This window comes from Saccopteryx leptura, chromosome 2, assembly GCF_036850995.1.
Source record: "Saccopteryx leptura isolate mSacLep1 chromosome 2, mSacLep1_pri_phased_curated, whole genome shotgun sequence".
Lineage (NCBI taxonomy): Eukaryota > Metazoa > Chordata > Mammalia > Chiroptera > Emballonuridae > Saccopteryx > Saccopteryx leptura.
In genome coordinates, this window is record NC_089504.1 from 239540922 (window position 1) to 239683845 (window position 142924).

Genomic DNA, 142924 nt, shown 5'->3' on the forward strand with positions numbered 1-142924 from the left:
TTTCATTACAGGTTCTTAATTCTACCCCCAATCTAAGTTTTTATTACCCTTAAGTACATGTGAGGCCCAGACCAGAAATGATTCATTTTATAAACATGAACTTGAGGCTGTGACTTTATTTGGAAACTCACTTCATCTCTCTGAGCCTTCGCTTCCTCATCTGTGAAATGTGGATAAGAATAGTACCTCCTGCAGAGGTTTACTCAAAGAATGGAAGAAGACATTCCATGGGGAGTAAATCTAGCAAGAGCAGATAGTATCTACTGTGAGGGAGCTTTCTCAGAATCTCACAGGAAGTCCGCCATCTGCTGGGAAAGCCAGTGTGCAAGTAGTTACTATGTCTGTACTGGTTAAGTAAGAACAAGTCCTCTTGGCACTGGCCAGTGGCGGTGAGGTTACTGGTTGGATCCCCAGTCGCCAACTCCATCCTGAGGGTGCCAACTTGGCCCTGAGGTCGCCAGATTGAGCCCCAGTTAGGGCACATGTGAGAAGCAATCAATGGGTGCACAACTATGTGGAACAATGAGTTGATGCTTCTCTCTCTCTCTCTCTCTCTCTCTCTCTCTTTCTGTTTCTCTTTCTCTCCCCTGCCTCTCACTAAAAAATCAATAGGCAGCAGAGAAGAATAAGTGTTTGTGGACAGGAAATGCAAAAACCCTGGAGTTGAATTAATTTTAATACACTTGTCTTTGAGAAATGGGATGGGACTTTTGCAGGGGTGGGAGAAAGAACTGAGGCTCAGAGGCTGGGACCTGAAGAAGTCGGGGAGTCCTGGCTATGCTCCCAAAGGAGTTTCATTGAAATCTTCATTGAAAAAGGAAAAATAATGGGATCGAATACTACTTGACGAAAGTCTAGCCAGATGCCTGGCATACAGAAAGCCCAAACTGTAGAGAGGCAGCCTTCGGTAAAATACCCCCCTGCTTACAACAGAGCAGCTGAGGAAGAAAGGATATTTTATTTCCAGAAGACATACGTGGCATGATGGGTAAGGAAACCAGGAAAGAGGTGGCCCAAGTCCTCTGGGTTACACAGAGGCTTCAATATTTATTGAATGTCCATGAGCTGATGAGTGGATAAACAGAAATGTGGTGTCTCTGTACAGTCGAATGTAATTTGGCCATAAAAAGGAGTAAGTTCTGATAGAAGCTACAACATGGGTGACCCTTGAAAACATTATGTTAAGTGAAAGCAGTCAGCCAGTCACAACATAGAGTGTTTGATTCCACTTATATAAAATATCCAGAATACGCAGATCCATGGGAAAGAAAGTAGATTTGTGGTTGCCAGGGGTAGGGGATGGGAGACTAGATAAAAAATAGATATGTTTCTCTTTTTTTTTTTTTGAGAGGATGACAAAAATTTAAATTGATTGTGGTGATGGTTGGATAACTCTGACTATACAGTACTAAAACCCACTGAATTGTATATGGTATGTGAAATATACCTCAATAAAGCTGTTGGGAAAAACTGCCGTTGAACTTCACATATCTGGATAGTCATAATAGACGGACCTCTGTCACTACATAAACTTTAAAAACACAAGTGTTAACAGCTGTGTAATATTCCCACAGGTGTGTATTAGGTAACCAGCAAAAACTCTAGCCTACAGAAGTTGGTGAGACCAGCTGTCCCTGGGAAGAGGACTGAGAGTTTGGGGAGAGGTGGGCAGAAGGCTTACTTTCAAGATAAAATTTCACTGTAAAATTGCTTGGACTCTTTTTGTTTGATTTACTTTTTTGTTAAATTTTTATCTATTGATTTTAGTGAGAGAGGAAGGGGGGGAGAAAGAGAGGGAGGGATATCGATCTGTTTCTGTATGTATTTTGACTGGGGATCAAACCGGCTACCTCTATGCTTCAGGACAATGCTCTAACCAACTGAGCTATCCGGCCAGCGCTGTTTGATATACTTTTTTAATTCATTAACAAAGTATCTCTGTTCTCTGTCCCTTATGTGTCATTTTCCCCCCCTCATTGTTTTCCTACTTTCTCATTTTCTTCTGCATTTAAAAAAATTTTAATTGTAGCCTGATTGGTGGTGGCGTAGTGGATAGAGCATCAATCTGGAACACTGAGGTCTCAGGTTCAAAACCTTGAGGTCACTGGTTTAAGTGCTGGCTCATCCGGCTTGAGAACAGGCTCGCTAGCTTGAGCGCGGGGTGGAACACCCCAGTCAAGGCACATATGAGAAGCAATCAATGAACAACTAAAGTGCCACAACTATGAGTTGGTGCTTCTCATCTCTCTCCCTTCCTGTCTGTCTGTCTGTCTCCCTCCCTCTCTTTTTCTCTCTTGCGTGTGTGATTAAAAAAAAAAATTAATTGTGGTAAAATACACATAAAAAAAGTTATCATCTTAATGAACCTTCTTAAGCATCCAGTGCAGTGGCATTAAGACCATTCTCGTGGTTGTGCAGCCATCACCACCATCCATCTCCAAAACACTTCTCATCTTGCAAAACTGAAACAACATACCCATTAAACAGCAACTCCCATTTCTTCCCCTCCACCCTCCCAGTCCCTGGCGACCACCCTTCTGCTCTCTGTCTTTAGGAATCTGATTGCACGAGGTACCTTGAAGACACACAGTGTTTGTCCTTTGGTGACTGGATCATTTCACTTAACATAATGCCTGCAAACTTCACTTGTACATATATATATATATATATATATATATATATATTTTACCATTAGTATTTTATTACTTTTCCAGTTAAAAAGACTATTTATCCAAAAAAAATCACAATATATACTTCTAATATAAAGTTAAGGAACAAAAGGAGGAATCCAAGCTTTGCATACAACTTTGAAAACATATCACACATCGGAACTCAGCAGAAAAAGTGACTGTGATTGTTTCTAGATAGGTTATGGTTACATTTTTATTTTCTGTTTTTCTTATTATTCTAGAATGAGCATGGTGTGTTTATAATCAGGAAAAAACAAATGGTATCTAAAAAAATAGGTAAGTTGCCTGACCTGTGGTGGCGCAGTGGATAAAGCGTCGACCTGGAAATGCTGAGGTCGCCGGTTCAAAACCCTGGGCTTGCCTGGTCAAGGCACATATGGGAGTTGATGCTTCCAGCTCCTCCCCCCTTCTCTCTCTCTGTCTCTCTCTCCTCTCTCTCCCTCTCTCTCTCCTCTCTCTCTCCCTCTCTCTCCCCTCTCTAAAAAAATGAATAAATAAATAAATAAAATTTTAAAAAATAGGTAAGTTACCTTCAGAAAAATGCTTTATCTGAGCTTTCTCAGGATACCCTGAGTTTACTAAATTCCTCTGTCCCCATAAAGCAAATACTCTTACTGTTATCAATTTGTGTATCCCAACTGGAGTTAGGAGAAGAACATTTATCTTGGCCAACAAATGCATTTAATAGGTGAGTGTGAGATCAAAGAACAAAAGAATGATAAAAGAGTGCTTTCCACCTGAGTTATCTGTTTGGCTCTCAGCAGGTCGTCTCCTGGGTGACCCTGTCAAAAGTTTCCCACTTTAGACATAGTATCTCACTGGGGAAAGTGGGGCTATTCTGGTGGTCCAGGCTGGGGAGAGCTGACTGTGCCTATAGTTCAGTAACCTCACGTGACAGCTTGAACTTGGCCATAGCAGAAGTATTTACACCACGGAAAACGGCGAGCGCTACAGATCACCCACGCCTACCCCAGCAGCCAGGGTCCGTGGTTGGCAGCACACCTCTGGGCTGCTTTCATCTGTTAGGGTGGGTGAGCCATCCTTCTCTCTTCCACCCTTGGCTGCCCATTTCTTAGGGAACTGGATAGTCATTTTCCTGATGCCTCTGCAAGTGGCATTTTGCCTTCTGGAGGTGGATCTGCCTTCCAAGTCCTGTGGTTCTTTGCCACTCAGAGACACCAAACTTCACCCTCCTGGGCCTGAGTCCAGAAAGGAGTTGAAAACAGTAGATATTTGATAACTGTCCATTTTCTAGCTCATCCTGTCAGCCCTTTCTTGGAACTTCACCTGATTTCAGGAGCTTTCTTGCCATAGCATCTGTACCCCAACTGTTTTCTTCTGGGCAGGAGGCACAGGGGAGGCGGGAGAAGGTGGTGCTTTGGGAGGTTTAGAGGGCTTTCTTCTCAGGGGATCAGCCAGGTCCTGTACCTGTTCCTTGAAGTGCCAGCCTGTGGGTCCCAGGCCCATCCAAGGGGGCACAGGTAGGATTTTGTCATTACTTCTTAGTACTTCTTGAAGTGAGGGGTCCAAAGCTGGACCTGAGAGGCTGGGCTGCTATCTCATGAGTGCCGGCTGGCAGCACTGTCTGAGCCCCTAGGAGAACATCCCTAGGAGAAGCAGGTCGTTGCTAAGAAACCATACAGCATTGCTTCTGGGGAGGGGCATACAAAAGGAGTAGTGGGCAGAAATAATAGGTGGCTTGAAGGCTTCAAAGACCCAGGATGCAGGAAGCGTACCGTGTGGAGTTAGGCAGGAGCTCCATTCTGTTCCTCCCTCCAAGACTGATCAAGACAGAACTGCCTCAGACCTGGGTTCAAATCCAAGATCTCCCATTTACTTGATATGCAGCTTGGCCTCTCTGAGCCAGCTGTAAATTGGGAATGGAAATGCCTACCCCTCAGGGTTGTCCTGAGGATTCAATGAACTAATTAATATATGAGAAGTACTTAGCTGAGAGTAAGTTTTTCAATTCATGGGAGGTAAAAACCAAACCAAACAAAAATAGCCATGTGTAGCTGACTGAGCAAAGAGGTGTTTGAGCCCTACGTTTTTGGACCTTTTTTTAAGTGAGAGGAGGGGAGATAGAAAGATTCCTGCATGCGCCCCAACTGGGATCCACCCAGCAGCCCTCGTCTGGGGCTGAAGCTCAACTCAACCAAGCTACTACCCCTAGTGCCTGTGGCCGACGCTTGGACTAACTGAGATATCCTCAGTGCCCAGGGCCGACTGATGCTCCAACCATGAGCCACTAGCTGCGAGAGAACAGAGAGACAAGGGGGAGAGAAATGCTCATTTTTCATGCGTGTCCTGACTGGGGATTGAACCCGGGATGTCCACATGCCAGGCTGATGCTCTATCCACTGAGCAAACCAACCAGGGCCAAAGCCCCATGTTATGCTTGTGCATCTCAAACGACAGACCCCCCAAAACGATACCTTAAAGACCTTTGCTGAGTCCCTTTGTACGTGTCAACTCACTTCCCCTTCACAACTACCCCAAGAGGTAAATATTACCTATTAGTGCAGATAATGAAACGGGCTTGAGAGGCCCTTACCTTGCCAGACCCCATGGTGAATCCCCAACTCACTGGTCATTGTTTCAGACAACAGAGCAGCTGAGGAAGAAAGGATATTTTATTTCCAGAAGACATACTGTCCAGAGTAGCTGGAAAGAAGACCAAGTGTTAAAACAGAGTGTTTGTTTCCTAACAGGGCGCTCCTATCCCGGGGTGGGGGGTGTTTCCCGGACCAGTTCTGTCCCAGACCAAGTAGTCTTGAGGCTTCCTTCAAGCCCTGGTCAGAGGATTGCCCATGCCTGCTGTTCTGGTGATACCCAAAGCATCTGGATCATGGCAGCCTTTGTATAAGTGACAAGATTGGAACTTTGTTTGGTAGGACTTGGAGTCAGACAGAAATGGGATCCAGCCCTGGCTTTACCACCAACTGACTTTGTGATCTGGAATATAGAACTGTATAGAAACCTTCTCTAGAACTGTAGGTTTCTCACTTACAAAATAAGATTGAATGAGTCCTTAAGTCCAAGGGTTGTAAGGAGGGCCCAATAAGATTAAGTTTCCTTTTTAGGTTTATTTTATTGATTTTAGAGAAGAAGAAGAGAGAGAAACAGGAACATCGTCTGTTCTTATATGTGTCCTGACCAGGATCGAACCAGCAACCTCTGCACTTTGGGACTGTGCCCTAACCAACTGAGCTATCCCACCAGGGCAAGAGTAAGTTTCTCAAATGGCTTTGGAAAAAGGCCACAGCCATGCAAACGTGAGTTGTTATCAGAATTGCACACGGTGAAGGAGGCTGATAGGTCTGGGGATAGAGAACTGGCCGTAGGAACCATGCTTCTGACTCAGCAAATGTATCAGCAGGGCCTGTTCTGTGTAGTTCCCCATGCAAGGCCCTACCAGAGTCACAGAAAATTCCAGACCCTCAGCTGACAACTTGCCACTTACTGATTTTACTTATACCTCGTTAACTCCAGCGCGGATGTGAAGTGTTTATCTGACAAGCCCAAGGAGCCCCAGTATCAAAACCAATGAACTTTCATTTGTTTATTTAACAAGTATATATCGGGTGATAACAAGGTGCCAGGCATTGGGAATACCAGATACCGGAAGAGGTCCATCTGAGATGGACTTGACTTTCCATCACAAGGTCAAAGATTAAAACCAAAACTAAAGGGGGAGAGGTAATAGGAGGAAAACTCTCAGGAGCTGCTGAAGAGTTAAAATCATTGAGCAAAAGAGAGAGAGAAAAAAAAAAGAACTGTGCAATTTCATGGCTCAGTTCATCAGGCGAAACACTTCTTTTTATTGGTTTCAAGAGGATTTCATCATGGAAGAAGTATTTCAGTAAGGGGCCTCTGAGCGACAGAAAGAATGCTTTTCTTGATAGTTTTTGTTTATTATCCCCCTACATTTCATAATGAGGTGATGGGGAAATGTTCGAAAATAGAAAAATTGAAGGAACACAAACACGCCATCACGCCATCTCCACCTCCTAGAGAATACAATTATCGTTTTATTGTATTAATTGCAAAAAAATATATATATATTTTTAAGAGTAAGTTTCTGGTAGGGCTGTTTCAAGTATCAGCTCTTCCTGAGGATATCACCCCCAGAAGGTCCCCAAAGACAGAAGGACGGGATGCGAGAGTGGTGGAGAAGAGAGGAATTTTAGCCCGGGAATGCAGTTTTCTGGGAAACAGACTGGACGGCGGGTGGAGGACCTAAAAAGGAAAAACAAACAAACAAAAAAGCTCCTGAGAACCAAGTTCCGCTGGCTCCTGGACTTCGCTCTGTCAGTGTGGTCTCGGCCAGTTAATAGGACAGGAGTCTCGTGGCTGTTTTGGCTGGGAGGTCTAAGGGATCATCTTTCTCCTGCTCTAGACTTGCCTTCGTTCTGCAAAGGGTAGAAAAAGGCAGCGATGGCGGCCCTAGCGCCCGCCCGCCCGGAGCACAGGAAAACAAATGGGAATCCCTAGAGCAGCTAAGCTGGGACGCCGCGGGGACCCTCAATTCTGCAGCTTGGCAGCCGGCCCCTCCTACTAGCGGCGCTCCTCAGGGTGCTGCAGCCGGAGCGCCCGCGAGGTCGGGGGTAGGGGTGTCGTCCTGCGGCAGCTGCAAAGCTCTGCCCGGCCCAGCTGTCCCCGCGACTCCGGGCTGCAGCCTGGGGCGGAGTGGGCTCGGGAGGGCCCAGCCTTTGCGCTCCTCCCCCGGCCGGGCCAGAGTCGGCTCGGCGAGCCCGGGCGCGCACCCTTTGCATAAAGCCCTCCTCCCCGGCCAAGGTAGAGGAAGTTAGGCTCCCGCCTGGATGGGAGGCGGGAGGGAGCCCCGCTCCTGTTGTTTTCCGCGAGCCGGAGTGGGTGGCGGGCACAAAGGGCGGGGTGCGCCCTCCCACCCCGGGCCAATCGCTCCAGAGAGAGAATCACACCGGGAGCCCGGCGCAGCTTTCAGCCCCGATATCGGACTCACCCCAAGCATCCTTCCAGGGGGCTGTGGACCTATTCTGTCGTTCTGAGGACCTGGGAGGAGCCCTTGGTACCCAAGTGGCCGGAGCCCTGGGGAGCGCACACCTAGCCCAGCCAGACCCTGCATTTCCTGAGGGGCCCCTGTCCGCAACTGGGGCGAGATGGCCGCGCGGGCTCCCGAGCCCCGTGTCCTCCTCTGCCTCGGGGCGCTGCTGGCCCGCTGGGTCGCCGCAGGTAAGGGTCGCGAGCTGGAGGGAAAAGTTGAGTTTTGCCAGGCGACAGTGGAGAGGAGGGAAAGCCAGGGACTGAATTCCCTCCTACTCCGCCGGATTTGGTTGTGGCTGCAGCCGTGAAGCCGCCCGGGGTGGGTCTTGAGTTTCCTGCTCGCCGATCGGCTCTCTTTGCAGGAAGGAATTTTCCCGGGCGCTCGATGGAGGGCAAGATATCTTCCTTCTCCTGGAGTAGGCAGCGGGCGAGGCTGCAAGGGCCTGCGGAGCGGTGATGGGAAAATTGGGGAAATCGAAGATGGGAATTTTGAAGCTCGGAAAAATTAAGAGGCACGTGTAAGGGGGAAAGTGTTGTTTTAAGCGTCAGATGTAAATTCACGTTCTGGTTTTACCTGCTAAGCAGGTGCTCAAAGTCCTGGCCTTATTTTCTCCTCTCCTCCTTCTCTCTGCCCAAGGTTGAACTTGACTTAACACCTGTAACCTGTGGATTTCCCTGCAAACAGACTTATGTGGACTAGTGTATTCAAAGCCATACAGTCTTCACTGAATTTTTTTGTTGTTATTTTGAAATAACTTCAGACTTCCAGAATCTTCCCTTACATGTGACATGACCTCTTACACTTGACACGATTGGCAAAGGTCTTAAATGCTTCATCTGTGCTCTGCCTTATAATAATAAAGAGCAGAGGGTTTCTTACAAAAAATATGCAGAATATAAAAAGATTGAAAAAAAAAACTTAATTCACCGGAGATGTCTTGGGGGGAGGGAAAGGAGAAGGCCCCAGGTGGCAATGTAGTTTGCCAGGATTCTTGTGGAGTGCTATTTTCTGTGTTGCCCCATTCAGCACACCCAGCTGATGGCTTGTAAATTCCTGCAGGAACTGCTTGCTCCCTGAGCTTCCTAGCAGCAAATGCCAAAAGTTCCTAACTGTAAGACTTGCTCAGGTTTTCATTTTATTTTGTTTTCAGCATTAAAAAAAAATAAATTTATTATTGATTTTAGAGAGGAAGGGGGACAGAGAGAGAGAGACGGGAACATGGTCTATTCCTGTAGGTCCCTGACCGGGGATCAAACCGGCAACCTCTATGCTTCGGAGCAGTGCTCTGACCAACCGAGCTATCTGGCCAGCGCTGAGCCATCATTTAAAAACAGTGCAATTTTCCATAATCTAAGTTTTTATCCAGAAAAAAAATATCTGAAGATCTGGCAGGAGAGGGCTCGCTTGCCCACCTGAAACTGAGCTGTGGTCACCTCTTTTATGTAGAGCATGTGACCCCAAATTTGTTACACCACTCCCGGTTGTTATACATAACCTGAGCCCTCTTTTGACTTAGTATTAGGCGGCGGAGAAGAGGATGGTTGGTCTCTGAAAGTTCCCTTCTCCCCTGCTATTTGGAGTGTTTACTGCACTGTGAACACCAAGGACCTGGGAACATCAGACCCTGGTTTGAGATCATTATACTGGAATGAACGGGCTTTCAGGTTGGCTGCGGCTCAGCTCACAGGAATGCCCCCTCCACTGCTGTGTCCAGTTATTTTGATGCCCGGGACAAATTCACCTTTGTGTACAGGGCTGATGGCTTCCCTAGCATGTTATATTTTTTGTTGTTTGTTTTGCAAATTGGGAGTTGTCTTTGGCGAAAAAAATCGTCTTTTTTCCTGTCACTTAACTTGAGACAATGTTCATGCTTCTGTTGTTGCCTCAGATTGTAAACTCCTGGTAGTTCTTGGAGGGAAGTTGCTAGGGAAAAAAAATGTTGGGATACAATTCCAAGTCTGGGCGTGATACTATGAGGGCAGCATTGGAAAATGATCATTTATATTGCTTTCTCCTTTTTTCCTTTGGGAGGCATCAGGGGACCCTCTAGACATCATGTGGATGACTTCTAGCAACACAAACTGTTGCTATGCGTATGGTCTCACCCTGTCTGGTTGAGAGACCAGAGTAAATCCCTGAGACTTAGAGTAGTGAAAACCTGAATAGCCATCTCAACTGTCCCAGTGACTACAGGGGACCTTAAGTAAATTATTTAAACTCTCTGAATCTCAGTTTTCTCAATATAAAATGAGGGGTTACAGGACAAGCAGGCAGGGAACTAATGGGCCCTCAGGGACTATCTTTCCTGTGTCTGTACACAGACATCCCTAATCGATGACTGTATTCCTCTGCACTGAGCCAGGACTAAATCCTGCCTCATCTAAAAGATCTCCAAGGCCAATTTTAGTTTCATTAGTTTAAAAGTGAGCGAAGCCAGGAGGAAGAGTGGAATGCCTTCAAGTGGTTTCTTCTGTGATTACATCATCTTATTCTTTGGAGGAGAAGACAATGTTAGCTCAAGTTCCGAGACTAAAGTTTCAACAGGGCTTTTTCAAGTGCCTTTATTCCTCTGCCAAGAAGCCAGGGAAGGGGCAGATCTTCAGGTCTCATGAACACACGTTGCATCTGTAGTTCTACAGCTCATTGTCTCTCCTCAGTGGGGACAGTCACTGAGAACTTGGGTTCCCAAGCTTAATTATTTAAAAATAATTCTTGCCTGCTTTTTGAAGTGATTGTTCAGAAACATTTCTTGCCATTTTGGAATCTCTAAATGACGTTTTTCTGCCTTCCAGCAAGTGGCTTAGATTTTTTTTTCCATCTTGTCCTGGCTTTAGGGCATGGTGTGGCCAAAATAGGGAGAAAATTGGAATGTCCTGCATGTCCAGGCTGGCTTCATATCTTTCAAATGGAGCCCCTTCTAACCAGACAAAAGGCCCAACACAGATAACTTACTCTGTTTTACAAATAGGAAGGATTCCCAGAGACAGGTGGCAGATTTTTTTTAAAAGTAAGATTTCTATTGAAATACCATAAAACTCACCCTTTTAAAGTGTATCATTTGTAGTTTTTAGTATACTCACAAGATCGTGCAACCATCAGCACAGATTAATTCCAGAACATTTTCATTACCCGCAAAAAGAAGCCCTATCCTCATTAGCAGTCACTCCCCATATGAGAAAAGCAACAGGCCCTGGCCGGTTGGCTCAGCGGTAGAGCGTCGGCCTGGCGTGTGGGGGACCTGGGTTCGATTCCTGGCCAGGGCACATAGGAGAAGCGCCAATTTGCTTCTCCACCCCCCCCTCCTTCCTCTCTGTCTCTCTCTTCCCCTCCCACAGCCAAGGCTCCATTGGAGCAAAGATGGCCCGGGTGCTGGGGATGGCTCCTTGGCCTCTGCCCCAGGCGCTAGAGTGGCTCTGGTCGCGGCAGAGCGACGCCCCGGAGGGGCAGAGCGTCGCCCCCTGGTGGGCAGAGCATCGCCCCTGGTGGGCGTGCCGGGTGGATCCCGGTCGGGCGCATGCGGGTTTCTCCCCGTTTCCAGCTTCAGAAAAAATACAAAAAAAAAAAAAAAAAGAAAAAGAAAAGAAAAGCAATCAGTGAACAACTAGGGAGCTGCAACAAAGAATTGATGCTTCTGATCTCTTTCCCTTCTGTCTGTCTGTCCCTGTCTGTCCCTCTGTCTGTCTCTCTCTGTCTCTGTCACAAAAAAAGAGAATATTTTCAAGATTCATCCATGTTGTAGCATGTACTTCATTCCTTTTTTGTGGCTAAATAATATTCCCATTGTATGGATATACACATATTCTTTATTCATTCATTTAGTTGATGAGCATTTGGGTTGTTTCTACCTTTTGGCTCTTCTGAATAATGCTGCTGTGAGCATGCATGTACAAGTTGTTGTGTAGACCTATGTTTTTCTATCTCTGGGGTATACACCTAGGAGTGGAATCCCTGAGTCATGCAGTAGTTTTAATCTTGTGAGAAAATGCCAGACTTTTCCAGAGTAGCTGCACTATTTAAAAACCCTACCAACACTGTATAAGAGTTCCAGTTTCTCCATATCTTTGCCAACACTTGTTATTATCTTTGGTTTTAGCCATTTTAGTGGCTATGATGTGATAGGTAATTTATTGTGGTTTTGTTTGTGACTCATGTCAAGGCCTCTCCAGTAGCCCCGACAGGACGAGGCTTTGTGTGTGATTGCATCCTAAAAACATACAACTGATTTATTTTGAAACTCGTAATGTAGAGGACTGTGTAAAAATGGAAATTGTTTGGAGATCAAGAAAAGTAGTAATAGCCTGACCTTCTCTTGTGCAGGACTGGAGGCTGTCGTCATTGGAGAAGTTCATGAGAACATTACTCTGCGCTGTGGCAACATCTCGGGAACAAGGGGCCTAGTGACCTGGTACCGGAGTGACTCGGAGCCTGTCTTCCTCCTGTCCTCCAATTCCAGCCTCCCACTAGCCAAGCCACGCTTCTCGCTGCTGAATGCCAGCTCCCTGCATATCCAGGCGCTGAACCTGCAGGATGAGGGGAACTACACCTGCTGGGAGATGCTGAACGAGACTCGGTGGTTCCAAGTGTGGCTGCAGGTGGCCAGTAAGTGCAGGGGGGCCCTGGGACTGGTTGGTGAGGTGCTCGGAGCGTTAGACAGGAGGAGCACTTTGGAGTCAATGACCTGGGTTTCATTCTGGGCTCTGCCACCTGCAGGCTGAGGGACTTCTCACACCTGTATTTCCTCATCTATAAAATGGGGATAAGAAGAATTCTTGCCTCATAGAATTGCTGTGATGAATAGATAGATACCAGTTGACCTATATAAAGTGCTATAAATATCTCCTGGTGTAATCATGAGCTGTTACTTTTAGCTTACTGTTAATATCATTTTGCTGTTGATATAATTTCATTATGCAACAAAGAGTATAACATAATCGACTCAGACTGCCTGACTTCCAATCCTAAGGCTGTCATTTAGTTCTGTATCATTTTGAGTAAGTAGCTTAATATCTCTGAGTTTCAGTTTTACTTATGTGTTAACTGGGGATAATGCATTGCCTACCTTACCAGGTATGTGCTCCTCTGTTATCGTGCTTAGTACATGGCTTGGCATGAACTGCTATTACTCCTGTGCTTTCCAGAAACAGACTAATGTCCACATACATGCACATATTTAGAGCATGTTGTCAGCAAACCCCAGCTTGTAGGCCATATCCAGTCTGCTGCTTACTTCGGTATGGCCTGCAAACTACCCATATTTTATTATTATTTTTAACATTTTTTTAAACTATTGGAAAAACCGAAAAGCAGAAGAATATTTGTGACACGTGAACATTCTGTGAAATTCACAATTCCATGTCCTTCAACGGGTTTTATTGGAATAGAGCCATACTTGGCCATTGACATAGTTTCTCTGATTGCCTTTGGTGCCATAACAGCAAAGCTGAGTGGCTGTGACACGGATCGTATGGCCTGCAAAGCCTAAACTATTTATTCTTCATCTCTTGACAGAAGAAGTTTGCTGGTCACGCATTTTAGAAGGACACCCACAGTCTATAGCCGGCTGTGTAGTTTAGTAGAAATACCCATGTGATCACTTTGCTGCTCCCTGGTTTCCTGTCTTTGTAAAATAAAGAACGTATTCAGTCCTTTGTTCAACATGTATTTATAGACAGCCCAATGCCAGGCACTGTTCTAGGCACTGGGCCACAGGACAGGCAAGGTCCCCATCTATGGAGCTTATGATCTCCCAGTAGGAGGCAGAGAGACACTAAGCCAACAAGTAAATGCATCGGGCAATTTCTGAGTGACAAGTGCTATGCAGAGAACTGAGATGGGGTGATGTGATTCTCTGAAGCACTTTAAAGTTGTGGAGGGGGTCAGAGAAGAGTTTTCTGGGAGAAATGACATTTAAGCGGAATGATAAGTAGGAGCCAGTCATACGAAGAGAAAAAAAAGAGTGCCATCCAGGCAGAAATTCACCCAGTGCAAGATGGGTTGGGCATGGTACATGCTCAGATGGGGAGAAGGCTGGTATGATAGGAACCCGGGGTGTGAGGGGCAGGGTGTGTGAGATGCGGGGTAGGAGGCAGGGTAGGACTGATGATATAGGTTGAATTATGTCCCTCCGCCAAGATATGTTGAAGTCCTAACCCCTGGTACCCGTGAATGTTACCTTATTTGGAAATAGGGTCTTAGCAGATGAAATCAAGTTAAGATCGGGTCATTAGGGTGGGTCCTAATTAAAGTTGACTAGCATCCTTATAAGAGGAAGACAGTGCGGCAAAGACAGAGACATAGGGAGCATGTCATGTAATGACAGAGGCAGAGATCGGGGGATGCAGCTTCCAGCAATGGAATGCCTTGGATTCATGGCCAATTCCAGAAGCTAGGGGAGAGGCAAGAAAGGATTCTCTTCGGAGGAGTACATCCCTCCTGACACCTTGATCTTAGACTTCTGGGTTCTAGAACTGTTAAAGAATCAACTGCTGTTGTTTTTAGCCAGCTAGTTGGTTGGACTTTGTAAGGAATTGGGATTCTATTCTGGGTGCAAGAGAGACTTCTGGAGTGTTAAGTAAGCAGGGGATGTAGTATCAGTTGGATTACATGTGGAGAAGGTAGGTGCGTGGTCTAGAGGAGGGCTGATAAAACCGAAACAAGGAAATCAAGTAGAGATACAAGATGTCGGTGGCCAAAAACTGAGTGGTAGCTGTGGCCTTGGTGAAAATGCACAGGCTCGGACAATACTTTTGTAGGTAGACAAGCAGGACTGGCTGGGGGATTGGAAATGGAGAATGAAGGAGAGAGAGATTTAGAGGATACATCTAGATTTTTGGATGGTCTCTAAGGTTTCCACCAACTACCGATAACTCTTAAGGCTTATGGAATTTGTGAGCTCAGTGCTTTTGTGTCTGGACATGCCATAGATGAATTGCTCAATGGCCAGGAATGAATGTGGGTATAATAAAAAAAATGTCACCACCTGACCAGGCGGTGGCTTAGTGGATAGAGAGTTGACCTGGGACGCTGATGACCTAGGTTCGAAATTCTGAGGTTGCCAGCTTGAGAGTGGGCTCATCTGGCTTGAGCGTGGGCTCACCAGCTTGAGCGTGGGGTTGCCGACTTGAGTGTGGGATCATAGACATGACCCGATGGTCACTGGCTTGAAGCCCAAGTTTGCTGGCTTGAGCCCAAGGTCACTGACTTGAGCAAGAGGTCAGTGGCTAGTCTGGAGACCCCCAGTCAGGGTACATATGAGAAAGCAATTAATGAACAACTACGAGTTGATACGCCTCATCTCTCTCTCCTCCTGTCTGTCTGTCTGTATCTCTGTCTCTGTCTCTCTCTCTCTCTTGCTAAAAATAAAATATCCATCTGTTTGGCTCCCATTGTGAGGCCATGGGCAAGTGCGGGCAAGCCTCCCTCACTCCAGCTGCCAAACAGTAATTAATAATTCCTTTATGTCAGTTTTGTCAATAAATATCTATCTTCTCTTTGACCACAGAGGAGTAAGGTGGCACTGCAACTTTTTGTTTTATTTTTAAATCATCACTGCCTGCAGTTCATGATGACTTTATCTGACACTGATTATATTAATCATTGGCTAAGTTTATTGGGGCATGGGTTAGTTTCATTACTGCCTGCTAGAGAGATTATTATGACAAAAGTGAACTTACATTAAAAAAAAAAACACCTTGGCCGGCTAACTCAGTGGTAGAGCACCAGCCCAGCATGTGGATGTCCTGGGTTCATTTCCCAGTCAGGGCACACAGGAGAAGCGGCCATCTGCTCTTCCTCCCTCCCCCTCTCTCATCCTCTCCCACAGCCATGGCTCAACTGGTTTGAGCTAGTTGGTTTCCCACGCTGAGTATGGCTTTGTGGCCTCTGCCTGAGGTGATAAAAAAATGGCTCAGGTCTGACCAGGCAGTGGCACAGTGGATTGAGCGTCAGACTGGGACACGGATGACCCAGGTTCGAGGCTCCAATGTCACCAGCTTGAGTGCAGGCTCATCTGTCTTGAGCAAGGCTCACCAGCTTGAGCCCAGGGTCGATGGCTTGAGCAGGGGTCACTCAGTCTGCTGTAGCCCCCAAGTCAAGGCACATATGAGAAAGCAATCAATGAATAACTAAGGTGCTGCAATGAAGAATTGATGCTTCTCATTTCTCTCCCTTCCTGTCTGTCTGTCCCTATTTGTCCCTCTCTCTGCCTCTGTCACAAAAAAAAAAAAAAAAAAAAAAAAAAGATGGCTCAGTTGCTGATCAACCGTCCCAGATGGGTAGAGCATAGCCCCCTAGTGGGCTTGCCGGGTGGATCCTGGTCGGGTGCATGTGGGAGTCTGTCTCTCTGCCTCCCAAGAAAAAGAAAAAAATCACTAAACTCAAATGGCGTTTTGTGCTCCCCGAATTACTGGGGTGTGATTTGTATTATGGAAACTTGTTCATTTGGAAAACATAAGGGGTCCTTGACTGGTGTCGGGCTTGTTTGGGAAAATAGGGTACAGACTGTCTGAGTCAGTTTGGGCTGCTATAACAAGAGTAGCATAGATTGGGGGAGTTAAACAACACACATTTATTTCCTAGTTCTGAAGGCTAGGAAGTCCAAGATCAAGGTGCCAACAGATCTGGTGTCTAGTGAGGGCCTGTTCTCCGGTTTGCATTGTATCTTCACATGGTAGAGCGCAGAGAGAGAGGAAGCAAGCTTGTGGGTCTTTTCTTATGAGGGCATTAATCCCATTCATGAGGGCTCTACACCTCCCAAAGGCCCTACCCCCAAAGATCACATTAGGGATTAAGTTCCAACATGTGAATTGGGGGAGGGGGGGACAGAGACATTCAGTCCATAGCACAGATATCCTCCGTTTCACATACACTCAAGCCCTCGGGAATGTCAGGTCCTATTCCCGTTCTAGGAGAACCCTGGCAAACATCAGGCCCCTTTGGGCATCAGGGAGCCCCTTCCTGCTTCTCAGACCATGGCTTAAAGGGAGGCCTTGGCATGCCCGACTGGAGCTTGGCCTTCAGACAGTTTGGGCATCTGGGTTAGGTTTGATCCAGCCCCTGTTTCTGGGAGGACAGTGGGGTTTATAAGTGCCTGAGAGCACGCACCCTGAGGTCCAGCTGCCTGGGCAAAGTTTCAGTCTAGGTCCTGCTGGCTGTTGTCTTTGTTACCTTTGGGGAAGTCACTTGAACTTTTCCAACCTTGATTTTATCATCTGTGAAATCAGGGGTAATGGTGGAACACAAGCCCAGATTCACTGCACGTATTCATGAGATAAACCCACACGGAACTAGACACGCAAGATGCATTTGGTCCATGTTACCTTGACCAACTGGTTAAGCCGGTGATGGGATTCCTGTGGGAAAAGTACATCTCAAGTTCCTAGCAATCATTTCACATCTGGGCCTTTTCAAACAGGACTTCTGTGGGTCAGGAACTCTGCATGCTCAGCTCTTGTTTGTCCTGTCTTCCCCCCCCACCCCCCACCCCCCGACATGGCTGATAACTCAGGTCTCTTAAGGAGAAAGATTTGGAAACATTCTTACATGACCTTGGAAGCTAGGGGAAAAGTTTTCGAGATGTGACAAGCTGTTATCTGGAAGTGATGTTGAATGTGCTAATGGGCAGAGGAGCTGCAGAAACACAGAGCCCGCTGTGTGAGGGCTGGTGGCTCCTCCGTCCTTCCTGACCGCTTGGATCTCTCCTGATGGATCAGTGGGCGCGTGGGGCCTCTGCCTTCTAGGACCCAGGTTTTCTACAGGCCTGGGGTGAGCCAACCAGCCTGGGCTGGGCACCACAATGCTACTGTGTCCTTCGTCTCAGGACAGAGAGACCGCACTAACGCTGGTTCATTTCATGGTGCCATTGAAAAGTCTTGCCATTAGGGTTGGGAACGCCTCTCCTGGGAGTACAGAGATCCTGCGGATCAGAGCCGTTCCCAGCTGCCACGCTGTTGTTGTTTACTTCGCTGCTATAGCCATCCTCTCCTGCCTCCAAATTGGGGTGGGTGTGAGGTCAGAGCAGCTGTGTGTTTACCTGCAGAGGCTGGAGGAATGGGGAAGGTGGCCCCGACCTTGACTGATTCCAGTAGACTCTGTGCTTCACTCGAGATATCATCTCTCAGGCCTTCGAGCGCTGCGCGATCTCGCTCGAGATTAGCCCGTGAAAGACCACAGACCCAGTGCACGGAGCCAGACTCTCGGTGTCTGTTTTTCTCAGGCCAAGCAAGGGCTGAGCGAGCATTGGACCCAGTTGGCAGGAGTCCAAATCCAAAAGCCCCTTTGGATTTCATTGGGGTTTGGAGGATAGGGATGCTTCTGTTTACCCAGGGATGTGGCTGCCACTCCAGACTTAACAGGGGACTGAGTCTCGGGAAAGTCCCGGGGTTCCCTGATGAACTGAGTCTGAGTTACACTTCATTCTCTGTTGCAGTGGTGACACTGTCCTTCATCACAATGAAAGGTCCTAGGGAAAAGGATAGTTGGACGCACTGAAGAAAGATTGTTGATCCCCTCTCAGAAGATGGATGGTCCTTGCCCACAGATGGACTAACTTGAGTCTTGCCAAGTTCATGAGAAGCAGAGATGGGTGCTTATAATAGGCCAACGACCTCTGGGTTCCCACTTCTTGTCCAGGATTTGCACTCACTAGGGAGATCGGGAGGCGATGGGGTTGTGGTATTTACATCTATGTTCAGTCTCTAAAAGTGATACCAAAACAGTCTCTGAATGTTTTCCCAAGGATCTTATCCTACTGTAGAACTATAAACACACCCACTGAATGGTGCAGATTACCCCGTATATTCTTAGGTCATTTTCAAATGAAAATGCTGGTAAGAAGAGTAATCTGAAGAGGACGTTTCCTATTGGTGAGGCACTCACAACACTGAGATGGGACTCTCTCTATTTATGGGTCCCTGAGGTATAAATGAACGCTTTGAGACCCTTGACTGGCCCACCTATAGTTGTAGGGGCAGGAAAGAAGTGAGTTCCTATGTCAAGAATGACAGCAGAGGCTGTGGTAGATTGTTCTAGAACAGGAATTCAGCTTTTTCTGTAGAACAGAAATCAGCTTTTTCTGTAGAAATATTTTAGACATTCTAGGCCAGTGAGTAAAATTGAGGATATTATATACGTTAAGTACTTATGTGAAAAGATGAAAACCAATTTCCACATCATATTTATTGACAAAGTTCAAAATATAATAATACAGTGTGTTCGTAAAGTCATGGTGCACTTTTGACTGGTCACAGGAAAGCAACAAAAGATGATAGAAATGTGAAATCTGCAACAAATAAAAGGAAAACCCTCCCAGTTTCTGTAGGATGATGTGGCAGCATGTGCGCATGCGCAGATGATGACGTAACACCATGTATACAGTGGAGCAGCCCACAGCCATGCCAGTCGGAATGTGGACGGTACAGAGGAAAGTTCAGTGTGTTCTGTGGCTCCCTAAATTTGAATCCATGACCAAAGTGCAACGTGAATATCGGCGCGTTTATAACAAAGCACCACCACATAGGAATAACATTACTCGGTGGGATAAGCAGTTGAAGGAAACTGGCAGTTTGGTGGAGAAACCCCATTCTGGTAGGCTATCAGTCAGTGACGAGTCTGTAGAGGCTATACGGGATAGCTACCTAAGGAGCCCTAAAAAATCTGTGCGTGAGCCCACATCGAACTGCACTGAATAGGTATGAAACTGGGAGAATTTTCCTTTTATTTGGTGCAGATTTCACATTTCTATCGTCTTTTGTTGCTTTCCTGTGACTGGTCAAAAGTGCACCATGACTTTACGGACACACTGTAGTTTAATACTTCTTTTTGGTAATACAGGCCAATGAGAAGAATGGAATTATTTTTTTGGGGGGAATAACATTTCACTTAATTGGGGTTCAGAGTTAGTGTTCTGTCTCATCAAATCAATTGTAGATGTTCATCTGTGAAAACCATTCTCAGCTTGTGGGCCATATGAATACAGAGAGTGGGCCACTGTCTGCAATGCTTATTTGTTTGTTTTTTTTTGGTTTGTTTGTTTGTTTAAGATTTTATTTATTGATTTTACAGAGAGAGGAGGTAGGGAGTGAGAATATCAACTCTTAGTTGCTTCACTTTAGTTGTTCATTGCTTGCTTGTTGTTTGTGCCTTGACCGGGCAATCCCAGGGTTTTGAACCGGCGACCTTAGCATTATAAATCGATGCTCTATCCACTGTACCCATCACAGGTCTGACTGCCAATGCTTGTTTTCAGATCAGTCTGCAAGTATACAACTGCTGACAATACCAGAAAATATTTGTAGACTATTGACCACATGTCAAACACCAGGCTAAGTGTTCTGCTTATATTATCTCATTGGATTCTTCAAAAACCCAGTGATAGACATTATCACTGTTCTTTTCACTTCATAAAAAGGGCAAGAAAGTGAGACTGAGAGCGATGGGCACTTGCCCGAGGTTGTCCGTTTGTAAGCCACGGTAGGATTTACACTCAGGTCTGTCTGAATTCAGAGGACAAGCTCGTAACCACTAGGCTGAGGCATCCATCCCACAAGGACTAAAAACAAGGACTCCCACAGAGTCAAGTACTGAAACTGCCAGTGACCACAGCCTTGAAAAGATGCTGAACCTTTGTACCCACTCTGTATTTTTACTTCTTGACTGTTTTTTATTTGTTTGTTTGTTTCCCCATTTGTCTGTCTGAATGATTGCTACCACTACCCCGCAAGCAAAAAGGGCTGGAAGTTTCTATTTAGGGATTTGGGGAGTGGAGAGAGGTGGGAGGGAAAGAAATGGATACTTCCTTCTTTGCAGTAAGTCCGAGGAGTGGAAGAACCCCAGGGAATCAAAAAGCTGGTGTCAGCTTTAATCAGGCAGAGCCACCTAAGGGGTTATAGATGAGCTATAACCTTTAGCCATGTAATTCAGGAGGGAGGCTCTTCGTGTCCTTTCATTTGATTTTTTGTTTTAATCCTTCTAATGGCTTCCTTCTCATCTATTCTCTGTATCTAACTGCACCTTTTTAAAATTTTAATTTAATTTAATTTTAATTTTTTTCCATTGATTTGAGAGAGAGAGAAATATGAACTCGTTTGTTCTTCCATTTAGTTGTTCTATTTAGTTGTGTACTCAATGTGTATTCATACTTTCATATGCGCCCCGACTGGGGATCGAAACCTGTCACCTCTGGTGCGCTCAGATGACACTGCATCCACTGAGCCACCTGGCCAGGGCCCACTTTTTTTTTTATTGCTTGATTTTTAGAGAGAGAGGAAGAGAGGAGACAGAGAGAGAGAAAGGGAAACTACAACCTGTTGTTCCATTTATTCATGCTGTCATTGATTGCTTCTTATATGTGCCCTGACTGGGAATCGAACCTGCAACTTCGTTTTGTTAGGATGATGCTTTAACCAACTGATCTACCCAACCAGGGCCCAATTCCATTTCCTGCTGAGAATTGTGCTGGTTAAAAATGCCTCCCCGCCAGTCTCTAGGGATCTACACCAGCGGTTCTCAACCTGTGGGTCGCGACCCCTGTGTTTTGGTCGTTCGACCCCCAGGTTGCGAACTGCTGATCTGCACTGTCCATGCCAGGCCACTGTAGCCCTCCGGACCACAATTTAGAAGACCCACCCAGCTGTCCAACTAACACACTTCATTGACTGGTCCAGGCTTGGCTACCGGTACTGCCAAGGCACCCTGTGCTTAATTGGGTGCCTGCCAAATGTGGGCACGCCCTCGGACCTGCTGGTCCACATACTTAACCAACTAGCCAGCCACAGTGAATGAGACAGTTGAGCACCTCCCAAACCACAGTATTATTTTTTCCCCAGACCTTCTGTGGGAGGTGACATGATTCTAACAGATCTCTGAAACTACTAGGAGCTAGTCCCAACTTGACGAGCATATTGTTAAGAATGTTGTCCTCAGAAACCACAATTTCTAGAATTATACAGTGGCTTCAGGCAGAAATGAAGTCAGATGCTGCACTTTGAGGGGCTCTGGAAAAACCTTTTCCTCCCCCTAGTAATTTTTTTCCACTGGCCTGTTTTTGCTCAAAATTCTACAGTCATAGGTTTAGTCCTCTGGCCAAGCATTACCCTTCCTGGATTCTTCTTCAGAGGAAGTGTCTGGGAGAGGTCACACACTATGTGACTAGCATAAATAGGTGTGAGATATATTCTTTTCATCGAAAGGGACATGGCATCTTAGGTGCACCGGGTATCAACAGTGGGAGGGTGTTCCTGGGGATAGGAAAGAAGTTCAGAGAGGTGAGGAAAATGAAGATAAGACCCAGTATTTATCAAGTTCTGTCAACAACCAGGCATTGTTCTCAGTGCTGTACTATCACTACCTCATTTACATCACCACAATCCCAAAGAGCGGGTTCTAGTGTCACCCATTTCACAGATGAGGGAAATGGGGGCTAAGAGAGGTTAGGTAACTTGCCCTTGTCTTTCAGTATGACATTTCTCTAGGAGCGCTCACAGGACTCAGCCTGTACTAGATTACAGCAAAACTACACAAAGCAACATTAGCAAATGGGAAAGGCCCATGCGTGAAGTCCAGGGAGAACCAGGAGCAGGCTCCTTGGAGTCCTTGCCCAGTGGAGTCACGTGGACATGCTACATTCATTTAGCAACAGGTCGTGGCACCATGTGTGAAGTGTTGTCTGACAGAAGTCACGGGAGACTCAGCACCCTGAGTTTTTATTGGGGGCTGATCACGTTGGCCTCCTCTACCTAGCACATCCCCAAATTCTAGACTCTCAGAAGAAAGCAGGTGTTCAGCATACACCACGCTGTCTGTACAAACAGTTTATGCATGGTGAGCCCTGCTCTTGTCAGTTCTGGGAATGGTGGGAACCCTCCTGAAATCCAAGTTCCCGGTCACCAGTGGAGGCCAGCCTTGCAAGCGGCCTTTGGATGGGGAGCAGACTCAGGCCTGCTCCGTTAACTCTTTCATGCGCAGATATCCTTTCCACTCGCCAGTCTTTTTTGAACAGGAGCAATTTTCATTCTTTTTTTCTTCTGTAAGGATTGATTCCACCAATAAATAAATCAGACACAGTTGCTCAGGATTAAATAAGAATGGGTCAGGGCAGTTAGCCTCGCATTTGTCATAAGCTAAGTATTTGATAGATAGTGTCATCCTTCTTGATCGTTTCTGAGACTGTTAAGGTGGAAAGGGGCTCAAATGAACTCTTAAGCCTTCCGCATGCGCTCTGTCATTCCCAGGCGGCCCCTATCAGGTCAGAGTCAACATCTCCAGCACAGGCGTGCTTCCCAATGGCACCCTCTATGCTGCCAAGGGCTCCCAGGTGGACTTCAACTGCAGCAGCAGCTCCAGGCCTCCGCCCGCGGTGGAGTGGTGGTTCCGGGCCCCAGATGCCAGGACCGAGCCCTTTGGGAACAACCTGACGGTCAGCTGCTTCACACTGCTCCTGATGTCGCAGAACCTCCAAGGGAACTACACCTGCGTGGCCATGAACGGGCTCAGCGGGAGACTTCGAAAGGTGACCACCGAGCTCCTGGTCTACTGTGCGTAAGAAGCACTCCCCTCCCCCACTTGCTCACCTTGACCTTTGGTGAACTACGTGTTTGTGCCTCTTTCTTTTGTCTACAAAGGCTTGCCTGCTGCATGGGTCCTAACATGCTTCTGCTGCTCCCTCAACACTCACGTACACACCCAGGGCTGCCTGTCAGAGAGCGAGTCGCCTCTTCTAGACGGCCGCTGCTAAGGAAGGTACAGGAGAGTCCCTGTGAGCCACAGAGGGAAATTAATGCCTAGCTTAATGCTTCCTTTTTTTTTTTTTAATTGAGGTGAAAGTACCTAACATAACAGTAACCATTATAACATGTATAACCGGCAGTTAGTACATTGACAGTGTTGTCCAACCATCACCTCTGTGTGGTTCACCCCAGATGGAAATCCCGTACCCCAGCCCCTCCCCACCCCTCCAAACCCCGTTAATCTGTGTTCTGTTTCTGTGCATTTCTATGCATTTGCCCGTGCTGGACATCACATATAAAAGGAATCACACCACATGGGCCCTGTTGCTGTGACCAGCGTCTGTTTACAAGCTTCCCCCATGTGGCATGGGCCAGGACTTCATTCCTGTTTCTGGCTGCATGATGCTCCATTGTGTGGATGGACCGCAGTTGGTGGATTCATTCATCTGTCCTCATGCATTCTCTTTGGGAACCCTGGGCCCTCGAGCACTGTTAGGAGCCTTTATTTTGGGGGTGAAGAAGCAACCAGCAGATACACCTATTTACAGATTTCTTGGGCAAAAACAACTGCAGAGATGCAGAAGGAACCCCTCCTCCATGTTGATGAAAGGGAGCATCAGAACAAGCTAGAGGGCGGGATAATTAGTCATTCATGAATGACACATTAGTCATTCATGCGTTATTCAGAGCCTTTATCTCTGTGTTTTCTCCACCGTAAATGGCATTTATTGTATATAAAGTCACACACGCTTGTTGTGAGAAACACCCATGAGTATAAAGAGGAAAATAGTCACTTGTACTCTCACTATCGCGTGGGTATATTTCCAATTAATTTTTCGTGTAGACACCACATACCTGCCCATTCATATAAAATTCAAATTTATTTCTGTGATATATTTTATATAATACACACACATAATATAATGTGTATATATAGTAAATTTTACATATATAGTTATTAACACATAGATTACATTGGATTTATAGGTTTGTAACTTGTTAAATTTTTGTGTTTTTAGTAATACATGCACACAGGAAAAAGGAAGTGTGTGTTGGGAATGAGAGTGAATAAGTCTCACCTGTAACTCCCTTTAGAGACCAAAACTGTCCAGTAGAACTTTCTGTGATGATGGAAATCAGGGGTAGTCAACCTTTTTATACCTACCGCCCACTTTTGTATCTCTGTTAGTAGTAAAATTTTTTAACCGCCCACTGGTTCTACAGTAATGGTGATTTATAAAGTAGGGAAGTAACTTTACTTTATAAAGTTTATAAAGCAGAGTTACAGCAAATTAAAGCATATAATAATAATTACTTACCAAGTACTTTATGTCAGCTTTTCGCTAAGTTTGGCAGAATAAATCTTTATAAAACAACTTACTATAGTTAAATCTATCTTTTTATTTATACGTTGGTTGCTCTGCTACCGCCCCCCATGAAAGCTGGAATACCCACTAGTGGGCGGTAGGGACCAGGTTGACTACCACTGATGGAAACGTTCTACTCCGTGTAGTCGGATACCTAACACACGTGACTGATGAAATATGGGGAATGTGGTAGAGTAACTTATTTCATTTTATAATTAAAACTTAAATAGCACACACACTTAGTGAGAAACACAAAGATAAATCAGGTCCACACCCTCAGAGATTGAACACCCAGCAGAGGAAACCTAGCTGTTGTCGGGCACTAATTTGTGCTAGACTAGGGGATATTTCAAGAGACACTGCCTGGGGCTGGTGTTTCTCTGATCCCTGGGTCCTTTGTCCTCAGAACTAGCCCTGTGGCTGACCTTGGAGTCTGTGATTAAGCCCACGTTTCCCTCTGGTGTTTGCAGCTCCCCCTTCGTCAGACCTGAAGTGCTGGGCAGACATGTCCCCGGGATCGTTCATGCTGCAGCTCACCTGTCGCTGGGACGGGGGATATCCAGACCCTAACTTCCTGTGGACAGAAGAGCCAGGAGGTGTGGTTGTGGGGACGTCAAAGTTGGGAGTGGAGATGCTGAACCAGTCCCAGCTGTCAGATGGCAAGAAGTTCAAATGTGTCGGGAGCCACATTGTGGGTCCAGAGTCGGGAGCCAGCTGCGTGGTACAGATCTGTGAGTCTGGCTTGCTGGTCCTGGGGTTGGGGTCTACTCACTTTCTTCTGGGAGAGCCATTCAAAAGAAGGTCCAGGAAAGAAACCTAAGGATGTCAAAATGACCCGAATTCCTTCCCTTTCTGCCTTTCTTTTGTTTTATGTTTCCTTTCTTTCAAACTTTGAGGATACTTAACCAAGCTTCTTGGTCCTAGCTCAGGCTGTTTTTCATTTGACCAACATTATTTAAGCACCTGCTATGCCTGAGGCACAGTTTCTAGGTGCTGGAAATGGAGCAGTGAACAAGACAAGCAGCAACGTTCTTTTACTAGTTACCTCCTGTTAGGTCACAAATTACCCCCAAACTTAACGGCTTAAAACAACAGATCATTTATTATCTCACGATTTCTGTGGGCCAGGAATTCAGACAGGGCACAGTGGGGATGGTTTGTCATGGTTTCATGATGCCGGGGTCTCCACTGCCTCCCATGGCACCTCTGATGGCTGGGAGGGCTAACATTACCTGATCCACGCCCAAGGTACTCACTCTCATACCTGGCAAGTTGCTTCCTCTCCAGCTGGGACTTTCCACAGGGCTACTTGATTGTCCTCACAATATGGCGGCTGGCTTCCCCCAGAGCAAGTGATGCAAGAGCGAGTAAGCCTTGTAGATGCTATCCTTTTTATGACCTAGCCTCCGAAGTCACATGGTGTCCCTCCCACCAGGTTCTGTTCATTAGAAATGAGTCACTCAGTCTGACTTCTCTTTCAAGGAGAGTGGGGAGAATTAGGCACCATTCTTTTTTTTAAGCACCACTTTTTTTTTTTTGTATTTTTCTGAAGCTGGAAACGGGGAGAGACAGTCAGACAGACTCCCACATGCGCCAGACCGGGATCCACCTGGCACGCCCAGGATGGATACCAGGGGGCGACGCTCTGCCTACCGAGGGGCGATGCTCTGCCCCTTCGGGGTGTCGCTCTGTTGCAACCAGAGCCACTCCAGCGCCTGGGGCAGAGGCCAAGGAGCCATCCCCAGTGCCCGGGCCATCTTTGCTCCAATGGAGCCTTAGCTGTGGGAGGGGAAGAGAGAGATAGAGAGGAAGGAGAGGGGGAGGGGTGGAGAAGCAGATGGGCGCTTCTCCTGTGTGCCCTGGCAGGGAATCGAACCCGGGACTTCTGCACGCCAGGCTGAAGCTTTACCACTGAGCCAATTGGCCAGGGCTTAAGCACCACTTTTTAACTCTATTTTTTTATTAAGTGAAAGACAGGGAGGCAGAGACAGACTCCCACATGCACCCCTGACTGGGATCTACCTGGCAAGCCCCCTGCCAGGCAATGCTGTGCCCATTTGGGCTGCTGCTATGTTGGTCAGCAACTGAACTATTCTAGTGCCTGAGGTGAGGCCATGGAGCCATCCTTAGCACCTGGTGCCAAGTTTGCTCAAACCATTAGACCCATGGCTAAGCACCAGTTTTTGAAGGGAGGAATGTCAAAGAATTTCTGGGCATATTTTTAAAACCATTACTATTCCTCTTTTACAGAGCTTAACTTCTTCTGGGTGCAGAGGAGGTGGGAAGAAGACAGAAAATACAAAAATAAATAATCTAGGTTTAGACAGTGAGAATAATGAGGAAAACAACATGGTGTGTGTAAGAAAGTCTCATTGGGAGGGTGGCAGGGAGGTCTCCTTGCAGTGGTAATCTCGAGTGGGGGCAAAAGTAGGTTTACAGTTATGAGTACACAAAACACAGTTATTCTTGTATTATTATTTTGTAATTATTGTATTGTTTACCATTTGAACAACTATAGACCTACTTTTGCCCCACCCTGTACAGTATTTTGAATTGGGACCTGAAAGATGAGAAGGAGTTGCCCAGGTTGAAGCGATATGGGCTGAATATTTATGGCAGAGAGAATAGCAGATGCTAAGGTCCTGAGGTGAAAAGCATACTTGGCATTTGAGGAATTAAGAGAAGTATAGCCAGAGCATTGTGCTTCAGGTACCAATGAGGCAAGATGGGTGTGGTGGGTTGAATTGTGTCCCCCCAGAAAGATATGTTGAAGTCCTAACCCTGGTGCCTATGGATGTGACTATATTTGGAATAAGGGTCTTTGCAGATATGATTGTGGTAAAATGAGGTCATCCTGGATTAGGGTGGGCCCTGTTCCAATGACTGGTATCCTTATAAGAAGAGGGAAATTTGAACGCAGACACCCAGGGGGAATGCCACGTGATGATGGAGGCAGAGATTAGAGTGATGCATCTTATCTATAAGCCAAGGAATGCCAAGGATTGCTAGCAACCACTAGAATCTTAGAGTCATAGGATGCTTTCTCCTTCAGAGCCTTTAGAAGGAATCAAGCCCACTGACACCTTGATTTTGGACTTGACTTTCTGAACTGTGAGAGGATAATGTCTGCTGCATTAAGCCACCCAGTGGGTGATACTTTGTTACAAACAGCTCAGGAAACTAATGCAGTGGGTAAGCAAGGACCAGAGCTTGTTGGGTTTTATTGGCCATGGTGAGACGCTCCTCATGGTGTGTCAGGATCCTCTTCAGAGGTGTAGTGTGGAGAGCGGACATGCTGAGGAGTGAGCCAGGAGGTGCTTGTTTTCCTAAGCAAGTGACCTTCAAATGGTTGACCTTTCCCACTGACTCACACAGCAAACATGCCCCAAGGGTCCCCTCTGTGTCAGATACTGTACCTGGCCTTGGGCAACAGAACAGACCAAGACTTGCTTTCTGTGCTAGAACAGGGATTAGCAAACCATGTCCCAAGGGCCAAATTGGCCCAATTGGTTTTTTTTTTACAAATTTTTAAAAATAAAATTTAAATTTACATAACATAAACCTCATTTGGTGTGTTTTTCTTTTTTCTTTTTTTTTTTTTTTTGTTTTTCTTTTTAGTATATCCACAACGCTATCACCACTAATTCCAGAATGTTTCCATCACCCCTCCCCAAAAAAACCCCCTGGGTCCGTTGGCAATCACTCTCTTTAGAAAGAGTATGAGAGCGCTCATTTCCCAGCATTCCTCCTGACATTAGTGCTGTCATGAATTTTTTAGACTTTTCCTATTTGCTAGTTAAGATATGGCATTATTGATTTAATTTGGATTTGTTTGATCACTGTCAGGGTTGGTAGAGTTCATGTTTATTGCCTCCCTACATATCGTCTGTGAATTATCTGTTGACATTTTGCCTGTTTTTCTATTGGGTTGTTCATGTTTTGTTATTATCCCATATAAGTACTCTTTATTACCTTTGTTAGTTAATTTTGACATGGATATTTGTCAAAAGATATTTTTCTGGTATATTTTGCTCCTAAAGTACCTTGTGGCTTTTCTGTTAGCGATGAGCGGTTTCTGATTATGAATGGGTCGCCTCCGTCAGTCTTATTCTTTTAGGTTTCTGTGCTCAGTAGGTCTTTTCCTGTTTCCTGATTCTTAACATGTTATTTGCAACCCTTATAATAGCCTGCAAATTAGTCAGGATGACTCCTAAGTGGCAGATGATGACATTGTGTGCACTAACTTACCCAAGATCGCCCAGCCTGTAAATGAATGAGCCCTCACTTAGCTCAGGTTGGTCTGACCACGGAGCCCTTGCTTCCCCGGGGACCACTGCCTCATTTGGGATCTCCTTCCACTCCTAGTCCAACTCATCGTTTTGTGTAGGAGTTAGGTTCTCAGCAAGGTGCCAGGTACTGTAGAGGAATACAGAATCATCGCCTCTCAAGGACTTAAAATGGAGTGAGAAGTCTGACCAGTGTGAATCAGGGAAATGGCAACATCACAGTATTCGTGACATAAACATTACTGAGTGCAAACTGTGGGCTAGGTGCTGTGCTAAGTCATTGTTCTCCGCACAGACCATGCTTAGTCCTCGCAACCACCTTATAAGCCAAATGCACACATTACTGCTTGGATTCATTTTCTGGGGCTGCCGTAACAAAATACCATAGACTGGGAGGCTTAAAACAACAAATTTATTTTATCACAGTTCCGGAGGCCAGAAGTCTGAAATCAAGGTGTCGGCAGGGCCATGCTTCCATCGAAGGTTCCGAGGGAGCATTGTTCCTTGCCTCTTCCAGTTTCTGATAGTTCTAGCATTCCTTGGCTTGTGGCTGCATCACTCCGATCTCTGCCTGTCTATGTGTGGTGTTCTCCTCTGTGTCTGTGTCTCTGTGTCCTTGCCTCTTGTAAAACAAACAGTCATTGAATTTAGGCCCACCCTAAATCCAGGATGCCTTCATCTTGAGATTCTTAACTAACTCATTACATTTGCGAAGGCTCTATTTCCAGTTAAGGTCACAATCTGGGGTTCCAGGTTGATGTGAATTTGGGGAGGATTCTACTCAACCCACTATGCCCCATTTTATGGAGGAGAAATAGAGGCAATGGGCTTTTCCTGACTTGTGCAACTGGAAAGGACCAGACACTTTCAGAATGGTCTACGGTGATGACTCCTGAAGTGCATTATGGGTAGTAAGCCCCAGAAAGTGACTATATGGCGGACTGATGCTAAGAAGGTGGAAATGGCAGAGGCTGCTGACAGGTTTTGTGTTATTTTTCTCCTCCCCTTCCAATTGCATTTGCAGATTTTGCCTAAGCCATCATTCCTGTAGCCTCTAAGACTTGGCTGGTAATTTGAAACTCTATGCAGGGTTGGGCAAAAGAAAGTTTCCAGTCGTGAGTACCTGAAACAGTTTATTCTTGTATTATTATTTATTAATTATTGCATTATTTTCCATATGAACTGGAAACTTACTTTTGCCCCTCCCTGTATATATATGCTCAGGCTTAGGAGATGTTTTTGGAGAAAGGGAGTAGACGGGAAGTATTCTTAATATCAGGAGCCGAGGAAGCAGGCGCAAGCATCTAGAACCTTCTCGACTCTGACATTGTCTAGTTTTCTCCTGTTTCCTCATGGGCATGCTTCTCAAGCCTTGATGGGCATACAGGTCACCTGGGGGTCTGGTGACTTGTGAATATACATACTCTGACTTTCTAGGTTTGAGGTAAGCCTGAGACTCAGCATTTCTTAAAGCTCCTAGGAAGTGCTGATGCTGCTGGTCCACATGTCACACTTAGAGTAACAAGGCTCTTGGGGGCAGAGGGAGTCTCTGGATCATTATTTCACCTGAGAGAACTGTTAAGTCATTGAAAACTGATGTCAGTGTCTAACTTAGGGGTGCAGAGCAGTGTGGCCCCCAAAGTGATGAAGAGCGATACTTGGGGGGATTTCTTCTGCTCAGGTCTCTTGTTAAATGGCAAATGGACCCCTAAACTGAACAAACCAACTCAATTTGTGATAAGCCGCAGCACTAGCCAGCCCAGTACGTCCAGGACTTGGTGTGCAGTCCACCTCGTGCAGATCTCTGAGGGCTCTGCATTACCCCCACCACCACCACCCCAAACTCTGACCGACCCTTGCACACAGCATCTTCTTAAGCAGAAAAACTCTTCGAATTTATAGGTGCTACACCAGCTGGATGGGTGACCCAGCTTGTTGAGAGGTGAATGCTGTATTCGTCCAAAGTGTATTTATGTACATGATCTTAGTTTGGGGGCTGTGGGAGGGGCTGGCTATATTGCTTTTAATAAACGATGAGGGGCCATTTCTCAAACTTTAGTTTGGAGGCTGCAAAATACAAATGGGCTGAGGCTTGTCACTGCTGCTGGCTTTGTGACCCCAAAGGAAATTTCGGGTTAGCCACAAGATAGAGGAAGGTGTAGTTTAGCAACATGGTGTGAGGGGGAGTACCTGATGCTAGATCCAAGAAGAGGGGCAACACGTGGGTGTCCTGAGCAAACCTGGGTTTGGGGGATTCTCTTTTGTTGACCTGACCTAGAGAGAGGGGCTTTTGGTCTGTTCCACCCCCACCCCTGCACCCCCGTCCCTCTTCCCTCTTCTCAGGACACCAGCCATGAAACCCTAGATTCCTGTAACAACTGCCAAGGGGAAGTGTGTAGTTTCACTATCCCCCGGGCGGGACTCCAACATGCCACTCGGTATCCCTCAGCTGCCGAAAATAGGGTTTTAATGGCCCCCAAGATGTTACCCTTCACAGGAGGGGCGGGCATATTGGGAAAAGTTTTTTTGTGCAAAGAAAACAAGTGGGTCACTATGTTCGACGGTTTATCTCCTCATGTCCTGCTCAATCAGACCTCAAGGCCACAGGGACACCCTATGCATTTCTAAAACAGAACTATGATAGGCAGAATAATGGTTCCCTCCCAAGGATGTCTATTTCCTAATTCGTAGAACCTGTGTGTGTGTGTATATATATATATGTATGTTACCTTCTGTGGCAAAAGGGACCTTGCAGATGTGATTAAGAGTTTTAAGATGAAGAGATTATCTTTGATTGTCTGGCTGGGCCCAGTGGAATATCATCACAAGAGTCCTTATAAAAGGGAGGCTGGAGGTTCAAACTCAGTACAGCTAGTGCTCAACTTACGACCACAATTGGTTCTGACCGGTTGTAACACGATTTGGTCATAAGTTGAGTAGGCTATATGTACAGTACTGTGAAATGATGTTATAAAAATCTTTAAGTCATATTTTATCATAATTTTCTTTCATTATTGTTATATATCATAATTTTCTTTGTTCATTTTATGCCATTTGTATCATCTCTACACCATTTTGTTTCTTATTTTTACATTTGTCAGGTTTAAGTAAAACACTGCATTACCAGTACAACTGGTTTAATATTTGCAAAGACAATTTCCTCTTGGTAGACATCTTGAGAGGGGTTTGATGAAAAATATCCAAGACACAAAACACAAATTGCTGTACCGAGTCTGGGATAACAGTTGAAATAGTGCCCGCGGAGATGGTAGTGCTGCCGGAAGGCTGGTCCTCACTGTCGTACGCCCAGCTAGGCAACGCTTGTGCTGCCAGACGCGGAGCACTCGTGGCTAGTGATTGTGGTCGTAAAGTCAATTGGTCATAAGTTGCATAGGTTGTAAGTCAATCAATATTTGTAGTAGGTTATGTGACAACAGATGCAAAGGTTGGAATGATACAAAGAAGGGGCCACAAGCCAAGGAATGCAGGTGCCTTGAAAAAGCAAGGAAATGGATTCTCTCCTAGAGCTTCCAGAAGGAACCCACTTTGCCAATATCTTGGTTTTGGCCCAGTAAGATAATTTGGACTTCTGACTTCCAAAACTATAAAAGGATAAATTTCTATTGTTGTTTTAAGCCACTAAGTTTGTAGCAATTTGTTACAGCAGCAATAGGAAACTAATACAGCTGTCTTATTGTCCCCTTGAACATCCTTGTCAGGCTGTATGCCCATCTTTAAAAAAATGATCAATATGGTATTACACATAGAAGCCAGTAGCATAGAAGTTAGGAATGTGGTCTACAAATGTCTGACCATTTGGGTGGCAATCTTACATAGGGTAACCACTCATCCTGGTTTGCCCAAGATTTTTCCTGTTTTAGTACTGAAAGCCCCATGTCCCCAGAACCCCCTCAGTCTCTGCAAACCAGAACAGTTGGTCACCCTAAATCCCAGCTATATCACTTATTTAGTTGTGTGACTTTGAACAAATTCCTTAACTTCCTCTGTGCTTCGGTTTCCTCATATGCAAAATGGAAATAATGCCAGGGTTGTTGTGAGAATGGACTGGGAAAATATTTATAACAATGCCTAGCCCATGGTGAGTGCTCAATAAATGCTAGCTTGTGTTATATAAGACCAGGTCTGGTACAGAAATTCCTGGAGTTGCTTCATTAGGAAAGAAATAATATTCTTGAAAATCTCAGGCCACGACTGGAATCTTCTTAAACAGAATTTGTCTTTCTTTACCTTCTTCTGATCACCAGGGAGCCCTTCCCTTCTCTCTGAGCCCATGAGGACTTGCTTCGTGGGGGGCAACGTGACACTCACGTGCCAAGTGTCTGGAGCCTACCCCTCTGCCAGGGTCCTGTGGCTGAGGAACCTCACCCAGCCTGAGGTGGTCATCCAGCCCAACAGCCACTACCTCATCACCCAGAATGGCCAGAGCTCCACCCTGACCATCCATAACTGTTCCCAGGACCTGGATGAGGGCTACTACGTCTGCCGGGCTGAGAATCCTGTGGGGGTGAGAGAGGTGGACATCTGGCTGAGTGTGAAAGGTGAGTGAGAGAGGTGGCCCCAAATGAAAAGGTTTAAGAGCTAGAGGGGACCTGGCACCAGCATGGGGACAGTGTGGTGCTTTCCCTGCACGTGGGTCACTGTCATCTGGAGAAAGCATATCGACTTGCTTGTGGCTTGACATGAGGGAAGGGACCGATTAGTGTCCATCCTAAAAATTATTTAGTACCTGTTATATACCAAAAATTATATCTGTAGATGAAAATACATATCAATATGAAATATACAAAAATAAAAAATACACAGTGTAAGTTATGAAGTATAATGGCAAAATGAACACCCAAGAAACTACATCCTGCTTAAGATACAGACCAGTGCCAACATTACTCAAGTTACCTGTAGGTATTATGGCCAGATTTAGAAAACAACACCAAAACTAATAAAACGGGATACCCCACTTAAATTTGCATTTCAGAAAAACAAAGAATAGTTTTTTAAGTAGTATAAATATGTCCCAGATATTGCACAAGGCATACTTAATTCTAAAAAAGTATTTGTTGTTTATCAAAATCCAGACTGAACTAGTATCCTATATTTTATCTTGTAGCCCTAGCTGTAGGCCCCTTGTTAGGCTCATCCCATCCTCCTAAAGCTAAATACTATTCTGAATTTTCATGGGTAAGAAAAAATTTTGCTACACATGTACACACTTCTAAATAATATGTTGCTTATTTTTATTTTTGAGTTTTAAGAAATGGGTACCATACAAACATCTTTTGGGACTTGCAGTTTTTTCACTCCACATTTTGTTTCTTGGATTTATTCATGTAGATGTGTGTATTATGCTTTGTATCTCTTCACCACTGTGTAACTTCCCACCCATTTGTGCTATTAACATAACTAAGTTACTGATTTTCCCGCTGATGGACGTTTGTGTTGATTTTTATTTTTTAAGTGACAGGTTGGGAGACAGGGAGGCAGAGAGATAGACTCCTGCATGTGCCCTGACCGGGATCCATCTGGCAAGCCCCCTACAGGACAATACTCTGCCCATCTGGGGCTGCTGCTCCGTTGCTCGGCAACCGAGCTATTTCAGCACTTGAGGTGAGGCCATGGAGCCATCCTCAGCACCTGGGGCCAACTTGCTTGAACCATTTGAGCCATGGCTGTGGGAGGAGAAAAGAGAAAAAAAGGGTAGGGAGGAGTAGTGGAGAAGCAGATGGTCACTTCTCTTGTGTGCTCTGACCAGGAATCAAACCCAGGACTTCACACACCAGGACAACGCTCTACCACTGAGACAACCAGCCAGGGCCTGATTTTTATTTATTTATTTATTTGGATAAACAAAGTGTTGTTATGGAAATACTTTACCCAAATCCTGTGTGTACATTATACACTGTGTCCCACTGGACAATATTTCTCTAGGGGTAGAAATGAAGGATTATAGGTTGGTGCATTTTTATCCTTATGGGATAACCAAATTATCTTAACAAAGTGATTATACCTGTTTCCATTTGTAACAGCAGTATATAAGAGTGTCATTGTTCCACACTTTCACTGGCAGACTATAATTTTTGTCCATCAAGTAGGTGTAAAAATGTAACCTCACTGTGGTTCTAATTTGAATTTCTCTGATTACTCAGAAGGTTGAGCATTATTTCATGTTTATTTGCTCTTGGTGTTCTTTCTTCTGTGAAATTTATACATATTTGTATCTTTTGATGCCTTACCCTTTCTTGTGTAGGTGTTCTTTAGAAATTCTGCGTACTAATTCCTTGTCAGTTTTATGTTACAAATATCTTCTTTCAGTTCCTTGTTTATCTTTTCACTTTCTTTATCCTTTTATTAGCAAACATTCTTACTTTAATGTAGTTGATTTTATAAATTTCTTCTTAAGTCATTAGCAATTTTTGCCTTAAAAATCCTTAACTGTCCCACAGTCACAAAGATATTCAATGTTTTACCTCTCACAAATGAAATCTTTAATCCATCTAGAGTTGGTTCTTGTGAATGGTGCAAGGTCAAGATTAAGTTTTTCTCTTCCTCCCCCCAATTTGCATAACCATTTATTCCAGCACCATTTCTCAAATAGTTCTTTTTTTCACTCACTAATCTGTCATATATCAAGTTTCCTTTCATGTGTGGGCTTGTTACTGGATTCTCTATTCTGTTCCATTGATCACTGTTTATTGTGGCACCAGTAACTCACACTCTTAATTACCATGGCCTGATAAATAGTCTTGATATGTGGTAGACACACAGAGACTTAAACTTTACAATGTGTGTTTTTTTTTATATTACCTACTTTCCTTGATTCCCACAAGCTTTCTGAGGTAAGGAGAGGAGGATATTTATCCTGATATACAGACAGGTCATATGCCGTGGCCAACATCATGAAACCAAAAGAAGACTAGGACTCAGGCAGAGGAGGGGAGGCGTCGCTCTCAGAAGAGGGGAGATATTCCTCTCCTCGTTGTACGTGTGTCAGGTGGAAGAGTCAACAGTGTGTGATTTGTCTTTTTTGCAGAACCTTTAAACATCGTGGGAATTGTGGGAACCGTCGTGAGCCTCCTTCTGCTGGGACTGGCCATTATCTCAGGGCTTATGTTCTATTACAGCCCTGTCTTCTGCTGGAAATGTAAGGATTTCTTGGGTCCTTTTGCTTCTCCTTCAGGATTTTTGAAAGGATGGGTTGGGGGAAGGAGGCCCCTGCCATGCTCCCCACCGGAAGTCCCGTTCTGTGGGCCTCTTCCCTAGGGCCGGATAGATAATAACAAAGCCCCCTAAGAACCATTCCAGACCTGCCCCGTCACCTCTCCTGTTGGGTCCGTTTTCTCATGGTCCTTTCTCTTTTGTAGATATTAGACTGGTTAAGAACTTTTGTGAGGCTGAAGTGGATGTTATCTGATACTAATGTTTTCTCCTTTCTCCCTGTAGTAGGAAACACTATCAGGTGAGTGTTCCCTAGACTCACGTCTAGCGCCCCTTTCCATGACATGCCTCCACTGCTGTCTTGTTTCCTTTCCTACAAACAAGTATAGCAACGACCTCTGAGGACCCACCATGTGCCCACACTGGTTGGGGGGCTTCCGTAGGCATTGTTGTAAACTCATGAACTCTTCAGGGTGGAGGTGGCATCTCCACTTGCAAGACAGGGAGACGGAAGCTCAGCGAAGTACAGTAGTTTCTGCAATCTCATGCAGGAAGTAAGTGGCAGGGCTCGCACTCAGCCCTCCTCTGACTGATTCCAAAGTCTGTGTTCTTTTTACAATGCTCAGCCTCAGGGTGGGGCCCCGTGCTGGGCGGTCACTGAGGCATAAGGACAGTGTGTACAGACTGAGCCCAGTTATTCATGCACTGATTTTTACCTGATTTTCTAAAAGGAAGAATAAGTCAGTGTTTCAGCGTGTTTGGGAGGACTAGTCCGAGCATGCCGTGAAGCCCCTCCCAGAAGGAAACACCGATAGGGACAAAGTAACTAAATGGAAGGAACTTGTGTGTCTTACTCCCTAAGGAGATTCTGGGTGGAGTCAAAGAACTCTTCTCTTTGTTTCTCTTTATCCATTAATACCACAGGATATTATTGTTCTCAGACCACCATTCATAACGAGGAGGTATTATTGTTTTTTGGGACTCTTTATTCCTAGGAACAGTGTTTCCTCTGCCTGGTGGGTTTGAGGGCCATTCTCCCAGTGGGTCTGGCTGTCGTTTCTCAGGTGTTGATTTCTCATAGGAGGCAGCGTGAGACGTCCTGGGAAAGGCTTTGGAATTAGTGGACCTAGGTTCAGGTCATTGCCATTGCCAAGTCCTGTGCTCACAGGAAGTCCCTGACCTTCTCTCAGCCTCTGTCTCCTCATGTTTCCCAGAGGGAGACTGTGAGGACAAAACGAGAAAGTAATGCTGGCCTGTGGCATGTGTTCTTCTCTCCTTAAGAAGTGGACCGTCTGTGCCCCGGCCAGTGGCGCAGTGGATAGAGCATTGTCCCAGAGCAAGGTTACCAGTTGGGATTGCCAGCTCATTTCTGAGGGTGCTGGCTTGACTGTGAGGTCCCCGAATCCGGGCAGGGCACGTATGAGAAGCAATCAGTGGTGCACAACTAAGCAGAATGAGTTGATGCTTGTCTCTCTCTATTTCTCTCTCTCTCTCTCTCTCCCTCTCCTTTTCTGCTTCCTCTCTCTTTAGAAAGAAAGAAAGAGAGAGAGGGAGAGAGGAAGGGAAGGAAGGGAAGGAAGGGAAGGAAGGGAGGAAGGAAGGAAGGAAGGAAGGAAGGAAGGAAGGAAGGAAGGAAGGAAGGAAGGAAGGAAGGAAGGAGGGAAGGAGGGAAGGAGGGAAGGAGGGAAGGAGGGAAGGAGGGAAGGAGGGAAGGAAGGAAGGAATGTATAGTCTGACTGGGAAGGCAAAACCAGCAATAAACTAAGAGCAATTAAATGCTAGACTGGGCATGAACTCCAAATGCAATGGTAGTTAAGAACTTTAGGGGGGAAGAGAGGACTTTATTGGGGCCTTAAATACTGAGGAGAAGGAGAAATTTCAGTGAGTGGAGCAGAAATCAGGGCAGTTCAGGAAAGGAACAGAGCATTTGTGTACATGTTATGAGGGAACTAAAACGTTAGGTGCCTGGGACAATGAGATCACCTTCCTGAGGAGCAAGGGAGAATAATAAAACGCACCCAGAACAAGATAAGATTATCTGTTGCAATCTGGGGCTGTATCTCTTTGAGAGATTACAATCCCGCTGTCAGTTGTCTTGTGACTTAAGCAAATTGAATGCAGGAAGAATTTTCCATGTTAACAAAGGAGTTGCCAAGAATCTGGTGTTCCCTATTATCAGTGAGGGCTGATGTTGGAAAACATCAGGGCATCTTCCTGATGATTTATTCCCCTTTGGTAATTAGGGGACAAGACATGGGCGACGTCATGGTTTTGGTGGATGAGGAAGAAGAAGTGGAGGAGGAAGAAGATGCTGTAGAAGAGGAGGAGGAAGAAGAGGACGAGGAAGAAGCACAGGAGAGGGAGGATTTGCCAAAAGAAATTCGAAAGCATGGCCACATCCATAGAGTGACCGCACTGGTGAATGGGAACATAGACTGGATGGCCAATGGACTCCAGGCTCTGCAAGGTGAGCTCTTTTTCTGTAAAAGCATTTCTGCTAGGTGGTGCTGAGCTTCCCAGTTAGAAATCTCTAAGTGGTTCTTTTTTTTAAAAGGCTGGGAAAGATAGTTAAAGTTTAATCTGGAACCTGAGAATCTGCTATCCACTACCAACACAACAATTAAATTGACAAACATTTACCAAGGGCCTGCTCTGGTAAAGGTGTGGTGTTAGCATTGGTGTATAGGAAAAGGAAGCCCAGTAATGTCTGCAGGTAGGGAGCTTTATGAGACCAGTTAGTGGGAAAAATGATAACAGCGGCTAGATTTCACCTACGCTCAGTAGAAGAGCTGTTGCAAGGAGGAAATTGATGAATTGTCACAGGAATGATATGTTAAAAAATTACAAGGCCCTGGCCGGTTGGCTCAGTGATAGAGTGTTGGCCCAGCATGTGGATGTCCTGGGCACACAGAAGAAGCGCCCATTTGCTCTCCATCCCTCCCTCTCTCGCTTTTCTCTCTCTCTCTCCCTTTCTCTCTCTCTTCCCATCCTGCAGCCATGGCTTAATTGGAGTGAGTTGGCCCTGGGTGCTGAGTATGGCGCCCATGGCTGCTGCCTCAGGCGCTAAAAAGAGCTCATTTACTGAGTAATGAAGCAATGCCCCAGATGGGCAGTGCATCACCCCCTAGTGGCCTTGCCAGATGGATCCCAGTCTGGGCGCATGCGAGAGTCTGTCTCTCTGCCTCCCCTCCTTCTCTCATTGAACTAAAAAAAAAAAAAAAATACAGGACCTCAGGAGAAAGATGAGAGCTCTGGGGGGCACATTGGTCAGGAGAAGCTTAATGGAGTAAGTGGAGATGAGACATGTCTTTGAGGACAGTCATGTTTGAATAAGCGAGGAAAGAGGGCGGTGCAGGTGAGGGGAATGGTATGAGCCAAAAGTGGGAAGGGTGGACAGTGTCAAGCATGTCTAGAGGATTTTAAGTGGACAGAACAGGTGAAAAGGGAACATACCCCTGTCTTGCCTGCTCCTCCACGAAATCCGATTCTGAGGCTTAACTAGTAAAAGGACTAGAATTCAGGATGATTGAACACTGATGGAAAGAGGGTCACCTTTCCTGAAATCACTCAGAATCAGATCTATTTTTCCCTCCCTTACAGATGACAGCAGTGAGCAGCAGAGCGACATCATTCAAGAAGAAGACAGGCCAGTTTGAAGAAGACAGTGGTCCTTCATGATCCCGTCTGAAGAACTTAGAAAGCTCCACTGATGAGCTTCTCATTTTGCTTTGACTTGACTTGCACCCCTGTCTGAGAACTTAAAACGGTTTGGGACTCTCAGCAAAAACACACACACGCACGCACACACACACATACACATTCATCTTTCCTTCCGATTTTTAAAAAAATTGGTTCGATTTGCTGTAACGTTTCTTAATGATAAAAAGCTTTGGGGACAGGCAGTGAGGCAGAGAAAGCTGCATTTGGCATCTGAGGTGCCATTTTCGCTGTGACTCCTGGCTTTATCCAGGTTGACTGATGCTGATTTGGGGCAGAAGGAGTGGGAGGAGGTACTTGGCCTCAGTGCCCTTTGTGACTATTAGAGGTCTGTCACCAGCTTACCTCAGTACATAAGGGTATAGTGTGGGGTGATATACTTCCTTTATCGCTGCCCAGGTGAGACAAGGAACCAGGTAAAATGTCAGCTCACTGGAAAAGGTGAGGAGGTGCCAGCTACTGATGCTAGTCAGAGGGAGGCAGTGTGGTTCAGACTTTGGGAGTCAGAACCATCCAGGCTTGAATCTGGACCCTGCTCCTAGTTTCATGGGTTTGGGAAGGTTGCTTTACCTCTCCCCTGGGCCTCAATTTCCTCATCTTTAAAAGAGGTAAAACCACACCTACCTTACAGGATTATGGTGAGGATTTTGGGATGTGAAAGTGCCTAGGAGGTGCTCAATAGATGTTCGTTATCTTCTTTGCCTTCCCTAGTGGGAGAAAAAAAGGTTAACTTTTGAGCTGCCTGGGCCCTTTATTCGTCTTTGTAGAATTGTTTTATATGAGGGCACTCTCAGAGCTTTCCTGATGATCTTTGCTTCCCTGGAAATACAATTCTTTTCAAAAGCAGTAGGGGCCCATAAGAGAAAGTGCCTTCCATTAGAACCTCACATTTTGCAAAGCTTCATATTTATACAAAAGCCTCTTATATGTGACACTATTAGCTTTCAGCTTTTCCCCATCTTCCTGTCTCCTGTGACTTTGAAAGAAGGTAGGAGAAATGTTTTGTAAGGGAGCATCTGGTGAGAAGTGTCCTTGCACAGACCAGTTCCTCTGGCCTCGATTTCTCGATCCCTGAAATGGGAATGGAAAAACTTGTTTCCTTCCTCTCTTTAGGATTTTATGAGGATCCACTCATCAATCATGCTACATTTTGAATGAAAATAACATGATGAGTTTAAGCTGCTGATGCTTCCAGTAGAACCTGTACAGTTTAGAGATATTTTCCCCGATTTCATTCAAATTTCTTTTAAATGTCAGGGGCTTTATAAAGGTGCAAAAGGTGTGTGCTAAGCATAAAAATCTGACTTGAATTTGCATTCTTTAATGTTGCACATTCTATTCTGATGGGCAAGACGTAGGGCTTAAAGGAGAATTTCCCTTTTCAAATAGCAGGGACTGGGACTCCTAAAATGAGACACTGGCTATCTGCAGGGTTACCCTGCAGGTGTACTTGGGGGGGGGGGGGTCTGTTTTCTTAAACAAAGGGATTAAACTGAGCACATCACTAGAAGTGAGTCTTGTCCCTGGCTCAGAACACTGGGAGCTCAGGATCTGGCTGCAAGTTTGTACCCCTCAGGAATAGCTGTGAACTGCAGTACCGTGTTGGACTGGGTCTTTTGCTGCATGGTACCGCATGCATGTTACCACTGTAACCAGTCTAAGTTATTGTCATCTACAGAACAGGATACCTGGACAGGTTGCTTCTAAAATTACCAAACACTTAGCTAGTCTCTCCTTTCGAGTCTTTGATGAATTCCATTCCTGAATCTAAGCATCTACTATGCAGAGGCAACAATATTAAAAAAAAAAAAAGAAAAATTGTAGGAAAAAAATTCCCTAGCTGGAAACAGGATGATTTCCAAGATCATGGAGAGGTTTCTGCAATTTCCTCTTCTCTCAACATACGCCTGATAGGTGAAAAATCTTTGAGGCCGAGTTTTTCTACTAGCAAATGGGAGCTTCAGGGTCTTGGTGCCAAACACTACAAACCCTTGACTAGTGGAGCTGTGACTACTGTCACTTATATCTGAGCCCTGTGTATATACTTTAATATAGCTGAGTCAGTGAAGAACCCAGGTCCTGAGGGTCTTCAAATTCTAAGGATTTTTTTAAAATTAGGGCTTTTTTGCTTTTAAGATGTGCCATCCCCAAACCTGCAAGCATGTTGATAACCGGTTACAGACTTTGTGTAGCAAAGTCCAAGTTGTTACAAAATGCTTTACATACCTTCTTATCTGAATGTATTGTGAACTCAGAGGCCAGCTCTCCTTATCAGAGCCGGAAGATAAATATTTCAGGGCTCTCACAACTGACATTTTTCTCAAAACCTGGTGGATGTTGAAGAAAGGGCTCCTGCAACCTTGTGGCATTGATATTAGCTCCAATTCTCACAAGCACATAACAGGCCCTATTACTGCAGCAGGAAAACACGTGATGGGAAATTTCCATAACCCATGCACTGAAACCTTGAAAAAACCAACCTTGCTGAGTAAAAGTTATGATGATGCAATAAGTGCCAACTGGTATTTCTTACCTTGGGGCTGGCCAGGATCTGACACAAAGAATATGCAGATCCTCTATATTCTTTACATTTTAATATTTGGTGTGGGGAAGGTGGGTTGGGAGAAATTCATTCTGAGGTTATAATAATGGATTAAAAAATTATGGAATAAAGTTATTTTTAAATAAAAGCTTTAGTGAGCTTGACTGAGTCTTGATTAGTAAACAAAGATTTGGGGAAATGGTTTACTGCTCCCAATTTTTTACTAGCTTTCTCACCATTGGTAACAATGTTGTCCTTATTGGCATTTTATTCTTTTCCATGGCTTGTAGCTACTGCTCACCCTCTTATACCTGAGACACCCCAGCTTTTTAAATTTCCTCAAGAAAACTGTTCTTCCATTTTTGATTCCTGCATATGCCTCTTTTTGCTCAGATTATAGGCTTTCTGAAGGTCTAGAAGTCACCATGGAGAACGCAAAACTGATGAACTCTCTGATGAGAATTTATATCAGCCTTCCCATCCTTGTCCTTGTTGGTGGCTTTGGAGATTGTGGCAGGGTTCAGCTGATTGCAGTCCCCACAAAGGTCTCATCCCACATTCCAAATCCTCCCCCTTTTCCTGCTCTAGGCCCTTCCACTTAGGAAATTCCTGCCCCCCCACCTTTTTTTTTATTTAATTCTAAAATACGTGGCTCTTTAGCAAAGATGTCCTGTTTTTATTTAAGACAGAGAAACATTGATTTGTTATTCCACTTGTTATGCATTCATTGGTTGATTCTTGTATGTGCCCTGACCAGGGATCAAACTCACACCCTGATGTATTGGGAGGATGCTTTAACCAACTGAACCAGGGTAAAGCCTCCCGTTTTAAATGTGCTTCCTTTCCAAACAAAGCCATGTTTCCTACCTTCATCTGTTTCCCACGTTTTTTCACCCAGTGCCTCCATTTTAATGTGGCATGCGTGTCTACTCCAAGCCTGTGTTCTGCACCCTCGTCTGTTTTCACTTCTGTTCCCTCCTGTCCACAGGACCTCTTTCCTGGTCCCCCAGGGGCCTCAACATTCCTAAGTCACACCCACTTTTATCCCCTTTTACATGTCCTGACCCTCACCCACCATTTTTCCATGCCCACTTTGCTCTGGCTAGCTGCCCCTTTCTCACCACCCATTTTAACCTTGACATGCTCATTTCCTCCATTTACCACTGAGCTCTTCTTTTTCAGGTTTCAATTTTTTTTTAAAAGAAATTTTCATTCACACACAATAGTTTGACTTTCCCTTCCTCCTTCCCTACAACCAATAAATAAAACTTAAAAAAAAAACTACTCTGGTTCCCATTTTTTAAAAATGACCTGGCTTACCCCTTCTCTGATCCCCATCTTCACCCCCAGCTCCCGTGTGGGTCTCCCCAACTGGGCTCCCTTGAACCTCTGAGACCCTGGCCTCCCCAGGGCTCCAGTTTGCTTCTCCAGCCTCATTAGTAAGCCCTTTCCCACGCTCACTGCTCGATGTTCCCGGACTTCCTCCCCCAGTTCTCTCCCCCGTCCTCGCTTTTTGTCTCAATTCCCCTGACCCCTGGTGTCTTCAGGTCCTTTTTTTTTTTTTTTTTTTAATTAGTCTCTCCTACTCGCTCCCCCCTCGGTTTTTACTGGTTCCCACCCCGCTCCGGACTTCACCCGGCCCCCAACTCCCCCGGCACTCCCCTCAGCCCTGCTCCCGGCCGGCCGCATTCCCCATTATCTTTCTCTCCTGTTCCCCCCACCGCCCCGCCCCGGTATTACCCGACCCTCGTTCTTTCCCACCCCGCTTCCCATCAGCTCCGTTCCTTCCTTCCCTCACCCCTCTCGCCCTTCCCGCTCCGTTTCCCCCGCGTAAACGTTCACCTGAGCTCCCTCCACGTTTTCCCCGCAGCCTCGCTTCCCCCAACCCTGGTTTTCCCTCAGGTCCGCTCTCCCCCCTCTGTTTTCTCCTCAGTCCGTCTCCACCCCCCCACTACCCCTAGTTTCCCTTCAGCCCTGCTCCCTCACATTCCCCCCACCCCCGGTTTTCCTCTCAAGTTGGCTCTCCCCCAACCACCCCTGGTTTCCCCTCAGCCCCGCTCCCCCCCCCCCCGGTTTTCCCTCAGGTCCGCTCTCCCCCTTCCGTTTTTCTCTCAGCTCCGCCACCCCCGGTTTTCCTCTCAGGCCCGCTCTCCCCCCACCGCCCCTGGCTTCCCCTCAGCGCCGCTCTCCCCCTCCGTTTCCTCTCCTCCCAGATCTCTCCCAGCCGGCTCCGCTCAGCCCTTTCCCCCTCCCGCCTCGCCCTCAGCCCCGCTCCCCCCGCCACACGGTCCCATCCCGCCCGCGCCCCGCCCCCCGCGCGACCCCGCCCGCGCCCGCCGCCATGTGACGGGAAGCAGCTGATGGCCTCTCCGAGCGGCGGCGGGCTCGGCGGGGCCGGGGCGGGGACCGGGGCGGGGACCGGCGCGGAGACGGAATGAGGGCCGCCGGCCCGGGGGGCTGAGGCGGCTGCCGCCTGCCGCGGGGCCGCGCGCGTCCTCCATGGAGGCGGGAGGTGAGTGGCCGGGCCGGGGCTCCGAAACTCCGGGGAGGGCGGGGGCGGCTCGGCCGGGGCCGGAGGACGCGGCGGGGGCGCCGGCCTGGGCCGTCCGCGCGGGCCGGCGGCGGGGTGCGTGCCCGGTGCCCAGCTTTGTTTCACTTTCGCTGTCAGCGGCCGCCACGGCGTCCCCCGCCGCCGGCAGGACTGGGGGAGAACGGGCCTCGGCGTGACGGGGACCCCCAGCCCCCGGGAGAGTGGGGGGCGCCCGGTGGGACGCTGGGGGCGCCGAGCCCCAAAGGGGTGGTGCCCACAGGAGTGGGTGCCCGGGTGCCAGGTGCCGCGCTCGCGGGTCTGGGTGGGAGTCCGCTCTGCCCCTTGCAAGCTGTGCGGGCGAGGACGAGCCACCCCTGGCCACCCAAGTGTCAGTTTTGTATCTGCAGAATGGATAATAATAGGACCTGCCTGGGGGGGGGGGGGGGGGGAGCTTCCCGAACTTGCCTAGTCATAAAATTGGGATTCTTATTAAAAACAAAACAAAACGCGAAAGTAAACACGTATGTACCATCTAGGTGTAATCTGTCTCTTTCCAGCCTCTCTCAGTGGAGAGTGATCCGTGGGGTGGGGTGGGGCCGATCCCTGGTGGCCTGTGTGACAGGTCAAGTTTGGGGGACGCTGGTGGGTGAAGTACACACTTGCCCCTATCCTTGTCAACAGCTGCCATCCGAAGACGGTGTGGAAGTCAGGGAATATTGGATATGCTTCAGAGCCAGCCCAGGTGAACTCGCCCTCTCCGTGGGAATGGTGTCCTTGTTCTATAAAGGCAGAACCCTCAAGACATGCCCCTCAATCACCCTGCCAACCACCTTGCCCCCCAAACCCCACCTTATATAAATATTTTGATGTTTGGGGTTTATTCTGGGAGTCCTAATTTTTGTGTCCACCCCTCCCCCCATGCTTAGAGGCAGCTTCCACAGGGAAAATTCTAAGAAGGGGGTCAAGGCCTAAGGCCCAGTGTGCTCCGGAACCTCGCTGTCGTCCTCAGGGTGAAGTTCAAGCTTTGCCCTGATCCGGAGAATTGGGGTTGTCGTTGCCCCGTGTGTTTTCCCTGGCTTGTTTGATGGGGCAGGGATTGTGGGTGGGTCCGTTGAAGTCCCCGGTATTCCCTGGGGTGGTGTAACTTTTTAATTTGGGAAATGACATTTCTTTGTTTGCTGGAGTCAGGCATTCAATAAAAGGTGTAGAGGCAACTCTCTCTGCCTTCCCATCTAGATAAGGGCTTTTCTTTTCAGAGACTGTGCTGCCCATAGAACTCTTTGTAAATGGCCTTTACTGTTTGCTTGAATCTTAGGTGAATCTTTTTATAGCTTCCGCTGTCGTTTTCATTGACTCCTTATAGTTAAATCTGAAAGCTGATCTGTAGCTAGCCTCCCTTTTCTCTCTCTCTCTCTCTCTCTCTCTTTTTTTTTCTTAGCAGGAATTTGTTTCCAGTTCTGATTTTTTTCCCCTAATGATTGTCGACTGTGTTTTGGGGTGTGGGCAGAGCTGTTGAGAGCTGCCAAGCTACTGTTAAAAAAAAAAAATAGCCTGCGAGTTTTACATTCTTTTAAAACTGAATAAAGCTTATTGTAATGAGATTACAATAGACAACAGTAGATATCTTTAGAGCAGTGGTTAGAATTCATTTATCTATTCAACAAATATTTATTGAGTGTCTGCTATGTGCCAGAAGGCAGCAGTCTGTAGGCCAGAGCCCTGGCCAATAGAAATACAATGTGAGCCACATGTATAATTTAAAATGTTTAGTAGCTGCAGTTAAAAAAAAAAAAGTGAAACAAATGAAATTCATTTTAAAACTACCTGTCAGTCCAACATGTCTAAAATACCACTTCAGCATGTAATCATGATTACTGATACATTTTAGATATTTTTTTAAATTCGATGAGAGGAGGGGAGGCAGAGACACACTCCTGCATGTACCCAACCGGGATCCACCGGGCATGCCCACTAGGGGGCAATGCTCTGCCTATCTGGGGCCTTGCTCCATTGCTCAACAGAGTGCCTGAGGCCAACTCACTTCATTTGAGCCATGGCTGCAGGATGGGAAGAGAGAGAAAGAGAGGGAAGCGAGAGGGGGAGGGGTGGAGAAGCAGATGGGCGCTTCTCCACTGTGCTCTGACCAGGAATCGAACCTGGCACATCCACAGGCTGAGCCAACACTCTACCACTGAGCCAACTGGCCAGGGCCTTTTTTTTTTTTCAGGATACTATTCATACTATGTATACACGATCTTAACTTAGACAGCCGCATATTAAATGGTCAGTAGCCACATGTGGCTGGTGGTGACTGAATTGGACAGCACAGCCCAATAGCAGTGAACATAGGCAAGTGTGGGATAGGAATGGGGAAGAGATAGACAATAAGTAGGTAAAAACAACAAGTGAAGTCAAGAAAAGATGGATGAGTATAGTTACAAAGAAAATTTAATGGAATGAGAGGAAAATGACTGGGCCACTTTAGACTATGTGGCCAGGAAGGGTTCTGAGAAGGTAACATCAGCATCCAGCCCTAAGTGGCAAGATGGAACAGCCAGGCAAAGATCTGAGGCCCACCGGGCGGCATCCTCCAGGCAGGTGGAACATCTAATGTAATGATCCTGAGGCAGCACAAATCACCTTCTTTCCTGCTGGCTGAAGTCATCGCTTCTGTCTCTGTGTTAAGGCGAATCTCCTTTCACAGAGAGGCCCATAATAAATACGTCCCTGTTCAGCCTGTATGTTCATACACATGCCAGTGTCCAGGTAGAAAACCCTGGTCTTTTTCACCGAGAAGGGCCGTGGCAGGTACAAGCCCAGCTGAAGCTGGAGCCACTTGGCTCTGGTTTTTTGTTGTTGTTTTTTAAGTTCTGCACTAATTATGGCTTTCTTTTCCAGTAGCCAAGTTTAGTTGGGGCCCCTTCAGAATTTCCTTAGTTCTAGAAATGAAGAAGAGACAGGAATCGCTGGGTTCTTTCTTCTTTTAGCTCCTGGATTCCTGAGCTGGAAATAGCAAGAGATTAAATCCCCAAATCACAGAAATAGAGTGTGAAATCTGGGTATGGCTCTCATTTAAGAAGCATTTCATGTGAAATGTTTGGCATAGGCATCATAATAGTTTAAGGGGTTCATTTCACTTATATGTAAAGAGGTATGCCATGTATATTTATTCAGCAAATATTTACTGACTGCCTGCTAGGAACTGAGGATAAACATACAAGGTCCCTCCTCTTCCCATGGTGTTGATGTCCTAGTTGGGGAAGATAGTTAATAATCTCATTAGTGGTTGTGCTGTAAAGAAAAGAAAGGGAAGGCCTGCCCAGGCGGTGGCGCAGTGGATGGAACATCGGACTGGGATGCGGAGGACCCAGGTTCGAGACCCCGAGGTCACCAGCTTGAGTGCGGACTCATCTGGTTTAAGCAAAGTTCACCAGCTTGGACCCAAGGTCGCTGGCTTGAGCAAGGGTTACTTGTCTGCTGAAGGCCCCCGGTCAAGGCACATATGAGAAAGCAATCAATGAACAACTAAGGTGTCGCAACGAAAAACTAATGATTGATGCTTCTCATCTCTTTCTGTTCCTGTCTCTCTGTCCCTATCTATCCCTCTCTCTGACCCTCTGTCTGTCTCTGTAAAAAAAAAAAGAAAAAAAAAAAGGGAAGGCCTGACTAGGCGGTGGTGCAGTGGATAGAGTGTTGGACTGGGACGCAGAGGACCCAGGTTTGAGACCCTGAAGTCGCCAGCTTGAGCGTGGGCTCATCGGGTTTGAGCAAGGTCACCAGCTTGAACCCAAGGTCTCTGGCTTGAGCAAGGGGTTACTCAGTCTGCTGTAGCCCCCCCTGGTCAAGGCATATATGAGAAATCAATCAATGAACAACTAAGCTGCAATGAAGAATTGATGTTTCTCATCCCCCTTCCTGTCTGTGTGTCCCTCTCTCTGACTCTATCTCTGCCAAAAAAAAAAGAAAAAAGAAAAGAAAGGGAGGAATTGTGAAGGAGATTGGCTTGGGCTCAGAGAAAGGCTCTCGAAAGAGTTGTCATTTAAGCTGAGACCTAAATTAAGAGAAGGTGCCAGCCATGGAGAGGAACTGCTGAGGAAGAGCATAGCTGGTGCAAAGGCCCTGAGGTTGGAACTAATTGAGCACAGTGAAGGGGTTGAGAGAGGTGAGATAGAAGCCCAGGTGGGAGGTAAGGCAGGGGCCAGTTTCTGCAAGACTCAGGGTAGGGTTAGGAGTTTGGATTTTATTCTAAGAGTGATTGAAACTGATGACTTTGGGAGGTGAGGAGAATGGATGGTAGAGGCCAGAGTGGGAGCTAGGAGAACAGTTGGAAGGCTACTTAGTGAGACGTGATGTTGTGTAGATTAGAGTAGTAACCATGGAAATGAAGGGAAGTTAGGTTTAGCCAAATCTTTTGGGAACCGATTTGATAGAACTTGCTAATGGGTTTGGATTATGAGGTTAAGAAAAGAGAGAAAATTGAGGATGACCCATTTTAATATTGTGTAGAGCCTCCATGGTGTCCAAAGGCTAGATAGTGTGCATGATGTGGAGGGAGTGAACCAAGTGTAGGTATTTTCAGGATGGAATAAAAAAATTTTCATCGGGGTCAACTGATGAAAAGGACTTCTCATCTCAGCACTACTGACACTTTGGGCCAGAAACGATTTAATGTGGAAGGGCTGTTGGATGCACTATAGGGTGTTTAGCAGCACTGTGGCTTCCACCAATCAGATACCAATGGCACCACCCCTAGCTCTGACAACAAAAATGTCTCCAGACCTTGCCACATGTCTCCAGGGGGCAAAATTACCTCCTGTTGAGAACCACTGGGCTACAGTTAGGAGGCATTAATGGATTAGGGCTGTGCCACTATAAGAAAATATCTAAAAGTAACAAGAACGAAGAAACTATTGCAGGACTGCTGCATAGCATTAAGAGACCTGTTTTGGATTTAAAATAAAAAGTAGAAGATTCTTTCCATGCAAATGTGCACATCCAGAGGAATATGCCTTTACAGACAAATAATGGCCTCAATGAGAGGATCACACGTGCAAACACAGATTTCTCGGAGGAATTACCAGGTTCTGTACAAACGCCGACTTAGACATAGTATTTTAAAACCTAGATTTACATACAGAACCTCATGGAATAAATATAAAGGAAACTTCCTTAAATAGCAAAGCCACCAAAGTCTTAATAAGGATTTACTAAAATTGTAAAGACAGTTCTCAGCAACACTTATTTTATAAAACAAGATACACCCATATGTTTTCCTATAATGCATATACCAGAAAATATTGTATGTACGTATATAAATATCATATACATATGTGTATATGTATATATATGTATGCATCTTTATGTAACATTACCTTCTGTTTCATTGAATTCAAGATAGGGATTGAAGCCCTGGCCCATTGGCTCAGTGGTAGAGTGTCAGCCCGGTGTGTGGATGTCCCAGGTTCGATTCCCAGTCAGGTCACACAGCAAAAGCGATCATTTGCTTCTCCCACAGCCGTTGCATGATTGGCTCGAGCTAGTTGGTCCCCAGCCCTGGTGATGGCTCCATGCCTCCACCTCAGGTGCTAAAAAATGGCTGTAGCAACAGAGCAATGGCCCCAGATGTGCAGAGCATCACCCTCTAGTACAGGGGGGTAGTCTTTTTATACCTACAGCCCACTTTTGTATCTCTGTTAGTAGTAAAATTTTCTAACTGCCCACCGGCTCCACAGTAATGGTGATTTATAAAGTAGGGAAGTAACTTTACTTTATAAAATTTATAAAGCAGTTACAGCAAGTTAATGCATATAATAATAATTACTTACCAAGTACTTTATGTCGGATTTTCGCTAAGTTTGGCAGAATTAATCTTTATAAAGCAACTTACTATAGTTAAATCTATCTTTTTATTTATACTTTGGTTGCTCTGCTACCACCCGCCATGAAAGCTGGACTGTCCACTAGTGGGTGGTAGGGACCAGGTTGACTATCACTGCTCTGGTGGGCGTGCCCGGTGGATCCCGGTTGGGATCTACCCGGCAAGCCCACTAGAATCTGTCTCTCTGCCTCCCCTCCTCTGGCAAGATAAAAAAAGATAGAGATCAGATTGCCATTATGTATCACTGAGAAAAAAAATACAGCCTATTTAATTACGAAAAGTCATTGCTTGTAAGACATATCCTGATTTTCAAGGAGGTCAGAATGTGAGAGGACATAAAGATGTGTCCCAAAACATGAAATATGGGCTGGTTAAATTAGTATTTATTTGGTAACAGCTACCAAGGGGTCAGAGTCTTGAAACTATTAAAGTGGAACATACACATCAGGAAGTGACCTCATTCAGGATGGAAGCCAATATTTATATTAGTATGTATTACAATCCTAATGGGTCAGAAAATCAGTTCTGAAGGCCTTTAAATCATGAGCTTCATCAGCCTTTGAGAAACTCAGGGAGGTACTCCATTGGAGTAGAGAATTTAACCAGGGAACTGCCCTTCCGGTCAATAAGGAAGCACCTGCTCTTCACAAGGCGCTGTACCCGGCCGACAGTAAGATTTAACACGAAGATTAAATCATCTTGGTGTTTTCGAACAAGGGTGCTTACATTTTGGTTAGGGGATCGGGCAGAGGGAAATCAATTACTACATGAGAGAATGAAAAGCTGAGTGGGACTTCTTTCTGCTCTGATAGTGTGAGATCAGGGTACGCTTCTCAGTTCTGATCTAGGTGGGATTCTTACAAGCAGAAAATGAGTCTGGGTGTGAATGCGCAGGAGCTACTTGGGGCACGCCTGGTGTGGCCAGAGTGTGGTGTTCAGGGAGATGTAACTGAGCTGGAGCCAGTGGTATGGGCTGGGAGCCTGGGCTCAGCTGCCTTTATTGTGCAGGCAGTTGGAACATTGAAAGAAGTAGGGGAGATGTGATGTGTTTTAGCTTTAGCAGGGTTCCTGGGGGCAGGAAAAGGAATTGGGAGAGTCTTGTAAAAGATTTGGACAAGATGGGATGAAGGTTTCAATGTGTGGAGGGGAGATGGAAGTGGGAAGCCATCTCGGGAGGTTTCAGCAAGAGAAAGCAGGGCAGGCCTGACCTGTGGTGACGCAGTGGATAAAGCATCGACCTGGAACACTGAGGTCACTGGTTCAAAACCGTGGGCTTGCCTGGTCAAGGCACATATGGGAGTTGATGCTCCTCCCCCTTTCTCTCCTCTCTAAATAAATAAATAAATAAAAAATTTTTTATAAAAAGAGAGCAAGTGCTTAACCACTTATTGTAGTTTTACTGATGATGGGGAAGATGCCTGTGAGTTTCATCTAATCCTTTTTTCAGGTGTTTCCCAGTTCTTTTGAAAAGAACTTAAATATACATGAAAGTCTCTTAATCTGTACCATCTAACATTTCCTTGCCGGGTCTGTTACTGTTATGGTCCTCCTTTCTTCCTCTTGAGGCGTTCATGGACAGATGAGGCCTCCATTCACTGGGCTTACCCTCCCCAAGGTTACTCTGAGTCATGGTTAACCAACAGAGGGTAGTGCCAGAACTGAGTAACCACGGTGGAATGTGGCCCGTGGCTTCTGTTATTGCCCCAGGTCACTTAAATGACACTTCCCTCCCAGGATTCTCCAGTGTGACCCTTTGCCTTGGGGAGAGAGTGGTTTTCCTTGTGTCTGAGTCAGGGAGGTGGTGAGAGAAGTGAGGGTGCTTGTTTGAAGTATGCTGTCTCACGTCTCAGAGGAACCACTGCTGCTGGCAGAACTCAAGCCCGGGCGCCCCCACCAGTTTGATTGGAAGTCCAGCTGTGAAACCTGGAGTGTGGCCTTCTCCCCCGATGGCTCCTGGTTTGCTTGGTCCCAAGGACACTGCATTGTCAAGCTGATCCCCTGGCCGCTGGAGGAGCATTTGTAAGTACTCTGGCACCCCAAATTACCTCTACTCTTTTTGGGTCTTCCTGCCCAAGAACAGGAGAGGGAAGATGGCAGAACAGTTCAAGAACAGATCATTGGGGTTTCCAGAACCCCACACGCTGTACATGTGAAAATTCTATCAAAGTTATGGTCGTCCCAACTTTTTAAAAACAGATTTACTGAGATGTAATTTCCACACCATACAATTTGCCCATTTAAAGTACATTTATCACCATGATTAATCTTAGAACATTTTCATTACCCATGAAAGAAATTCACATCGTTATGCCGGCACACTCCAAACCTCTCTACTCTCCAGGCCCGAGCAGCTGCTAATCTATTTTCTGTCGTTATTGATTTGTCTTTTGTGAACATTTCATATTTATTGAATCCTATGTGTACTCTTTTTTTGTCTTTGTTCTCTTAACATAATGTATCCAGTTATCCATGTTGACGCATGAATCAGTACTTTATCACCTTTCATTGCCAGTAATATTCCCTTGTATGGAGATACCACATGTTGCCTGTACATTTATCAGTTGGTGGACATTTGGGTTGTCTACCCCTTGGCTATTGTGAACAGTGGTGCTGTGAACATTTATGTACCAGTTTTTGTGATTTTATATGTTTCCTATGTTTAACTGTTTGAGGAATTAACAGACTTCTCCAAAGTGGCCGCCCCATTCTACAATCGCACCAGCAATGTGAGTTTTTTGAAATCTCACCCTCAGCAACACTTGTTATGGTCAGCCTTTTTGATTACAGCACAGAGTTGTGGCAGCATTTCTGCATATCCTCATGGGTACTGAGGAGTGCCTTTTCTTGTGCTTATTGGTCCTTTGCATGTCTGCTTTGGACATTTGTCTATTCTGACCCTTTGCCCATTTTAAAACTGGGTATTTATCTTTTCATTATCGACCCCATTTCGTTTCTGATATTTTTCTTTTTTGGGCTGAATGCTGTGAGCCTCCCCTCCCCCCTAGTTGGATGGTCCAGCCTCTGCATTTTTTCATATGTCCCAGGGCAACTCTGCCTGCATCTGTATTCAGCCAAGATTTGTTGCAAATCTTGGCCTGAAACTGAGCCTAGGGGCTGAGAATCCTAGATAAATCAACACAGCCCCTGCCCTGGAGGGTTTCATTTGTTTTGCTTTAGGCATTTCTTATAAATTGTGTATTAGATTTAAGTTGTTTATAAGTTTAGTCTGAGCCTTATCACCTTGATAATAGGTAATGCTGATAAGAGTTTGGTGAGATGGGCACCATCCATGACAGGGGGTGTGGGGGGGTATAAATCTGTGCACTTTCTGGAGGGAAGGCTGTTTGGCAATAGGCTTCAAAGGCCTTAAAATATTCTTCCAGCGATTAGGAAACTCAGAAGTAGGGTCATCTGTTTACATACACTGATTTTCATCATGAAATTAATTATACGGTACTGAAAAATCAGAAAGGGCTTCAAATCTAGTGATGAGAGAATGGTTTAACGACATTGTGGCATTTTTATATATTTTTGCAGCTGTCAAAGATTGTTTTTTTTTTATTATGAATTTAAGTTCCTTCTATAATCAGTTTTATGGTAATGCCAAGGTCATTCATTGTTTATTGATCCACCCACTTAACTTCACATTCAGACTTAAGTCTGATAAAAATTTATAGTCTGAAAAAGTTTTTAAAAAGCATCAAATGAAAAATCGGTTGTTTTTCTGAAAATCACCCCTGTGTGAATATACATTCCTATAGGTAAATATAGTCTTCCCATATTAACTATTAATTGCCTTATTTCCAAAATTTTCCCACATTTCTCTGTTATTTTTATAATTTAAAATAATTTTTTTAAGTTTTTTAAAAAGAGAGGAATCTGGGACATTTATGTTCTTAGGAGTGTTACATTTTTAAAAATCATATGTGCTTTCCATATTGAGCAAATAATTGTACTACATTTAGGAAGTAAAATTTTTAGAAACTAATTTCGATGAAGTTAAGCTCCTCCTGAATCTCTCTTGCCCTTAGTTACCTTCCCGAGCTTGCGTCTCCCCGCCTCCTGTATAGCTCATACCTTAATATATACATTGACAGGCTTGGAGTTCAGGGGACCTGTTGAGCAGTAGGCTAGGATACCCAAGACTGATGTCCTCTTCTGGGTCTTCCCCTGATTGTGGGAACCCAGGAAAGTCAGCTCTACTCCTAAAATGGAGATTTTAGTATCTCTTTTCCAGAGAAATTAAATTTATGGTGTTAAAATAATTTAATATATAAATGTGGCTTACTTTCTTTGAAATAAAGTAACTATAAAAATATCCCTTAAGTCAAATACAGACATTCAGATTTTATAAAAAGTAAAACATATGTAACTTTGGAGATACCAAGCTGTCCTACAAAGTTTTCCCCATAGTCTGCTTTTTATATGCTTCTTCCCTGGATGGCAAACATGGGCCCCTGTGCCAGGGCCAGGCAGGTCTGCAACTCAGCAACACGTATGGGGACATGTGTGGGGACGCGTCTGGGTGGACGAAAAAGACATTCATTATCACCTGCAGATGTTTTGTCAGAAGAGTACATTTCAGATATAAATGACAAAATTAGGCCATTTAGACCGAGAGGTCAGCAAGTTTTTTCTATAAAGATCCAGAAGCTAAACATTTGGGGTTTTGCAGGCCATATGGTCCCTTTCAAGACTACTCAGCTCTACTGTGATAGCGTCAGAGCACCCATAGATAGTAGGTGACCCAATGAGCATGGTGTTCCATAAAAACTTTATTTATAAAAACAAGCTGTTGTTGGCCTAGTCCTAGTTCGCCAGCTTGTGACTTAGACTCACAGAGTTTTAGAGCTGAAGGAGGCTACCCTTGCTTCAGTTCCTCCTAATACTATAGGTGAGCTTGGTTAAAATTTTTCAATATATTTCAACCACAGAATGGACAAAAATTGATTGACTTACTTTTTGAGAACAAATGTAATACATCAAGAGGTCCAGTTTCTCATGGAACCGAGTTCCAGTCTGATCATCCTCACTTCCCCTAGTTTGATACGCCCCAGAGTAGGTCAGGGTCACATGGAAAAGTAGGTCTTCTTTCTTGCACTGATGAAGTGTATGGCAGGCAGGAAAACTTCTGGTTTTCTAGCTGAACTTCAGGCTGCCTAATTGCTCATGCCTTTTAGATACTGTCTGTGAGGCAGAGTGGTAGAAGGGCCTGTATGTTAGGGACCGAGTCTCACTTAGCTTATCTGGTCCTAAATAAAATATAAAAGGAGAGGGTCAGGTTATTCCGTGAACCCCTGAATAGTTCTGTGGGTTCTTCCCCTCTGTTGACTATCTGCTGGTTGGTTCCTATGCTGGACATACCATCAGGGAAGTAAATGATGGAGCCATGTTAATTGACTGGAACAAAGTGAATGAAGGCTGAAATCACTGGGTACCAAGCAAAGTGTGTTGGCAAGAAAAGGGTTTATTTCCTTGCTTCTCAGGGGCTTTCTAAAGCTGGAGATGGAGGTGCCATCAGGCAAGAAAGCTGCAGACAGATATTCAGGCTCTCAGTTCTATCCTGGTTCTAGACCCACAGCATACTTGTTTTGGGGGCGGGGGGAATGGCGTGCGTCTTTCCTTCCACGCACCAAAACCTGAGAGAAGTTTGTGAAGAAGCGTGTGGCTCTCTGGAGCATCTGTGATCTGGCTCTCCCACAGGCAGGCTACCCCATTGCAGGGCTCTCACAAATGGGACAAGCCAAGGCCAAGTTATCCTCTGTTACACAGTTCTAAAAATAAAAGTCCTAGAATTTACCAAAGGCCAGTTTGTCTCTAGGACTTTAAAGTCTTAGATACCCAGGATGAGAAGCTGGTTGATTTGGTGACAATTTCAGACTCAAGAAGAACTCTCTGCTTCCCCCCAGCATCCCAAAAGGGTTTGAAGCCAAAAGCCCAAGCAGCAAAAATGATACAAAAGGACGAGGCAGCCCAAAGGAGAAGACTCTGGACTGTGGGCAGATTGTCTGGGGTTTGGCCTTCAGCCCGTGGCCTTCTCCACCCAGCAGGAAGCTCTGGGCACGCCACCATCCCCAAACACCGGACGTCTCTTGCTTGATCCTTGCTACAGGGCTCAATGATGGGCAGATCAAAATTTGGGAGGTGCAGACAGGTAGGTCATTTCTGGCTGGTGGCCTGTGTGCATTTTTTTTTTTTTTGTATTTTTCTGAAGCTGGAAACAGGGATAGACAGTCAGACAGACTCCCGCATGCGCCCAACCGGTATCCACCCGGCACGCCCACCAGGGGGCGACGCTCTGCCCCTCTGGAGCGTCGCTCTGTCGCGACCAGAGCCACTCTAGCGCCTGGGGCAGAGGCCAAGGAGCCATCCCCAGCGCCTGGGCCATCTTTGCTCCAATGGAGCCTTGCTGCAGGAGGGGAAGAGAGAGACAGAGAGGAAGGAGAGGGGGAGGGGTGGAGAAGCAGATGGGCGCTTCTCCTGTGTGCCCTGGCCGGGAATCGAACCCGGGACTTCTGCACGCCAGGCCGACGCTCTACCACTGAGCCAACTGGCCAGGGCCTGTGCATGTTCTAATGGGGTCGAAGGGCCACCAGCCCCTAAGTGGGACAAGGAGTGTAGCTGTGACTGGCAGACTGGGTGCCATCTCTATACTGCCTGAGTGCTCCTGCTTTCACCCTAGGGCTCCTGCTTTTGAATCTTTCTGGCCACCAGGACGTTGTGAGAGATCTGAGCTTCACACCCAGTGGCAGTTTGATTTTGGTTTCTGCGTCTCGGGATAAGACTCTTCGCATCTGGGACCTGAATAAACATGGTATGGAGGTCATGGAACTCCTATGATACTGTATTTGCCCCTTTCTCTACTTTACCAATGTCATTTTCTCAATCTTTTCTCCTACTAGTGCTTCTTTGGGAAGCTTTTTTTCTAATAACTTCCCTTCACCCCTTGAAGATTTTAGTGAATGTGTATTTATGCTTTGTATGTTAAAAAGTAAGACTTTTTATTTTTTTTTACCAATAGAACCAAATTTTGCCACTATTGGTATCACCTCCATTGAAAATACTTCATGAAGAATACCTTTTCTCACCATGGCATTATTGATGTTTTGGGCAGGATAATTCTTTGTTATGGGCTGTCCTGTGCATTCTAGGGTGTTGAGCATTGTCCCTTACCTCTACACCCTCTAGACCAGTGGTCCCCAACCCCCAGGCTGTGGACTGGTACCGGTCCATGGGCCATTTGGTACCAGTCCGCAGAGAAAGAATAAATAACTTACATTATTTCCATGTTATTTATATTTAAGTCCGAACGATGTTTTATTTTTTAAAAATGACCAGATTCCCTCTGTTACATCCGTCTAAGACTCACTCTTTATGTTTGTCTCAGTCACGTGATACATTTATCCGTCCCACCCTAAAGGCTGGTCATTGAAAATATTTTCTGACATTAAACCGGTCTGTGGCCCAGAAAAGGTTGGGGACCACTGCTCTAGACAACAGTAGCATCCACTACATGACTACAGTATGACAACCAAAATGTCTCCAGGCATTGCACAGTGTCCACATGGAGGTCAGCATCTCCCCAGGCTGACAACCACTGATCTAGGGTACTTCCTGTTAGCAATAAAGTTTCTCTGTGAAGTACAATCTAGGTCTGGAAGAACTCTCTCAGGCCAGAGGGGGCCACTTTTATGCAGTTCAGTCTTCAGCCAAAGGGTATACAGGAGCAACTCAGCAGAGAGTCCCACACATCTCTGGTGCTGATCCTTAACTGGAAAGGTGACCCAGGGGAGGGAATTCATTGGCAGAACATCCCCTCCATCCCCCAAGGGAGGTGGAAGGAGGAAACGGTGACATGGACAGTTCGTGAAGAGACACACTCATCCCCAGTAAGGTAAAGGCAGCGAGCAGTACTCTTCTTGCCTGGGCCATGCCTGAACAGTGACCAAACTGTGAGAGGGGATGACCTGTTTCTTTCCCTCTTAGAAACGAGCCCAATAATTTGTCAGAACAGCTGAGGAGGAGATGTTTGTAGTTTCCCGACTGAACACATCTCATCACTAAGAGGGCTCTGTGTAGGTGCTGCCCATTGCCATGGGACTTGCAGCCGTACACGCTGAGCGAGGCCTGCTGCCTGGGAAGGTCACTCAGAGGCAGCGCCATTTTTAATGTGTGTCCAGAGGCAGCTTGTCACCATCTAAGAAAGGTCCTTAAAGTGGCTTTGGAAATCACTTGCTGGTTGGGAACTTAGGGTGAGAGTGGGCATTATGGACTGGACCAACGATTAGGGCTCTTCAGAGAGAGGAGGGGAATGAATCATGGGTCCTGTCTTCCATGACTTGCCTTAATTTACTCAGCACTCACAACTACCCAGGGGTGGGTACTGTTCGTATTTGGTAGCTGAAGAAACCATGACTGACTTTAAAAACATTTATACCCACAAATTTATAAATACATATAAATGACCATATACATTGTTAAAAATGATTTTATTCCTTTTCCTTTTATTTTGGCTTGACATCCCCACCCACCCAACCTTCATCCTCTTTCTCATTCTCCCTTCCATCAAATTCCTCCATAATCCCTCTGTAACCTTGTAACGAGTCTTCTCTAGTCCTTTCCATATTTTGATATTTTGCTTATACTTGTATAATCCTAATTAGACACTCACACTGTAACATTTATGGGTTTTGGGGTCATTATTTCACAAGGACAGAATCACAGTCTTCATATTTTTTCTGGATCTTGTTCTTTTTCCTTAAAGATTACTCCATAGAAAATCTAGATTCTTTTTTTTTTTGTATTTTTCTGAAGTGAGAAGCGGGAAGGCAGAGAGACAGACTCCCACATGTGCTCGACTGGGATCCACCCGGCATGCCCACCAGGGGGCAATGCTCTGCCCATCTGGGGTGTTGCTCTGCTGCAACCGGAGCCATTCTAGTGCCTGAGGTGGAGGCCATAGAGCCATCCTCAGCCCCTGGGCCAACTTTGCTCCAACGGAGCTTTGGCTGCAGGAGGGGAAGAGAGAGAGAGAAAGGGGAGGGGGAGGGTGGAGAAGCAGATGGGCACTTCTCCTGTGTACCCTGGCCGGGAATTGAACCCGGGACTTCCACATGCTGGGCCAACGCTCTACCACCGATCTAGCCAGCCAGGGAAAATCTAGATTCTTAATTTCATCTGAATTAACAGGGTGCATGGACTTGTTACTCCCTTTATGCATTCATTTCCCTGTGGATGGACATTTTGTCTTATCCAAAAGCAGACCTGGAGAGATTACATGAGTGACTCAGGGTGATGTGCTAAGTAAACAGTGGAGCCGGGGTTCTCATCCAAGTTTGCCTGACTCCAGAGCAGTGGCCCAAATAACTGCTCATTCAGACACCCTGGCAAGGGGGAAGGAGAAAGAGGGTGTGGAGTGGGGTTCTTGTGATCAGGGGGAAACCGTTACCGAGAGAACTGATGATAAACACTCTCAAATTTGGAAGGATGCTTCAAAGTAATTGAGGTGGCTGGGGGACCTGAAAACAATGTTCTTTGCTGTCAAACCTGATCTGGGTACACCTTTGTCCTGATGGTCTTGTGACGATTGGTGAAACGGTAGATAGTGATTTCCCTTGGGTGCTAGAGTATTGTATTAATAGACTTCAGGTGTTTGAGTGACAAGGTCTGTCATACTTCTTCCTCTGCATTAAAAAGTGGGCGTCAGGACTCCATTGATGGCGACCTAGGTGGATATACTGGGTGGGTGATCCATCACTACCAGTTAGTTTTTCAGTCTTCCTGCTCTGTTCTTTTGAGACAGCTCACACTCTGCTCCTTTTCTTTGCCAGGTAAACAGATTCAGGTGTTATCGGGCCACCTGCAGTGGGTTTACTGCTGCTCCATCTCCCCAGACTGCAGCATGCTCTGCTCTGCCGCTGGAGAAAAGTCGGTGAGTCTCACACATTGGGTGCGTCTCTGCTGCTTCAGTTCCACAGGACCTGGAGTCTGGAGCCACCTTGTGTGTGAGAAGGTAGATAAGCCACGTGTCTGCAAAATCTACCTGCAAATCAGCCCCAGCAGAAGGCATGCTGGTGGGCTCTGACCTCCTCCTGCGTACCTCCCTTTTGATTTGCACTTTGACATGAACCAAGAGAGGAGGTGTTTACGTAGATTGCTGCCCTTATCAGAAGCCTATTGTCTTTACAAATGCTAAATGGGTGCTTTTTTTTTTTAATGAGAAAGAGGGGGAGAGGAGACAGACAGACAGGAAGGGAGAGAGATGAGGAGTATCAACTCATTCTTGTGTCACATAACTTGTTCATTGATTGCTTTCTCTTATGTGCCTTGACTGGGGGGCTCTAGCCGAGCCAGTGACTTCTTTCTCAAGCCAGTGACCTTGGAGTCATGTTTGGGATCCCATGCTCAAGCTGGTGAGCCTGCAGTCAAACTAGCGACCTCGAGGTCATGTCTATGATCCCACACTTAAGCTGGATGAGCCTGCACCCAGGCCGGCGACCATGGGGTTTCAAACCTGGGTCCCCAGTACCCCAGGCCAACTCTCTATTCACTGCACCACCGCCTGGTCAGTCATAAAGGGGTGCTTTTAAAAATTTCCTTTCCCCTGGGAGTCTTCCCACACATGGATCCAGATTTCCTTTGAACTGTCTAATTGGCATCTACCCAATTAGAATTTCCACTTCAGATCATAAAATGTGCAGCCACTTGTTGAACATTGTCTTCAAATCTTCTTGTTTTAAAAAGTATTAGAAACCCAAGAACAACTTAGGAACAGTTTGTTTGAATTTTATATCTGCATGAAGCTATTTGCTGCAACTGACTTGGGAAAGAATTAAGAATTCACTATTTAGTGCGTGAAAGTGAGAGTTTTCTTAAAATAAAATCCTGTTTTTAATGATTTTCACAAAGGTTTAAAGTGAGCAGGTTTTCATGGCAGGGTGCCCCCTCTTTGTAGATAGCCCTGGGGTTCAGTTCTGACCTGTTTTTGGTTTTAAATGAAAGGACAGGATAGCCTTCGACTTAGGTCTTCATGCGCACAAACTGCATGATTGCAAGCAGGGTTCAGAAGCTGAACTCAGAAGCCTCTCCTGATACATGTTAGCGGCAGTCTTTGGGAGGTTAGTTAACCCTGTTAGAGGTTAGTTAGCCCTGTTTATTCTTCCTTAAAGTAAACTGCCTTGAGCGTGTCCGTTGGTTAGGCACCACAAGAATTCAGAACTGTTACTTTATTTAAGCCTAGGTGATACATTCTGGAAGAGCTGTAGAGAAATGGAGTGGAGAAGGTGGCTTCATCTGGCCTTGAGGCCCGAGGTGGGCCTTGCCTCTCACTCACTGTTCACATTCTGAGCCCTTTGTTTCTGCTCCTAACCAGGCACCTGTTACTTCCCACAGGTCTTTCTCTGGAGCATGCGGTCCTACACATTAATCCGGAAGCTAGAGGGCCACCAAAGCAGTGTTGTCTCTTGTGACTTCTCCCCTGACTCTGCCTTGCTTGTCACGGCTTCTTACGATACCAACGTGATCATGTGGGACCCTTACACTGGCGAGAGGCTGAGGTCACTCCAGTAAGGACTGAATCCTTGCTTATGACTTCCTTGTGGGGTAGCTGATGAAAAACCTGTCTTGGATTAGACATGTCCCTTTTCAAGTCTGGGGAATGGGAGGGGACAACCTGGGGAAAAGACAGTATGATCAATGATTATTCTAAGCGTGGTATAGTGTTTCCTTGTCAATTAAGTTCTCAGATTAGACCCAAGTGCCTTCAGCTCTCCTGATATGTGAGACTGTACTTCTTTGGATTCATCATTAAGAAACTTCAAGTGACTCTTTTTTTCCATTTACTAATAACTGTAGTCACAAGTTCAGAACAATCCTCTTATCGAAACTGCTATTTCCAAAATGAATTTTCATGTTCTCACAAATTTGGTCTGTGTTTTTCTCTCCTTTATCTCTGTTGTTTTATGAAGAAAATAATAGTAGTCCTATAATTACCATGCATCTCAGCCTAAAAAAGACTTTCAGTTTGTACTGTGGCATTAAAGCGAGGCCTGACCTACTTTGCATAAGGAAACTAGCACAGGGAGTGTTAGCAACCCTCAGTCCCTCCATGGGACACGGAGCCTTAGGAAATGTCTTTTCTCTGGTCTTTTCTGGTCTCCAACTCACAAGGTTTTCTGTGTGGGGTACAGGATGCGTCCCAAGCCTTTCCATAGCTGGGTAGTTTGGTCGCGGGCCTGGGGATGAAGATGAAGGGTGAATAGTGGCCATCACTCCAGGCTGGCTGTCCAGTTTCGTTTCTTTTTTTAAAAGTTTCCCATCGATTTGAGAGGGAGGGGGTATAGAAAAGCATCAACTTTTTCCACTTAGTTGTTCCATTGAGTTGTGCACTCATTGGTTGCTTCTCATACGTGCCCTGATCAAGGGTCAAACCCGTGACCCCAGCATGCTGAGAAGACACTCTATCCATTGAGCCAGCTGGCCAGGGCTTACTGTCCTCTTGTTTTCCTCAGCCACACCCAGCTCGACCCTCCAATGGACGACAGTGATGTCCACATTAGCTCCCTGAGATCTGTGTGCTTCTCTCCTGAAGGCCTCTACCTGGCCACTGTGGCAGATGACAGGTAACGAGAAGCTCTTCATGTGGCCTCAGAGCACATGCTTGCTAGTCACTCACATTTCCCTAGGGGTCTGGCCCCAGGTTTGCTAACATGCAAACATACTTTTCTCTCTCATCCAGACTCCTCAGGATCTGGGCCCTGGAACTGAAAACTCCAATTGCATTTGCTCCTATGACCAACGGTCTTTGCTGCACATTTTTTCCACATGGTGGAGTTATTGCCACAGGGTATGTGTCTGTTAGCTGCACAGATGGGCAGCAGTTTCTGCTGAGTGTAGGCCATGGAGCTCTTGAAGGAAAGATAGCATTTAGAATTTCCTTGCCTGTGGGGAAGGCTTTAAGGAAGTCCAAGATTACATAAAATTCTGATACTCTCTTCTGCCAATATAGGTTTATCACTGATTCTTAATATTTAATCTAAATGCAGTTAAAGGGTTACAGTTCATGATAACTAATGGAGCAGGCCTGCGGGGAGCCTACAGGGAGACGATGCAGCATTTATATGGGAGCCTGTCTCACAGGGCCCATCTATAATTCAGCAGGTGGCATTCTCCCCCGTTACTTCTGAACCCCGTAGTACGAGTGAGAAAGGGTTGTGCCGATGGAGATAGCACTTTGGTATCAGAGGTGTCTGGCGTTCTTATAACCCTCTCAGCAGCCTTAATTATTCAGCACCACAGCTTTTAAGTCCATTCCAACAGTCAGGGCTACACTGCACTCTCTGGAGTCCCGCCAGTGCACGTCAGAGCAGAAACAATCCTGTCCATCACAAGGAAGACCCGTCTCTCCCAGGTCTGTCTTCATGCCTTGGTTTCTGTCTTGTTCCAGGACAAGGGATGGCCATGTCCAGTTCTGGACGGCTCCTCGGGTCCTGTCATCACTGAAGCACTTATGCCGGAAAGCCCTGCGGAGTTTCCTCACCACCTACCAAGTGCTGGCACTGCCCATCCCCAAGAAGATGAAAGAGTTCCTCACATACAGGACTTTCTAAACAACGCTACCTAGTCTTACCTGTTGCCTCTGTAGCTGGATAAATCTTCCTGGCAAAGGAGTAGCTGCAATAATGGGCCAAACATCTGGTCTTGGAGCAAAACAGAATTTCTCTTTGGGACTGTGAATAGAATGTAGCAAAACCAGATTGCAGTGGACTAGTCTTGGTCCCTTTCCCAAGGCCACATGACAGTTGGTCATAGGGGATGGGATTCCACTCCCCTAGCCACAGCACCTGGTCTTGAATCTTCAGTCCACTTTTAGACAACACTTTTGAACTCTTTCTAGTAGTTTTGATTCAAAGTGCGGTTATTAAGAAGAGTTAACTAGGCCTAGAGACCCTCTCTGCCGTGGCAAAGGGGTTTGAACTCCCTCTCCAGGGAGATGTGGCTTCTGATTGTTTCAACTGCAACGGTGGCATTGTTTGGAGTTCTCTTCTGTTGTGTCCGAGTGGCTTTGATGTTGGCAAGTCTTTCCTCCATTTCCCTTCTGACCAGTGGGACAAAATTTTCATGCAGCAGTCTCTGGTTAGAGGTATTAGCTTAACTAAAAGTTAAAAGTCCAGGTGACACAGAGGCTGTGCTCCTAACCGAGACGCTATAATTGGCTTTTTTTTCCTCTCTAAATAATGGTGTGCATGTGCAGACAACAAATCTCTATGCCAGGTTCCACAAATTCCCAAACTGCATGACTGTTCAGATGGCTGAGTTGTCAGTTGTTTGCCTTTCATTAGCATATTTATTTGTATTTTTCTCAACAGATGTTAAGGTACAACTGTGTGTTCCTTGATGGTATCTAAAAACCATAGTACTTAAGTTAAACAGTTGTGATGTCCCCTTAGTTGTGTATAGAGTTGGCGTTGGCATGACGTCAGCTGACCCTCCCCTGTATGAAGTCTGACTTGGCTGTTCTCCCCCTATCGGACTGATGAGCCAGTGTCCACCCCACCCCTCCACAAATACTGCTCCTTTCTAAGGACTGTTCTCCTTCAGTGACCTGTAGTTAGCTAATCGAGACACCTTACTCAAACAAAGTCTGCCTTTGGAAAATTTAATATATTTTAAATTATTTTAAAAAGAAATGCAACATCTTATCCTTTGGCTTTCTTAATAGGTGCTTTATGGAGGCCAGTGTAACATAAAACGTGTTGAAAAAAGTAGAGTCTCTCCTCTACCACCGTTGTTGCTGAAGAAAAAACATTTCAAGATGAGAGACTTTCATTGAAGGAAAAAGTTTAAAAGCTTTTGGCTCTCCGTTTCATTTTTTTCCATTAAGGGGGGAAAAAATCACCTCTAAAGCAAGTGAGTACAACAGGACAGCTGGGAGTGGATTGGGCGAGTTTTTAATTTTGTGGCTATCTGAAGAAAAAAAATCAGTGTGGTCTGGGAGGCTTCCTTGAGCCCCACTTAGCCGTTAGCCCCAAACTCTGCTCGTGTCCTCGGGCAGGGAGTCCTGTGCCGAGGCTGGAAATAACTGACTTTTCCCTTTTCATAGTGTGGGAATTTGACACCTTCACAAGGGACAGTCACCATCCTTTACTCTGATATCAGAGACAGAGTTTTCCATATAGATGCAAGTTGAATAAAATCTGTGTCTTTGTAACTGAGGAGAGTCACTTGTAACTAACCAAAAAGCAAGCTGCTTTATTTCCATGAAGAGTGATGGGAATGCAGCACCCCGCTGTAAAACCCCGCTCCCGGGTGCAGGTCCCGGTCCTCCCAGCAGGTGCAAGTGTAGTCAGGCTTCTTCTCCTGCGCCTTCCCTGCAGTGAACACGTGTGTGGTACAACCTCTGGCCCCTAATGGCAGAAACAAAGTTTTTTCTACTGTCCACCCTCGATTAGAAACCTGCTAGTAACTCTTCTACTTCAAAAGGAGAAATAAAAAGACCAGTTTTTAAAGAAAGAATTGAGTCCATTTTATGAGTATAAAAGTTTTGACAAGAAATCCGTTAACATCTATTGTGAAAGTGGATCCACGAAAAGTCACAGATCATACTTGATTTCTGGAGAGGTTCTGTTTAACCTGAGTCAGAAGACATGTGGGCCATATTATATTGCAAGGCATTATAGTCTGAAAGGAAACCTGTCATCCATGCAACTGAAGAGGAAAAGCCTTCAGGTTGAAATAAAGTTTGCTTTTTTCTCTATAAAACACAAGTGGGCAGTGCAGTAAGACAATTGTACATTACAAATGTTTTGTACAGCGCTGCTCTCAACAGCCCCAAACAAGGTACTTTTTATATGTCTGCCCACCCATGCTGGGAACAAGAATTTTCCAAGGCTTGGGGTGACTGTGACCTCGGGCAGCAGTTTGTCCCATAACCAGCTCCCCTGTTTTCTAGTTACTGCTGGGCCTGAGAATAGCAAATGGTCCTCAGTCAGCCGCTAGGCCTCAGTGACAATCAGGTCTCTGGTGACTTGAAAAGCGGCAATGAGGGAACTCAGCTGAATCTTCTCATTGGTGCCAACAGCAAGTCTGTACCTGAAAAAAATCCAAAGGTAGAGCAGAGACTCATGGACAGCGACCCTCTTATGAGAGACACCCAAGACCGAAAGTCTGAAGGAGGGGAGGTAATGAGAATGTGTCCTGGACACCAAGCTTGTATGTGCCTCCTAACATTTTCTTCTCTGCCCTAAACCCTCTTATAAATCTGATTCAAATTGGTGAGGGAAAAGTTAAGCCTAAAAATTATTAGCAGGGTTCTGAACTTCACCTTGTTCTAGTTCTATGAAGGTAGGCAGAATTTCCCAGGAGTTATCATTAAGATGTCCTTCCCCTTAATTCACTGGGAGTTTTGGGTGAGCCAGCTATGGTTCGGGGGTGTTGTGGGTAACACAGGACACTGCCATTTCACCTTGTGTTGTGAATGATTAGGCCATTGAAAGCAAAATCAAGATTTTCACAATGTAGTGACAAGCAGTCACCTTATTTGTGCATCCAAAAGCCAATGAGGGCAAATTACAGTTGGCCTGTGTTGACAGTCTTATTCTGAACCCAATGCTTTTGTCTACTTAAATGACAGCCCCCAGCCTCACTGGGGGCTAAAAACTGTTTACTGAACCAGGCAAAGTGGAAAATTGAGTTTGTTTACTTTCCCCGATATACTTCTGGTATGCCAAAATGCTTTAACAGCTGGATAGCTGGTGTCCCCAGAAGACCTGAAGCAGGCCTCCCAGATAACAAAAGAAGAGTGTGGACCAAACCTTTTAGTCTTGATCTCAAATTTGTGTTATCTCTATCCTTGTGTTTATTCATGTCTTTAAGCATCTCACACCGTTCCCCATGTTTCATTCATTCATCCATCCCACCAAAACTACGCTGTACTGCACAGGAGTGAGGCAGACAAAAATTTGAAACCTAGCAAGCAGGAACAGACCACAACAGGGAAAAGAGGAGGAAAAGGATTAAAATCGGAAAACAAATACTCACTCAATGTCTGCCATTTTGGTCAATAACTGTATTCGAACCGAAGATGGAAAGTCAACTAGGGGAAAAACAAAATCAATTGGGTGAGGTCTGTTACTCCCTGCTATTAAAAAACACCCTAGAAGACAAGTATGAGCTTCAAGATCAGATGGGTCACACTTTTCTTGTGGCCTCAGATCACTAAGCTACCACACCTCTACGGAAATAAAACTGGGTAGGTTTTCAGTTTTTATCCATTTCATTTTGTGAGTCTTCACAGGGTAACCATGCCCCCACCCCTGCAAAAAAAAAAAAATTAGATTCTAGAATGATCATAAGGACATGGGAGGATCTTAAGCATCACTCTTTTAGCCACTGGGTAGCTCTGTAAGTTAATATAAAAGCTGTTCTCACGTACTGTCCCAATTTTAAAAACAAACTTAATTTTTAAAGGTCAGTTTATGTTCAGCTTTCACAAGCAAAGTACAGAGCTAGGCTTAAGCCAACCATGTTCTTGGGCAGAAGTTAACATGCCAGCCGGCTGGGAAGAGGCCTGAAAAGCCGCCAGCAGAACCAACGTTCATGGACCCAACTGTCTGTGCAGTCGGCTGTTGGGGAAAGAGCTTCTCCAGAACACCGCACAGCAGGTCACCTGGGAAACACTGAGCCAGGTCCAACCCCCAAGGGCAACAGAACTGGCCTGCGGGCAAGTCCCACAGGCTGCCAAGGTAGATAACTAAGTCTCTGTACAGAAAACTCAACCTACTGTGGAACTTGAGATGGGCTAAGATAAATCAGGGATCCCCAAACTTTTTACACAGGGGGACAGTTCACTGTCCCTCAGACCGTTGGCGGGCCGCCACATACAGTGCTCCTCTCACTGACCACCAATGAAAGAGGTACCCCTTCTGGAAGTGCGGGGGGGTCAGATAAATGGCCTCAGGAGGCCACATGCCGGCTGTGGGGACACCTGAGATAGATCCTCCTCCCTCTCCTTTTGCAGAAAATATTCTTTTAGAAATGGGAATTAAAACATACTAACTGCTGTAAAATACAGGCCCTTGAGGGAAGTAAGTTAGCCTTTAGTATCATCCTCTCCTCCGCAGTTCTAAGGGTTCAAAGCATATTTTTGGAATGAAGTTTTAAATAAGACTAAACGAAACAGGAGGGGTTATACTTCTTCATTTGTTTCTTGGCTAAAGAAATGAAGCCTCCTGTTCCCTCTCTAATCCCCCTTAACCACAAAGCATGCCACCTTCTCCACAGCTTCTAAACCAGGGAATAAGGTTAAGTTAGTTACCTCTATGCACAAACAAGTGTATCTCAGTCAGGATATCATGCAGCGCCAACCCCTTCAGAGTTTTCAACTCCGTGATATCTAAAGAGGAGCAGTTAAGGCAAAGGGAAAAACTTCCAGAACAAACACGCTGCAGAGAAGTTTGAACCCAAACCCTGGGGGAGTGACTTTAGAAAGTAGGGCTTCTCGCCCATTTGCTTCTCCACCCCTCCACCGCGCTTTCCTCTCTGTCTCTCTCTTCCCCTCCTGCAGCCAAGGCTCCATTGGAGCAAAGATGGCCCGGGCGCTGGGGATGGCTCTGTGGCCTCTGCCTCAGGCGCTAGAGTGGCTCTGGTCGCAACATGGCGACGCCCAGGATGGGCAGAGCATCGCCCCCTGGTGGGCGTGCCGGGTGGATCCCGGTCGGGCGCATGCAGGAGTCTGTCTGACTGTCTCTCCCTGTTTCCAGCTTCAAAAAAAAAACAAAACAAAAAAAAAGAAAGGGCTTCTCATCTCAGCAGTTATTTCTTTTAATCCCAAACTGCATATGTGGAATCCCTTTAATTGTTTCTATCTAGTAGCCATCAGAACCAAATGCATTCCCCAGAAGGCCTGAAGGCTTCACTTTATTATTATTATTGAGATGCAGGGTGGCAGACAGACAGGCTTCTGCAAGCACCTTGACCAGGATCCACACTTGCAAGCTCCCTACTGGTCGATGCTCTGTCCATCTGGGGCTGCTGCTCCGTTGCCCAACAACAGAGCTATTTTAGTACCTGAGGCAAGGCTGTGAAGCCATCCTCAGTGCCAACTTGTTTGAACCACTCGAGCCATAGCTGCAGGAGGGGGAGAGAGAAGGAGAGAGAGAGAAAGAGAGACAGAGAGAAAGGGGTGGGGTGGAGAAGCAGACTGCTTCTCCTGTGATCCCTGACCGGCAATCGAATTCAGGACTTCCACACACCGGGCCAATGCTCTACCGCTGAGCCAACCAGCCAGGGCTCACTATGCCTCACTTTTAATTTCACAGCAAAACAAAAGTGATAGGGACTACTTGGACATGGTTGCATCTCCCATCCCAAGGTCTGACTGCATCTCTCCCATCTGGGAGAAAAGCAGCTTCAGGTTGTACCCAGGGCAGAGCCCTTCAGGAAGAACTTGACAGCATTCAAAACATGTATCCACTCCACCCACAGCCTCAGTCCTACCGCAAGCTGACCAGAGTCAAATAGCTGTCTTCTCAGGAGGGTGTCAGCACTGGCTGTCACTCCTGGGGTCAAGCTCAGGCCTTGGGCACTGAAAGTACTGCGGGCAGGACCCAGGCATGGCATGGATACTTCTGTAGGCCGTGGTAAAGTCCAGGTTCAGCATCCAGTCCAGAATGTTGGCAATGTCTGACTTGAGCGGGTGCCCTGTGCAGGTATAGACAGTCTCCTCTGTCACCTTCCCGAAGGCCATATTGGTACTCTGCAGGCAGGGAGAGAAACATGGTGACTATCATAGCAGCTGCCAAGGTGCAGGCAGGTCAGGAGGAAACTGCGGAGGCAGCCAGGCAGCTGGGCAGCAGCTGTCCACAGGCACAGGAGAGCTGGAACCCTGCATTCATTGGCTCTCCCACCTCGGCAGAGGACACTGCCGCTCGTTGGCTATGCTACAGCTGCAGAATCCTCGTTTGCAACAGATCCTTTTATTTTTTAAAGATTTTATTTATTCATTTTAGAGAGGAGAGAGAGAGAGAAGGGGTGGAGGAGCAGGAAGCATCAACTCCTATATGTGCCTTGACCAGGGAAACCGGGGTTTTGAACCAGCGACCTCAGAGTTCCAGGTTGACGCTTTATCCACTGTGCCACCACAGGCCAAGCAGCAACAGATTATTCTTTTGATTAATCAAGACAAAGGGGTGGGGAGATCTTGGACATATTATGAGATCAAAGTCTTAAAACCAGTTCTAAATTTTTGAATTTATACATTGCTTGAACTGTTTGGTGCTTATGTATTTCTTCAAAACCTATTCTGAAGCAATGACTTGAGAGTTGCTATGAGCGGCATCGTACCTGCAAAATGTTCAGAGCCCGTCGCATATCTCCATTGGAAAGAGTCACAAGTGCTTTCATGCCGTCTTCACTTATATCGACTCTGAAAGGAAATGCAGAAGGGACTGAGAGGGAACAGGCTAACCTGGAATGATTACAGTTTTGAAACAATGCAAGCAAAAAAGGGAAGGATGGAGTTGCCTACTCTCCTGATCTGGACGACCTATAATTCCTATTTAGGGATGACAGCTTCGCATTAGTAGTCACAGCCACACTCAAAGTCTAGAAAGACCCTTGTTTAAGACCAAGCACTACCATGTTGAACAACGGGTTACGAATTATGTTTTATGGATCAGAGAGTCAAAAGCCCCTCCTTTCAAATAAGCAGCAGTTCAGGTTGGTTACTTGCTTGGCATCTGATTACACAGAATGCAACATCTCAGAACCTTCCCTTCTAGTCAGAAAAGGCTAGAGGCATCTTAGCTAAAGGGACTTGGCAGCATGCAGTATCCAGTGACAAAAGAAGAGGAGGAAGAAACTGGGACAGCTTCCAGGGGAGGAGGAGGAACCAAGAGAAGAACCATATGACATTTATAAAGAATGCCCGTGACATACCAGAGAAAACAACAGCGGCTAACAGCCCCTGACGCTAAGCACTGTGCAAAGTCATTTCCAAACATCACCTTTAAATGTAAACCAGTCATCCCGGAGCCTGGCTTACACCATACTCTGTTCCCAAGATCTCCACCTTTCCTTCTTTCCGTATACTCACTTCTCTTCTTCGACGACATGTTCCAGGCGCGGAACCATGAGTTCGGGAGTCAGGGGCCCAAATCGGAACCTTGTACACCTGGACTGCAAGGCGGGGATGATCTTTGACAGGTAGTTACAGATGAGGCAAAACCTAGTATTTTCTGTAAATTTCTCAATCACTGGCAAGGGAAAAGAAAGCCACGTCATGCCCATTCGGATTCTTCAAAGGTCCCAGAAATCCTGAGCCATTCTATGGTGATGGGAGTGGTACAGGTAACAAGCATTTAAGAATGCGAACACATGGGGATGCTGCTGTAAGTGGGGTGTCACTGGGGTGGTCAGGACTGGAAATCACCCACTCTCCTTGCAAAAGCTGACCAACCTGTGACTGCCACAGAATTGTATAAAAAACACTTCTTTGTGTAAAAGTCCCCATGATTCCCAACACCCGTGTTCTCACCATCCCATTCCATCAAGATATGAAACCTAGTATTCCTGCCCTTTTGAGAAAATTCTATCTGGCAGGTTGATGCTCTACCTTCTGCTAGGACGGGGGAGGAGGTGGCCTTTTGCAGACTTCCCAGTGGACCTTGTCTCAAAGCCCCAGAGCATGAAAGACAGCAATAACCCGAATTCGGAGATGCTGATGACACCAGTGTCATTCAGCACATGCCCAATGTTTCTGCACAGAGACCTGCCCAGATTGACAGTCACTCTGCACAACAAGATGCCAAAGTGGGACTGCCAAAGCGTCTAGGACCAGAAAATACTCTGCCCTCCTCCTCCTCCTCCTCTTCCTCCTCAACACTGGCTACACTCCTCCCCAGAATGCCTTGAGATTGTCCTTTTCTTTTAGCTGATTATCTTAGCATCCTCGTGAGATTGCGAATGTCCTGTCAAAAAAAGTGACTGCCCCAGACAAGCCATAAGGCAGGCAGACCTCAGGATATTCTCTTCCCTGCCAAACCCTTTACTTGGCAAGTAGTGAAGTAATGTCAGCTTTCTGGGTATGACTAAATTTAGGGAGTTCTGGTTATTTTGTATCAAGGGTCTATCCAGCAGTTCAGGAATGAAACACTCTCCCATAACATTTCATCAGAGGATACAAAATTCCAACCCTGAAACAGGTCAGCTGAACAGGAGAATGAAACACCCACAGGTCCCAACAGACCCGGCTTCTGTCTTTAAATGGAGACATATTGTCTAGAACATCAGGTGGGCTACAGGAGAAATGTACACAGACTTCCCTGAACCAGAAATGAAGAAAGACTGAAAAGAAGCCAGGCCATAGCTCATGCCCAAAGTTCCTAATTCTCCTGATGTGCTTGCTAGCCAGCACGTTGTACTTAACCGCTCTTCTTACCCCTCCTCAAGGCATTCTGGGCGTCTTGGGTCATGGCATCAGCCTCATCCAGGATCACCAGTTTAAAGCCTTTCCTGGGAAAACAAATGGTGCCATCTGAAGATTTCTTCAATCTCACTTGAACTGCCAGGCCACACCTACAGCTTCACACATGTGCCATCAGACCCTGTTCCAGGTCCACCTGTCCTAGAACTCTGGCCAAAGCAGACATCTGTGGTCACACAGAGGAAATGACCCCACCTGATGACTCCTTCCACTCTGCAAAGGGACTGAGGACTAACTTCTGCATTTCTGTTACGGTCCCCTGGCACCTCCATCTTTCTCCCACAGGGAATCCCATTACTCAAGGGCTGTTTGTTCCCACCACCTACGCTCATGCCTGTCTTTTTATCTGTTTATTTATTTGACTACTATCCAGATCTCAATTCATTTCTGTCTAAATTCAAACTAGCTCATCCTGGCTTCAGATGTAATCAGTCCTCAGTTAACCAATAAAATGAAGTTAATCCTTCCCCAAAGAACTTGTAATATAAACTTGGTTAATAGTTTATTTCAGTATTTGCATGTTAGCAATTTTACCACCACCCCTACACTTCATCTCTTTTTCATGGCTGCCTTTGACTGTATCACCCCCCTTTACAAACTGGCAAAGGGAAAGATTAAAAAAACTAAGCTCTATGATCTCACTGATCGAAATCTCCACGGAGAGAAATGATGCAAATATTTCTTACTTAAATATCGTCCTCGTGCTAGCAAAGCTCAGGATTGGTCCCCGAACAATATCTATTCCTCGGTCATCTGAAGCGTTCAGCTAAATGTGGTAGAGAAAAGCCAGAACAAATAAAAAAAGATGTTGGTGTGCTATTTATGAATTAATGTATCTGTCCATCAATCTAACTCAGCAAGATCGATCTCAAAGTCTAATGACAGCTAAGAGATCATCACTATTAAAAAAAAGAAGATCACATTTATATTTAAAACCCACTGCAACTCACTAGATCATTATATGCTGGAAAGGCAAAAGACTGATTTTCCTCCCCGCTTTCGAGGACAATCACTGACATACTCTGGGGGAATAATTAAGTGGCCTGGTCTGTGTGAACAGCACCTCTGACGTGAGCAGAATCACGCTATTTGTAGCTACCACAACCTAAGCAACCCAGAAGTTACTGCGTTTTAATACACTGACGTAAGAATATGTATGGCAGCAATGTTCTAAGATCTCAAACCCAAATTAATTTTGTTTCGTGCAATCAACAGTATTTAGAATTTTGTAATCTTGGTGTATTAAGTCCCAGCAGTAAACAGATGATGTACTTAAATTCAGTAACTTGAAGAGAATTACATGAAGAAATATTTTAAAAAGGTGTTGATGGGGTGTGGAGAAACCCCACGAGCTATGCAATACCTCAGGGACTTCTGGGGCCTATTCCACCCCAAGGCTTAAGGCAGCGGTTCTCAACCTGTGGGTCGCAACCCCGGCGGGGCTTTAGGTGACCCCTGTGTTTTGGTCGTTCGACCCCCGCCGGGGTCGCGACCCACAGGTTGAGAACCGCTGTCTTAAGGGGTTAGTGGGGCAGTGATACTGACACCTGGAGAAGGCAGTGTGATCTGCCCTGTAGATGGGGTGCTGTCAGACTACAGTGGCCCCCAGGGAGGGCCAGGCATCATTCTCCTCCCCTACCCCCACTTCTACCAGCGTTCCCACTGGCCAAACCTAAGAAGGGACTAGGGGGCAAGGAAGCTTGTAGTGAATACAGCTCAGCCTTCCAGGACAAGAACCCAGAAGCCATCTGGAGGTGCACACGGGACAGCCAGCAACTGGGTGACGACTCCCTGAGCACTCAGTGTGTTTGGGTACAAGTTGGAAAGAGCAAAGAAAAATACCTAGCCCTACGACTGCCTCCTACCTAATGCCAATCCAGACCAAATGTCAATTACAGATAAAAGTGAATGGAGGCCCTGGCCAGTTGGCTCAGTGGTAGAGCGTCAGCCCATGTGTAGAAGTCCCGGGTTTGATTCCCGGTCAGGGCACACAGGAGAAGCGCCCATCTGCTTCTTCACCCCTCCCCCCCTCTTCTTTCTCTCTATCTCTCTCTTCCCCTGCCACAGCCAAGGCTCCATTGGAGCAAAGTTGGCCCAGGCGCTGAAGATGTCTCCGTGGCCTCAGCTTCAGGCACTAGAATGGCTCCAGCTACAACAGAGCAACGCTCTAGATGGGAAGAGCATCACCCCCTGGTGGGCATGCCGAGTGGACCCCGGTTGGGCGCATGTGGGAGTCCATCTGACTGCCTCCCCGCTTCTAACTTCGGAAAAATAAAAAAAAAAAAGAATGGAAATATCTTATGTCTCCTTCTTTACCAACCAGCAGGACAACTTACTTGTAAAGTAAAACAAAACTAGCAGAATGAAAAGAGACTGGAGTCCTTTACTAAGTAAGAATAATCTTCCTATATTTACCTCCAAGACCATGGAGCCGAATTCTTTATCTTTGTACAGCTGTTTAGCACAGGCTAGAATGGTGGACGTCTTTCCTGTCCCGGGAGGACCATAGAGAAGCAGGTGTGGCAGTCGGTCTTCACTGATAAATTTTTGAACTGAGGATTAGGAAGAGAGACCATCAGTTTCTGAAAGTTGCCTCATTTACTGTGGGCCCCTTAGTTGGCCTCAATGCACTGCAACCGTATGTTTAAATCAGGCGGATGCAGGAATAAAAAAGTTGAAGGCCCCAATTCTTACAGCAACATTCCATAAAGCCCAATCAGAGTCTTCAAAAGTTATTACTCTGCAGAGACAACATCGCCAAATGTATATTGGTCCTTCAATAAAGATAACAGCAACTGACACATGAATGCTTACTGGTACTCAAAATGTCCTGATGAGAAATGAGATCACTCAGTGTCTGCGGCCGGTATTTTTCAACCCTGAAATACAATTTAGCATGAATTACAACACATGTAAACACAAGAACATTTTGTTATGTGCAAAGGAACCCTTTCATTGCCTAAATAAAAGAGGAAGAGAAACAAAATCCTTTAGGTTTGAATATGGAACAGTGGTTCTCAACCAGTGGTGAATGTGTCCTCCAGGGAACAACATTGAGCCAAATCTGGAGACATTTTCAGTTGTCACAGTTGGGCAAAGGTTGCTACTAGGCATCTAGAAGGTAGGCACCAGGGATGTTGCTAAAGATCCTATAATGCACAGGACAGCCCCATACCTCCCCCCTCCACCAAGTATCTGGCCCAAAATGTCAAAAATGCTGAGGTTAATAAACTCTTAATTTCAGCTTTCCAGGTATCTGCTTATAATCTCAGCCTGGATGGGCACCTAAAATTGAACTCATACCCAGGTATACAGAAGCAGATAAATGGTGGCTTATCCATACAATGGAATATTATTCAGCCATGAAAAGAAGTGGAGTGTGATACACCCAACACGGGTGAACCTTGAAAACATGGTAAGTGAAAAGAAGCCAGTCATAAAGGGCCACATGTTAACTGTATTTATATGACATATCCAGAAAAGGCAAATTCATAGCGACAGAAAGAAGATTAATGGTTGTCAGTGGCTAAAAGAGAGGGTAATGGGGAGTGACTGCCAATGGGGATGTAGTTTCCATTTGGGGTGATGAAAAATTTTGAACTAGATAATGGGACGGTTGCACAACATTCTGAATGTACTTAATGACACTGAACTGTATACTCCAGAATGCTTACAACTGTAAATTGTATGTTACATGGTTTTACAACGATAAAAGCAAATTGAAGTTATTATTAGACAAGAACAACTTGAGAGTTTTCTGAAATAAGGTCAAATTCCGTCATTCTTTAAAACATTCCATGGACATAGTTGTGTAAGTAGGATGGTTAAGAGTACAAACTGAATTCAGAGCACTTGGGTTCAAATCCAAACCTATTTTCTAATTCTGGATCTTATGCAAGTCACTTAACCTTTTGGTTGTATGACTCCAATTGTAAAACTGGGAATAATAAAGAATACCTACCCCCTAGGGTCTTTGTAACAACCAAACATCTAATAGGGTGCCTGGTAATCTAACAGAAGGCCATTTACATAAAAGGTAACTAGAGAGTGTTATTATCATTTTAGTTTAGAGTTTGCCAATAATCGCATCAAAGATTTGGCAAGAGAGAAGAGGACATTTTGGTGCAGTGGCCAATGCAATGTCAGAGTACGCGGGATCAAACCCTAGTGCTGTCATCCGGGTTCCAAAGCCGCTTTCCGCTATGATGAAAAGAACGGGGGTGGGGTAGATCTGGTTAAAGTCATAAGAACGGAAGGGGTTTGGGGAGTTGAGAGGGGCGTTCCCGGCCGCAGGTCCGGGGGCGGCGGGGAGAGGTCCAGCTGAGGACCGGCCACTTGCCCTCCCGGCCCACCGCCTCTGCTAGAGGACGACCCCCTTCCCCGAGGTAGCCGCGCCTCCTCCTACCAGGGCAGGTTCCGGATCTTGGACGCCGAGGGCTGCTGCTGCTGCACTTGCGCTGAGGTTTCCATGGAGGGATGATAAAGGCGTCGGGATTCGCTGGAGTTGCGGCGCACCTAGGGGTCTGCACAGCGTCCAGCCCAGATCTAAGTCTGGGACCCTCACACTTAGAGTTCGCGCGCAAAAGCAAACCTCGCGAGATTAAGTCACTGCTTCCGATTTCCTCTCTAGGTTCTGCCCTTTTGTGTTGCTAAGGCGCCGGTTGCCTGGTTACCGAGAAGCGCCGGCCGGCCGCTTCCCTCGCGCTCCCCTCTTCTAGCCCGCGCTGCCCTTTCTCCCACACTGAGAGCCTTCCTGAGCCCAGTGACAGGGTCAGCAGGGAGAAGCAAGGCCATCCCTGCAACTGCCAGTCGTCATTACAATTTAAAGTCTCATGGCCACAGCCAATTACAGGCATCGCCAACGTTCAAACACTTGCCGTTCAAAAGAACAGAAAGCTGCCAGCAGTAAAATACCCGGAGGAAAAAGCATTCCCAAATTACTCTGCCAGTTCTTGGGTATAGATGTCATATGAAAAAAAGGCTCGAAAAACCTTTTGGTCCCAAAGCTACTAGGTGAGTATTCCGGATAGAGAAACAACTCCAAACAGACACAATTTCAACCTGCCCCAAATCCATGTTCCTCACCCAGCAAAATTTAGAGAACCCACCTCCAGAAACAAGTCCAGAGTGGAAAAAAAGGGTGGGGGGAGAAGGAAAGAGGGAGGAAGGAAGGAAACCTTCCAGTTAGGTTAATATGTGTACTTGGGAAGGCCAGTTAATAGACATAGACATAGAAGTCAGGGTCCCTGTGATCTGAGGATAAAAAGGAAATGACTATCAATATTTTAGTGTTTTTTTCCTGAGGTGAGGGGATTATGGATCACTTTTATTTTCTTCTATTTTGCAGGTCTATGTATATTACATTCTTAATAAAGCTTTTTGTTTTTGTTTTTTACATGTTGAGAAAGACAACATTGGGAGATGAGGCTGGCCTGAGGTCACAGTGTTCTGATTCAGAAGCAGCTGCTCCTTGCATATTATTACATCATTGTCACCTGCTGTAGGAACAGAATAGAGCAGGGGTCGGGAACCTATGGCTCGTGAGCCAGATGTGGCTCTTTTGATGGCTGCATCTGGCTCGCAGACAAATCTTTAATTAAAAAAATAATAACGTTAAAAACATAAAATGTTCTCATGTATTACAATCCATTCATTTCCTACCGCTCCTGTTCATGATTGCGGGTGGCTGGAGCCAATCACAGCTGACCTCTGGGACAACACCAAATTTTTATTGGATAATGCATAACATATATGGGTCGTTGTATGGCTCTCACGGAATTACATTTTAAAATATGTGGTGTTCATGGCTCTCTCAGCCAAAAAGGTTCCCGACCCCTGGAATAGAGGGACAGTGGGCAAAAACATGATAGCAGTTATGGCTTCATGAAAAAGGAGGTCAGATGTGCCTTGTGGTATGACAGTGCCCCTACTATCTGTTTCCACCAGGGCCAACTCTAGTATTGCTCAGATTGTTAGCATGCCCCTTTCCCCACTTCACTTAGGGCCGGTTACTTCCTCTCCTTCTCCAACGATATCTACTCCAAAACAACTGTGAGGATTAAGTGGAAATAACGTATGTAAGCATCCAGCACATTGCCACCTTCTCTCTCCACTCGTCCTGTTCTTGTTCCAATTGTGCCCTCTCAAACAAAGCCTAAAGAATTGCCTGATGGTGTGTCTATGCCCGTGAGCGTTAATTTTATGTGTTATTTTTGAGGGAGTGTCTCTTAGGGTGTTTCTGGAAGAGAGTGGCATTTGAATCGATACACTAAGTAAAGGAGACCTCCTGAATCAATGTGAGTGGGTATCATCCAATTCGTTGAGAGCCTCAATAGAACAAAAGGCAGAGGAAGGGTAAATCTGCTCTCTCCTTTGAGCTGGGACATCCCTCTTGTCCTGCCCTGGGACACACATATGCACTCTTAATTCTCAGGCCTTTGGAATCAGGCTAAATTACACCTCCAACTCTTCTGGGCCTTCAGCTTGCAGATGGCAGATCGTGGGACTTCTTGGCCTCCATAATTACGTGAGCCAATTCCTATAATACATGATATAGATATCTACATAAATATGAATATATAAAATAGACAATATTTATTATATATAACTATATTAATATAAATGTTATAGCCTGACCAGGAGGTGATGCAGTGGATAGAGCATCGGACTAGGACACAGAGGATCCAGGTTTGAAACCCCAAGGTCGCCAGCTTGAGCACGGGCTCATCTGGTTTGAGCAAGGCTCACCAGCTTGAGCCCAAGGTCACTGGCTTGAGCAAGGGGTCACTCGGTCTGCTATAGCCCCCCGGTCAAGGCACATATGAGAAAGAAATCAATGAACAACTAAGGAGCTGCAACAAAGAATTGATGCTTCTCATCTCTCTCCCTTCCTGTCTGTCTGTTCTATCTGTCCCTCTCTCTGTCCCTCTCTGTCTCTGTCACAAAAAAAGAGTAAAAAAAATTTATAATGTCATATAAGAATAATAGATATTTATTGTATAATATAGAATACAAATATATTTTTAAATCTACATGGAAGTATAAATACAAATTAGACATGCATATATATATATATATATATATATATATATATATATATATATATATTCTATTTCTGTGGAGAACCCTAACTAAAATGCCATAACCTGGGGTTATTCAGCCACCATGGTAAGAGCCGTCTTGCTGAGTGGGCTTTCATTAGAAACATGGTGCCACCATTTCTTAAACTGGAAGATGTGAACAAGACTGTATCAAGTTTGAATAAAACTTTCTGCACACTGGTTGTTCAGTTTGCTTGGAATATAGCATTCCTCCGTGTGACATATTATGTATTTACACAGTTATTGTGGGTCTCCACAGTGGAGTGTAAGCTCATTGAGAGACTAGGCTTTGCCTCATTCACCACTCTATTCCTGGTACCTGGCTCCTGGCTCCAGGACTACAGTTCAATGAATGATCGAATGAATAAGTGATAGTAGCTAATATTAATTAGGCAGTAACTAAAGGCCAGACAGTGTTCTAAGTGCTTATGTTTATTATACTCACTCAGTGGTTATGGTAAGCCCAAACTAATGTCATTGGCCCCATTTCATATACATTAAGTAATTTGCCCATGTTCTGATGCAGTGTCAGAGGCAGAACTGGGTCTTAGCAAGATTGTGTGATTCTATCACCTAAGCTCTTAGCCACTACACTAGTGTGGTCCTTGGACCAGCAGCAGTATCAGTGTCCCCTGGGAGCTTGTTAGACACATTCATTACTCTTCCCCCCACCCCAAATCCACTGTACCTGAAACTCTGGGGGTGGGCCCAGCCGGCTGTGTTGTAACAAGCCCTCCAGGGGATTCTGATGTGATCAAACTTGAGAATCACTGCCCTACACTCTACTGCTCCTCAGCCCTTGAGTTCTCCATGACTTCATTTTCTAAGAAAAAGAATGGGTACTCACCTGCGTGTTCTGGAAAAACGGAGATGCCCCATGAAATGTCACTTATGTATAAATATATGCGTGTGTGGTTTTGTTTTTGCTTTTGCAATTCTTTGAAGGTATAGGCCTTTAAGTGTCTCTTTGCACCTCAGTATTGGCACCTGTAAAATAGGGAGCAGTGGAGGACTGAACTAGAAAGAGGGATGACATTAAAAGAACCTGAGGATTTTTCTTGTGGTGCCTTCCCCTTTCCCCTTCTCCTTCTCCTCTTCTTCCCCCCAGGGAATGTATTCCTTGCCCCTCACTTTCTCCTAAGCTCTAAAGGATCCCACAAGACTTGCAACCAGGAGAGCAGTGAGCAGCGGCAGCTCGTTCTGGGCTGACCCTGAACCTGTCTCCAAGGCCCCCTTTCCTCTTTCTACTTGTCTGGCCAATAAATTCTTCCTTTACTTAATGCAAAAAAAAAAAAAAGGTGTCTGGGTATTTTTAAAAATTTCAATGCCAGAAATCTAGTCAGACCAATTAAGTTGGGCCTCTGGCAGGTAGAACCTAGCATTGGCATTTTAAAAAGCTTCCCAGGTGATTCTATTATGCAGCCGAAGTTGAACTATAACCTAAACTGATCACTGCACCCTCGTTCTCTGATTGCCTTAGAGGGTGAGCATGTGACCCGGTTCCGCCCAGTGACATGAAAGGGGAAATGGGCCAGAGGCACCTCTGGGAAATGTTCCTCATTACTTTTCTGATCCTTGCAGTAGATGGTTTTTAGCCTCTCTCCCAGTGCCAAAATTCTATCACTTTAAAGAGAAGGAGAGGGATGAAGACCAGGGTTACAAGCTCACATGTCTATAGGTGGCCTGGAGTTAAGATCTATTCTAAAGGAAGAGTGGGTGGAAACAGCACCCTGCGCAAAGGAGGCAGAGTTTATAGATGGAAGACTGAAGCAGAAAAGGAATGTAGCAAGGAAATATTGACTAGCTCACAATCAGCAGGCCGTCTGGAGAACCCAACCTGGAAAATGGGACAAAGACAAGCCATAGAGTGAAAACATGGTCAACATCATTCTATGGAACCAAGTCAGTAGGGAAACTGTTGCTGCTGCTGACCTTTGAATCCTACCGCCCCTAGAGTCCCTAGAATGTGGATGTTGCCTTTACCATTTCTACTGTCAGAAAGAATTGACTAGTTCTCTCCCCTACTGGATTCTTCCTAATACAAGCGCCTTATTTAAAAGCCTGGGAGACATGTCAACTTGCCCAAACCTGGGTTGCATGCTAGTAAGGCCCAAGTATACAGCTTGAATGACAGGAAAGACACCTGCCTCCCACCAAGCCTTGTGCACTGGGAACAGTCCCTGAACATAGGAGAGCGGTTCCGATGCCAGTGGCCAAAGGATCACAAAGGTCTACAACCCCAGTATTCAGCCATTCAGGACAGCAATCAAATGTTGCCCGATCTAATTTTTCAAGAGAAACAAGAAATTTGGATTTTTATGTGAAATTCTTTTTTTTTTTTTTTTGTATTTTTCTGAAGCTGGAAACGGGGAGAGACAGTCAGACAGACTCCCGTATGCGCCCGACCGGGATCCACCCGGCACGCCCACCAGGGGCGACGCTCTGCCCACCAGGGGGCGATGCTCTGCCCATCCTGGGCGTCGCTATGCTGCGACCAGAGCCACTCTAGCGCCTGAGGCAGAGGCCACAGAGCCATCCCCAGCGCCCGGGCCATCTTTGCTCCAATGGAGCCTTGGCTGCGGGAGGGGAAGAGAGAGACAGAGAGGAAGGAGAGGGGGAGGGGTGGAGAAGCAGATGGGCGCTTCTCCTGTGTGCCCTGGCCGGGAATCAAACCCGGGACTTCTGCACACCAGGCCGACGCTCTACCACTGAGCCAACCGGCCAGGGCCATAAAATTCTTATATTTAAATGTTGGCAACTAATTATAAAACCCCAAACTGCTAGCTAAACAAAAATACTGTAGGATCACTTTGTGACTTTGGATTTCTTAAGGACAGATGATCAGGCAAAAGATATGATAATTCCTTCTTACCTTCTGCTTTGATGTTAAACCTTTTAGAGGATTAAGGGCAAATCGAGCTGGTACCTCCATGTGGATTGTGACATGGATGAGCCCAAGCACAGACTTTTCTTATATAATCAGACCCAGATTTGGAAACACTTTAATAAAACATCAGGTCCCAGAGATGGCCAGATCAGAGGTTACCAACAAAATGACCAATGGAAGGTATCTGCTCTTGAAATTGAATTAGGCAAAGGGAGCCCTGGGTTTTATTACTCTCAGCTTTGGAGCCAACTTGGCTTTGGACACAGCACTTTTCTGCCTTCCCTTATTTTTAAGACTGTTTTTATGAGAGAATAGGGTGCGAGGCTATCTTTGGAAGATGCTGGCAGAAGAGAATCAAACCAGGTCTTTCTCCTGAACGCATCTATACTGGTGAAATCATGTCGAAATGAAGAGCAAGTACTTGGAGAAGGGGGGAAAAAGTCTCAAAGAGCAATTTGAAGAGTGCGTATATACGGGGAGGAGGCCATCTCCTTCAGTGACTGTGGCAAATCATTGGCTCGGGTCTTTTGGGGCACTCACATTCTTCAACTAGTTTTTCTTGTCAGAAGCCCCAGAATGCCCCACATCAGGGCTTAGAGAAGCCCATTCATCAGTCCCTAATATTTGTAGATTGAATAACTAATGAATGGTTATTTATTGATTCTTGAATCTGATTTTTCTTAACTTTGGGATTAAAAGGTTAACTCATATGAATTTGCTTCATGATATTTGGTCTCAAAAAAAATATTTGCTGTGTGTGTGTGTGTGTGTGTGTGTGTGTGTGTGTGTGTGTGTGTATTTTTCTGAAGTTAGAAGTGGGGAGGCAGTCAGACAGACTTCCGCATGCTCCCGACCAGGATCCACCTGGCATGCCCACCAGGGGGAGATTCTTTGCCCATCTAGGGTGTTGCTCTGTTGCAGCTGGAGCCATTCTAGCACCTGAGGCGGAGGCCATGGAGCCGTCCTAAGCGCCTGGGCCAACTTTACTCCAATGGAGCCCTGGCTGTGGGAAAGGAAGAAAGAGACAGAGGGAAAGGAGAAGGGGAAGGGTGGAGACAGATGGGCGCTTCTTCTGTGTGCCCTGACCGGGAATCAAACCTGGGACTTCCACACACCGGGCCGATGCTCTACCACTGAGCCAGCCAGCCAGGGCCAATATTTGCATTTCTTAATTTTTCTGGGTTAATTAAATATATTTGGCTCAGGTCCTCCACTGTTCCTTTCTCAAGCCAAGGTAGTTTGGGAATTCAAGCTAGGGGAAGTTGGGAGTTGGGTTCCTTCTCTCCCCTGAGGTCATTTAAGAAGCCTAAGAGGTTGCGGGGAAATAGGCCAGAAACATTTGGAGAAGGGCTTTTAGTCTTCAGTTCATTTTGTACATCGTTGGAATAATCGCTCTTTGTCCAGACTGAAATGATCCCTTTGAAGATGAGCGGCTCTGCTGATAATAATGTCTTTTCCATCGTGTACAACTCAGCCACTCAGAACTTTGTCATTGCTTCCAGTGGCACAGGGTTTGAAGTTTAGACTTTCCTGTGCCCTCCTTTGAAGTCCTACCCACCCCAGCCTCTCCTCCATTACTCAAAGTAAGGTCCCAGGACTAATATTACCAGCACTGCTTGGGAGCTTGTTAGAAATGCAGAGTCTCTGCACCCACCCCAGACCTGAATCAAAACTGCGTTTTAAGGTCTCTAGGCAATTCATGCGCATGTTTTGGTTGGTAAACCCTGGATACTACACAATCTATCTGTTGTCCCACCGCCCTGCTCTTCACTGCTGCTCTGTATCCCATGTGTGGGATTCTTCAGAGAGCTGGGCCACTCCCTTTACACAACACGCCCCCCTCCTTCCCTATAAAGCAGTGGTCCCCAACCCCCGGGCCGTGGACCAGTACTGGTCCATGGGCCATTTGGTACCGATCCGCAGAGAAAGAATAAATAACTTACATTATTTCCAGTTTATTTATATTTAAGTCTGAATGATGTTTTATTTTTAAAAAAGGACCAGATTCCCTCTGTTACATCCGTCTAAGACTCACTCTTGACCAGGGGCCCGCGGGCTGCATGCGGCCCCCTGAGGCCATTTATCCGCCCCCGCAGCACTTCCAGAAGGGGCACCTCTTTCATTGGTGGTCATTGAGAGGAGCATATTGACCATCTCATTAGCCAAAAGCAGGCCCATAGTTCCCATTGAAATACTGGTCAGTTTGCTGATTTAAATTTACTTGTTCTTTATTTTAAATATTGTATTTGTTCCCATTTTGTTTTTTTTACTTTAAAACAAGATATGTGCAGTATGCATAAGGATTTGTTCATAGTTTTTTTTTGTTTTTTTTTTTTTCTGAAGCTGGAAACGGGGAGAGACAGTCAGACAGACTCCCGCATGCGCCCGACCTGGATCCACCTGGCACACCCACCAGGGGCGACGCTCTGCCCACCAGGGGGCGATGCTCTGCCCCTCCGGGGTGTCGCTCTGCCGCGACCAGAGCCACTCTAGCGCCTGGGGCAGAGGCCAAGGAGCCATCCCCAGCGCCCGGGCCATCTTTGTTCCAATGGAGCCTTGGCTGCAGGAGGGGAAGAGAGACAGAGAGGAAGGAGGGGGCGGGGGTAGAGAAGCAAATGGGCGCTTCTCCTATGTGCCCTGGCCGGGAATCGAACCCAGGTCCCCCGCACGCCAGGCCGACGCTCCATAGTTTTTTTTTATAGTCCAGCCCTCCAATGGTCTGAGGGACAGTGAACTGGCCCCTTGTGTAAAAAGTTTGGGGACCCCTGCTCTTGACGCTTGTCTCGGTCATGTGATACATTTATCTGTCCCACCCTAAAGGCCGGTCCGTGAAAATATTTTCTGACATTAAACCGGTCCGTGGCCCAAAAAAGGTTGGGGACCACTTCTCTAAAGGCCTGGCATTTTGATAATTCAACTCCAAATCCCAGTGTTCGCAGGCATCCATGTTCCCCTGAGCTGGGCAAACCCAACACCCCAGGACTCTGTGAGGCTTAATTGCTTGGGAGAACTCCTTCCCCCATAGTCTTTGTGATGAGTCTAGAGTAGAAAATAAGTCCAGTTAATTTCTCAATCAAAGTATTCCGTCACACTAATAAGAGGCCCTCCAGGCTGGTAAGATATAAAAAATATTTCTTTTACTGGTCTCTTTCCTGATTCTCTCTGTATTGAGTCCAGCATAATTGCCCTGGGCTGGACTCTCTGTGGTCATCATGATTAAAAAAGAGAAAAAGGTGTTGATAAGAAGGCGATGGAAGTGTGGTTACACTACTCTGGCTCCGTTTGATGTAGGTCGGGCCGGGGACCAGCTCTGCCTTTGGGTCTGTGAGGCTGAGAACGCCGAGGCCAAAGAGCAGTTGGGCGTGTCCCTGTTGTACAATTTGTATGCAAAACAAGGGGACTGTTTACCTCCCCTCTCTCATCATAGGAGGGACCCTGGGAGATGTAGCAAAGTGAGAAATAGATCTTAACATTGGCAAAAGACCGTAGGTTCAATTCGCGGACGAAAGATAATAAGAAAATGCAATTTACTATCATTATTTACGTTGCACGACAGAGTTACACCAACACTACACTATACAGTAGTTGCTATACGAAGAACTGCTTTTTATAGACATTTCATCTCGCTCCTTCGATCCCCCTAAACTCACTCTTGCAAAGCATTTGGCCCAGGTTCAATGGCAATGTGATATAATAAAAAAATGTATATTTTAAATTAATGCAGTACTTAAAAGTGAAGCAAGGGAGTAGCACTGAAAACGGACTGCGCCAAGTTAACGTGGAGCAGAATTCCTAAACTTGGAGATATTTTAAGTGTTTTAAAGATGTAAATGGTCAAAATAGATTATTAAAATTTCTTTCAACATACAAGAAAGTGTATTTTAAAAAATAAATTAAATCTTGTTCCAAACTGGAGAGACTTGGCAGATATGTGGAAAATTAAAATATCTGACATGTTCATTGATGTAAGGACTGGACAGTGTGTCTGGAAATGGCCTTGAAATTTGAAGGCCATTTAAAGTACAGATTTTTAAAAAATTAACAAAAGTGAATTTCTTCTTTAAAGGAGTCTAATTGACTTTTCCTCAGTCTCATGGGAGCAGGTTATTTGATAACCTCCGCTTTAATTTTTTTCTTAATTTCAAGGATTATGGACAAAAACAACACATTCAATATGTCATATTTTGGCAAATGTCAACCAGAACTGGCTTGTTAAATACAGGTTGTCTTTGGTTTGTGCCAATTAATTAAAAATGTTTTCTTAATGCTAAATTTAAATAAGTTCTTGGTTTTTAGACAACTTCTAATTTTCTTCTGTTGCTCAGGTGATTTGAAATTATAATTGAGAACAAATTTTGCAAAATTAACACATAAAAGGGCATCATGGGTAAACGTTTTCCATTGCATAATCCCAAATGCCATAAAAGTGGTTGGCGTATTTGGATAGTCACGGAACTTAATTCCATACATACAGATTTCAAAATTACCCATCTGCTTAACACCAGCAAGGGTTTCGATGGTAAGATCTTGGTGTACCCGACTGTGGAGAACTTGATGTGATGAAATTTGCAAAATTGAAATCATGTTATTTCTTTCAAAACTATTAGTGGGATTACAAAGTTATTCCAAGATTGCAATATGTTATTAGCAGAACAAGAACAGAAGATAATTTATTCATGTCTCCCTATACCCCCAAGTGACCACCAGGGAGAAGACACCCAGAGGAGATGTACTAAAAGTAATAGTTCAGATGCTAAGGACCAGGTGACTTTACCTTAAGCTTTAATATTAATCAAGTGAAGTCATGCCTTTTTCTCTTGAAATTGTGGACTCTGAAAAATAACAATGACATTCAAGCACTGTCTTAAATAGATTTATATCGGAAAGGTACCGTCACATATTTAGTGCAAGTACTATAAACAATCCAAATACTAGTACTAAACTATAGTTAATGAGCTTATCTGCTGATTTGTAGCAGCTTCAACAGAATGAGTGCTGTTGATTTGGGTAAAGTGACCATGGTAGATCGTCTGCAAAGGTGTACGCCACCAGTTCCTCTCATCCCTATGAGTGCATGCAAACCCATGCCCTCAAGAAGTGGAGTGTGTTCCCTCACTCCTTGAATCTAGGCTGGCCTATGACTTGCTTTGACCAACAGATATGGTGGAAATTCTGTTCCAGGATGTCTAAGCCGAGACCGACAAGTTTGAACTTTAACTAGAGGGTGCACCATCTACCATGTCAAGAAGTCCAGGCTATCCTGTGGAGAAAGAGGCCAAAAGAGGTGACTCCAAGAACCTAGCCAACAGCCAGAAAGGAGGCCAGGACACACGAGGGAGTCTAGCCAACACCACAAGAAAGAAGGCCCAGCTGTCTTGCACAGTCCTCCGTGGCCTGAGCAATCCCACTCCCAGGCCGGCCCTGTGAATGAGGCTGTCTTGGATCCTCCAGCCCTACGTGGAAAAATGCAGATGAACTGCCCTTCTGAGCCCTGCTGGAGTTCCTGACCCATAGACTCATGCACAAATGCAACGATGGTCATCTAAAGCCATTACACTTAGGTATGGTCTGTTAAACAGCAATAGGTCTCTGAGACAGAGACAATTTTATAATCTTTCAAATTAGGATTTCCTAACTCTTAAAACTTTTTGGAGGTTGAGAGGAAAAGCCAGGTAGAATATTCATTAACCAAAACTGAGGTCACTAAGGAGATTTTTAAAAAGTTCTCTTGAAAGAACTTCGTGGCCGTGATTCTAACCTATTTCAGTTATTAGTGTTTCGGTCATGAAGAGTGATTTATTGGTAAGTTAGTTAATGTGTAGCCTTAATTAGAACAGTGACAAAAGTAGTCACTTTAGTACTTACCTAATTTTCCCTCACTGTTATGTAAGTGAGAAATTCCAAGTAAGCTGTGAGCAAGGATGGACAATATTATAAACGGGACCCTGCGTTCTAGCATCCAAGCTGACAGTATCTTGTATACAGTACACTCCTGTACTTTTAGAGCAATAGAAATATTTATATGCAGATGTGCCTAGATCTAAGTCCACAATAAATTGAGCTAGGTCTAGAAAATGTTTTTATTTATTTATTTATTTGAGAGAAGAGGAGATAGTGAGACAGACTCCCACATGCACCATGACCAGGATCCACCTGGCAACCCCCATCTGGGGTCCAATGCTCAAATCAACTGAGCTATTTTTAGCACCTGAGGCTATGGCTCTGAGACCAACCAAGCTATCCTCAGTGCCCAGACTGACACTCGGACAAACTGAGCCACTGGTGGTGGAAGGGGAAGAGGGAGAGAAGGGGGAGAGAGGGGGGAGAGAAGCAGATGGTCACTTCTTATGTGTGCCCTGACTGGCAATCAAACCTGGGATGTCCATACGCTGGGCTGACACTCTATCCACTGGGAAAACCGGCCAGGGCCAGAAAATGTTTTAAGCATGTTCAAATTTTCACTGGAAATTTAAATATGTATAATACTGGTAAAAGTGCTAGTATTTAAAAACTTAGCTACTCAGTGTTTCCAAGTTTGTCAGCATTTGACAATGAACATGCAGAATGTTGGGCAAATGAGTTTGTAAAATTTTTTTTTTTGAGTGTGGTCACTTTTAGTGTTAAAAAATGGTGCTGGGTAGCGCCAGGTATGTGATCTGTGAAATTGCAAATTACCTTCCTGGTTGGGAAGGGCTATTGTCTTGCTAATGTTTGCTGGAGGAGAGGTTTTCATGCCAGAAAATATTGAAAAAAAAAGGGAGGAAGTCATGTTTTTGCAGAGTTTGTGCAGAGAGAAGGAGGAAGGTGTGCAGATGGGGAACCAGAGCAGTTAAGGGGCTTTTGCAAGCTTCACTGAGACTGGTGGGGCCTTTGATTCTAGGAGGAACCGGAGAAGATTCTCCTGGTTGTGTAACTGGATAATGTGTCAGGGCTTTGTGAGCTCTGAATGAGTGAAAAGGAAGTGTTTTCCCTGTGCGTTGCTCGTCGGCTGGTGTGAGACTTTAATAAAAGGATGGCCCACCATTTTTTGGCTCCAATTTTTCTTTACCATCTGCCTGAATCCGATGTGAACCTGCATGTGCATGGCTGTGATGGTGGCGGCAGCTGGCCTTACACAGAAACATTGCTAGAAGTTTTGTAGACCTCAAGATATTTCTTTTAATCTGCAAGATAGGTATAGATTTTTTTTTTTTTTTTTTTTTAGAAGAGCGGTTAAATTAGCAGGTGACATGGCTGTTGGGCAGATAAGTTATTTTAAGCTCGCTCTGTTAAAGATGGCTGCTGCCCACCGGGGGCGGCTGATTCCTTTCATGCTTGGGAAGGGGCTTGGTTATGGTTGTAGCAGGGCAGAGAGGCCACGTGGAGGAGAGGAGCCAGCCAAAATGGCGGAATGCTGAAGGAGAAGCCAGTTTGTACAGGAGAAGGAGATGGGGAACAGAGGTGAACAACACTAGTGAGGCTATTAGGCCTTTGATTCTAGGAAAACCAGAAATATTCTTCTGGTTGTGGAACCAGAGGAACATGTGAGTGGGTTTTGGCGCCCCGTGTGTTTGTTTTTTACTCGTTGGCCGGTATGAGTCTAGAATAAAGGAAAATGGCCCACCAGTTTTTGGCTCCACTGTTTCTTTACGATCTGTCCGAATTAAATGCCAACCTGCATGGGTCAGGCGGCTGTGATGGTGGCCGCGGCTACTGGCCCTACACTAGCTATATTTGGTGCCTGTTCCCTAGAAAATTACATTAAAAAAATAGGTAGGAAAGGAGATGAAGAAGAACTGGTAAAAGGAGCCAAAAACTAAGGGAAATGAAGAGTAATCTATACATGAGAAATTATTAGCATGAGGCATTTTGTTGTATAATGTGACTGTTTAAGATAAGAGAATAGGGAAGAGTGGTAAATACACAGAAAATAAGAGGAGAACAAAGTGACCTTTTTAAAAAGCAGACTCATGCACACAGAAAGACCTGAAAATTAGCCTACTGCCTTTCTATTTCTGGTCATATTTGGATGAGATAATCTAAAAACTTTTCCACATTTAATAGTCACCGAGAAATGCCAGATAAAATATAACAAACACCCCCTGTAAATACTAGAAAATATGGACAATCCTCAGGAGTGAGAAAAAGAGGTGAAAACTGGAGTGGTTAAGGATGGCCTGTACAGAGGCGGGGAGAGGACTGAGTTGTAAAGGTCCCAAAGGACAGAGCACAAACCTTTGAGGGAATTGAAACTGCAGCCTCCACACAGGCGAGGACCCTCAAAGGGCTCCATCCTTAGGGAAAGGGTGGGGGGAGGAAAAATCTGAGAGAGAACAAGGACACTTACTCGTCTTATTCTGGGACCCTTGTGGGAAAGAAATGCCAGCTGAATTTGTCACAATAAGACTAGTCTCACCTAGGTTTAGGGAATCCCCAAGCTGAGAAATGAACTAAACACAAACTCTGGAAGAACAAACCTTCAGCCTAGAGACGGATAGGATTCCCACAAATAAAGATCTCGTTCGAAATGACAAAAAACACAAGGAACTATCCACCACGAGTAAGAGACAACAGAAGCTGGCAACAAAACTATGAACAAATCCCTATGCACACTGCACATATCTTATTTTAAAGTAAAAACATAAAATGGGAGCAAATACAATATTTAAAATAAAGAACAAGTAAATTTAAATCAACAAACTGACCAGTATTTCAATGGGAACTATGCTCCTCTCACTGACCACCAATGGAAGAGGTGCCCCTTTTGGAAGTGCAGCGGGGCTGGATAAATGGCCTCAGGGGGCTGCACGAGGCGTGCAGGCCGTAGTTTGGGGACCCATGCTCTAGGGGCCTGATTGCGACAACCCTTGCATGCTAGTCCCAGCAGTTTGGATTTGAATTTATCTCGCAAGCGTTGGGAAATTTGTGACTGGAAAGATCTTCCAATTTAGGCTTTCGAATTGTGTAGGGCCAGTAGCCGCGGCCATTGTTGTGGCCATGCACATGCAGGTTCTCATTAGATTTGGGCAGACGGTAAAGAAACAGTGGAGCCAAAAAATGGTGGGCCATTTCTTCATTCAAGACTTCACACCTGCTGATGAGCAAACACATAGGGTTCCCAAAGCCACTAACACATTCTCCGGTTCCACAACAAAGAGAATCTTCTCCGGTTTTTCCTAGAATCAAAGGCCCCAGTCCTGGCCGGTTGGCTCAGTGGTAGAGTGTCGGCCTGGCGTGCGGAAGTCCTGGGTTCGATTCCCGGCCAGGGCACACAGGAGAGGCGCCCATCTGCTTCTCCACCCTTCCCCCTCTCCTTTCTCTCTGTCTCTCTCTTCCCCTCCTGCAGCGCCAAGGCTCCATTGGAGCAAAAGATGGCCCGGGCGCTGGGGATGGCTCTGTGGCCTCTACCTCAGGCGCTAGAGTGGCTCTGGTGGCAACATGGCGACGCCCAGGATGGGCAGAGCATCGCCCCCTGGTGGGCGTGCCAGGTGGATCCCGGTGGAGCGCATGTGGGAGTCTGTTTGACTGCCTCCCCGTTTCCAGCTTCAGAAAAATACAAAAAAAAAAAAAAAAAAAAAAAAAAAAAAGGCCCCACCAGTCTCAGTGGAGCTTGCAAAAGCTCCTCACCTCTGGTTCCCATCTACAACTTCATTCTTTCTTCTCTCTTGCACAAACTGGCTTCTTCCTCAGCACCCTGCATTCTCCTTGCTCTTACTCGGCAAACATGGCTTCTCGCTCCTCCAGTACACATTAGCAAGACAATGGCCCTTCCCAAGCAGGAAGGTAATTAGCAATTTCACAGATCACATACTGGACACTGCTCAGCACCATTTCTAACACTAAGAGTGAGCAAAGTCAAATAATACAAATTTTACAAACTCATTTGCCCAACAAATTGTCATTCTGGGGATGAGGTCCCAGATGATTTACTAAAAGGTGTACCCGTCATTCTTCAAGGTTGTTGTAAACAAGACACTGCAAAAAGAAGTTACTCTCCTGCAAATTTTGGGGGAAAACACTTGATACAATTTTGACGAGTATCAGTAGTGGAACTGGAACAGTCTAAAGGAAGTAAGCTTGGAAATGTATCTACTGTGCATTCCTACATGGAAAAACCATAAGAATAATATATATCTATATACAACATACTCCCATTTTTAAAAGATAAAAACAAAACTTAAAACTATTGCTGTATGTGTGTGTGTGTGTGCATGCGCGGGCATGGGAAAAAAAATTTTATACAAAAAAAGGTCTGGAAGAGCTTTCTGGCTCTTATTCATCAGGTTTGTAGGTAGTTGGGGAAAACAATAACAGTGATACTTCCTGTTTTCAAATTCATTGTTGCTTATCTGAGGGGATGGGAAAGGAGAAAAATTTTAAACGATTCCAAGGTCATGATCATGAGCCCTTCACTAGAAATTGAGTTCCCTCAAAGTAAACCACATGTTTTATTCATCTTTGAATTTCTCTAGTGCCTGGGACACTGTATGGCCAGTAGCTGCCACCGTTGCGGCCATTCACATGCAGGTTTACATTAGATTCAGGCAGACAGTGAAGAAACAGTGGATCCAAAAAATGGTGGGCCATCCTTTTATTAAAGTGTTGCACCGGCCGACGAGCAAACACACAAGGAAAACACGTCCCTTTCACTGAGGGTTCCCAAAGCTCTGACACATTCTCTGGTTCCACAACCAGGAGAATCTTCTCCGGTTCCTCCTAGAATCAAGGGCCCCACCAGTCACAGCAGAGCTCGCAAAGCCCCTCAGCTCTGGTTCCCCATCTGCACACCTTCTCTTTCCCTGCCAACACGGCTTCTTTCTTCAGCACTCTGCATTCAGTCTGCACTCACTCTGCAGACATGGCTTCTCTCTCTCTCTTCTCCTTCTTCTCTCCTTTTCAAAACTTTCTGGTGTGAAAACCTCTCCTCCAGCAAATATTAGCAAGACAGTGGCCCTTCCTAAGCAGGAAGGTAATCTGCAATTTCACAGATCACATATACCTGGTGCTGCCCAGCCCCCAATGCAAACTATAAGCAAGCAAACATAAAAATCATATTTTACAAACTTATTTGACCAACAGACACAAATGCCCAATAAAAGTTTATTAGGTTTGAGAATAAGAATATGAGAATTTGGCCTGACCTGTGGTGGCGCAGTGGATAAAGCGTCGCCCTGGGAACACTGAGGTTGCCGGTTCAAAGCCCTGCACTTGTCTGGTCAAGGCATATATGGGAGTTGATGCTTCCTGCTCCTCCCCCCTTCTTTCTCTCTCTCTCTCTCTCTCTCTCTCTCTCTCTCCCCCCCTCCCTCCTCTCTAAAATGAATAAATAAAAATAAAAAATAAAAATAAAAAAAAGAATATGAGAATTTGGGAATGCCCTTACAGGTTGTGGGGAAACTGACAAGAGATTACTTTCTTGGGAATTAAATTCAACAAGTATTTATTGAGCCTTTGTCACGTGCCATCCTGAGCTAGCACATAGGGTGAGGGTAGATGGTGTGTTTAGCAGCCTGAAGACCAAACTTTGGCAATAGACAAAGGAGGATTAAAGAGACATGGTCAAGGGCACCAGCTCTGGAGTCAGGAAGACCAAGGTTTGAATTAGGACTCTTCCACTTACTGGCTGTCGACCAAAAGGCAAATAGCTCAACCTCTTTGGGTTTCAAATTTTTATCTGGAAAATAAGGATTATAATAGTAGTACCTACCTCAAAGAATCGTTGAGAGAAATAAATGAGATATTCATGTCAAGCACTTAGCACAGTATTTGGGAGAGAGTGAGCTCTCAATTTACATGAGATAATACTGTAAAGAACCGCTGTTGTAGACAAATGTAGAGGCCAACTCAGCATATCTGGTGTATCGGGATGATGCTCTAACTAACTGAGCTACCCGGCCAGGGCTCTTATTTATTTATTTAGTTAGTTAGTTAGATTGCTTTTAGAGAGACAAAGAGAGAAAGGGGGAGAGAGAGAAGCATTCATTTGTTGTTACACCTAGTTGTACCTTAGTTGTGCATTCATTGGTGACTTCCCATATGTGTCCTGATCAGGGACTGAACCCACAACCTTGGTGTTTCAGGACGATACTCTAACCAGTTGAGCTAACTGGCCAGGTGGGCTCATTTTTTTAATGTGGTGAAATAAACTTAATGTTAAATTGACCACTTTAACCATTTATAAGTATACGGTGCAATGGCAATGTTCTTAAGAACATTCACATTGTTGTGCAACCATCACCATCATTCATCTCCAGAAGTTTTCATCTTCCCAAACCGAAACTCTGTGTCCATTAAACGCTGACTCTCCTGCTCATTGTCCCATCCCCCAGCCCCTGGCAACCACAATTCTACTTTCTGCCTCTGTGAATTTAACTATGCCAGGTGTCTGCTTATTTTTTTAAAATTTATTTTAGAGAGGAGAATAGAGAGAGGGAGAGAGAGAAGTGGGGAGGAGCAGGAAGCATCAACTCCCATATGTGCCTTGACCAGGCAAGCCCAAGGTTTCGAACTGGTGACTTCAGCGTTCCAGGTTAATGCTTTATCCACTGCACCACCACAGGTCAGGTCTATGCCAGGTATCTAAGAGGCATTTTTTTTGTGTGTGTGTCTAAGTTAAATAAACTCAACATAATGTTTCCAAGGGTCATCCATGTTGTATCATGGATCAATATTTTACCTTTCCATGACTGAGTAATATTCCATATTATATATATATATATATCACATAAAATATCTTCATTCACTGATGGACACTTGGGTTGTTTCTACCCTTTGGCTACTATAAATAATGCTGCTATGAACATTTATGTGCAGATATCAGTTCAAGCCCTTGCTTTCAGTTCTTTTGGATGTATACCCCACAGAGAAATTGCTGGATCATATGGTAATTCTGTGTTTAATTTTCGAGGAACCACCAGACTGCTTTCCCCAGCCACTGCCCTATTTTACATTCTCACCAGCAATGCACAAGGGCTCCAACTTCTCCACATCCTCACCAACACGTGTGGTTTTGCACATACAATCTCACGTCCATGTGGAAGAGTTCTGTTATACGGCTTTTTTTTTAGAAATGGGATTGCTGGGTCAAAGGGTACAGCCCTCCAGAAGGGTTGTAGCAATTGACACTCCCACCATGAGTGTGTGGAAGTGCTTACTGGCCAGATTCTCACCAACCTTAGATAATATGGCCCTTTTTAATATTTGCTACGCTGATGGACAAAAAATATCTTGTTGTGTAAAATTTGCATTTTTCTGATTACTTTGAGATTTTTATTGGCTATCCATGGACTTTTGTGATGCTTTCATCAGTCCTCTATTGGTGGATATTTAGCTTGGTTATCAGCCTACTGCGTACATGGAATGACGGAACCGGGGGGGGGGGGGTGACGATGGGAAGCTGTTTGAAATGTGTCCAACGACAATAAAATGACTGCAGAGACATTCAAAATGATAACCCTGAGTCATCAAGTAGTTACAGTGTATTTAGGAAGCAGAATAGTGTTTTACAAAGAGTTACATCAAAAGTGGTTAAAAATACGAAGTCTTGGTAATTTTTAAGAGCTCCCATTTACTGAACATCAACCATGCGTCATCGTCTATTGGGGCTTTTTATACATCACTTTCTTTCCTCACGGCTCGAGCAAGTATTATCTCATTTTGTACTGCAGAAAGGAAGGCTGCTGCAGACTTGCCCAAGGTCACCAGGCATAGCAGTGGGTGGGTGATTGGACCCTAATCCAAATCTGCCTGACACCCTCACCCTCTGAGAGGGTGACATCTGAGGGAGGTCCTGGAGACCCATGGAGACAGCACGAGCCATGCTTACCAGTATCTCAACTATCCTGAGGCTTTTGCTGGTTTTCGCAAATCCAGAGTCAGTCATGTTTTAGATGGAGACTTGACTGCAGTTCTGCACAAAGCGTGTGCTGTGACTCACTGGGAAGTGGCTTCAGGTGGTGCTGGGACAAAACGCTGACCGGCCCTGAGTCAGCCGGGGGGGGGAGTGGTTGCCCAGATGTTCCCCTTCCAACCACTTCACCACGGAGAAAGTGGAGAAATCTCCACGTGGTGCCAGCAAGCCTGTAACACCTCTCTAATGGCCGACCGTGGATCTCCCCCCGCCAAAGACACTGCCGCGGATTCAGAGCTCCCACAGCTGACAGTGTGTAGGTAGAATTTAATAACATTATTTTTAAAAATTGTATTTACGTTTACAGTTATCACCTAATTATGGCGAAATATCTGTTTTTCCTTGGCACTAATGAAATCAATTTCCCTTTTAAGATAAACTCACTTTTGTAAGAAATAGTCATTTTACAGAAAATTAGAAGCCTACGCTGTGATAGGCTGTAAAATAATGGGACAAAAGGGTGAATAAAGGTAAAGCTTGAAGGACCTTTTGGAGACATGGCTTTGCTGGTCTGTAAGGACAGCTCCTGGGCTGCACAGATGTCTCTAGTCATTAACTCTTCCTGCCTTCCAAACTTAAAATGTCACAATCACAAGAGATGCTTGAGGACTTGAACCCCAGAGAGCCTCGGTAGGTCTGAGGTGGAACCTGGGATTTTGCAATTTTGATAAGCAACCCAGGTGGTTCTGATGCAGCTGGACAGCACAGGGCCTTGGAAGAAATTCTGAACTGGGTCTTCCCATTTTAACCCAGTATAGATTTTAAAAAACAGATCGGTAGGGATGCCACACACATGCAAATCCATCCTGCCGCACATGTGCCTTTGCGTATCTATGGTGGGCTCCGTTTCCAGAGGGGGCAGCCATTACATCTAATTTTCAGGCAGCATTGTAAGCACTTTGCACAAAGTGAGGTCGTTTAATCCTCAGTACAACTCTAGGAGGCAGATACTAATATTATTCTCATTTTACAGCTGAGGAATCCTGGACACAGTGAGGTGAAATCACTTCGTTAAGGTCACAGGGCTAGGTGGGTGGCAGAACTGGGATTTGAACCTGGCTACTTGGCTCAGAGCCAGCACTCTGACCAGCTGGGGTCTGCAGCCTCTCCTGGATTCCAGCTCTGTGGTGATGAAGGTTCATCACCCTCTCCCATGCTCCCTCTTCTTGTCATTCTATTAGGAAATCAGACTCTTTATTTGTGATCAGAAATGAATTGATTTGAATGAATGAATCACTGACTAGGTTAAATGTCCCCAGATTAAGGACTGCTAGTTTTCTGGCTCAACTTGAAACTGTGGACTAGATCTGTCTTTTAAAAAGCCGATGTCTGTACTTTTAATGGCAAAAATGGAGTGTTCTCAAGTTACCAAGGGAATTAAACTGATCTGATTCTGTGCACAATCATACAAGACGGGAAAACCTGAGATCTGCCCCACTCAGCATGTCTGATTTCCCCGTTTCATCAAAGAGATGGAAAGTCCAAAAATTGCAGAGGTGACTTGGTAAGGGTCTCCAGTTCCATTTTTTCAGACTCAAGTACAAAAAGAAGCTCAGTAAACTCGGGATGTGTGCCTTTCAGGAGGCAGACAAATTTTGGATGATTTGAGGCTCATCCAGGACCAAGGTGGGCCATCTCATTCACTCACTATAATCATTTCTTTCTTCTCTCCTTGTTTAAAGTCGCAGATGGGCGCTGGAAGCTGAGCCAACACCATGCCACAGGACGAGCTGCAGACAGCTGTGGTGGGGTGCGAAGAGGAGGAGGCACATTCTGCTTTTACTGACCTGACAGATGGCCTGTGTGTGCGCGCTGGGAGGCAGGTGTGGGCTTCATCTCTGACCTGGGCGCCGTGACTGCGGGAGAGGTCTGTGCCAGGGCAGGTAGCTCGCCTTGAGCACGCCCAGACCACGGAACAGGTTTTGTTTTCCCTGCCGGCAGATGCTTTTCTGTATTGTTGAAGAGCTTTGGTGGCAGAGAGTGCAGAAGCAAGAGCACATGGGAAATGCATGACCGGGATGTCAGCCAGTACGTCACAGGTGCACTTTGGAAAGGGGTGATCACTTTGAACAATGCACGCGCATTCACATGACAAACCATTAAGACGCTGGACCGGGTAAACAGCCTGTGTTCTTTATCAGATTGCTTCCTGGGACTTGAGCATTCATACCATAGACCAGAACCATCACGACAATGAAACAAGCATGGAGTTAGCTTTTGGGTTCTACGAGGTGCTTCAGATGCTGTTTTTGATAATGAAGCAATGGACACCCCCCTCCAGAAATAAGAAATGATTTATTCATATATGTTTCTTGAAGATGACCATTGAGCTGCTAATGATAGTGTATGCTGATAAAAGTAGAAATAAAAAAGCAACAGATATTTTAGTAAAAACTATAAAGATTCTCAACTGTCATATCTGAGGCCAAAAAAGGGCAATTCTCTAAAAAGAGCTATAGAGCAGCAGTTCTCAACTTTGCACATTAGAATTACCTGAGGAGGTTTTTTTTGTTTTTTTTGTGTTTTTTTTTACAGAGGCAGAGATAGACAGGGACAGACAGACAGGAACGGAGAGAGATGAGAAGCATCAATCATCAGTTTCTCGTTGCGCGTTGTGACTTCTTAGTTGTTCATTGATTGCTTTCTCACATGTGCCTTGACCGCGGGCCTTCAGCAGACCGAGTAACCCACTGCTGGAGCCAGCGACCTTGGGTCCAAGCTGGTGAGCTCTTTGCTCAAGCCAGATGAGCCCACGCTCAAGCTGGCGACCTCGGGGTCTCGAACCTGGGTCCTCCGCATCCCAGTCCGACGCTCTATCCACTGCGCCACCACCTGGTCAGGCAGGAGTTTTTTTGTGTTTTTTTTTAAAAAAACACCCCTACACCCTGGTTGCTCCCCAGGCCAACTACATCAGAGTCTCTGTGGGGCAGGACCCAGGCATCGATATTTTTAAGAATTTCCCAGGTGATTCCCATGTGCAGCTAACTAAGGTTTCAAACCACTACATTAAGGGGGAAGTTTCCTTACTTTTTGAAAGTCGTATAACATTTTGGGAGACAGGGTCTATAGACATCTCATTACAAAGGAGTGAAAATGGAAGTCAGCACAGGGTTCGCCTGATTTCCATATTTTCTTAACTGCCTGTCTTCTGTTTTGTGTGCACTGGGAACCCTAAGCTTTCATGCCAGTGGGGGCCAGGCAGGTACAACAATGAGGGGGTAGCCCCAGGTGATGGTGGGGCAAGGGGACCGAGCGATGGGAAGAGAAAAAGTAGTGCAAGGCCAGCGTGAGAATCCTCCCTTTAACTTGCTGGTGATGAGTCACGTTTTTGGCCTAAACTAGTTTGTGTCGAGTTTCTGTCCTCGCATTTTACTGATATTTAAGTCCTAAAAGCTTATAGCATGTCCTAGCACATTGCAAGCACTCAAGAAATGTATATGTAAATGCATACTTTCCTAAGTTTACCATTACTGTATTTTCTTTTTTTAGTAATGAAATAACATCAGTGCAAGAAGAGTCAGGAGGGGAGGAGGCGATGACATAGGAGTCGACACACATTGCTCGTAAGAATGTAAAACAGTGCAATCGCTGTGGAAAGCAGTCTGGCAGTTTCTCAAAAAGTTAAACATGGACTTACCATGTGATCTGGCAATTCTACTCCTGGGTATCTACTCAAAATAACTGAAATCAGGTGTTCAAACAAAGACTTGTATGTGAATGGTGGAAAAAAACCAAATATCCACCAAGAGATGAATGGATAAACAAAAGTGGTATGTCCATACAAGGGAATATTATACAGTCATAAAAAGGAATGAAGTGCTGACACATACTACAATGTGGATGAACCTTGAACACATTATGCTAAGTAAAGAAGCTGGACACAAAAGGACAAGTATTATATAATTCTACTTATATGGAATATGCAGAATAGATAAATCCATAGAGACAGACAGCATATTGGTGGTTGCCAGAGGCTGAGAGAAGGGGAGGGGGGATACAGTATAGAGTGACTGCTAAATGTGTATAGGACTTTTTGAGGGGATGATAAAAACATTCTGGAAGTAGACAGTGGTGATGGTTACACAGCACTGTGAAAATATGATATGTCACTAGTGGTAAAATTTTATGGTATATATATTTTACCACAGTAAGAACAAAAGAAAAGACTTGAGGACTTCATCAGGGCTTCTGCAGGTGATGCTATGCAGGCTGCTGTTCCTTGCTAAGGTGCCCAGATCAGAGGGGCAAGTCTGAGATCCAGACGATGTATGCTCTGCTCCCCACGTGGTGACCCTCGGTACTTTTGAAGAGCAGACGCCTTTTACTGATTCACTCAAAGACACCATTTGAGTGAAGGCAGAACTTCATAGACAAGATGGCATAAGAAGTAAGCAAGCTTGGTTGTTGGCATGGCTTCTCCTCAATTTCCAACAGTCCCCCTGGGCTGTGTGTCTCCGAGAACTCGGAGGGTGTCACAGCACGCATCCTCTCCTGTCCTGAGGGCGCAGTATCTGAAAATTCACAGTGCATCGCTGAGTGCTTAATTTGTAAAGCCAGCATAAATCACTGGACTAAATTGTCCATTACTGCAAGCTCAAATTATCTCGCCATCAAGAGAGTGATCTGGTTGTTTTGCTCACACTGGAAAATTAAGAGACAGAGAGGCAAAAGGCCAAAAGGAGAAGAACTCAAAAAAATATCAGTTTTCTGATGTTGGAAAAAATGCACAAGGTTAAAGATAGGAACATTCTGCCTGCACTCAACAAAAGTATTTTTTTAAAGGCCATTTATGTTTGGGGATCAATGAGTTAGAACAGAACAGAACAGAAATAATCCTCTCTCACAGCGATGGGAGCTCTGGTTGTATCCTGAGATCCTGAGGACTAGTTTTCAGAGATCTCCCCCCCCTCCCCCGCCTCAAAGAATCAGTAGAAAAGGAGAAAAAAGAAATGCCCCAGGGAAGCAGTGTCTTGAGCCCTTCAAGAAGCCAATGTTAGTTTTGTTCGGGACCAGGGGTACTGGCCAACCCCTTACCTCTTAATCTGCCATTTTCCAATTTGGAACCCTCTACACAATGCAACTTAGAAAACACTGAGGCCAACTCATTACCAATATAACAGGATATGGAATGAGACTTTTCTGGCTGACCCAGAACTTTAGCTAAAACTTCAAAGGTGAGGGCAATGGGTAACAATACTTCCTCCTTCTGTTCAGAAGTGGCCAGACTGGTCCTCTGACCATCAATAACCATCAACCTCCAGCCTATATAAGACAAGGTCAAGATTTTATCCAGAGGTTTCTCTGGAAGGCCTTTGTGTGTGTAGGGGTTGGGGGGAAGTTCTTCTTCCCTTCCAACCCCCAAGTCAAGAGAGGAAAGTTCAAAGAAGAGTCACTGGGAACACCAAGTGGGGTGTGTTTCTGGCATCTCGCTGCTGGTGGAAGGGTGCCTGGGGCTGCCCATGATGGCGGGTGAGGAGAGAGGGCCGCAGGGCAAAGGTACATTCTGTTTCATGTGGGCCAGAGCATACATTTTTAACACACACTGAAAAGACTCATCCAGGAGGGCAGCGTGCCAGGCAAGGGGACATCAGAGAGAGAATGTGGGGAACTTCCTGGGGTATAAATTGGAAAAGGGTATACAAGAGGTCACCCAGAATGTACATTGAGTCCTCATGAAGGTCTCCAAAAATCTGTCGGTTAAAGAACCGGGTTAGAGGGAGCACCTGGCACTCAAAAGAGAACTGTACCTGTACTCACCTATTCTCAGCTGAGGGGTCCTTCCCACTCATTTCTCTGCTCCTGTACTTCAGCAAGGGGAGCAAGAGAGAAGGCAGGAGATACACCTGCCCTAGTCCCCGCTGCAGATTCCTGAACCATCTGTGGGGCATACCAGGGGCAGGGAAGAAAGTATTAAACTGGATATGAGAATGCAGTTTTGATTGGACTAGACTGGATTTCTTTTTTTTTTTTTTTTTTTTTTTTTTTTTTTTTAAATATATAATTTTATTTTTTTTTAATGGGGTGACATCAATAAATCAGGATACATATATTCAAAGATAACAAGTCCAGGTTATCTTGTCGTTCAATTATGTTGCATACCCACCACCCAAAGTCAGATTGTCCTCTGTCACCTTCTATCTTGTTTTCTTTGTGCCCCTCCCCACCCCCTATCCCTCTCCCATTCCCCCCTCCCCCCCCCGTAACCACCACACTCTTATAAATGTCTCTTAGTTTCACTATTATGTCCCACCTACGTATGGAATAATACAGTTCCTGTTTTTTTCTGATTTACTTATTTCGCTTCGTATCATGTTATCAAGATCCCACCATTTTGCTGTAAATGTTCCGATTAGACTGGATTTCTAATACCTGAATAAGGGACTATTCTTACAGTTGAAACTAAAAACTATGGGGTCTACTGAGATATTACCAAGTTCAGCTTATGTAGTCGCCTGGTAATGATAACTTACTCCCAGTGTTGATAAAACCACTCTGAGACATGTGTCAGTCAGAGGTAGTATGCGGCTTCTGGCATGAAATATAACAAGAACAGCAATAAAACAGTTCTCACTGGCTAGCTCCAGTTCTCCAAGCTTGAAATTGGTGAGGTTCTTATTGATCTGAGGTTCAGACTATCTAAAGCTATACCAAGGGCAGCAAATGCAGCTACCAACAGGGTCAGGCAGGAAATTGAAATAATGAATGAAGGGAACTGGGTGGGGACCCTGATGAACTGGAGCCTGTGTCCCAGCTGAAAGGGACAGCTGCCTCTCACATTCAGCCATTGTTTCCCAGTGTGGCCAGATCATTCTGTTTTTCCAGAAAGTCTAGACGTCTCCATTTTTTTTTTCTTTTTTGGTTGCATCTCCTAGTTTTGGAATTCTTGTCAAAGAATATTAGCCAGGGTTCTTTGTTGCAAATGACACGCTCTACTCTAGATCATTTGAGCAGAAGTGTTTTAATAGGGCAGTACTATGGACTGAATTGTGTCCCCTTAATTCATATGTTAAAGTCCTAGCCCCCAATGTCTATTCACTGTCTTTCAGAGCTAAAGATGAAGTAGAAAGGGTGAGCCCTAATCCAATGGGGCTGTGGCCTTAGAAGAAGAGGAAACCATGTGAGCCACATCTGCCATGGGAGGACAGCAAGAAGGTACCATCTGTAGTCTGGGAAGAGAGCTCTCACCAGGACCTGACCATGCTGGTACCCTGACCTCAGATTTTCCTCAGATTTCTTACACAACTGTAAGAAAAGTTCAAGCTGCCCAGTCTGTAGTATTTTGTTATGGCCACCTGAGAGGACAAAGACAGATAGTTAGGAAGCCTATAGCATCTTTAGGAGAGGAGAGAAGAACCAGGCTTGTAGCCAGGAATGATGCCCAAACCACACCACAGGGCTGCGGGCCACCTGGAGGCATGTGCATTGGCTGCCATCCTATCAGGTAGATTCTTCCTCTTTGTGGCTCATTTTCCAATAGAAATCTCATGTGATGTGTTTAATAACAGAGTCTCAATCACATGAAACCTGGTTGCAAGAAAGTTCCTGGAAAAGTGCCTTGGTGTCTCTTATGGAGAAGTAAGATTCATAATGTGGGGCATTTTCCAAACATAGGAAGGGTATTTAGAGGAGGTGGGGTGGATGCAAAGCTTAAAAAATGTCCACTCTAGCAATCAGTTGCAACAAAAAATAGGGGGTGGTCAAACAAGGCATTTGTGCGCTGTTTACAGCCTTGCCTGTTAATGACTTCTGACCTGTGGGCTGCTTTCATTGCTTATATTTCCACTTCATCTGAAAATAACTGGAAAAGCCAGATCCAATCATCATTATCATCATCATCATCCACGTAAAGGCATTCAGAAGCAACCAAGACTAGAGGGGCCAAGATTCTGGAGAGAGAGGAATTGTGTTGAGGTGAGCTGACATTCTGTAGTCACTTTTTCCTGTTGCTGGGATACAGAGAAACAAGCAGAACTTCTGGCAGTCTCATAGGGTTGGAGAGATAAAATTGGGGATTGGAGAGGCTGATATTCTAGGGTGAAGGGTGAGCCCATTCTAAAATTAGATAAAATCACCTGGATACTCTTTGTATTCTTTTATTCATGCACAGATTGTATGACATTCAACAAAAATTACAAGGCCTGCCAAGAGACAGGACTAACTTACTGCAAACAAAGAGAAAAATAGTCAATAGATACACACCTCGCAGGTGACCAAGGCATTAGAATTAAACAAGGGCTTTAAATGAACTTTGATTAATATGCTCAAGAAAAAAAAAAAGCAAAAAAAAAAATAGATGAAAAGAGAATTTTATTAGAGAATTGGAATCCACAAACTTCATAGTTCAGAAGATTGAGAACATACAGAACTCGGTTGAGCCTCTCATCAACAGAAGGGTTTTAAAAATGCTCAGTCAGCGCTGCGTGAGCTATAAAACCTGATGGTCATCGTCTGAAAAACATTTGCCAACACTGGCTGTCATTCTACCTTCTCAAGCGGACTCCTTTAAGGGACAAATATTGTACCATGTGTTCTGAGTCTGCCCCGTAAACTCAGTTTCCTGGCATAGAGCACCTAGAAAAGAGGTGCCTTTTGCTAATTATCCTAAATATATTGTTTGGGCAATCTGTGTTGATGAGTAGTACTCTTAGTTTAAGATGGTCCCAGGGATGAAGCCTCTCTGAGGTGACATTTGAGTTGACACTGAGCGACAAGGAGCCAACCGGGAGAGGGTGAGGGAAAATTGTGGTCAGGGCAGAGGGGGAATAGAGCGCAAAGAACCCAGAGGCAAGAATATGTTTGGTGACTTAATCAGGGTCATCTAAGTTTTCTGTAAAGGTCCAGATAAGTAAATATTTTAGGTGTTGCAAGTCATAACAGTGTCTGTTGCAACTACTCAATTTTGCTGTTATAATGCACAAGTAAACACAATAAACAAATGGATGATGTTCTAATAAAACTTTACTTATGGACACTGAAATTAGAATTTCTTATAATTTTCACGTCACAAAGTATTCTACTGATCACCCCCTCCCCCAACCATTTTAAAGTGTAAAAACCATTCTTAGGTCTGGGACCATAGTTTGCTGACATAAGGTCAGTTAGGTAGGCTGGGATCAGATCATGCAGGATATATAGGACTTGGTAACAATCAGACTAAGGCAAAGCCCTTTCCCCTTCCAAATGGAAAGTCACCCATCAGTGTAACTGCAGGCCAGGGTAGCAATTCTGGGAGGCAGCTTCATATATCTCATGTAAGATCATCAGGTTTGTTTTATTTTCCCCCAGCAACAAGAAAGGGACAAACGAACAAACAGTCTCGCGCGCGCGCACGCACACACACACACACACACACGCACGCACACACACACACATATCCAGAAAGATAGCCAGAGAGGACGTGCCCAGGTTCACGCTGACGGTTCCCCAGCACGCACTGAGGGTTTTAAAGTTGGGCGCACACCTGCTCCCAAGCAGAGCGCACCTGCTGAGCAGTACTTCGGCCTCGTCTCGCGAGAGCGGGGCTGTAGTAGTGGCCCCCCCCCTCCACCCCGCACCGAATCCCACTCCCCGCCCCTCGGCCAGTCTCCGCGCGCTGGCACACTCCCTGCCACCTCCACTGCCCCCGGGAGCAGCCTCAGCCCTTAGCGCGCGCTTCCCCCGCGCCCCGCCCGCCGCTCGTTCGCTCGCACGCACGCACGCCCGGTAGTAATTTCACTTTGCCACGCGAGCTCCGCATCCCCGAGAATCCCGCCCCCTCCCTTCCCCTGCCCCCGCCGGGACTGTCCCTTCCCTGGCCAGGTGCGCGAGCCTGCGCGCTCCTCCTCCGCCTCCTCCGGCGGGTCCCTGGCGCGCTGGGGCCGGAGCCGGAGCCGGCTTGGGCGGATGCGCGCACGGCGCCTCTCCACCAACCCGCTCCCCTGCGGGTCCCTCGCTCGCACTCCATCCTTCGCCGGCGCTCCCTCGCTCCCCCCGCCCTTTGATTGACAGGCAAGATGTCGGTGAGGAGCGAGGCAGGAGCGAATGCAGCAGCCGTCACCCCCGGAGCACGGCGGCGGCAGCAGCAGCAGCAGCGCGAGGAGGAGACAGCAGCCAGCCGCAGTCGCCGCCGCAGCCGCGGGAGCAATGCAGACAGCATCTTGAGAACGCGCTAAAGCACCCCAAACGGTGGACAATGCCGTGTCACTGCAACTGGGAGTGGGGCAAACAAGATTTTTTTTGACATAAAAGCCAGCCAGCCAAAATAATAATAATAATTTTGCCCTTCACGGAGCCGGTGTGTAGAGTGAGCGCTATTTTCCTTCTTCTCCGCCTCTCCCTCCTCCGCCTCCTCTCCTCCCCCTCCTCTTTTTCCTCCTCCTCCTCCTCCTCCCCTTCCTCCTCCTTCTTCTCCTCCTCCCTAAGTGTATAGACAGCATCACATCACCTGGTTTGCTTCTGAGAAACAGCATCTCTCCTTTTCAGGGACCAGAGACTGAGAGAGAGAGAAAGAGAGAGAGAGATAGAGAGAGAGAGAGGAGGCATTCTAATGGAGTCGGCTTGATACCCCAAAATAAAATAATAAATTTTGGCTCGTCCCCTCCTCCTACCCCCACCCCCTCAACCCTGTGTGAGATGTTGGGTTTCTTCTTCATGAGACATTGTTGAGAAGTCGCAGTGGTTGGAGAGGCGTAGGGGGTAGACTACCTCTACTTTCCCGTCGCCCCCCTTTTTTCTCTCTGGGAGGAGGAGGAGGGGAAGGGGGCTTGCAGAGCAAGCGATGGATGAGGAAAACATGACGAAAAGCGAGGAGCAGCAGCCTCTGAGTTTGCAAAAAGCCTTACAGCAGTGTGAGTTGGTCCAAAACATGATAGACCTGAGTATCTCCAACCTGGAAGGGCTTAGGACCAAATGTGCTACCTCCAACGACCTCACACAAAAAGAAATCCGGACCCTGGAGGTAGGTGTTGCTTACGGTGGGAAAAAAGAAATGCAATCCTTCCTTCCTTCCCTTTCTCCCAACCATCCCCTTTCCTTTGATTCTGTTTGGGGGGTGGGGTGGGGATGGGGGGCAGAAGGGTAGCAAGGGGGGCACGGTGTGGTTTTCTGTGATTTATCTTCTTGTAAAGCCTGCACTGGACGCCCCTGTCCTGCTGCTGTCGTCTACGCTTGGCTGGGTCGTGGTAGTAGTAGTAATTGTTATTCTCTATTTATTATTATTCTTGCGGCTGTGATTATCATCCGCTTCCTCTCTGAGTGAGTTCTCTCTCTTTTCCGCTTGTGGATTTGTTTATATGCCACGGGGGCTTGTGTGCTGGGTAAGACATTAAGGCGCTGCAGAGAACCCACGTGATCTTGCGCATTCTGCAGGTGGTCAAAAGGTGGTTTTTGCTCCCAGAATGGGGTTGCCTATAAATATATGCCTCTTCTTCTCTCGGCCTCCTTCCCAGCCCCGCTTTGGCTCCTTGGATTTTTTTGGTTTTGTTTTGTTTTTTTTTTTTTTTTTTCCTGTGATATACATGTCAGCAGGCAAGATGCGTTAAAAAAAAAAATCCCCATTTTCAATCAGATCATTTTGATGCAGGGAGCTGTTACAGGCCTAACATGTGTAAAAAGATTAAAAAAAGAAATGCCTGGCTCAGCACACCTAAGTGTGGAAAAATACTCTTGACTCTTGGTGGGACCCTGAGGAAAGGGGTCAGAGGAGGAGTTATCTGGCGACTTGTACCATTCTCTCCAACAGAACTTGAGGGGAGTTCTAAACAGTTTTGTGGGGGTTGGGGTGGATGCAAAGTTATTCAGAAAGAAGATGGCAGAAATTATTTCTTCTGAAGGCCATTTGGTCAAAAGAGGAATGTTTCAAGAGCCTTAGACTATGCCTGGCCTCCACAAAATCATTGAACATCCACGTTTGGAAACATCCGAAGGGCTGGGCTCACTTCCCTCCAAACTGGCCCAGCCATACACATGGCTTGTTTAAATTTGGGAACTCCCAAAGCTGACAGTTGCTGAGTTTCCCAGGCCTAAACTCTTCAGTCCAAAGGGAATCTTTTAGCCCTTCTGCACCCCCGCACCCCCATTCTAGTCTCAATGACCACCTCTCTCGGACTCACTTTCAACTCTTTCTGTTTTCTCTATGGTTTTAAATTGGGCTGGATGTCGCAGCAGGAAGGTCATCATTTTGAAAGTGGAGTTAGAGTGTGTGTGTGTTGCATATGCTGTGCACTACCCTAGAAATACATGTCTCCGAGCACCTGTCATATGGGAAAATGATCCTCAGAAATAAAATAAGATGAATGTCAAGGGTGTATTAGAGAGGTGGACATTCTGTTGGGTGGCACAGGTATTTTCTTTCTGGGCGCTTTGGGAGAGCAGTCTGGGCTAGGATTCTGCTGCTGGGGGCAAAAGTGTGGGATGCCCTGACCCAGCCTTCTGTCTGAGCAGTGCTTGAGATACAATTCTGCTCAGAACTGCATGCTTGTAAATAAACAGGTAACCGGAGGGGCCACCTGCAGCCCCTTCTGTTCCTCTGAACCAGGAGTCCCACTTGCTAGTTTGTGGGTTATTGTATAAGTTTCTCCAGTTTTCTTTTCCTCTGTTCCACAGGCTCCATCCTCTGATAACTTCTTGGGCAATGGTGATGGTTGCAGCGGGCCCTGGGTTCTGTTGCTGCTTGTCTGCCTGGTGTTTCTTTCTTTCTTCCTTTTTTTTTTTTTTAAGCAGGTGTATGGCGGCATTGGTCTGGTGGAAAGTTACAGTTATGGGGGCTGCATCTGTTTGTTAGTGTCCTAGTCCCAATAGGCCTCAGAGCATGTCAACCACTTTACCCATATTTCCCGTGGAAGGGTCTGAAATTCCCAGGTCTTTAGGGCTAGAGTGGGGCCACTGAGGAGGGGCTGGTGACTTGGGGTCCAGGCAAGTCCTGCGAAACCCCATGTAAGCTTTGAATCCACAGGGTTTTTGTATTCTACTAGTTCTCAATTTTTGTATATCAAAACCACACGGGGAGCTTGTTAAAAATGCACACTCCTAGCCCCTAACCCCAGAGAGTCTAATTCAGTTGGAATTGGAGGGGCCCAGGAATCTGCATTTAACAAACGGTTCAGATGTTTTCCTATTGATACTTTGAGAAATACTAATCTATTAGGAAACAGGTGTCATATATATCTCAGCTATTTGATGGTGACAACTTCCTGCTCCAAAACTCTAAGTATTAAATCGTGCAGACTATCCTCGAAGACCCACGTGCATGTACCCCTGTAGAAACAAAAATGTACAACAGGTACTTAGCCTTCAAGACGTGTACTTTATGGCTAGGGAGACAAGGCTAACAGTGTATATTTGAAATAAAATTATATAGTTCAAACAGCAAATAATGTGAGAAAAAGCATCTGGGTCCATCAGGAATGTGTTCAGCTGCATGAAATGAAAAAAATCCAACCACAATGGTTAATGAAATAACGGTATCTTTTTCTCATGTAACAAGTCTGGAGATATGTAGCTTCTTGAGTTGGCCCAGTAAGTTCATAATATCAGAGCTGATGTCTTTGCAAATACTCATGGTTGCAAGATGGCCCCTGAAGCTTCAGCCATGACACTAAGGTTCAAGGCAGGAAAGAAGGGAACTGGGTACGTGTCAAGGTATAGCTGGTCTGTATCTTTGTTCAGCTCCCCCAGGACACCTCCTCTTCCCTACCCCACAGATGATGTTTAATTGTGTCTTTGTGGCCAGACCCAGATCAAATGGCTAGACCTAGTCATAAGGCTGGGAAGTGGAGAAGTGGGAACACCCTTGTGTTGGGTTGGTGGGTCCCAATCCATTGCCCTGGTTGACCTGTTGCCACTGTGTACAAAGTCAGGGTTCTGCTACCGTGGAAGAAGGCCTGAAGGGATATTGGGGACAGCCTGCACGATGGCCACAGTGCATTACAGGGAGATACTTTGGCGGAGGAGAAAGATCATGAGCTTTGGAGTTAGACTGATTGAGTTTTTGAATTCTAGCTTTTTTCTTGAGCCAGTGGTTTAAATTTTCTGGCCCAGGGTTTAATTTTTGGCAAAATGGCAGTGATAGAATAATATCACCTACCATGGGGATGAAAAGAGAGGGCATTTTCAGGGGTCCAGAGCTATGTCTAGCACAGTGCCTGCAGACATTGAATGATGAGGATTGCATGGTGTGGAGTAGATGGCATGAAAGGGACCGTTGCAGATCCGAGCTGGAGAAGAAAGAGCTTGAGCAGCACGTACTTCTGAAGCGTGTTCTGTGATTCCTAGTTCTGTGGAATGCCAGCATTTTCTATTCTTTCAGCAAGTGCTGAAAACCAGGCACTTCGCTTCAGCAGCACATATACTAAAATTGGAACGATACAGAGAAGATTAGCATGGCCCCTGCGCAAGGATGACACGCAAATTCGTGAAGTGTTCCATATTTAAAAAAAAAAGAAAAGAAAACCAGGCACTGTGCTGGTAGTCAACAAAAATTCTGTAGACAAAATAAATTCTGTGGTTAGTATGTTTGGGAAAGGTTGAGTGAAGCAAAGGGAAACAGGTGTCTTTACTGCAGGACTTCTCAGAGCCTTTACTGTGCCAGATACACATATTGTGACTCCAAGAGAGAGTAGAGTCTGCAGTTCCCTTTTTTTTAAGGATATCTCTCGGGGTTGATGTTCTATAGAATAAACTGGGGGTAACATCTGGCAAAGCTGTGAAGCGGTCCTGGTGGGGGACCTGGAGACCCTGAAGGGAGTGAGGAATGGGGAGGGTTTAGATCACAGTAGGCAGTTCACTGGACAAGAAGGACAAACCAGATGAGGGCACTTTCATGCCTTCATGGGACAGCTCAGAAACCAGTTGGCCCAGAGTGGACAGTACCTGATAAGAGTATTGCTGGAAAGGATTTTAGGTTGCTAACTCCTGGGGTCTGACTTAGCATAGAGGAGTCAGATCAACAAAGTTTCATCCCCTTGAGGAGTGATGGGAATCAAATAATTTAACAATCTGTTCTCTGCCCTAATGACCATTTTAAGTATAAAAAAGGATATATTGAAAGGTAGTTTATTTCATGTATTTAATAAATAAGAACAACAAAAGAGGTACATGAAACTAGATTATGTTCTAAGAGTTCTAAAATATTAATGAAAAAATATTACATAACTGACAAAAAACAATAAAACGGTTATTTAGAATATTTCTATATTGCTTCTTGATTGGCGTCCTCACTTGCAATTTTTTTCACCCATGGATGGAATGAACATTACTATGGGCGCTTAGAATATGCTGTTGCACAGGTGAACATTAAAAAAAAGCAAGGAATGAAAATATGTGATTTCCCCACTGGGCAGCTAGCTGCCCAGGCACCCACCTTAGAGAGAACCCTGATTACAAGTGCCATTTTAACATCCGGTTCACCAAACTCATCAAAAAATTAGGTTATCGGTTCTGCTGAACTGGTGTGAACTGGCTGAATCCCACCACTCCCCTTGAGGGAGGAGATAGAAGTCTTCAGAAGTTTGGGAGTGAATACAATAATAAAAGAAAGATATTTAATGGTGAGTGTGATGGCAGTCCACAGCAGGGGCCGTCAGATAGTGAATAGTTTTGGCTTTGTGGACCATGTGGTTTCCATCACAGTCACTCTGCTCTGCCTTTGTAGTATTATTCAGCTGCTGTGGACAATTCACAAACGAATGCTTTTCAATAAAACTTTATTTGTGGATCCTAAAATTCAAATTTGCAGATCCTTGGTCTGTAGGGTGAATGAGATAGAAAAGACCCTGGAGGCACAGAGATCATCTGGAAGGCAACCAAGGGACAGTAGGACTGGTGGGCATTGGCTGAGTGCAGGTGGTTCTGACCTGGGCTCTATTTTGGTTAAATTTGAAGGAGAAGGAAATATGTGGGGTTGGGCTGGGGTCAGGTAAGTATAGAATCACCTCCCACAGGAAGGGAACTATAGCCACACACTTTTCAGTCGTTTGGTCTTTGTATGTTCTGTCTCCATGATTGGGGTGTAACACGCCACCCCTAGACTTAATTATGTTTAGGACATCTTGGACTTCAGACAACAACTTGTTATTTCCCATGATTCTGTGTATTGGGTTTGTCTGGGTGGCTCTGCTGGTCTTGCCTGGACCCATTCACATGACCTCATTCAGCTGGTAAAGTGTTGGTGGCGGAGACAGCTGAGTCTCTCTCTCCACGTGGCCTTTCCAGTGGGACAGCCAGGCGGTCTTCCATGTCCCTGGTGTTCCAAGAGGGCAGGAGCAGAAGTTGCAAGGAGTCTTAAGATTTGGAAGTCACAAATTGTCACTTCCACTGTGTTTTGGGAGTTGATGCATGTCACATGGCCAGCCTGGATTTACGCAATAGGGAAATGGAGTCCACCTCTTGCCAGGAGGAGCTGCAAAGCCTTTGTGGCCATATTTAATTTGTGATGGGTGTAACTGTTTAGTGAGCACCTGCTGTGTGCCCAACACTGTTTTAGGCATTGGAAACACAGTGGTGACTTGGATAAGCCCAGAGTCAGTGTGGAAGAAACTATCTGAGAGTATGGATTCCAGAAGGTATGTTCATTGGGGGCCAATGAACAGTCTAACACAACAACGTAGCACAGCTGTAAAACAACAACAACAACAGAAAACTGAAATAAAACTAAAAGAGCATGGGAAAGAGAGGGAGAGACCTGGGATAATCAGCAAGGATCTCTTGAAGATGTTTTGCTGACTTGAGGAAGCAAGCCATGGCATATCTGGAGAATACACCCGGCAGAGGGAGCTGCAGGTGGAAATTTCTTGGGTGGAAATATGCTCAGCATGTTGTTATAACAATAAGAAGACCACTGTGGTTGGAGTGGAGTGAGTGGGTGGGGAAGGGACGAGGGACACAGTGGGAGACAGAAGCAGGGACCTGGTCATAGAGGGCTTGCCAGAGAGCCTTAGGTTTTGTCTGAATAGTGGGATGACAGATTGCTGAAGGAAAATAGACCGTTGAGGGTGAGAATGGACGCTGGGAGACAAGTTGGGGGGTTCGTGTGGAAGTCAAAGCCCAGAATGACTGTGCTTTGGGCTATTAGGCCGACTGGGAGGATGGGGTAAGTGGCTGGATTCAGGACGTCAAGTGCGTAGCAGGTGCTCATGAATTTGATATGGGGGTGGTGAAGGAAAAGGATTGAGGATCATTCCGAGATGTTGGGTCTAAGAATTCAATGAATGGTGGTGCCATGATCTGAAATGTGAAGATGGGTGGGGGTGGGGGGTGGTGTGGTGGAATAGGTTGAGCTTGACGTCAAGTCCTGTTTGAACATGTTGCATTTGTTAAGTAAACAGTTGGGTATTCGAGCCTTCTTGGTATTCGAGGACTTCTGAGAAAGGCTGGAGATAATAAATTCTCTTAACAATCTCGGAAACATCTTTCCATGTAATGACACATTATTTTTAATACCCTACATGGTATTACATGGATGCATCATTTGGTTAATTTATTTAACCAAAATTCTACTGGCAGATGTTTGTTTATAATTTTCCATTATTATAAATAACACGGCAGCAGACATCCCAGTGGTTTGTAGTAATCCTTGCCTTCAATTCCTGGGGGTGGAATGGCTGGATCCAAGGATGTGGCAAGTTACGGGGTTTTTGCTAGGTTTTGCCAAATTGCCCTTCATCAGCATGCTGGTGAAAGGGCCCCGTTTCCCCATATCCTTAGCATGGGTTTAAGCTTCATCTTACTTTTTGGTTGCCTGTGTTTTGATGACCGGGAGCTCAGGGTTAAGGAGGCAGTTGCATCAGGTTGGAATCTTGTCCTTCCTGCTTCTCCTGGGGGAGGAGCTGGGAACCCACAGGGACAGGAGAAATACTGGCTTTTCCCCACAAAGTAGCCAGCCCGGGAATGCCGAGCCTCTTCCCTGCCTTGTTCTCATAAAGATATGGGTGGGAGGTGGTCTCACAATTCTGAGTTAGAGGCAAAAGTTCTTTCTGAAGGGTTTACTACCCCTGTGGGGTTTTGGAGTGAGCTCTGCTAGGGAACTTGTTACGCTTCTTCCTCCAATGGTCAGAAAACTGGGGGGTCCTCCTCCCCCAGAGAATCGCTCATTTTCTGGGCTCCCACCCACCTGGCCCCAACTGCTGGCACTGGACCTTTCCCCTCACCCCCATCCTGATGCTCTGAGTCTTGAGGATGAGGAGGTGTCTGTCTGAGAAAGATGAGGGACACGTGGCATTGGGAAGGAGGATGGAGAAACTGAGGGATGGGAAGGAAAGAGGGACAAACATGGGAGGAGAGAGTCAAAGCATAGGATGATTTTTCTCCAGCAGGGTTTCCGCACCCTCTTTGAAACCTCTTACAAGTGGGTAGTGACCGCAAGTGTGGTGGTTCCTGTTTTAAAAGTGAGTTGACTGAGGTTTAGAGTCAGTGAGTTGACCCCAAACTGCAAATGAAGGCAGCCACAGATAGAGGAAGAGGTTTACTGCTCTCCGGTGGGTTTCCCAAAGGTGTAGTGGACTGGAAGGGAAGAGAGGAAGATGAGAGCAACAGAGGGCGGAGTGGAAGTGCAGATGCTAATGGTAATGCAATTAGAGGGGATAGCTACAGGATTAATGAGAGTCATCGTGATGGCATGTCCTGTCGCTCAAATGCTTTCACGGGTGACTTGCAGACGACAACTATCGAAAGGAGACATAGGACTGATAGAGGCAAAGCAGGGCAGCCACAGAGACAAGGAAGGGTGAGAAAAAGAGAGGCAAACAAGTCAGACCTGGGAAGTCCAGTATGGTAGCCACTTACCCCGTTGGGTAACCACTTACCCTACTGACCTGTTGAAATGTGGTGAATTCTACTGAAATGCGCTATGTGTGTAAAATGCACAGCAGCCTCCAAACTCTTAACGCGAAGAAAAGCATGTCAAATATCTCGTTAATAATTTGCTTATATGGACACCACATTGAAATGATACTGCTTTAGATATATGGGGTTACATAAACAAGGTCAAAATTAAATCCACCCATACCTTATTCCTTTATTTTCCCGAGGCTACTGAGAAAATCTTAAATGACATAGGTGGCTCACTGTGTATTTTGATTGGACAGCGCTACTTTTCAGCATGGAGGTGATTTCTCTCTGTTTTGTAAAGATGGAAATCCTATTCTTGACAAAGTCAGGGTAAATATGGGCCCGCTGGAGTTCCTAGGCAGCCATTGAATAAAGCAGTGGATGCATCCCAACGATGGATGCCTTCGATTTCCCTGAACCTTTGGAAAAGTGAGATGAAGGCCCAGGAAAAATATAACTTCATCGAGTCCCTGGAAAGTTTGGGTGGGTGTTTAAAGCAGCACCGCCAAGTACTTAGGTGGGCTTGGGCTGCGCAGGAGGGACTTTTGGGGTTCCAGTCTGAGTTCGCAGTTTACTAGCAAAGTCACCTTGGGCAAATGTGCTCTCTTTTCTGAGCCTCAGTTTCCTCGCTTATAGAGTCAGGATAAATTTATGCAAGATTGTTATGCTGATTAAATGAGATCATACACTGAAGAGCTGAGTGGATTGCTGGGAACATGGCACATACTTGATAATTGTTACTTTTGGTTCTTTTCATTATCATCCTCCCTATGGATTAGTATGGGAAGGTTAGAGTATTTCTGCCCTCTGGGATGGTTAGCGTATATTAGCCATTCTTGGAGGTGTCATTCTCAAGTGTGTCATTCTTTTATCAGTAGACATTAACTGAGCCCCCGATGTTTGAGAGGCAGGGGGCTAACACAGCAAGGCGTGAGAAGAAGAAACCCACAGGAGCCTTCTATGGGACAGCGGCACACCTGCTGGGCTGCAGGTGACATAAATGAACAAGAGCCTGATACCAGATCTGAATCTTTGAATTCGCCCACAGATGACTCACGTCTCATCAGTGCCTGGCAGGCTTTAGTCTTTAAACCGTGTGCTCGTCACAACTCTTAAGTTGGATAACAAAGTACAGTCATGTGCCACTTAAAGATAGGGACACAGTCTAAGAACTGTGTTGTCAGGCGATTTGATTTTATCGTTGTGTGAACATCACAGAGTGCACGTACACAAACCTAAATGGTACAGCCCAGTAATCTGCAACCTTTTTCCACCTCATGGCACACATAAGCTAATTACAAAAATTCTGTGGCACACCAAAAAATATATATTTTTGACGACCCGACAGAAAAAAAATAGGTGTAATTTCAATTCATTCACACTGGGTAGATATTGTTGTGTTGTCTATTGTCATTTTTTTACTTGACAATCTAAGCAAAAAGAGGTCAGTGTCCCTGACTACATAGTCAGGTATTTCGTGTTTTAAAAATTGTTGCAACACACTAGGTGAAAGTCGCTGGTATAGCCTACTCCGCACCTAGGCTTTATGGTATATAGCTCGTGTTCCTAGGCTACAAACCAGTACAGCATGTTACCATACTGAATACTGTTGGCTACTATAACACAATGGTGTATGTGTATCTAACATCTAAACATAGAAAAAGTACAGTAAAAATGCGGTCCAGAGGCTCAAAAATGGTATCCCTATCAGGGTAATTAACATAAATGGGGCTTGCAGGACTGGAAATAGCTCTGGGTGAGTCAGTGAGCAAGTCGGTCAGCATATGTATACACCTAGATCATGACTGCCCACCACTGTAGACTTTATAAGCACTGGACCCTTGGGACGCTCCATGAAATTTGTAAAACAGGAGATTGAATCAAGCACAAGAGAAAGCAATGCGGTGAACATGAGATGTGTGAGGCTGCTGCGGTGTAACATGGCATACTATTTCACCGAAAACTTTTTTTCAATAAATAGAAAGTGTACACTCTAATGCTAAAAAGCATAGTATAACAGATACATAAACCAGTAACTTAGTCATTCACTATCATGATCAAGTATTACGAACTGTCCATAATTGTAGGCGCTATACTTTAATATGATTGGCAACCTTGTAGGTTTGTTTACACCAGCATCGCTGCAAGCACGTGGGTAATGTGTTGCTTTACGACATTACCATGGCTGCCGTGTCACTAGGCAATAAGAGTGTCTCGGCCCCCTTACAGTCTGTGGGACCACATAAGCAGCCCATTGTGGTATACTGGTTATGGAGTTAGTTAGGTCTTCCAGCTTGAATCTCTATTCAGTTTATGTGGTGAAGAGAAAAATCAGCAGCTGTGAGACCCAGGGGTTTGAAAAATGCATCCTTTCAGGGTAGGAGGACCCTTAAGGAGTTGTCTGGGCCCAGCTCATGCCCGGTGGCCAGTTTTAGCGTGGTAATTTGGGGTGAGCACTGCGTCACAGGGATGACCCCTGTTTCTTATTGTGGTAAAGTATAAATAACATACAATTTACCATTTGAACCATTTTTAAATAAACAATTCAGTGGCACTGAGTACAATGTTGTGCAACCATCACCACCACCTTCCTCCAGAACTTTCTCATCATCTCAAACAGAAATGCTGTACCCATTAAGCCATAACTTCCCACACACCCCTTCCTCCACTGCATGGTAACCTCCACTCTGTTTTCTGTCTCTATGAATTGGACTATTCTAGGTGTCTCATGTACATAGAATCATATGCTATGTCCCCTTTTGTGTCTGGCTTATTTCACTTAGCATAATGTTTCTAGGGTTCATCCATATTGTAGAATGTATCAGCCTCCCATTCCTTTTTGTGGGTGAAAATATTCCATTCTGTGGGTAGACCACATTTTATTGACCCATTTGTTGCTTGATGGCCACTTGGGTCATTTACGTCTTTTAGCTATTGTGGATAATGCTGCTGTGAACACTGATGCACAAGTATTTGTGTCCCTGCTTCCAATTCTTTTGGGTATATAACTAGGAGTGGAATTGCTGGGTCATGTGGCAGTTCTATTTTTAATTTTTTTTTTAAGGAACTGCCAGACTGTTTTCCACAGCAACGCACCAGGGTTCCATTTTCTCCACATTCTTGCCAGCACTTGCTATGCTCCATTATTTTTTTTGTTCCAGCCATGCTGTGGCTTTGATTTGTATTTCCTTAATGACTGATTGTGTTAAGCACTTTTTTTTTTCATGTGCTTATTTGCTATTTGTATATCTTTCTTGGAGAATGTCTATTCAAGTCCTTTCACAAGGCAGCCCTTTGGTTTGGGTGAGTTATAATGGTTAGAATGATCTTCCTGTTGCGTTGGTTCTGCTCCTTGTCCTCTATCCTTTGGTTTTGCTCTCTGGAGAAGAGAGAATGAGGCCAGTCCTTATTCTTGGCTAAGGAAACAGTCTTAAGAGGTTTGCATCTAGATTTGGAACCTACCAGGTAGAGATGCAACTTAGCTATGCCACAGACTTCTGACAAGTCTGTGACCCAAACTTTTCCACACCTTTCCCTTGCTCTCTGCTGGGTGAGTTCCCTTCTTACGGAATTCTGGAATCTGGGGTTGTTGGCAATGTGGATCTCCTTTTACCTGGGCCCCTTATCTACCCAGAGTATAATATCAATCAGAAGTAGTAATGAATGTTCCTCTGTGTGCCCATCCGTAAGGGTCTTGGGATGGAGTTTGGGCAGGGTTGGGTGGACTGGACTCCAGCAATGAGGCAAATAGATAATAAAAAAACCCATCAAGGGACCATGCAGGGGTTTTGTATTTAATAGTTAGAAGGCAGAGCAGTGTAGATGTCACTTTTTGCATTTCTTTGGAGAAATAGTGCTTTATGATAAACCCAAAAAGCAGTATTATTCCTTTACTATGTTGCTGGATTTGATTGATTACTATTTTGTTGGGGATTTTGGTGTCTATATTCATGAAAGATATTGGCCTGTGGGTTTTTGGGTTTTTTTTTTTTGTTTTTTTTTTGTACTGTCTTTGTTTAGTTTCAGAATCTGGATAATACTGGCCTCACAAAATGAGTTGGAAAGTGTTTCCTCAGATTGTGTAGAATTGGTGTTATTTTTTCTTTAAATTCTGGTAGAATTCACCAGTGAAACTCTCTGGACCTAGAGATCATTTTTCGTTCCCCTAGAAGATTTTTAACTACAAATTGAGTTTCTTTAATTTATTCTTGGGTGAATTTTGGTAGTTTGTGGCTTTCAAAGAATTGGTACCCTTTCTCTAAGTTGTTGACCTTGCATGCATAAAGTTGCTTGTAGTAGTCTCTTACTATCCTTTTAGTGGCTGTGGGATCTATAGTGATGTTTCTTCTTTCATTCTTTTTTTTTTTTGTATTTTTCTGAAGTTGGAAACGGGGAGACAGTCAGACAGACTCCACATGCGCCCTACCGGGTTCCACCCGGCATGCTCACCAGGGGGCGATACTCTGCCCATCTGGGGCGTTGCTCTGTTGCAACCAGAGCCATTCTAGCACCTGAGGCAGAGGCCATGGAGCCATCCTCAGCTCCCGGACCAACTTTTTTCTCCAATGGAGCCTTGGCTGTGGGAGGGGAAGAGAGAGACAGAGAGGAAGGAGAGGGGGAGGGGTGGAGAAGCAGATGGGCGCTTCTCCTGTGTGCCCTGGCCGGGAATCAAACTCGGGACTCCTGCATGCCAGGCCGACGCTCTACCACTGAGCCAACTGGCCAGGGCTCTTCTTTCATTCTTGATGTTGATAATATGTGGTTTGTTTCTCTTTTTGTTTGTCAATCTGGCTAGAGGTTTGTCATTTTTATTCATCTTTTGAAAGAACTATTTTTTGGCCTTATTTTCTGTGTTGTTTTTCTGTTATAAATTTTATTCATTTCTGTTCTTATTTCTTTTCTTCTGCTTGTCTAGGCTTATTTTGCTCTTCTTTTTAGATTTTCTTGGGGTGGATGCTTAGATTGTTGATTTCAGACTGTTTTTCTTTTCTAATATAAGTATGTATTGCCATAAATTTCCCCTTGACAGACTACTTTAACCGCATCCCACAAATTTTGATATGCTATCTTTTCATTCTCTTTAGTTTACAAGATTTAAAAAAAAATTTTGAGGCTTCTCCTTCAATGAATGGATTCTTCAGAAGTCTGTGGTTTAATTTCCAAATGTTGTGGCTGTTCTCTGTTATAGTTCTGTGATTGACTTCTTGTTTAATTCAGTTATGGTCAACGGAACACATTTTGTATGGTTTCAATTCTCTTAAAATGTTTAAGGCTTCCTTCATGACCCAGAATATGTTCTCTTGGTGAATGTAACACATGTGCTTGAAAGGAGTGTGTATTCTGCTGTCGAGGAGTACAGCCTTGTATAAATGTCGCTGGGTTGATGGTCTTGTTTAGATCCTCTATGCCCTGGCTGGTGTCCTCTCGGGTTGTTTTATTGATTATACAGTAGGAAGCATTGATGTCGGCTACTGCCGTTGTGGCTTTGTCTGTTTCTCCTTGCAGTGCCTTCGGTTTTTGCTTTCTATGTTTTGAGCTGTTTTGTTACGTGAGGACACATTTGGGATGGTGGTTTTCTCAGCGAACTGACCCTTTATCGTTATGTGAAGTTACCGTTTACCCCTGGTAGTTTTCTTTGTTCTGGAAACTCCTTTCTCTGATATTAATAGAGCCACCCAGCTTCTCTTGTTGTTTTCTTTAGGCTTTCAAAAATTGAGATAAAATTCACGTAATATAAAATTCACCATTTTAACTATTTTAAAGTGTGCCATTAAATGGTGTCTAGTATATGCTCACTGTTGTGCAGTCATTGCCTCTGTGTAAATCTAGAATATTTCCATCACTACACACACACACACACACACACCCATTGTTTCTGTTAGCGGTCACTCCCATTTCCCTGCCCTCCATCCCCTGGCAACCACTAATCTATTTTCTGTTGCTATGGTTTTACCTGTTCTGGAAATTTCATATAAATAAAATCATACAATACGTGGCCTTTCGTGTCTGGCCCTCTTTGCTTAGCATAATGTCTTCAAGGTCTACCCAGGTTGTAGCATATGTCAGCACTTCACTCCCTTTTATGGCCGAAGAGACTACCATTATATGGGCAGGCCCACTCTGTTTATCCGTCCCTCAGTGGATATTTGGGTTATTTCCACCTGTGGTTGTTGTGAATAGCACCGCTGTGAACATTGGTTTGCTAGGAGGACGGGAACCCTTTGGGAGGTAACTGGTTTTCCTCTGTCAGAAACTGAAGATCTGCCCCCCAGTTCAGGCCGGTCCACAGTGAGGAACTGGACAATCAGAAGTTCCTTCCTACCTTTTGTGGTTGGTTGTACGCTGTGGTCTCTGTGACAGTTCCCTGGAGCTCTTGCTGTTGCCTGGTCGGCTAGTCTGGTTCTACGTGCCAGGTTATAAATCGTTCACATCGACTTCAGCAATGGAAGTCATTAAATAAAATAGTCATTGTAAAGACAGCTCTAGGCATAAAAGCGTGGCACAGTCACTATAGAAGGAAATAGAGTATGTGTTTAATCAGAAAGAAAAGTGAACACACTTATCATCCTGCCGCCCGCAGATCAACATTGTTAACACCTTGTTACAGAAGCTTGGAGGCTTTTCCTCATGCCAACATGTATTTTTATGTGACTTTAAAGAATAACTCTGTTCTATGTATTTCATCGTCTCCAATTTTCCTCTTCAAAATTGACTTTAAGACATGAATGCCTTTCCCTGCCAAAACCATTTTTTTAATAGCATTTCAAATGACTACTAACATTCCCGCATAGAGACAGAGCATAATTGAGTTGACCCAACTCCCTCCGGTGAGTTAGATTATTTCTGATTTTTTTGTTGTTGTTGTTCTCATGAACACAACCTAATGACTGCTTTTGAAATGCAACCTTTGTAAAGCATGCTTATTTGTTTCCTTAAGAAAGACACTTTAGAAGTAGAATTACTGCATGCTAGTAAGGCTTTTTCATGCTAGTAAGGGGGTAGGAAGGTGGGGGTAGGAAGGTGGGGGTAGGTGGGGGGAGGATGTCCTTTAGAAAGTGTATACCCATTTATAATCCTTCCAGAGTTTACAAGAGTAGGGTTTGTGGCTTTGTGTCTTCAGGAATGATAACTGAGAGAGCTAAATGTTTCCAATCAATCTGTGACTTAAAAAGTATATCTATGAAGTGACTTTACTGCATCTGTGAATCAGCTTGTGATGAGCTAAGAAACCTGAGGCTGATGTGGTTTTTAAAACTGCACATTTCCGTCAAAATAAACCCAGAGTTAGAGTCACATTAATGACATGGAAGCCTAATTTGAGGTGGAATTTTTCCGAAGCGCTATCAGAAAGGGATATGTGTTTTACAGAAGAAGCTGTCTGATTTCCAGGGATCTCACAGTCTGTTGTTTTCTGGGACCAGGCAGGAAACCCGCAGAAGAAAAAAAGGGCAGAAGTAGGAGAGTTGGGAGGTGTCCTAAGGGCCACAGTGAGCTGGAGGGCGTACGTCACATTTTATAGATGCTAGTATTGCCAGTGGGAAGGATTTGGGCCTCAGATGGCCAGATATTTCCATTTTCCAATGAAACCCAGCAATCAAAACTCTAAATAAAAAGCAGACGTCGCCTTGTTATTATCTGACCATGCGCCTCACTGTTTTCCTCTTTAATTTAAATGTGTGTGCCTATGTTGAGCAAGGAAAAGGAAGGCACAGGTCATCAATACTACTAAAATAATTTGTGAACAATGGTTTGATGATTGCTCTTTCAGACTTTTTCCTAATCTTATCCATCCATGGGTTGAAAAACTTCAGGCCACATGGTTTAGCCCAGAGAAGACGGAGTAACCAATTAATTGTCGATTTTATAATGTTTGCTGATTGGGTGGCTGTTCTCGGTTTGCAGTAAGGGCAGAGAAATAGATGTGACTGGGACCAGACAGTGACACACACACACATACATAAGTTTCAAACCTATACAGAAGTAGGGTGGATAGAATAATGCACCCATATGTACCCATCACATAAATGACCAAATTGTGGCCAGTAATCTCCCTCTCTCATTTCCTCTGGATTATTTTGAAGCATTTTTTCTAAAACCATTGTAGCATTTCATCCTCAAATACTGTACATATATTTCTAACAGATACTAAATACTCTGTTTTAAGCATAACCAGATTACTGTTATCCTATCAGTAATTCCTAGATCAGATATTTACCTAAATGACAAATCAAACAACCTTGCCCTATCTCTACTGGCATTACTTAAAAACAGTCTTGAAAACTGTCTTTGGAGTCACTTTACAAAAAAAAACCCAAGTCTCTTTATTTTTTTCTTGATCCGAAATATAGCCTTCATGACGGCTGATTGATGGTGGCCAATGACTTTTGTTCATTCAAAACGTAGAGATAGTCAAGTCCACACTCAACAAACAAGATGTGCTGCCACTGAAGTTGATTATGACATATTCTGAGCATGGGGTCTGGGAGGAAACTCAGAGCTTTGGTGTTGGGTATGGTCAGCCATTTCCGAGGTCTACTCTAAAAGGGGGCGTGGTTGGTGAGTGTCGGTATCCTTCATTCACTCATTCATTCCACCTTGTGTTATCTGCCTTAGACTGGAACGAAGTCTTGCCTATGTGGTACTTGGGGACCTAGAAACATATTGCATATCAGGCACTGTGCGAAGTACTTGGGACACAGCCCTATACAGCTCAGGGATCTAGTGATGTGATTTAAAATGGAGACCTGGCGGATGATGGAGTTAACTAGAGCTGAGGAAAGACTTGTCCAGCTGGAGAGACAGTATAAATATTGATTGACTTATGACCTATGCAACTTACGACCATTCGACTTGACCATTTGACCACAATCGCTAGTCACGACTGTTCCACTTCTGCCAGCGCAAGCGTTGCCCAGCTGGGTGTACGACAGTGCGGACCAGCTTCTGGCAGCACTACCATCTCCGCGTGCACCATTTCAACTGTTATCCCAGACTCGGTACAGCAATTTGTGTTTTTGTGTCTTGGATATTTTTCATCAACCCCCTCCCAAGATGTCTACCAAGAGGAAATTGTCTTTGCAAATGTTAAACCAGTTGTACTGGTAATGCAGTGTTTTACTTAAACCTGACAAATGTAAAAATAAGAAACAAAATGATGTAGAGATGATACAAATTTTGGCATAAAATGACCAAAGAAAATTCTGATATATAACAATAATGAAAGAAAATTATGATAAAATATGACTTAAAGATTTTTATAACATCATTTCAGGGTACTGTACATATAACCTACTCAACTTATGACCAAATTGTGTTACGACTGGTCTGTTGGAACCGATCGTGGTCGTAAGTCGAGCACTAGCTGTATGTGCAAAAGCCCAGAGGAGGGAAACAGCATGGGGTGTTTGAGGAAGTGAAGGAAGTTCAACATGGCCGAGTGTACAGAGTGTTTTGGGCCCATGGGAGGGCCCGGAGGTGGGGCAGTACTCTCCCCTTTATCTTAACTGGGTTCCTTTGCATTTTTTTTCTACTTTGTCTCCTCCTCCTTATCAAACAGTGAGGCTATCTCATTGCCAGGTTGAATAAAACTCTAATCTATGCCTTCCACTTTTCAACTACGATTTGAAAGCGGAACAGAAATGTAGTGGTTCCCCAAGGTGGAGGCGGGTTCTTTAACACCACAACAAAATAAGCCATCCCATGATCGTCACAGCCGGGCGAGACTTCGAGAAGAGTCGGGTGAAGGGAGAGAAAATGCAGCCGGGAGGAAAGGGGCGGTGGCATGGAAATACATTTTAAGCCTTCTGCTTTGTGGTTTAATATTAACAGCAGTGCAGAAAATGTCTCTGCAGAGTTATGAAAAATTCATTACTAGCATGCTACAGGTCTGAGAGAGCTGGTCATTCTTTGATCAGATTAACAATAATGGGAGCAGTCTTATATTAACTCAGATTAAGAGGAGGACTCTCCTCCACCACTATTTGGTCATACGTGTATAATCACATTTCCCCGCCGCCAGTCGCCCTTGGTTGTCTGCTGAGATGGGACTTCGGGTCTTTGCAAAGGTAGAACCAGGACTGCAGAGGGTGGGCTGAGTCCAGATGCCACCTTGAAATTGAGGTCGCAGGGAGGAAGAGTCCCTGGACACGCTTCCTGTGTCCCAGCTTTTGTCTAGTTTCCCTGACACTGCCCTTCTTCCTGGGTCTGTTTCATCCCGACTCAGAACTTCCCAGGGTTGGGCACCTACACTGTGCCACGTGGTGTTTTAGGTGCTAAGGATACCGCCGTGAGTAACAAAGGCAAAGGGCCCTACTTTAGGGTTCAGGGGAGATAGACAATAAGCAAATAAACAGAGTAAGGAAACTAAAAACATGCTAGAAGGTGGTATTATGAAAAAAAAAAGAGAGAGAAAGAGCAGGAAAAGATGACATCTGAACAAACACCAAAAGGAAGTGAGGGAGTGATTCATGAGGATATGTGAGGCAGGGGGAAGAGCACTTAGAAGGGGGAGCAATGGCTTGTGCAAAGGCCCTGTGATCTTGGGGGAACAGCTAGGACACTATTGGAGTGGAGAGCCGACGATCAGGTCAGAGCAGCAAAGTGAGGCCAGAGCAGCAGGCTCTCTTAGACCAGTATAAAGAATGGAAGTGTCTTACAGGGTTTTGTGCAGAGGAGTTCATTATCTCACTTGAGTTTTATTAGCACCTTTCTAGCTGATGGTTGAGATTAGATTGGAAGGGACATGAACAGAAGCAAGTAGATGAGTCAGAAGATTATTGCAGGTGAGAGATGACAGTGGCTCATACCAGACTGGTGAGCTGTGGTTGGATTGTGGATTATATGCAGCAAACAGGGTTTCTGGATATTTTTGACTCTGCCTGTTGACCACTGTAAAAAATGATAGTGGTTGTAGTAGATCCAAACTCTTGGTTGCAAGGCACAGTAACGCAACTCAAATTGCTTATGCAAAAAGCGGGATTTCTTTGGCTCATGTAACTGAGAAGTTCACTGGTAGCACCAGCTTCAGCATGGCTGGATCCAGGTACTTTAGGAACGTAGGCAAGGACCTCTCTCTGCCTCTCTCAGATCTGCTTCTTTTCCCAGTTGCTTTCGTTCAGGCAGTCTCCCGGTCTGGTGGCAGGATGCTCTCTGGGATCTCCACATTTACACTCTAGCGTCTCAGCTAAGATGGAGGAAGAGCTTCATTATTTCCCAGTGGCTCCAGCGAATGTCTGGGGTATTCTTTTCACTGATCAGGCTTGGTACATTTCTCCACTCCTGGGGTCAGGTGGGCACAGATTTTGGATAAGTCAATTCTGGAGCCAGGGAGACAGGTCAGCTCTTCCCAAACCTTTGGGACCAAGCAGAAAGGTTCTCCAAATGAAGCCTGGGGTGCTGTTTCCAAAAGGTAATAAGCTTGGCTGGAGGAAACAGTGCATTCTGTACAGGCAGAAATTCCAAGCAGGGTAGAAGGATTGAAAGGGTAAAGGATGTATGTATTACTGGGGACGTAGGGATGTCCAGAGAAGGATGTTTCAGAGAACTTTTCACTCGGTGTTCACAGCGTCGGCTGGGTTTACATAACAGCCTTATTCCACTAATCTATTCTGGGACCTGGAGACCTTTGCTTCCAGCATGTTCTCATGCCTGGCCTCCCCTCCAGGATGGGCCACGTGTTTTGGGACAGTGAGTGGTTAGGGAACTGGAACACAGTGCCTGGTTCCAGCTCTGCCACCTTGTCCCTTGCCACTGTCTGTCTTGGGCAAGTTGCATAACTTCACTGCACTATAGAGGATACTGGGGAGGACCAAAGGGAAGAAGGTTTTACAGTGCTTGGGGGAAACGGTGGACCCCCAAGGCAGGGCTGGCTGTGTTGCTCCCAGTGAAGGAATGCTTCACAGTTGCTGCTCAGAGGGCCACCAGATAAAAGGCAGGATGCTTGTAAGTTCAACTTGAATTTCACATCAACAACGGGTCGTTTTCCAATATCAGTATGCCCGTGTAGTGCATAGGACATGCTTAAATGAAAAAAAATTATTCATTGTTGGCCCTGGCTGGTTGGCTCAGCGGTAGAGTGCCGGCCCAGCATATGGAAGTCCTGGGTAAGATTCCTAGCCAGGGCACACAAGAGAAGTGCCCATCTGCTTCTCCACCCTTCTCCCTCTCCTTCCTCTCTATCTCTCTCTTCCTCTCCTGCAGCCAAGACTCCATTGGAGCAAAGTTGACCCCAAGCACTGAGGAAAGCTGCATGGCTTCAGCCTCAGGCGCTAGAACGGCTTTGCCTGCAATGGGGCAGCGACCCAGATGTGCAGAGCATCGCCCCCTGGTGGGCGTGCCGGGTGGATTCCAGTTGGGCGCATGCGGGAGTTTGTCTGACTGCCTCCTCGTTTCTAACTTCGGAAAAATAGAAAATACAAAAAAAAATTATTTATTGTTTATCTGAAATTCACATTAAATTGAACATCCTTTTTATTTTATTTTGCTAAATCTGGTGATCATAACAAGAAAATGTGTTATTATCAGTGATCACTCACAGATCACCCCACTTCATGCCAGTACCAGGAACAGTCTCCAAACTTCTGGCATCTCTGGTGTTTTCAGATTGGACATGAGTGAACTATTTGTTCTCTTTTTCGACGATGGGTTTAGGACTAGGTTTGAATTCTTGAATTTGACTGTGTATCTGTGTCAATCCTATATAATCCCACATTAAAATTTTTTCATTTTTAAGATAGGTGTAAATTTTGGGGAACAGTGTTGGCTCTAACAATTATGAGCCCTAACCTTCGGATTAACCTAAGTGTCTCAATCTCCCCATCTGTAAAAATAAGAAAATGATAGCACTTACCTCAAAGTGTTGCTATGGGGATTAGATAACACGTGCAAAGTGCTTAGCTCTGCGTCTGGCACGCATGACAAGTGACTCCATAAAATGTGAGCTGCTATAGGTATGGTACATTTGTAGAAATTAATATGGCAGGTCTGGGATAATCTGTGTTTGGTTTTCCGAATTAACTTCTCAGCTCTATTTGGAAATTTTCTCGTTGAATTGTTGCTATGGTTTGGGCTCCACGCATAGCAGATCGAAACCTTGAAGCAGAGTACCAGGATGCAATCTCAAGTTTGACACGTATGGGCAGTTCTCAGCTCCAGCGTGGTGGGGGAGGGAGGATTTCTAACAGAGATCTGGACTGGGTTGTTCTTAGGTTAGGTAGGCATGATTTTGGCAGTCCTGACTTGAGATTTTTCCCCAGGCATGCCTTGTTTAGCAAGGGGGATGGTCATAGGACCCCAAGTTGGATCTAAGCCGTGGAGATGTGCTCCCTTCTGATTCATTCTCTGCAGCCCTGGTCCCTGACTATTTCTGTCTATTCCTCAACTGCAGGCCAGGGCTAGGTTGAAAAAACAACCAATCCAATCTCCGAGTAATCAGAAGTGTTTAAGGGCTGCTCTAGAACCAGGGTATGGACCTGGCTGGACCAAGGATCACCCTGTGCATTACGAATGCTACTTTTTGCTTGAGATCATTTAAAATGGAAATGTCTTCCACACTTGGTGTTTTCATCCATTCACTGCTCTGAGAGAGGTTTACAGGCGGCTGTGGGAGACCCTTGGACGGTTGCCGACATCCCTGTTCTGCAAGACTCTTGTAGCTTCTGTGAGCAGTGTGTGTGGGGTGATAGAATTTCAGAGGCAGATCTTCTTGAAATGAGTGTTGACCTGTCCAAGACCAAGTTGTTTGCAAAATCTCTATTTCAGTGTTAACCTTGTCACTGCAGCCAGTGTTTGCCTGCTGCCGACTGTATCCCAGGCGCTCACCTGGGCTTCGTGCACATGAATACCCAACCCGTGGTCCGTGGGCCTGTGGCATGGGGGCCACCTGTGAGTTAGTGACAAACGCAGCATCTCAGGCCCTGACCCCGCCTCACTGAATCGCATTTGGATATGAGCAGGTGATTTGTGTGCTCGGCAAAGTTTGAGAAGCGCCGGTTTAATCCTCAGAGCCACCCCAGTGCAGTTAGTTCCATTGGAACCTTTTTATTGGGGTAAAACATATGTAATATTTATCATTTTAACCATCTGTGAGCATACAATTCCTTGACATTCAGTAGATACACTGTACGGTGTAATCATCGCCACCAGCTATACCCCAAACTTTTTCATCCTGACAAAACTTTGTACCCAGGAAATAACTTTCCTGTCCTCTCTCCCCCAACCCCTGGTAATCTCTATCCTGCTTTCTCTCTCTCTGTATTTGCCCATTTCAAATAGTGCCAAATATTTATCGGTGATGAATGGATAAACAAAATGCAGTATATATCTACACGATGGAATATTATTCATATTATTCAGCCATGAAAAGGAACAGAGTGCGGACAACGTCGTAACATGGACGGCCCTTAAAAACATTATGCTGGGCCCTGGCCGGTTGGCTCAGCGGTAGAGCGTCGGCCTAGCGTGCGGAGGACCCGGGTTCGATTCCCGGCCAGGGCACACAGGAGAAGCGCCCATTTGCTTCTCCACCCCTCCGCCGCGCTTTCCTCTCTGTCTCTCTCTTCCCCTCCCACAGCCAAGGCTCCATTGGAGCAAAGATGGCCTGGGCGCTGGGGATGGCTCTGTGGCCTCTGCCTCAGGTGCTAGAGTGGCTCTGGTCGCAACATGGTGACGCCCAGGAGGGGCAGAGCATCGCCCCCTGGTGGGCAGAGCGTCGCCCCTGGTGGGCGTGCCGGGTGGATCCCGGTCGGGCGCATGCGGGAGTCTGTCTGACTGTCTCTCCCTGTTTCCAGCTTCAGAAAAAAGAAAAACAAACAAACAAACAAACAAAAAACATTATGCTGGGTTAAATAAGTCAGACCTAAAAAGACAAATACTGTATTATTCCACTTATATGAGGGACCTGGCACAGTTAAGTTTGTAGAGGCAGAAAGTAGAATTGTGTTGCCAGGGGCTGGGGCAGGGGACAACAGGGAGCTATTGTTTAATGGGTGCAGAGTTTCAGTTTGGGAAGATGAGAAGGTTCTGGAGAAGGATGGTGGTGCTATTGCACAACAATAAAGAATGCTAGATTGTACACTTAAAGTTAAAATGGTGTATTTTATGTTATGTAACTTTTACTACAACATCAAACATAAGGAGGAAAAACAAACAAAGGGAACAATGCCTTTTCCAGGTGCTGATTTTATACTGGAAGACATTGATTACCTTGCTTTCACATACCAGTGTTTGATTGGTGTCTGGGAAAGACCTGGTCCTTTTTTTTTGTATTTTTCCGAAGTTAGAAGCAGGGAGGCAGTCAGACAGACTCCCCTGCATGTGCCCAACCGGGATCCACCCAGCATGCCTACCAGGGGGCGATGCTTTGCTCATCTGGGGCATTGCTCCGTTGTGGCTGGAGCCATTCTAGCGCCTGAGGCAGAGGCCATGGAGCCATCCTTAGCGCCCGGGCCAACCTTGCTCCAACGAAGCCTTGGCTGCAGGAAGGGAAGAGAGAGAAGAGAGGAAGGAGAGGGGGGAGGGTGGAAAAGCAGATGGGTGCTTCTCCTGTGTAACCTGGCCAGGAATCAAACCCGGGACTTCCACATGCCAGGCTGAAGCTCTACTGCTGAGCCAACTGGCCAGGGCCGGCCTGGTCCTTTAAAAAAATAAATAAATAATATAGTGATAATAACATCATGACCCACCTGTGTTTTTATTGGGCACTGATAGTGTTCTAGACACTGGGCCAGACACTTCCTGTATGTTGTTCTATTTTCATCCACACAACCACCCTGGGAGGTAGGTGCCATTGCTACTGACGCAGGACAGTGCAGAGTCAAATAACTTTCCTGGGGACACGTAGCTCGTCAAGGGTGGTGGAGGCAGGATTTGAGAGCTGGAGGGTCTGCTGCCGGACGGGTGCTCCTCCCAGGCTGTCTGTCTGAAGGTCGTCTGCCAAGGGCACTCTCGGTCTTAGCTCCCCCGCCCCCCACAGGGCCGTCCTGGCCTTTCCTAATAGTGGCTGCGGAAGGATTTTCCTTTTCTGGGTGGGTGTAAACATATGACAAGGAGAATGGATGTGGAGAGAAACTTCCTCAGGGACAGAAAGAGCTCCTAAAGAGGGCACCAGTAGAGTCCCTCCTGAGAGAGACCAGCGTCCTCTGTCTGAAGCCACCCTGACATCCGCAAGTCAGCCTTGTCTTCACCTCCAAAGCAGCAGCTTCCCGATTCCTAATTGAGAGATGCTAATTAGGAATCATGGCGCTGCCATCATCCTTGGGGGTGCATTGCACACGATGCTTGCTGTGCTCAGAGCATCCCTGTCAACAAGTTATCAAGATCCTGCTTCTGCAGCCGATAATAAGATGGGTTAGTGGAGCTTTGCAGGGTTCCTAAGAAGGAAGCCTAGGGAGGGTGGGAAGGGAGCTGGCTTCTCTTCTCTCTGTTGTTTGATTCCAGATCTACAGGAGAAAGATCAGTCGGCAGCCATTACTTTGGGTCTGGAAAGGCAACTTCGGTCAGTGTCCTGTAACAATAAGCACACAGGCAGTTTGGAATCAGTCAGTCCTGGGTTCCAATCTCTGATTGCTGTTCATTAGCTGTGTATCTCTGAGCAGCTCCGTGCCTCAGTTTTTCCATCTGTAAAATAGAATAATTATAGGACCCATTTCTCAGCATCAGGATTTAATGAGAAAACGTGTAAAACACTTAGCCTCATTTCAGAGGTGCAGGAAGTAATAATATCAACAGCTGAGGGCTGCTGTTATTATTGTGTAATTAGTTTGTAAAATACCACCAGTTGTTATCTTCCCTTTTAAAGAGTAATGTCAATGGGCACCAATTTGTTATTTTTAAAATCTTTCTTAGCAGAAAATTTTAACATTAAAAAAAAATGTACCCGGGTTCGATTCCCGGCCAGGGCACATAGGAGAAGCGCCCATTTGCTTCTCCACCCCTCCGCCGCGCCTTCCTCTCTGTCTCTCTCTTCCCCTCCCGCAGCCAAGGCTCCATTGGAGCAAAGATGGCCCGGGCGCTGGGGATGGCTCTGTGGCCTCTGCCCCAGGCGCTAGAGTGGCTCTGGTCGCAACATGGTGACGCCCAGGATGGGCAGAGCATCGCCCCCTGGTGGGCAGAGCGTCGTCCCATGGTGGGCGTGCCGGGTGGATCCCGGTCGGGCGCATGCGGGAGTCTGTCTGACTGTCTCTCCCTGTTTCCAGCTTCAGAAAAATGCAAAAAAAAAAAAGTAGTAGAGTGAGCCTCCGTGAACTTATCACCCAGATTCAACAATAACCAGCTTTTTGCAACCTTGTTTCATTTGTCTCCATTCCACTTATGTGTGTATTTTAAAGCAAACCCCAAAGATTGGAGACTTTTACCTTTAAATACTTCAGTATTTAAGGCCTTTAAAAATAATATAACCACAAGGCTGTTACCCTGGCCTATAGATAAAAAACAATTTCTTAAGATAATTTAAGATAAAAAAACACAACTTTTTTGTAGTTGATACGTTTGAATCAGGATTCATTCAAGAATCCGACATTGCATTTAGTTTTTATGTCTTCTTTATCTTTGTAGTTCCTTTAGTTTTAAATATTGCTTACTTGTTGAAGAAACCAAGTCATTGTCCTGCAGAATTTTTACCCTCCCTTGTGGGTATTATTTAACTTGTTCCTCTAGCCCATAATTTCTATCCAATGCTAGGTGTTAGACTAGGTTTTGGTTTATTTATTTATTCTCCTTTGTGGGAATACTTCATAGTTGCTGCTGTGTGTTTTGTAATGATCACACCAGAAAGCACACAATACCTGGATATCACACTTTTATGATGCTTAAATTGATTAAACAGGATTGGGTGTGGTCAGCCTGATCCACCCATTATAAGGTGTCCTAACAGTCTTTCACCTAATGACTGGCACCTACCAATGACTATATCTAGATTCCTTATTCCATTAGGGGTTACAATATGATGCTTGCTTTCCTCCCTCCCTCCCTCCCTCTCTTCTTTTCTTCTTTCCTTATTATAGTTTACATTCAGTATCATTATATATTGGTTTCAGGTGTTCAGCATAATGGTTAGACAATTATATACTTTACAAAGTGGTCCCGTCAATATTTCAAGTGCCCCCCTGACCCCATATATAGTTATTACAATATTATTGACTTTATTCCCTATGCTTTACTTTACATCTCTGTGGCAGTTTTGTCACTACTAATTTGTACTTCTTAATCCCTTCACTTTGTTCACCCAACCCTCCCAACCCCCTTTCCCTCTGGGAACCAGATGATGGTTTTCTAGTTCTACCATTCCTTCTGCACATAAGCTAGAATTGTTTTGCATATAACTTTTGTTTACCATCATTATGGCTATCCTGAAATCCAGTTGCTGGGGAAAGGCAGGAAAAATGCTGATTTGTTTCCTTTACCTACAAGTTTTTCATTTTATTTTATTTGTTATTTATTCATTTTTTAGAGTGGGGGGATAGGGTAGAAAGAGAAGGGGAGGGAACAGGAAGCATCAACTCCCATATGTGCCTTGACCAGGTAAGCTCACCTACCAGTTTTTCAAATATGGAGTTGGTACCCTAGCAACAACCAAAGATAGCCAATGATTCTTAACAATAGTATTATGGCCTGACCAGGCGGTGGCACAGTAGATAGAGCATTGGACTGGGATGCAGAGGACCCAGGTTCGAAACCCCAAGGTTGCCAGCTTGAGCACGGGCTCATCTGGTTTGAGCAAGGTTCACCAGCTTAAGCCCAAGGTCCCTGGCTCGAGCAAGGGGTCACTCGCTCTGCTGTAGCCCCCTGGTCAAGGCACATATGAGAAAGCAATCAATGAACAACTAAGGTACCGCAACAAAGAATTGATGCTTCTCATCTCTCTCCCTTCCTGTCTGTCTGTGCCTCTATGTCCCTCTCTCTGTCTCTGTCACACACACAAAAAAAGAATAGTATTATGAACTCAAGGATTTAAACAAACTTACTTGGTGTGTGTCGATCCATTGCAATTACATCTCTTTGAAGCTCAAACTGTCCTGTCTTTGGGCAGTGGGAGCCACTTTAACTTGCCTCCCAAGTTCTCTGAACATGGGCTCAGTTGCATTTTTTTTTATTGAATATATTGGGGTGACACTGGTTAGTGTAATTATACAGCTTTCAGGTGCCCTATTCTGTACACCGTATTGTATGTTCAACCCCCCCAAGTCAAGCCTTTGCCTGTCACCATTTATCCCATGTCCTCTCCCCCCACCCTCAGCAGTTACCACACTTGTCCATGTCCATGAGATTTTTTTTTCTTTCTTTCGGTCTTTTGTTACTCAATCCCTCCACCCCCCTCACCCAGCCCCCCTGAGCTGTCAGCCTGCTCTCTGTGTATGAGTCTGTCTCTGTTCTGCTTGTTAGTTGATTTTGCTCATTACATTCCTCATGTGAGTGGAATCATGTGGTAGTTGTCTTTCTCTGACATGGCCTCTGTTGTCTTGGCTGACTTCCTTGCCTTCGGGCACAAGTTGCTAAAGGATAAGTTGGCTCCCTGGGCCTGGAATCAGCCGTTTCCTACGGAAGCCTCAGTTCCTTTGAGACTGGTGTTTAGAAACCACAGGTTGTGGGCTAGAGGTGATCATTGCTGTTGGGTTTGTCATTTCAATAGGCAGAATTAGACAATGCCTTGTTAGAGTGAGAAAAAGGAATAATGGTATTTCCAACCTAAATATAAGATTATATGATTTTACTCAACTTTTGATTTTACATTTGCATCTCTTTTCTGTTAAGCTAAGAATCTTGGTTTTTAGCTACATTGACCTAATATTTATCATACAAATATCGATCGACTTACGACCTATGCAACTTACGACCATTCGACTTTATGACCACTTGCTTTACAACCATAATCGCTAGCCACGACTTCTCCGCGTCTGGCAGTGCAAGCGTTGCCCAGCTGGGTGTTCGACAGTACGAACCAGCTTCCGGCAGCACTACCATCTCCACGTGCACCATTTCAACTGTTATCCCAGACTCGGTACAGCAATTTGTGTTTTGTGTCTTGGATATTTTTCATCAATCCCCTCCCAAGATGTCTACCAAGAGGAAATTGTCTTTGCAAATATTAAACCAGTTGTACTGGTAATGCAGTGTTTTACTTAAACCTAACGAATGTAAAAATAAGAAACAAAATGATGTAGAGATGATACAAATGGCATAAAATGACCAAAGAAAATTCTGATATATAACAATAATGAAAGAAAATTATGATAAAATATGACTTAAAGATTTTTATAACATCATTTCAGAGTACAAAAATTAATTTGGATTTCCCTAGTATTTATGTGTTAAGCAGCAAGGATGTGATTAATGTGCAAAACAGAACTGAAAAGACCTACTGTCATGAAGTTTAAAGGCTGTATCTCCCTTCCCCACCCCCAAAAAAGTCTCAAACTCAGCATTTTCATCTGTCTAGGATTTCAGTGTGCATACTTCGAACTAGTTCTTGCAAAATGAAAAAGAATAGTTTTTAAACAGCAAACTGTTTTTTAATTTTTATTTAACCTACTCAACTTACAACCAAATCGTGTTACCACTGGTCTGTTGGAACCAATCGTGGTCGTAAGTCGAGCACTAGCTGTATATATTGTAAAATAATGATAGTTATACTGTTCTGATTAAATAAGAATACTGAATATATTTAGGATTTCTCTTTTTTTTGTAGTTCTTTTTGTCATTAAGATACATCATACTATACACACACATATATAGTCAAAACACTGTGTTTTAAAATCACAAAAATATTATTCTGTGTAGTTATATCACCAACTTGATATACAGATTGGTTCATGTGTTTCATCTGAAAAATTTTAAGACTAGTTTTAACCTCCATTAAAAAGCAAATATAGTATATATACATATGTACATATATGACCAATATACATTAACAAATATATTAATGTTACCCCCTTTCTTATACAAATGGTAGAATACTATATATACTATATACTCTAATAACCTAAGTAGGACACCCCCTGTTCTAGTTCAGCTTAATTGTTTGCTTCAGTGTGTGTGTGTAATTTTGAGTTACAGTCGATTCTCATTATCCATAGTGGTTCTATAAAGTCATTGCCAAATTAAGACTGAGCCATTGCCCCAGGGGAGGTACGGGGTTAGGTTCCCACAAGCCTCTGGTCCTGTTTGCACCAACTTATCAACACGTGGCCTTGTTTTATGTGTGCTTCTGTTTGAAGACACCTTATTTAGCGTATGTTAACATTGAACTCATGACCGACTATGATAGCTCATGCCTGAATGAAGCTCATTTAACACATGGCTATTCTTTAGCACTAGGCTTGCGATGAAATCACCAAAGTAAATAAATAATAACTAAATAAGGCATGAAAATGTGGCTCTAAATAGACAATGGTAAGGACACTTGTTTATAGAATGAGAGCTGAAAACAAGATGTCAGAATGTCTCTTGGTTTGACCTTCGCCGACTACGTACAGTGGGCATCTCAAAATCCTCGCTACTCTGCGTATGTTCCCAAATACCTGTAAAAGCACTATGGGTATTGATTTTAGAATTACAAGGACATTTTAGCAAGCAGGCAAATCTGTGAATAATGAGGATAGATTGTGTTTCATTTGCCTATATTTTCTTCCTCCTCTTCTTTCCACTGAGTTGTGAATTCCGTGAGGGGAGAGACCATGCTTGTATGTTTCTTGTGCATGGGAGAAGATTACGTATGATGGATGAACGAGTCCTCAAGTGAGAATGGATTGCTTTCTGTTTGGGGTCTGCTAGCTCACTCAACACATCGGTGTTTGCTTTGGTTTCGATGTGTTTCCATTTTTTGGAAATAGTCATTCTCTGTCACTAAGGCACTGGCCTGGCACACGGGTCATTAAGTCTATCAACTGGGTTCTAGATCTTCAGAAATATCTTCTCACATGAAGTCAAGTTCAAGTAAAATTTCCCCTGTGTTTTCTTTGTGACAGTTGTTCACCCTGCCATATGCTCTATACCAGTGGTCCCCAACCCCCGGGCCATGGACTGGTAGCGGTCCGTGGGCCATTTGGTACCGGTCCGCAAAGAAAGAATAAATAACTTACATTATTTCTGTTTTATTTATATTTAAGTCTGAACAATGTTTTATTTTTTTAAAATGACCGGATTCCCTCTGTTACATCCGTCTAAGACTCACTCTTGACGCTTGTCTCGATCACGTGATACATTTATCCGTCTCACCCTAAAGGCTGGTCCGTGAAAATATTTTCTGACATTAAACCGGTCCATGGCCCAAAAAGGTTGGGGACCACTGCTCTACATGATTTTCTTTAAATAGGGAACTCTACTGAGACAGGGTACGGCAAAAGTAGGTGTACAGTTGTTTGCATAGCAAATAATATAATAAGTAATAATATAAATATAAAACTCTGCTTTGTGTACTCACAGCTGTAAACCTACCTTTGCCTTATCCTGTGAATGCAAAATGTGCTTTCATTTACCCCAAGCTGATTGACAGAGACTTTCAGCCACGTGGACACTGACCAAGAAACTCATTATATTGTCCTGACAGCTGGTCTTGAGCCATGAACTTTTTAGCCCGTGAGGGAGAATTGCTCACAGAAATGTCTCTGAGAAGACGTGGAAGCATTTCGCATTAGATTGCCTGATGAGATTTTTGTAGGATGTTGCTAATTTGAGACTGGGTTTGCCCTGTCTTCAGATAGGTGGGAACGCTTCTGGGTGTGATTAGCAGCCTAAATATACTGCGTTGACATGCCACATGCCGGTAGGGGAGCTGCGCTTCCAGGGAGCTTGGGAAGGAGCCCTGGCTTCTGGCTTCTGTCTGGGGACTGCTTCTATTCGAGTCTTCATCATACTTTGTTTACGTCTAATGCATCAAATTCCAGGCAAATAAAAGCATGCAGCCTCCATAAAGAGCTGTCACAGAAACACACATTTGCTAAACTCTTTAGGGATTTGCATTTATATACATTAGAAGAGCATCTACTATTTACTGATCACTTCTTTTTATTTTGAAATGTTAACACCATTTTACTAGCTATGCATCCTCCTGCAGATGCCGTTATAACATTATTTGTGTTGGGAGAGGAGTGAGCCCGATGCGATGACTTACCATAGTTGTGATAATGATTACTGTCACCAAAGGAACGTTTGTTACGTGCTAGGCAGATGTGAAGAGCTTTATATTGATTTCGGTTCTTACAGCAGTTCTGAGGAGATAGTATCTATACCCATTTTACAGATGAGGAAGCTGAGGCTCAGAGAGGTAAAGCATCCTCCCCAGAGTCACACAGCCTGTTAGTAGCAGAGTCTAGGTTGGTCTGACTCCAAAGACAATGGTGTTAACCACCTTGGTTGGAGGTGTCTCTAAAAGCCTCTTGATGATAAGGTCTAGCTGTGTGGCCTCACAGTCAGCCTTATTCAACTTGTTTAATGTTTACTGAACATCATTCATATGTCGGACGCCACGGTTTGCCTTTGTGGAATGAAGGTTAGCAGCAGCAGCCGGCACTTGTATAGTATTTAGTGTGCCCAGTGCTGTTCTGAGGATCTTTCACATGTTGGCTCAGGTAATCATTATAATAACTATTTGAGGGAGGTCTTATTATTACCCTCATTTTACAGATGAGAAAACCGAGGCTCAGAGAGGTTAAATAAGTCAAAAGTCACACAGCGAGCAAGCAGCAGAGGCAGGATTCACACCCAGGCACCAGGGTCCCTAAGCCGATCACTGCACTGCTACTGCCTCTTGGAGATCAGGCTCTTGGACGGGAATGAGAACAGGACACAAGTAGCGGGGATTGAGAGAGAGGAGGGGTGTGCTGTTTCCACTTACTGTGAGCCCACAGTTTCATAAGTCTGTCCCCTGAGGAGTTGGCTGCAAAACCATCTTGAAGCCAGATGAGCCCCAAATTCAGGAACTGTGTATCTTTGTTCTCCAGTCTTCCCTCCCCTGTCCCCTGCTCTGTGGTGTGGGCAACCACACTGGGAGCCTGCCATCTCTATCCTGAACGTTGAGCTTACTTACAGAAGTCAAGAGTCTGCACTATAGAATGTGATCTTAGGAAAGGCTGTTCACCACCCTGAGACGCCAGAAAAGTCAGAAATCAGAACTGTACCTCTCCCATGGGGCTCTTGCAAGGTTTCAAGTTCATGCATCCAAAGTAGCTGGCTTAGTGTCTGGCATGTAGTAAGTGCTCAATTAATGGCATCAAGGTCTTGCTTTTATTCATCTGTTTCATTGTCATCTCAGCAGTGGTCTAACACTTCCTTCATTCCAGGTCAAAGTCACCATCATAGGAACTACTTTATTTTTCTTTCACTTAAGTGGTTAAAAAATTATTCATATAATACGCGACCCATTCTCTCAGTTAAAACTTAGAATGTTCTAGATAGTACTACCATGTCCTGGAGCACCCCTCCAATTCTGGGACGTGTTTCCTACTCCCCAGAGCTAACTAGTATGAACAGTTTGCCATGTGTCCTTCTGGACTGTTTTCTATATATTTCTATGTACACATCATTCTGTCATGTTGTTTTTTTCTCTTAGTAATATATGTCCTCTTATTAGTTCCTTCTTTTCCAAGTCTTCTTGGTTCTTGCTGATTCTGGTCTCATTCTCTTATCCTCGATTGAAGGTGGAGATTTAAAGTCTCCAACTGTTACTTCTGTTTTTAAAATTTCATTCATTTTTTTAGTCTCCAATTATTATTTGAGTTATTTCTCCATTCAATTTTATTAGTTTTTATTTCACGTGTTTTGGGGCTTTGTGGTTTGATACATACTGTTTATGGTTGCTCATGTCATCTTTTTGAGTGCTGTAGTAAATACTACAGAATGTTATGTATACCAGTCAGCATGGCTAGGATATGCTGTAGTAACAAACAAGCCCTGTTTCAGTAGCTTAACAGAACAAAAGTTTATCTTTCATGCTACATGTTCAGTGTAGGTCATCAGGGATCTCTGCTAACTAGGGTCACTCATGGGCCTAGGCTGATGGAGGCTTCAATTTCACTTTCACAATCCCTGAGGCAGAAAAAGGGGATGGTAGGGGCTCACACACTGGTTCTTTGAAAGGTTCCATTTGGATGAAACAGGTCACTTCTGCTCATGTTTCATTGGCCAGAGTAGGTCATATGGCCATCCCTTACTTTAAAGGATATGGAGGAAGCATAATCTTTTATGAATAATGAACTAGGAATTAGTGAGTAGCACTAATGACAACCATAATATGGGTGTTCCATAGTTTATTTAACCATTTTCCTATTAAAAGCCATTTAGGATATTTCTGATTATTTTTATTTTTTATTACAAACAGTTCTGCAACAGATAGCCTAGTACACGCCTACTTGAGTATTTGCCTTCTGCCACATTGTGTTTAAAACTGATAATATCCTCACTTATTCCTTAAAATGCTCCTCTTAACCTGTTATTCTGTTCAAGACAGTTGATGACTACCGAGAGACTCAGAGGTCTTGCAAAAACAGTCCTGACCTTAGGACCAAGGTAGAAATCTGGACTGTGTCTTCATCGTTGGGGTCTGAGCAGCCTGTGGCCTCTGGGACTTGATCACCAACAAGTTACAGTTAGAGCACAGGGGTTATTCAAAGCAGGGACAGGATCACACCTGGTTTGAAGAACCTGGAAAAATGTATAAGAGACAGTCTTTGAAATGGATATTGAAGGGTCATTAGGAGATGACAGGGAGAAGAAATAAGGGCAAATACACAGGTGACAGGGCAAGGAAGTGCAGAATCTGCAGCAGTATGTGAGGAAGTTGGCCATCGAGACGTTGAGGTCGTAACATCAAGAGCTTTGAATACTGACTTGGATGGGTGGCGGGAGCCAGTGCAAGTTCATGAGCAGGAGTGTGTCATGATCAGAGGTGTGTTTTAGGATGCTGCGCACGACACCATGTCGGGCTAAGGTTTGCAAACTCAGATGCTTAGAGGTCCCAAAGAGGCCATCATAATGAATGAGACAGTGTCTCCTGAAATAAACATCCAGTCTAACAGCCGCCTGCTTGCTGGGTCAGGGCAGCTCAGGTCAATTGTCAGCCTCCTCTTTCAATCAGAAAGCCATCCCTAATGGAGTTGCCATTGACTGGGTATAAGCTAATAAGGAGTGCGGGGGTGGGGAGGAGATGGAGCTAACTGGAAGGTGGGGACAGTCATGGCTGCCTTCCAGCTGAGTTGTCCACGCAGGAATGTGTGTTCAGAAGTGCTGGATCTTGTTTGTTTTCGAGGGAAGCCAGACATTCAGCCTTCATGTGATGTCTCCTTTTCAACAGTTGGCAACTAACGCATATTTGAGAAATCACTTTTGTGGCCTGGATCTGGCCCCAAAGGCTGGATCTCCCTTGCCTGCGACTCCACCTGCTCTCTTGTCCAGGTGATTTTGTCTTTCGTGAGCCCCAGGTATGTGCCTTTGATGGCTTAGTTTTCTAAGGGTGTGAGGAAGGGAGAAAGGAGTGACATCATCAGGCCTTTGCTGGGGGACCCGTTATCTTGTGTATTAAATCCGCCTCCATTCTAGGCTGGTTCACCTGTGAAAGTGGAAACTCACCTGTAGGCACTGATATTGCCGGGTAGGATTACTTTACCAGGTGGGCATCCGGATGGTCCAGCCGGGGATAGTCCGGGTACCATTAAATAAAGTTACCTTTGATGTGAAAATTCAAATTGTAAAAATTCTTGTATGGAACTTACAGACCCCAAGAATTCATTTGAGGACCCTCAAGGTGTCACATGTCTTAGTTTGGGGAACACTAATGTGGACATGGTCAGAATTCCATGGACTGGGGAAAATGGCGAGAAACGGAAGTGGAATTATTTGCTAATCTCTCAGTT

At 45.2% G+C, this 142924-nt stretch overlaps 4 protein-coding genes and 1 non-coding gene across 6 annotated transcripts in view; 4 read left to right on the top strand and 1 right to left on the bottom strand.

Moving 5' to 3' along the window:
• The first annotated feature begins 7082 nt into the window (after positions 1-7082).
• Positions 7083-42668, top strand: VSIG10 (V-set and immunoglobulin domain containing 10). The gene is made up of 9 exons (XM_066370807.1): positions 7083-7904; positions 12034-12315; positions 22944-23246; positions 25276-25536; positions 33357-33650; positions 36137-36247; positions 36547-36562; positions 38505-38728; positions 39862-42668. The coding sequence occupies exons 1-9, from the start codon at positions 7832-7834 to the stop codon at positions 39915-39917; spliced, it is 1620 nt and encodes a 539-aa protein (XP_066226904.1). The 5' UTR covers positions 7083-7831; the 3' UTR covers positions 39918-42668.
• A 2217-nt stretch (positions 42669-44885) lies between these two features.
• On the top strand, positions 44886-64625 carry WSB2 (WD repeat and SOCS box containing 2). 2 transcript variants are annotated; one of them, XM_066370809.1, is made up of 9 exons: positions 44886-45032; positions 52779-52947; positions 56838-57082; positions 57611-57742; positions 60759-60859; positions 62320-62492; positions 63438-63548; positions 63665-63772; positions 64373-64625. In XM_066370809.1, exons 1-9 carry the CDS (start codon positions 45020-45022, stop codon positions 64533-64535), a joined length of 1215 nt encoding a protein of 404 aa, XP_066226906.1. In that variant the 5' UTR covers positions 44886-45019; the 3' UTR covers positions 64536-64625. The 2 variants fall into 2 exon arrangements, with proteins under 2 accessions (XP_066226906.1, XP_066226905.1); XM_066370808.1 differs by lacking the exon at positions 44886-45032 and having other exon boundaries at positions 52745-52947.
• Positions 64626-64840: 215 nt separating this feature from the next.
• Positions 64841-77989, bottom strand: RFC5 (replication factor C subunit 5). Its single transcript, XM_066370810.1, has 11 exons — positions 77814-77989; positions 76223-76287; positions 75824-75960; positions 74095-74174; positions 73364-73437; positions 72020-72179; positions 71269-71350; positions 70552-70681; positions 69242-69319; positions 67966-68020; positions 64841-67017 (listed from the first exon to the last, which is right to left on the bottom strand). Exons 1-11 carry the CDS (start codon positions 77876-77878, stop codon positions 66921-66923), a joined length of 1023 nt encoding a protein of 340 aa, XP_066226907.1. The 5' UTR covers positions 77879-77989; the 3' UTR covers positions 64841-66920.
• A 29074-nt stretch (positions 77990-107063) lies between these two features.
• The window catches only part of KSR2 (kinase suppressor of ras 2), a 301392-nt gene continuing 265531 nt past the window's right edge, over positions 107064-142924 (top strand). The window contains exon 1 of the mRNA XM_066370811.1: positions 107064-108219. Within this exon, the coding sequence (XP_066226908.1) occupies positions 108040-108219 (180 nt within the window). The 5' untranslated portion in view covers positions 107064-108039. The remainder of the gene's footprint in view (positions 108220-142924) is intronic.
• On the top strand, positions 111585-111692 carry LOC136396444 (U6 spliceosomal RNA). The gene has a single exon (XR_010749731.1). It is a non-coding gene; the product is annotated as a U6 spliceosomal RNA (small nuclear RNA).

What these genes read in the sequence shown, in the direction of transcription:
- WSB2 (XM_066370808.1), top strand. Translation starts at nt 52,760, where the DNA reads ATGCTGTCTCACGTCTCAGAGGAACCACTGCTGCTGGCAGAACTCAAG. An exon ending in GAGAGGCTGAGGTCACTCCA is followed by an intron (nt 62,493 to 63,437) that starts GTAAGGACTGAA and finishes TGTTTTCCTCAG; the next exon opens with CCACACCCAGCTCGACCCTC. An exon ending in GCCACTGTGGCAGATGACAG is followed by an intron (nt 63,549 to 63,664) that starts GTAACGAGAAGC and finishes TCTCTCATCCAG; the next exon opens with ACTCCTCAGGATCTGGGCCC.
- RFC5 (XM_066370810.1), bottom strand. Translation starts at nt 77,878, where the DNA reads ATGGAAACCTCAGCGCAAGTGCAGCAGCAGCAGCCCTCGGCGTCCAAG. An exon ending in TCGGCTCCATGGTCTTGGAG is followed by an intron (nt 74,175 to 75,823) that starts GTAAATATAGGA and finishes TACCACATTTAG; the next exon opens with CTGAACGCTTCAGATGACCG. An exon ending in ACCAAAATGGCAGACATTGA is followed by an intron (nt 67,018 to 67,965) that starts GTGAGTATTTGT and finishes GATTTTTTTCAG; the next exon opens with GTACAGACTTGCTGTTGGCA.
- VSIG10 (XM_066370807.1), top strand. Translation starts at nt 7,832, where the DNA reads ATGGCCGCGCGGGCTCCCGAGCCCCGTGTCCTCCTCTGCCTCGGGGCG. An exon ending in AGTGTGGCTGCAGGTGGCCA is followed by an intron (nt 12,316 to 22,943) that starts GTAAGTGCAGGG and finishes TGTCATTCCCAG; the next exon opens with GCGGCCCCTATCAGGTCAGA. An exon ending in CATCTGGCTGAGTGTGAAAG is followed by an intron (nt 33,651 to 36,136) that starts GTGAGTGAGAGA and finishes TCTTTTTTGCAG; the next exon opens with AACCTTTAAACATCGTGGGA.